The sequence below is a fragment of the Schistocerca cancellata genome, chromosome 8 (genome assembly GCF_023864275.1).
Source record: "Schistocerca cancellata isolate TAMUIC-IGC-003103 chromosome 8, iqSchCanc2.1, whole genome shotgun sequence".
Lineage (NCBI taxonomy): Eukaryota > Metazoa > Arthropoda > Insecta > Orthoptera > Acrididae > Schistocerca > Schistocerca cancellata.
The window spans coordinates 62776056-62906918 of record NC_064633.1 but is presented as its reverse complement, the minus strand read 5'-3'; the positions used below and the strand labels follow the sequence as shown (position 1 = coordinate 62906918).

The window sequence follows — 130863 nt, the reverse complement described above, 5'->3', positions numbered from 1 at the left end:
GCAGATGGTTGTTGTCTTGCAAACGTCCCCATCTGTTGACTCAGGGATCGAGACGTGGCTGCACGATCCGCTACAGCCATGCAGATAAGATGCCTGACATCTCGACTGTTAGTGATACGAGACCGTTGGGATCCAGCACGGCGTTCCATATTACCCTCCTGAACCCACCGATTTCATAATCTGCTAACAGTCATTGGATCTCGACCACCGCGAGCAGCAATGTCGCCATACGATAAACTTCCTGTCGGTCAAATTTTGCGTCTGTAGCATGTCATCTTCGTGGTGTAGCAATTTTAATGACCAGTAGTGTAGGAACAAGTGAGCCAATACTGACCCTAAAACTAATTCTAGATGGTAAGTCGAAGAGAGGCAGATGTAATTAGTGAAACAAGGGGGGTTTCTGGAGCAATTTGAATATCAAATTCATATCAAATTAATTATGTAATTTAATTAATTGATCAATTAATTAACCACAGCACTTTATGATGTCATGGGATTTCTCCAGCCGCCACGTAGGTCCCCCTCAAGGAACTTCGAGTCCCCTCCCCTCCCCTACACTCCCCTCCCATCCCCTCTCCCTCCCCTTTCCCCTGGAAATGGCAGAAAACTGAAATTTTGACAACAACACAGCATAACAGCCCGGATAATTATAATGGACAGATGAATGACTGTCAAAAGTTATCTCTATATGAAAGATTATTACTGAAAAATTATTTAAAAATATTTACATATGACTTTGATATAACAATAGTACAAAATGAGTTGTTGCAAATTACATATGCGTGCGGCAATAAATAATAATAATTTTTGCTTTTACCTTATAGTACATTGCTCAGGTACCGCCATCGTGCTTCACGACCAGTCTTGGTAATTCCATACAGGACACAAATGCTCTCTGTGAGCTATACAACTCGACAACTGCTCTCTAAGAGCGACTTGACCCAACCGAATGACTGCGAGCTGCTACTCCTACTGCTGCCGACACTGCTCTCTGGTCTGTGATTCTATTGTAGCTTACATATCTCTGGCAGCGCATGAGAAATCCACCGAAATTACAGCTGCTCGAGTGCGCTAGCAATAAATTCTTTAGTCATGGACCTCTTGCAATGTATTACCCTTCCTGCTTTCAACATACGCAAACGCTCTCACCGCTAAAAGCCTGTGCACGCTCTCGAAAACACTGGTACTCATAAAAGCATTCTTGTTGTTTTTGGAAAGAGAGCACTCTCTAAGCGATTCAGAACAATTAAGCAAACAGAATTCGAAACCCTGTCATACAGAAGTGAAAAAATTGGCCGGAATTTTCGGTATCCTACAGCTGCAGCTCTGCAGATGTCCTAGTGACACAGTGTAGGGTGAGTGATGGCATCCCTGCATGAGATTGATGGTCTGCTTCATCCTGTCTTTGAGCACTTGCTTCCTCAGAACTTTGCATACGTCCCTTGCTCCCCCCCTCCCCCCATCTTGTTCGAATCGGTATGTACATGCCCCTACATACAGGTTGTCTTGTTAATGAATAGAGCATTATGATTGTATTTTGTACAGATCACCATATTGCATGTGCTATTAAACCCTGCAATGTGCCCCACATATAGTTAAATACTGAAAGACTCTTGCTCAATTACACTGTGCACCCACTGAGGACAGGAGCTTGAATATTAGAGTGTGAAACCAATCTCCAACCCAGCAATATATCATCACGTACCATCTCGATGTAGTAAACATACAAAATCGCCCCTTTTACATCATTCGTACATATACCATGAAGACAGACATCATCGTATACACCCCTCGCCACACTAGATATCCCCCTGCGAGTTCGGCGGTCATCCATATCGGGTGGGTGACCAGAGTGCCCTCAGTGGACCGAAGTCACTCTCAGAACTGTTCTACAAATTTAGGCTCAACCCCCCTCCCGGCACAAACGCATTACCACGTTACTGTTTCTGGTCTGGACATGCTTTCCTGCTTGTTTCCTTTTCTACACCCATCTCAAGACTCTGGGATTACAAGAACAAATATATTTTCGTATGGTTCGCACACAGCTGTATCCTACCAATCACTCGTATAACATAATTCCAAGATATAGACTGGAAATTATTTCTCTTCAGACCCGAAACTTTAGCGAGGTGGAGCGTGCTCTAGACCACTGATTAACTAGAAACTTGTCCTTCCTGCGAAGACCTTTACGTGATAACTCGAAACAAACAGAGGAAACTGGTATTTCCATTTGCGAATACTGATGTTGGTGATGTAGCAGATTCAAAATCATCCCTATTAGCAAGGTCAGCTACGGTGTTCCTCATGTCTAGAGAAGCAGCCAGCATGTTTTTCACCTTCTAGATGCACACACGACAATCGATCTTCTCTCAACTAAATAAAGGCGCGAAATATACAGAAGCAGTCAACCAAACAATCTGCATGGGAGGGAATAATGTCCAGTGTAAATGCACCTCAGTATTCAATCTTCTCAAATTTCCACGCGATAACGAAAGAAATCCAACACATACTAAGTATTAGTTCGCCATTCGGTCGTCTAGAGGACAACATGATTAAGTCATCTACATTCCTACACTCCAACAGCCCTCTCCAGTCTGACAGCCCCTACCGTTAATGGGAAACATGAATGAGTCACGCACAGGTCACCTACACTGCACGCATGGGCACAATCATCATCCTAAGAAACCATCCTCATACTTACAACTAAATGTTAGGATTGCGGTCTCAATTGAATGACATTCGACAATGACCGAAGTGTCGGAAATACACCCTACTGAGGGCAGTGGCTCTGGAAATGGAAATATCCGTACCATCGTTATCACTTTAGATACTCTTCCCTCTGCCATCACAGTATTACAGAGTAATCTCCTTTGCACATGTCGGAACACAAACACATACTTCATGAGCCTGATAATCAAGGTGAACCTATCACGCATCCCCTACTACTACCAAGTATAGTATTTGACCAGTAAATGATTCCAGACGATACAAAATAATACTGAGAGAAAATCAGCTTTGGGTGGACATGTCTCATAAGTTTTTCTTGCGAGTGTTACCACTGTGTCCTAGAAAGAAAGGCGTAATCAGCCAGATGTTAAAATCTCGATAGCAACAACTACTGTATGTTACTGTCAAAAGCGGTCTTCGTTCTACATGTGCACACAAGTATCCATGTTAAAAGCTATACTGACTTTATAAATCGAGGTATGGCATTACCTCCGAATGAATTGGTTTTCCCGGACAAATACTGAGACGGTGATCGTAGGAGCGTGTATTATAACAGCAGTGTGGTTATACATAGCCCACGATGCACCCTTGTAATAAAATTATCAAATTTTGAAAGTGATTCGGCTAAGGAGCCTGGTATGAAACAGGTATTTGCAACCCCCTCACGCCACCGCCACTAGATATTTCTCCAGTATTTGCAACGTAATCTGTCCCAATGCCATATTATATTTTTGGTACTCCCATACCTCGAAACGAGTCACCTTTCTCGAATCTATCTATGTTACAGTAAAATTCCAACATGATTTTAATCAGTCCTTACGCATCTTGCAACTGTTCCCATTTATGCAGCTTTGTGCATGTGATCGAGCTCTACATTTAAACTCATCTGCCATAGTCATGGAATAGCTGATGACTCTATGCTCCGTTTCGGTTGATTCATGAAACTGCAGTCATGTACGCGATCACTGTTTCGGTGCTATCCACCCCAGAAAGTGTTGTCCATCCACCAAAACTCCAACTCAAACAAGCGATGTCGGTCAATCATTATGTGGTAACCAACAGCGCGCCAGTGGATGGATGGGATGGAAAAGACACCATCGATGTACTCTAATAATAAGCATCACAGTTGATAGTGCGAACAATTTTAGCAATTTTACAGTAATTTCAACACCGACCAATGATGGGACAGCACGTTTCCCAATTTCAGTATCATAACTAAACCACCCCTTCTCCACTTTGAGAGTATCATTGCAAACGTGGATAGATGACTGTGCAGTACGTCCATTAGTTGTTAATTCTCGACCATCAAAGTGTATCAGACAGCGCTCTAAATATTTCTAACACCTCGAGCATAGTGCTTAATTTACGATCTATCTCTCTGGGTATGGGAGTCACAGAGCATTTTCGCTGGCTTAAGGTAAAATTAGAGAGTGAAAGACCCTCCTCACACTGTCACTGACCAACCCGCCCTGCAGCACTGTTGCCGATTTAACCTGCAACCAACCAGAAGTACTGGGTGTTGTGTGATGTCCTTAGGTTAGTTAGGTTTAAGTAGTTCTAAGTTCTAGGGGACTGATGACCATAGATGTTAAGTCCCATAGTGCTCAGAGCCATTTGAACCATTTGAACCAACCAGAAGTAGGCCGCTACACCCCACGTCACGTGAATGGATGGAGCTAGCCGAGTCCTCACCCATCCAAGTACACAAAATTTCTCAAGATGCGCCCACGTCGAGGAGGTTAGCACCCCTTATCGGTGTATAGTAACAGATTTGAAAGTGTCGTGATGTAATAGCTGACAGTTAAGAAGAACAAGAATCGGATGATTTTTATGCGCGATGGAGTTCCAGACGCATGGAGTTCGACGCATTTTTACGTAAATCAACCAAGCTATCAACTCTAGAGTATTGTTCTAGAGTCTAGGATCAGTTCCAGGAAGGTAATGGTAAGAGAGCACATAAACACACGCACTCCTAAGGCTACAACTTTCTGCACTTACAACGGGCTAATGTGTTACATCGCTTGCGTTTCCAACCTAGCAGTCGTATGGAATGTAAAATATATTTCAAGCGGATGACATACACCCTTCCTGCAGGTTTCTCTACGATAAAGTATGGTAGCAAACTGTAAAACGAAAAAACTACTTCCTGAAAACAGTGGCTCTGTGTGATACATGCATAATATAGCTTTCCAGAGATGTATAGCGTCCACTGCCCACATCATATCATGGTTCAGAAATTACACTATGCCCACATCAGTCCTGTATAAGATGATCCTTAGTAACGGAGAATACCTCTTACAAGGGAACAGATAAACGCCTAGCAGCGGCGTCCGACATGTGAAATCACAAGTAATACCGCCACTAACTCTGTAAACAGCATTACCTGTCAAGCAGATGTAGACACAGGGGACTGCAGTGTCTCATAAACACCTATCGCTAACTTAGTTATGAAACTGAAGTCTCGAGTTTACACCCAAGATGTGACAGGGGGATGGAGTACTTCGCACAAATCAAAGTTCGTTTAGAGAAATGTGCCACGTTTCATCACACATGAGATGGAAGTCCTCTGATGACCAACAAGTTTGCCATTAACGATCGAAAAAAGACAGTGCTTTAAATCACATACAGAACACGTGACTGTATACGAGTCGAACGCAGGTTATGTCAAGTAACTGATACATTCTGACAGAACAGTGGAAAAATTGACCTGCAGCAACATCCCATTCTCTAGAACGCATCATCAGTCTACCAATAAATCGTACCTCGCTACAGCTAATCGATCACCCCGTCCACTCTCTGTTATCCTTTAACACAGATGCAAGTAAGTTTCAATGGTGAATGGTTCTCTGTCTTTCTGAAAAGCATCAAATACAGTAGTCAACTCGCGTGTGTCACTGGTACCTCAATAGATATACAGTATAATGCTGCCTCAATGGACAAAAATTGACTGCTACCCTCATTTTTTTCGCTTCCATGTCGATGTTTTCTCGGATTGCTCTTGCTGCAGTATATTTGTTCCCATGTACATACTGTTCTGCACCAACCAGAAGATAAGCAAGTACTTGCTCAGTTTCGTGGAATTTATATTAGGTCAATTAATACCTACCCTCCCCCTCCCCCCCCCTCCCCCGCCCCTCAATCATTTTTCGCAATTATACCTATTTTATGGCAGTTCTATCCATGTGATCGTGTAACAACCTCTCGTTCTGTTTTCTAAAGTAGTTTAAATATAGTACAGCTACCAACACGTAGCCTAAATACACTGATCGGGGGGGGGGAGGATGGGGGGGGGAGGCGGCTTAGTATACCACAGTACTCGATTGTATCCAGTCATCTACACATTTGGAGAGCGTTTGCCCTGTTTTCTGTGTGTCTATGTATGTGCATGTGTCGTGGAAGGTCCCCAGGACCGGTAATAGAGCCGTGTTAGCGTTCGAGTGTGGACCTGCTGCGTGTTGTATCCGGAACGATGTTGGGGTGCGCATCCACAATATGGGTTTGAAGGTGGATCCGAGATATTTATATTTCCAGAGCCTTCAGCGGGGTGTGTTTCGGTGTAAATTGTTCGGTCGAGTGCTTCTTAGCATTTTTCTTCTTTATTTAGTTGAGAAGAGATCGATTGTGGTGTTTGTATCTAGCTAGCAGGTGGAAGACACGTTTGCCGGTTGTCTAGATACGAGAAAGATGTTATTTGACTTGGTAAATTGTAGGGCGTGATTTGGAATCTGCTAAATCACAAGAATCTGTATTCGTGAGTGAAAATATCGGTTTGGACGTGAATGTGTTCGCAGAGGAGATAAGTTTCTAAGTCGAACGTGAAAAATTATATATAGTTTTGCTCATAAAACTGGACTTTGTCTATTTTCGTGAAAAATAGGAAATTTATTGTGATCGGAAATGTTAGCCTTATTATAGGAGTGAAGCTGAAAAATAAATAATAATCGAACGTTGAACAGTGACTCTTGTCCGGCCCTGCTCGAGTGTACTACGTGACGTAAAAACAAAGTCTGTGAACGCGAGGCACTGTGGTGCTGTGGCAGCGGTGCTTCGTAGCGATCAGGGTCTGTACACTTTTAGAGGAACAGGATGCATTTGGATGGAAAGTGGGACTTTCACGGCGAGGCGTCTCGGCGAGGCAGGTGCCGCGAAACTGTTGGCGTAGTAGCTCGATCTCGTAGTTTGTATATGGATGAGAAGGCAGTCTTTTAGGACAAGGATTTCCCCCCGCTTCGGTTAGGGGGATTGTTTAGTAGGCGTGTGTAGTGAACACTGGCGTCAAATAGGGACAGATGGTATATGCTTGGAGCTAATAGACGTTTTTGAACTCATCTCTGTCCAACAGCAGGATCTAATTAGTTGCACGTTTCCCCCCCTAGCTTGTAGGTGTAGGGTAGACTTTGAGTGTTTCTGTCGCTGGTTTCGAGTGGTATAATTTTTTTCCCAAATAGGATAACACAAGTTTTCAGTTTTTGCCGAGTATTGCCGTTCTTGTGTAGTGCTATGCATATAGTTGTGTAATTAAAGCAGGATAAGGTGAGTCGTATAGTTAGTTTTTGCGATTTTAAGCCGTCCTTATGCAGCGCTATGCATATAGTTGTGTAATTATGTCCGATATTTGTGATTAATTATGTAATTAGGATGGATATTTGGGTCAGTTTCCGGAGCAAAATAAATAAGGTACACTAACCTAACCTTCCTCTCCTGCATCTGGAGAGTTTCCATGTGATAGGAGAGTTGCACTTAGGATTTCCATCCAGTAGAATCAGGGTTCGAGTTGTTGATAAATTGGACTTTTTACTTGCAGCGAGTGTTTGTGCATTGAATTATTTTCGGGTGATTAAGCTTTGTGAGCGTGTTTGCATGCGTTATGTCTGTGATCTGCGAGTAATTTGCACGTCTGCATGGTATGTACTGGATTATTTCAGTAAGTTAGGAGTTGGGTTGTTTGAGGGAAGAGGCCAGACAGCGAGGTCATCCGTCTCATCTGATTAGGGAAGGACGGGAAAGGAAGGCGGCGGTGTACTTTCAAAGGAACCATAGCGGCATTTACCTGGAGCTATTTAGGGAAATCACGGAAAACCTAAATCAGGATGGGGCCGAACGCGGGATTGAACCATTGTCCTCCCGAATGCGAGTCCAGTGTGCTAGCCACTGCGCGGCTTCGTAATTTACAAGTTGTATGCGTCTCTGCATATCAGTGTAATGTAGTATTATTATTTGGGAGTAGTTTCGAGGTCTTTAAATTGTATATTGTGGCTCTAAGCACGTTAGGGTGAGTATTTTGCATCAGCGTAATAAATAAATTAGGTGAAATCCGTAGCTAAATACATTGTTCAAAAAAGTAAACAAAGTATACTCCCTCCTCTCTCCAGCCGCCCAGAACAGGCTGATTCCTTTTTTGACACCAATTTTGCTCCCTCCAGACCGCAGGCAGAGTGAGTGTTTTGTACCAGTGTAATAAATAAACTAGGTGACATACGTCCCTCGATGTATGTAGGAAATGTGGACGTGAGTGGTCGGATGACCTTGAAAAGTAGGTAGTTGAAAGCGTAGCGAACCCCTTTTCTTACCCATATAAACCATTGTGGGACTTCAGTCATGCGGAAGGCTGGCGTAGGCGGTTATGAGTGTTCTTAGAGGAAACGGGATGTTTGTGTGTCCGGCAGACGCTGCCGGGTCTGAAAGTAGGTCAGTCGGGTGTCGTTCTTATTATCAACGCTCGACACACACATGCAGCCGGACGACAACGCGACATATCGCGAAACGCTGTAGTAGCGGTGAAGTAAGTGTGGTGTCACCGCCAGACACCACACTTGCTAGGTGGTAGCCTTTAAATCGGCCGCGGTCCGTTAGTATACGTCGGACCCGCGTGTCGCCACTATCAGTGATTGCAGACCGAGCGTCGCCACACGGCAGGTCTAGAGACACTTCCTAGCACTCGCCCCAGTTGTACAGCCGACTTTGCTAGCGGTGGTTCACTGACAAATTACGCTCTCATTTGCCGAGACGGAAGTTAGCATAGCCTTCAGCTACGTCATTTGCTACGACCTAGCAAGGCGCCATTACCAGTTACTATTGATGCTGTAAAACATGTACCGTCAAGAGCGATGTTCACCAATTATGGATTAAAGTTAAGTATTCCAGAAGCTACGTACGTTTTTTGCTGGTCTCAGTTCTTTGTCCTGTTCCAGACCTCACGCCAGCCTGCGTGAGCTTAAACGCATGCCTTTCGGCTTCCTTATAGTGGGTTGGCTGTCTTGCCAAACCACAACAAGTGGCGACGAGGCCGCACCGCGTTCGTAACTATACTGCCCTGATTTACTTGTGTAATGGCTTCGCCACAATCTCCAGATGTACTGTCCGAATTTTATCGCTTACAGAACCAGCAGATGCAGGCCTTACTGGATGCCCTTGGACAGCTCGTCCAGGGTCAACGTGCAATGCAAAACGATGCGGCAGCCGCCGCTTCACCGCTACCGCAGCCACAACACGCAGTTGCACCAACTTTTCATCCTTTCGATGCGGCACTGGAAAGCTGGACAGAATGGTCACGCCAATTTGGGTTCCATCTCGCCGCCTACAGAACTCAAGGTAATGAGCGGCAGCCTTATCTTCTTTCGTCCGTCGGTGTCCACACGTACCGTGTGATAGTCAAATTATTTCCCCGACGCGACGTAGCAACTCTGTCCTACGACGAAATTTTGTCTGCATTAGATGCATATTTCAAAGAATCAGTCAATGTAGTTGCGAAACGGTATACCATCTCTTGTACAAAATGTACGGCAGGTCAGACTAATAGGGAGTGGGTTGCAACCTTGCAAGGCCTTACTAGGGATTGTGCTTTTGAGTGTCAATGTGGACTCCCTTATTCAGATACTATGGTACGTGATGCAATTGCACAGAACGTTTCTGATGTTTGTATATGGGAACAGATTTTGAAACTAGTCAATCCCTCCCTTCAACAAGTGATGGACATATTGGATCGGCAGGACACACTTGACTTTGCTCAGGCATCATTTGAAACTTCCCCACCCGTGTGTCACGTTAACCGGCCCGCTGGGCGAGCTGCACGGAACAGTAAACAGTACTCGCGCCCGGCCGCGCCAAAGCCGTCTGGCTCTCAGCCATGTGCACCGCGCCAGCAAGCAAATTCAGTGAAATCATGCCCGCGGTGTGCTACTAGACATTCGCGTGAGAATTGCCCATCACGCCAAGCTATTTGCTTTTTCTGTAATAAAAAAGGACATGTTCAAAGTGTTTGCCAGAAAAAGCTCTGATCGGCAGCTCAATACCATTCCAGGCCCTTTGCTTCGCGCCGGTATCGGAATCGAACCAAGGATACTCAGGCTCGTGAAACTTCGCCTATGTAAATTCATGTAGTTCATTCCACTCCGCCCAGTGCTACTCTCTCTCACAGTGACTGTGTTCGTCCCACAAATAGTGTGCGTCGACATTGCTGGAACTCCCGTCAAGTCGCAAGTGAATTTGTACCAGTGTCACTTCACGATGCACGAGACAGTCGCTCTTGTCGTCAGCAGGACAATAAACTTTATTGGACATGGACATTCACGGCAAAGTGATACCGTTCCAGCTCGATACTGGAGCTGCAGATTCACTGATCAATCACGACATGTACAAACAGCTGGGCACACCTCCGTTGCGTGCCGCAAATGTTAAGTTAAGTAGTTATTCAGGACAAGCGATCCCTGTGTTAGGACAGTGCAGCCTTCTTGCAACATTCAAGGGACAAACAAAACTTGTGTCATTTTACGTCCTTCGTTCTTCTTCTGCAGTGAACTTGTTTGGTTTCGATTTATTTCAGTTGTTTAACTTGTCTATAGTAAATCAGGTCCTCTCAGTTAACCAGACTGTGCCTTCAGCCAGTGTTTCTCGTCTATGTGAAGAATTTGCAGACATTTTTGCACCGGGCCTTGGTTGCGCTAAGAACTATAAAGCACATTTGGAACTGAAAGTAAATGCGCAACCGAAATTTTTCAGAGCGCGCAATGTTCCCCACGCATTGTGTGATGAGGTCGCAAGAACATTACACGATTTGGAATCACAAGGTGTAATTGAACGTGTGCAGGCTTCTCTCTGGGCATCACCCTTAGTAATTTTGCAAAAACCTTCCAGAAAATTGAGACTTTGCGTGGACTTCAAGGCAACAGTGAATCCCCAACTAGTGACTACAACTTTTCCTTTACCCCGCCCGAAAGATCTTTTTGACAAACTATGCCCGGGTAAATATTTTTCGAAGTTGGACCTAAAAAAAATGGTTCAAATGGCTCTGAGCACTATGGGACTTAACATCTGAGGTCATCAGTCCCCTAGAACTTAGAACTACTTAAACCTAACTAACCTAAGGACATCACACACATCCATGCCCGAGGCAGGATTCGAACCTGCGACCGTAGCAGTCGCGCGGTTCCGGACTGCGCGCCTAGAACCGCTAGACCACCGCGGCCTGCAGTTGGACCTAGCAGATGCGTACTTGCAAATACCGGTGGACGAAGAATCCCAGCGCGTTTTAGTGGTTAACACGCATCTTGGTTTGTACCGATTCAAACGACTGCCATTCGGGTGTGCATCCGCCCCTGCATTGTTTCAGCAATATCTGCAAACTGTTTGTGCGTCAGTCCCTACTGCAGCAAACTATCTGGACGATATTGTGATCTCCGGAAAGACGGAAGAAGAACATTTAGCCAACCTCAGAACATTATTTCAGGTCTTGCGACAAAATGGTCTTCGCTTGCGGAAGGACAAATGTGTGTTTTTTGCTCGTGACTTGCCATATCCGGGGCATGTACTCAATGCCCAAGGCATACATACCAGTCCAGAGCACCTCCGTGCCATACAAGACTTGCCTTCGCCGCAGAATTTGAAGCAGCTACAGAGTGTGCTGGGAAAAATCAATTACTATCATAAATATGTGCCACATGCCTCTTCCATTTCAGCTCCGCTTCATCGCTTACTCCGTAAGGATGTTCCGTTCGTCTGGACGACGGAATGCGAACGCGCCTTTCGCCAGTTGAAATCGGCGTTGCTTTCCAATACTTGCCTTACGTCATTCGATCCCTGGAAGCCCCTTTTGTTGATGGTGGATGCATCGGATTTCGGGATCGGTGCTGTGCTTGCACACAAAGAGGGTTCGCACGATCGCCCTATTGCCTTTGCATCCAAATTGCTCTCGTCTGCGCAAAGAAGTTATTCACAGATCGAGAAAGAAGCATTGGCTCTCGTATTTGGTGTTACAGAGTTTCATGATTTCTTGTATGGTAGTCACTTTACCATCCTCACAGACCACAAACTTTTGATATCGCTTTTTCATCCGACCAAGCCTGTACCTCCACGTGCAGCGCAGAAATTCATTCGCTGGTCTACTTTCCTCTTGCAGTACCACTACGATATCTTGTATTGGTCCACTGCTAAGCACGGAAACGCCGATGCGTTGTCCCGTTTGCCTGTTGCTGAGGATAGAGCATTCGATTCCTCCGAACTTGCTTGCATGTTCATTGATTCGGAAACCGATGACGTGGTCGAATCGTTTCCGATTGATTTTCGTCGTGTAGCTACAGCCACAGCTGCAGACCCTGTCCTTGCTACCGTTATGCGTTTTGTTGCTACGCAATGGCCCTTGTCAAAGTCACGGATCGGGGATCCGTTGGTTCGCCAATTTTTTGCTCACAAGGAGAGACTTTTTGTACGACGTGGTGTTTTGCTGTTGCGTTCTCATAATGATCAGTCCAGGGTCGTGGTCCCACGTTCGTTACAGTCCTCTGTCTTACGGCTTCTCCACCAAGGACATTGGGGTATAGTGAGAACGAAACAACTCGCTCGTCGGCACTGTACTTGGTTCGGAATTGATGCCGCGATTACGAATATGTGCTCTTCTTGCATGGCGTGTGCCGAACAACAAGCAGCACCACCGCGGAAATTCATTGCATGGCCAAAAGCCACTTCCCCTTGACAACGCTTACACATCGATTTTGCTGGTCCATTCTGGAATGCTCGATGGTTGGTTGTGGTAGATTCATTCAGTAATTTTCCTTTTGTTGTCCGGATATCTTCCAAGACGTCATCTGCCACCATCCAAGCGTTATCCGCTATCTTTTGTATCGAAGGTCTTCCACAGACTATTGTTTCCGACAATGGCCCACAATTCATGTCCGCAGAATTTCAGTCATTCTGCAAGGCCAATGGTATTAAACATCTGACGTCCGCGCCGTTTTCGCCACAGTCAAACGGTGCCGCTGAACGATTGGTCAGGACTTTCAAGTCACAGGTGTTGAAGTTGAAAGAGTCGCATTCTCGGGTGGACGCGTTATTGCTCTTTTTGTCCTCGTATCGCTCTCAGCCTCGAGATGGTCGCTCGCCGGCTGAGTTGCTCCACGGTCGCCCTCATCGAACCTTGATGTCTTTGCTACATCCGCCGCATCAGGTTCCTGTGCAGCGGCAGACACCTGCTTTTGCCCCAGGCGACGTTGTATACTATCGCAACTATCGAGGTTCACGGCGTTGGCTCGAAATGCGCATTCTTCGCTGCCTCGGCCGCGCTATGTATCTGGTTTTGGGGGCCTCTGGTGAGGTGCGTTGGCATCTCAATCAGCTGCGCCTCTGTCGTCGCACGGGATCTGCCGCTCCCCGTCTGCTTTCAGCGACGGTGCCGTCCGGTCAGCGCCCTAGGGACGCATCTACTGGCTCGCCTCAGCCCCAGGTGTTACCGACGATGCCTTCCAGTTTGTCCCATGGCGACGCGCCGCCGCCGCCGCCGCCGCCGCCGCCTGTTCTCCCGCCGGCGACGCCCGCAGTGGACGCGTCGCTGCAACCGCCGGGCGCCTTCCTGGGTCACCCGCCGCCGAACGCTTCCCGTGACCAGTTGTCCTCCGCCATGGAACTCTTGCCCGCTCCGCACGATATGTCGTCTTCGCCCGTCGGGTTCCCCAGTCCGATGGAGGTCGACCCTTCGGCCCCTCCTGTCTCTCTACGGGCGCATACACCGCATGTTGGCGTGCACCCTGAAGCAGGTTTTCAGGCGTTTCCTAGCTCCCCTCGGTGCGAATGGCAGGGTGCGGGTGGCACAGCCTCGCCTGTTGTTAGGCTCCCCACCTCGTCGCATACGCCAACATGGGGTCCTCTCCACGGCGGGCGGAAGCCTTATGCCACAACCGTCCGCCGATTTGCGGAGGAGGAATGTGGTGTCACCGCCAGACACCACACTTGCTAGGTGGTAGCCTTTAAATCTGCCGCGATCCGTTAGTATATGTCGGACCCGCGTGTCGCCACTATAAGTGATTGCAGACCGAGCGCCGCCACACGGCAGGTCTAGAGACACTTCCTAGCACTCGCCCCAGTTGTACTGCCGACTTTGCTAGCGGTGGTTCACTGACAAATTACGCTCTCATTTGCCGAGACGATAGTTAGCATAGCCTTCAGCTACGTCATTTGCTACGACCTAGCGAGGCGCCATTACCAGTTACTATTGATGCTGTAAAACATGTACCGTCAAGAGCGATGTTCACCAATTATGGATTAAAGTTAAGCATTCCAGAAGCTACGTACGTTTTTTGCTAGTCTCAATTCTTTGTCCTGTTCCAGATCTCACGCCAGCCTGCGTGAGCTTAAACGCGTGCCTTTCGGCTTCCTTATAGTGGGTTGGCTGTCTTGCCAGTCCACAACAGTAGGTCAGTTCCCCGGACGGATGCATTTTGCCTCTTGTGTAAAGCACTTATTTGCAGGACTACATTCTTCCTCTTCAAATGTTGAAGCATTAATGCTTGGTTGAATGCGTGTGTGTAATAGAGCTATCGATATCTCAGCCTCTTGTTATGGTAACTCGAAACTAATGATGTATACAATAAATTTAAACAAATCATATCCGAATTTAATGAGCAGCGTCTAGTGGATGCAACACCATACTAACACCTGTCAGCTGCAGGAGTAAAGTCTTAGAGTAAAATTAGTGAACGTTTTGCCCAGATGATAGTGAACACACTTGTTTAAATAAAGACTTATGTCCCGAGCTGAATGAGTGCTTGTAATACAGCTATGGATATCTCTGTCTCTTGTGGCGGTAACACGACACTAATGCCGTAGATAATAAATTTAAATAAATTATATTCGAACTGAAGCAGCAGCGTCTAATGGAGTCAACACAATACTAACTCGTCTCAGCTGCAGGAGTAAGCTCTTAGAGCAAAATTAACGTCCATTTTGCAAGACGATGGCGAACACACTGGATGGTGATACCGCCTCTAATTGTTTAAATAAAGACTTATGTCCAGTTCCTAGGATGAGGTGAGTTAGGTTAGTGGAGGTAGCCCACGTGCCCTTTCTTTCCCGCCATTTTCTCAGATTAGCAGTTGTAGCCCAAGTGCCCTCTCTTCCCCTGCCAAAATTCAAACTTCCAGCTAGTTCATAGGAAGTGGATTCTGACCCTTTTGACAGAGATGGTGGTGAATCTTGGCGTCCATCAAGCAACAGTACTAGCTCAGAAGATGTTTCGGTAAGTATACAAAAAATACAAAAATATTTTTTACTGGTGATCATTGTTCAGTGGCTTATAACTTTGTTTCCCGTAACATTGCTCTCATAGTTGATCGTTGCTTTTGTGTTAATGAGACACCTTTAGGGCCTAATTTTAGTGACCACTGATTGTAATAATAGTATAGTTTTCACGGCTACAAACTTGTAAGAATATTTTTGTTATTAATGCCACTTCAGCGGCATCTATTGATTTGTGTGCCGGCCGCGGTGGCCGAGCGGTTCTAGACGCTTCAGTCTGGAACCGCGCGACCGCTACTGTCGCAGGTTCGAATCCTGCCTCGGGCATGGATGCGTGTGGTGACCTTAGGTTAGTTAGGTTTAAGTAGTTCTGTGTTCTAGGGGACTGATGACCTCAGATGTTGAGTCTCATAGTGCTCAGAGCCATTTGAACCATCTATTGATTTGTGTGGCATGTGACTATATCTCACGGACGTTCTGTGACTATTTTTCTATTAACATTACAGCTTGAAATAAGTAGAGCAAATGAAGTATCATCCCAGAAACCAAGCTCTTCAAGAAGAAGTGGAAAAAAAATTAAGGCCAAACGTCGACATAAAGCGGATCAGTAGTATGTGTCTTCTAAAACCAACGAGACTGTTGAGGCAGCATCTTTGGGAAGCCCCTGTAGTTGTTCAAATAAGTGCTACAGAAAACTAATCGGAGAAGAAACAACATTTTCCACTCGTTTTGGGATATCGGAAACTTTAACGCCCAGAATACTTACCCAATGTGCTCTATGAAAATGGTACCAAAAATGCGAAGGTTCGTTTCACTTTTTTTAAACACGAAAGGACCAAGTGTCAAAAATTTACTTTACCTTGTTCTGCTTCAAATTTCTTTCTTTCACAGCTATCCAAAAAAGACAGCAAAGCAAATTTCATCTAGAGCTGTTACATTTTCATACAATGTGAAAGTAAATGGAACGGAAGTTATGATATGCAAGCAAGCTTTTTTCAGAGTTCATGGTTTACAGAACCGCACAATAAGAGTGAGGAATTTGCAACAACAAATGAAGTTGTGTCGCGCAGTTCCAACATAAAATGGAAGAGGTTTCTATATTAAATTTTACTATAAGGTATCCATTATAACCAAATAAAATAATGTTGAAGTGTAATAATAATACGAAGTAATGTATCATCTCATGTGCTCTTTTCAAGACGAAGCCGTGCAAGGTGTCACACACTTCCTCGATGCTATACCAAAATATAACAGCCACTATAGCAGGCAGCAGAATCCCAAAAAAGTATATTTTGGATGTGATCTCACAATTGCATCTTTATTTCGGGATAAATACTCCGAATACTGCAAGGAAAAGAGTGTCCCTACTGTCTCACAAAGCAAATTCAGGGCAATTTTGGTGTCAAAATTTAACATAGGCTTCAAACTGCCGAAAAGCGACACATGTTCAACATGTAATGCCTTTCTAACAGCAACGAGTAACCCAGAATTATGTACAGAAGAATTACACAAAGGAAAAAACAACATGAGTTGCATCTAAGAAAGGCTGACAGCGGGCAAAATATGATCGTGTCTTTAACTTCTCTGGCTAAAGAGAATGTGAAAGAGAACCATGTAATAGCTATGGCCTAGCAACAAACGTTTCCCACGCCCAAACTAACAGATGACCCAGCTTTCTACAGTATCCACGATTGTGGGTCAAATAAGGGATCATGTTTCTGTGGAGAGAGAAGGACGGAGGAAGGGGTTCAGCTGAAGTTGGGAGCTGTTTATTAAAGTACTTGGAGATAACTAGATAACTAACACTCAAGCCAAAAATCTCCACATAATCACAGACAACTGTAAGGGCCAGGCAAAGAATTGTTCTCTTATTGCCCTGGAAAGGGCTCTCGTTGCCACCAAATTATTTGAATCTGTGCAGCATTGTTTCCCCGTGATAGATCATACTAGACTTCCTTGCGGTCGTGATTTTAGTCGCAGTGAAATTTATGCGTGAAACAGACGTCCATAGTATACACGCCAGATGAATGGGCAGAAGCAGTCAAATCTGCTAGTCCAAAAAATTTCATTGTGACGAAAATGCAGACAAGACTTCAGAAGCTTTGGCGATTTGAAGTCATTAATCTCGATACCAGCTCTATTCAGATATGGAGATCTCATTCGTTTTAGCGAAGCGACTCAATTTAAGTTTGAGTATAAAGATCCCTTCACACTAAGTGTGAAGCACTGCTACTCAGATACAGGAACCTTCACGTCAGTGGATCTACGTAGCAAGAGGAAAGGAAGACCTGCCGAAACACATCAATTTCATATGCCAATAAAGTATAGAAACCCATTTCAAATTAATCAGAAAAAGACTGATGACGTACTGTCTCTTATGACTTACATACCTGCAGCATATAAAAGCTTTTTCCGGTCATGTGCTGGAAATAATGTGAACGATGATGAAGTAGAAGAACATCCTCGTTTTCACATTTACAGTGTATAATAAAGTATTAGACTGACTTATCTATTATGTATGTGTGTATGTGAAAGTGCAAAAATTGTTGAAAATTACTAGTTGATACAAAATTTTCCAAATAAAACCTTTAAAACGTATTTTGTGTTCTAAATTATTTTCAGGGAGATACAGTCATAAGCCATTTTCGACCACATCGTAATTAAAATGACAAATTAAGGTTACATAACAGAAAGAAGATAATGTATTTTACACAATGTCTTCAACATTTATATACTTCCATGAAATTTTAAAGTCGCTATAGCTCAAAACTAGTTGAATGTGGCTTATGGCTATATCTCTCCGACTCCTTCAATTACGAAATTACGCATGCAAATTGCTTTAACTTCAAACTGAGTAAAGCCTAGCGAAATATATAAGTTTAATTATTACGATAATGGGTTACTTATTTTGAGTAATGAAAAATAACACCACAGCATTCAGTTGGCTGGTTTTACAAGATGACGGTGAAGGCAATATGTCAAAATTTTGTATATATGTCGTTATGACTATAAACCCCAGAATTGTTGGCCAATTGTCCACGAAACCAATGTAAATGGCGCCCTTTTCGTCCCAAAAACCGGTAGCCATCGTTTTTCGATTCGAAAATGGAGATTGCTTAAACATTTTGGTTTGGACGAACTTGATTGGCACCACTGTATTAACTGTTTTTTCGATTCTGCGTTGGTGTACGATATCCACGTCTTATCGCCAGCAACAACGTGTTAAAACAACTCATCTCCATATTGTCCTTAGCACCCATTCTTTTCTCTCTGTGATGATCAATCAGTATTTTTGATACCTACCCCGCAGATACTTTTGTGATATCCGGGCTGTGCAGTGAAAAATTCATTAGCCAGACCACTAACCGTCAATCGCCGATCACTTCGCAGTTTTTGGTTCACTCGATCAACGATGTTGTCAGTACGAATACTGGGCCTGCTACTCCGCAGCTCATCGTGAACATTTGTGCTGCCATTTTCAAACTCTCGACACCACTTTCGAACTTGTTTGACATTCATTATTTCACGTCCATACACTAGACAAAATTCACGGTTTTTTTCAGGAGCTGAAGAGTCTTTTGCCAGCAAAAATCTAATCACACCGCGCAATGCACAACTGGCTGAATGTACCACTGTCTCGCCAACTACGATCACCTCTCAACGACTGGAAAACGACCACTGAATGAAACCGACACAGCAGTAGTTTCCTAAAGAGACGGGAGACTGAGTTACTTATGTGACACTTCATTAAGGCATGCCGTCAGTTAGACATTGGTCTCAGGACAGGACCTCATTTTAGGAATATGCCTCGTAGATGATAAATGTATATACTGTATGATAGACACACACACACACACACACACACAGGTAGCGGATAGAGCCCTACGTCAGAATACTTTAAGCGCGTCTACGATATGAGGGATACTAATTGCAAGTACACAAAGACATTAATTGGGAATAATTACAATCTGTAGAAACTGATTTTACTGACCTTTTCGCTTAGGTATGACTCAAATGAAATGCCCCTCTGTTGCGCTGTCTGTATTAACAAAAAGATGTACCACCTGTTTTATTAAGGTATTTAATTGATAGGACAATATCTTAAACAGTCAGTCTGAATGTGGTTAACTACTTCTTGATGTCATAGTAGATAATTCGCTCGCAAGTTTTCGTTTCATTCACCTTTTTAAAGCTGGTCCTTTCCTGCATCCTGTATCTATAATTATCAAAAGACGTATAACCACTGGAGTTGCTCCAAAAACTGAATCGCATCTGATGAATTGTATTGTATTGTATTGTATGTTCACCGGGGACCTAGAAACGACAGAGAGGCCTCCGCCGCCCCACACCGAGCCCAGGGTTATTGTGCGGTTCGGCCCCCGGTGGACCCCCCACGGAATGTCTCACACCAGACGAGAGACGAGTGTAACCCCTATGTTTGCGTGGTAGAGTAATGGTGGTGTACACGTACGTGGAGGACTTGTTTGCGCAGCAATCGCCGAAATAGTGTAACTGAGGCAGAATAAGGGGAACCAGCGCGCATTCGCCGGGTCAGATGGAAAACCGCCTAAAAACCATCCACAGACTGGCCGGTTCACCTGACCTCGACGCAAGTCCACCGGGCGGATTAGTGCGCTCCTTCTCAGTCCGGAAAACCGTGCGTTAGACTGCACGGCCAACCGGGCGGGCATCTGATGAATAAGCTTCTCAATTTTCTGTATGCATCAAGAAGAAGTTGCAATGTTGTTGATTTACGATGTTTCGTTCGTAGTGGATGTTTTCAAGTATTCATAATAACTACACTCTAGACTCTAAATCTAATTACACCGTGGGGAGCAAACTCACTGGCTTTTACTTTTGGTGTTATGGCCTAGACGTCTTTATTTATTTAGTCCTTTTATCTGGGAATAATGCGACCATCCAGCCGTCTCTTTCACCTAGCCAGGCATTCTTCATATTTTACATTACATAGACTGTTGTAAGCATCTTGTACCAAGTTTGGAAATTAAAAATTACAATAGTACAGATACGAAAACACACACACAGTTTATATTTATTAACGACACGTACTACAATAAATAGAAATTAAGAGAAGGTAGGTCTTAATTATAAGCGTTAGTACATTGGGCATGACAGGAATGGGTTGAAGAGAGGGGGAAACAGTGACGTTAAACTCACAATTAAGAAATGTCAGCGAAAACAAAGTGGCGTGAGCCATAGCGAAGCTAAAAGAGAAATAAACATAATTGAGAGGAACATAGGTTTTATTGTTTGACAGAGAGGCAACTGGTCACTTACGTTAATTTTTGAGGAATTCTAATGAGGGTAAGAGAAGGAAGTCCATCAACTTCTCCTTAAAAGAAACACGGCATTGAATTGTGCGCTGAATGCAGGGTAGCTCCATCCAGAGGATGAACGCAGCAACAGCTGAGGAATGTGCGAATGTTTTTGTTTTATGAACGGGCACAGTAGGACTTGTGTTTCAGTTATGATGAGCCACAGCTGTTCAATATCTTGCGTGAGGTGCGGGGCTGGGGTGTTTTTGCTCTGAGGAGCAGATGAAGTACACATAGCGAGTGGGAGCCACATAACCTGACTGACCACAATCACCCAAAGTCGGCGTATGAAGTACTGCCGTCTTCATACAGAGGAATGTTGGAGGTGTGACACAGATGAAGCATTCGCAGTTAGTTCCAACCGTCTGGCGTTTCCGCTACTGATGCCACGACGAATTACATCATCTGACAAGCACTTGTCGAAGTCATAGAAGCCGGCCGGAGTGACCGTGCTGTTCTAGGCGCTACAGTCTGGAACCGAGCGACCGTTATGGTCGCAGGTTCGAATTTTGCCTCGGGCATGGATGTGTGTGATGTCCTTAGGTTACTTACGTTTAAGTAGTTCTAAGTTCTAGGCGACTGATGACCTCAGAAGTTAAGTCGCATAGTGCTCAGAGCCATTTGAACCACTTTTGAAGTCATAGAACGTAGAATCGCTACTGTATTGCGTGTTTGTGTGTATGTGTGTGTTTGTAGAACTACGTGCAGCGTGATAATATAACTAATGTTGTGATTATCACATGATGAAGTTTACGTACTTACTTAACAGACACATGTACTTTAACAAAAATACCAATTTAAAAGAGAGGTTTCAAGAAGGTAAAATTCTTTATAAATTGAATACATTGCATGGGGGCTTAATTATTTATCTAATATGCAAATTTTTTAATTTTTTTTGGTAGCTGTATGTCCGATTACGAAGTCTCGTAAACGGTTGGCCCTGACTAGTTTTAGTACGCAATCTGACTGCATAGAATAACAACAAAGAATGAAACAAAACTTCCGTTAACACAATTAATTAATTAAGTCCCCAGCAACTATAAAACCTACGAAACAACAAACACAAGTGTAACTGTTCTGTGTGTGGAAGTGTGATTCAACGTACACATCTGGCACGGTTCTTCTTCAATAAGACAAGAAATTTCAAGTACCATTTATATTGAAGTAATTAAAAAAATAGAAATACTATAATTACGCAAGAAAACCAGAATTACACTCTAACACAAGAACACCAGCCAGATGCTTTGTTGACTGAACCTGTAATGACGCATTATTTAAGACATTGAAATAATAAAAAGAAAAGGGAATATTTTTTTTTACCTCATATATATTGACGAAAACCACTCTGATCGTTACAATATCTCCATTCGAACAACATCTGCTGTCTAGCCCATCAGAACTGCATAAAACATGGAACAAGCACTCTCCACTACGACATCTCAACAACTCTCCACTCCGACTTCACGACAAGCACTGTCCACCACCGCATCTGAACGACTACTGCTTGTGGAGGCGGCTGAATAATACTCTCTGGCGCAATCTCTGGCGCTGTGACTCAGTGTAGCCACCTTTCAACATTCGGACGTTATTTTATACACCGATCAGCCATAACAGTATGATCACCAGCCTACTGTCGATATAAACACATCCAGGCGATAGCAGCGTCATCTGGCGAGGAATGACTGCTAGTCCGACACACGCACTTTGCATGTAGTATCAGAGAGCGTGCTGTCCGTGTGTAGAATAGGGAAGGGGCCGATCGATGTCAGTTTGGTCGAGAGCAGATTTTGACGGCCTGGAGGCTCGGCACGAGCGATTCGGAAACTGCACGACTTGTTGGGTGTTCGAGGAGTGCCTGTGGTGAGTGCCTTCAGCACGTGACGAAATCAAAGTGAAACCACATTCAAACGCTGTGGAACTGGGCGGTCTCCCCTCGGACGTCGTAGGCTAGGCTACGTCATTGGCCGGGAGGCCCCTTGCGGGGCAGGTCCGGCCGCCTTGGTGCAGCTCTTATTACATTCGACGCCACAATGAGCGACCTGCGCGCCGGATGGGGATGAAATGATGATAAAGACAGCACAACACCCAGTCCCTGAGCGGAGAAAATCCCCGACCCAGCGTGGAATTGAACCCGGGCCCATAGCACGACAATCCGTCACGCTCACCACTCACAAGGGAACATCCCCATCGCACCCCCCTCAGATTTAGTTATAAGTTGGCACAGGGGATAGGCCTTGAAAAACTGAACACAGATCGATCGAGAAAACAGGAAGAAGTTGTGTGGAACATTGAAAAAATAAGCAAAATATACAAACTGGGTCGTCCATGCGTAAGATATGCAATATTAAGAGCACTGTAAGGCGTGGAGCTCCGTGGTCCCGTGATTAGCGTGAACAGCTGCGGAACGAGAGGTCCTTGGTTCAAATCTTCCCTCGACCGGAAATTTTAACTTTTTATTTTCAGTTTATGTGAAAAACTCTTATGTTTTCATCACTTTTTTTGGAGTGATTATTACATCCACAAGAAAACCTAAATCGGGCAAGGTAGAAGAAACTTTTCACCCATTCGCCAAGTGTACTAGTTAGGTGGGTCGACAACATGTTCCTGTCATGTGACGCACATGCTGTCACCAGTGTCGTATACAAAATATCAGACGTGTTTTCCTGTGGAGGAATCGGTTGACCTATGACCTTGCGATCAAATGTTTTCGGTTCCCATTGGAGGGGCACGTCCTTTCGTCAATTAATCACACGGTTTTGTGGTGCGGGCGCAAAACACAGACACTAAACTTATTACAGTGAACAGAGACGTCAATGAACGAACGGACAGATTATAACTTTGCGAAAATAAAGAAAGCAAAATTTTCAGTGGAGGGCAGATTTGAACCAAGGACCTCTCGTTCTGCAGCTGTTCACGCTAACCACATGACCACGACGCTCCTCACCTCACATTGCCCTTAATATTGCCTATGTTACGCATGGACGACCCAGTTTGTATATTTTGCTTATTTTTTCATAGTTCCACACAACTTCTTCCTGTTTTCTCGATTGATCTGTGTTCAGTTTTTCAAGGCCTATTCACTGTGCCAACTTATAACTAAATCTGAGGGGGGTGCGATGGGGATGTTCCCTTGTCAGCTATAGGGGCGGTCTGGCAGACTGGTGAAACAGTACAGGTGGCAAACAGTGGCGGATCTAACATCAGACTTTTAATGTCGGTAAGACTGTAGGCGTGTCTGAACACACACTATTCCCAACATTCCCAACGATGGGCCTCCGCAGCTGACGAACCAGGCCTGTGTCAATGTTAACAGAACGACATCGGCAATTAGGGGCGACTGAAATTGGCGTGTGACCATCGGCACTGGATGTTGGCGCAGTGGCACAATGTTGTATGAAATGAGGAATCATCAAGATATGACCGAGCTGACGGTAGGGCGCGAATCCGTCGCCTTCCAGGGGACACCTCCTTGACACCTGTACTGCGTGAAGAAGACAAGACGGCGGCGGATCCATTATGCTCTGGGAAGCATTCACGTGGGCGTCCATACGTCCAGTGGAGCTCGTGCAAGGCACCATCACGGCCAAGGTGCATCAACACCGGTTGCAGACTACGTGCACCCCTTCGTGCGATTATGTTTCCCCACGGCAGTGGCATTTTTCAACAAGCTAATGCGCCATGTCACAAGGCTAGGAGTGTGATGGAATGGTTGGAGAAATACAGTGGCGAATTGCAACTGATGTGCTGACCCCCCAACTCACGAGATCTGAACTCGATCGAAAACATGTGGGATGTGACTGAATGTGGCGTCAGAGCTCATCGCCCCTCTCCCCAGAATTTGCGGGCGTTAGATGACTTACGTGTGCAGATGTGGGGGCAACTCCCTCCAGCGAAATACCAAGGCCTCATTTCTTCTATGCTACGGCGCGTCGCCACTGCTATACGTGCCAAAAGTGGACATTCCGACTAATAGGTAGGTGTTCATAATGTCCTACCTGAGCAGTGTATTTTTTATAGGAGCACTGAAAATTTTTGGCCGGCCGCGGTGGCCGCGGTGGCCGTGAGGTTCTAGGCGCTCCAGTCCGGAGCCGCGATGCTGCTACGGTTGCAGGTTCGAATCCTGCCTCGGGCATGGGTGTGTGTGATGTCCTTAGGTTAGTTAGGTTTATGTAGTTCTAAGTTCTAGGGAACTGATGACCACAGCAGTTGAGTCCCATAGTGCTCTCAGAGCCATTTGAACCATTTGAAAATTTTTCTTGTGTAGCGTAATTTATGAAAACTACTCGTGTATGTTCTCTTTTTTTGCGTTTCTTGTCCAAATGGATTTTTCTCACTGTCGACTTCATTGCATAACCAAAGAGTGGAGTGGGACGATCTGATTCAGGATCTGATTCACCTTCAAGCTTTCCACGTGTGCATCACAGACGGTACTGTATATCTGCGTCAGATCAAAAACATATATTTTTTGCAATCTATTAAACAGGTATAAGTTAATATGCAGCAAAAAGCTTCATAAAGAGAATCAAGGACTCATTGATTTCATTTATGTAATTTACAATTTACAGATGTCTTTTTTCAGGCTAAATATAGTGCTTGCAAATGCATAATTTTGCTCTCTTTTATTTTAAAAGAGATATTCCAACAACGTAAATATTAGAAAATCAAAAGCAAAATGAGTTGTATTCACAAGAACAGGCAAAATGTCAAAATCATTAAAGAATAAGTACTGTTACTCTTCAACATACTTCTCATCGTAATGAGACTTCGTGAAGAACTGTAAGTGAGATTCTCTCTCTAGAACGTACCACCTCTTGTGGAAGATGTTGCCCTGGTAACTGAAGTAATAAAAGAAAAAAAGCACAGTGTGGTAGTAGCATAACGGCTTTGCCGCAGTGGTATCACCAGTTCCCGTCAGATCGCCGAAGTGAAGCGCTATTGGACTGGGCTAGCACTTGGATAGGTGACAATCCGGTCTGTCGAGCGCTGTTGGGGGGTGCACTCAGTCCTTTTTAAGCAAACTGAAGAGCTACTTGTTTGAGAAGTAGCGGCTCCGGGGAGCGGTGTGCTGACTTCATGCCCCTCCATATCCGCATCCAGTGACGCCTGGGGGCCTGATGATGACACGGCGGCCGGTCGGTCCCGTTGGACCTCCGTGGCCTGTTCGGCCGGAGATTAGTTTGTTTTTGTGTTTCAGGACTGCACTGTATTTCTGCTTCAGATCAAAAACATGTAATTGTTTTCCATTCATTAAATAGGTGTAAGTTAATAAGCAAAAAAACTTCACAAAGAAAATCATGGACACATTAATTTCGTTTATCTAATTTTAGAATTTGCAGATGTCTTTAATCAAAACACATAGCAGGTACAGCCTAGAAGCAGATGTATTAAAAACAGCGCATAAAAATGATGTCATAAGAACAAATTGCGAATTTATCGGTAGCTATTCATTGTGACACAGATATAAGAAATGCATTAACTGATTTGCGGAGTACGTCGTAATAATAAAATCAATAATGAATACCAAAAGATGCGTGACGGGTAATAAACTAGGACGTGTTACACATTAAAAGAAAAGTTTAGGTACTAGTATTTTATTTTACTGAAGTACATGGAGTGATACTGTCTCAGTATCTCTAGCGAAAGTACTCTTCTGGAACTCGTCTGGTCCCATAGATTGTGGACATGAAATGTGCAGACTCCTTTGGTGTTCTCGTTCGATCTGGACTATCGAAATCCACTTGGTACAAGCCATATTTCATCCTGCAAATTATAAAATGTAGGTACGTACATTATACTTGAATATTGCTTCTATATAAGTGAACATTAAAAGTTTATGATTGTCAGTAAAGGGATAGCAATAAAATAATGTCGTCGTACGAAATAGAAAGCAAATAATGACTAATACAGACTGTAGCTATCAAAACACTTATTAAGCATTAATCTAAAAGATTTGATAAATTCACTTATCTTTGTAAGCTGTATCTGAGTATCCTGGATTTAGCTTGTGGCAGTGTAATGAACTTTCAGTTTGCTCTGTCACATTACTTTGTAACAAACTTACACGAATCAGACTCTTCTCTTTGTTTGGCGTCAATAACACTTCATCAGTCCGCAACTCGCGGCCTCGCGGTACCGTTCTTGCATCTCGAGCACGGGGTGCCAGGTTCGATTCTCGGCGGGGTCAGGGTTTTCACCTGACCCGAGATGACTGGGTCTCGTGTCGTCTTCATCATCATTCATCACCATTACGGTCGGAGGAAGGCAACGGCAAACCACCTCCATTAGGACCTTGCCTAGTACGGCTGTGCGGGTCTCCCGCATCGTTCCTCTATGCTATGTCAAGAAGCATGGGACTTCATTTCCCTTACCATCACTATCAGATAGTATTATTTGAATCATATGGAGCCTAGGAGCTGTCATATTCTCCGTTATTGTAACTCAGAACTAAACGGACTGATAAAAAACAACACTCATGGAATTGTGGAACTGCGAAGAATTTCGCAGTAGCGCCTTTTCTGGTCTTGTCGTGATTGCTAAGATGAATTGATCCTATTTCTTATTTAATGGAATTTTCAAACTGAATTTCGACCATATTTTTAACAGAGGAGTACCAGCAAAATGGTGCCTTGCGCGGTCACGATACGCCAAACCTCACTGTGCAAATAGCCAGGGATGCGGCAACGGCATCAGTCACGAACACGATCCAAGAGACGACCGGATTACATCTGAAATCTGAGGAAGTGTTTGGCTGAATACGGTAAAATGTCTGGCGACGGAAAGAACAGACTGTCCACGGTCAGCAGCGAATTAGAGCAGTACCACAGAGGTAGCAGCTTCTTACTCGACTCCGTTGTCAGCGATGTTAATGAGCAACTGGCTACTAGTGTAGTACAGGGTTATTACAAATGATTGAAGCGATTTCACAGCTCTACAATAACTTTATTATTTGAGATATTTTCACAATGCTTTGCACACACATACAAAAACTCAAAAAGTTTTTTTAGGCATTCACAAATGTTCGATATGTGCCCCTTTAGTGATTCGGCAGACATCAAGCCGATAATCAAGCTCCTCCCACACTCGGCGCAACATGTCCTCATCAATGAGTTCGAAAACATCGTTGATGCGAGCTCGCAGTTCTGGCACGTTTCTTGGTAGAGGAGGTTTAAACACTGAATCTTTCACATAACCCCACAGAAAAAAATTCGGGTTAATTCGGGAGAGCGTGGAGGCCATGACATGGATTGCTGAACGTGATCTCCACCACGACCGATCCATCGGTTTTCCAATCTCCTGTTTAAGAAATGCCGAACATCATGATGGAAGTGCGGTGGAGCACCACCCTGTTGAAAGATGAAGTCGGCGCTGTCGGTCTCCAGTTGTGGCATGAGCCAATTTTCCAGCATGTCCAGATACACGTGTTCAACCGTTTCTTCACTCACTGCAGGCCGACCCGTTGATTTCCCCTTACAGAGGCATCCAGAAGCTTTAAACTGCGCATACAATCGCCGAATGGAGTTAGCAGTTGGTGGATCTTTGTTGAACTTCGTCCTGAAGTGTCGTCGCACTGTTATGACTGACTGATGTGAGTGCATTTCAAGCACGACATACGCTTTCTCGACTCCTGTCGCCATTTTGTCTCACTGCGCTCTCGAACGCTCTGGCGGCAGAAACCTGAAGTGCGGCTTCAGCCGAACAAAACTTTATGAGTTTTTCTACGTATCTGTAGTGTTTCGTGACCATATGTCAATGAATGGAGCTACAGGAATTTATGAAATCGCTTCAATCATTTGTAATAGCCCTGTACAAAGGAACAGCAATAATTTTGTATCCCGCCTGGTAGGCGGCGTGTGGGTCTGCTCCTGTAAACTGAAGCGTGGGCCGAATGTAGGAAGCGAGTAGGAACAGGAAAAGGTGAAGTACTGCGGTATTGCGTGTAAGTTAAAATTCTTTTACTGGTGTATGAACGTGTACAAATTATAATATTACTTTCCCTGAGATGAGTACGTACGTGCGAAGCGTACAGGCATCAATGCTAAGAGCTACTAGCCTAGAGACAAACTATCATTGAAGTAACTGAAGTAACAAAGTCTGTAATGACTAGCCCCCTATGAAGTAAAAGCTAAGTTGCTAGGTCGTCTCCTCGGAATCAAATGGGCAGAATCTGGAGCGGCGCTCGTAGAGCTGCACAGTGCCGGCTACAGGGCGCTGTCGTCGGTGTCGTAGTGCCAACCTAGCAGAGCGCACCTACGCTGTGACTTCATAGCTATCGATACCAAAAACGAGAGACTAACTAAACGGAATAACATATTTAGAAAGGAGAAGTAATATTTGCAGAAAGTATACAAGGACAATGGAAGACTGAACGACAATCAGGAAACGGCGCAATATGATGAATCCACAAGTACGGAAGAGGAGGTTGGATAAACGTTGAAAGAAACTGCTGGTATAAGAGATCCGGGGATTGATGGTTTCTAATTCGAATAATCAAAAATGGAGGAAATGAAGCAATTTAGTTAGTAACGGTATAACACCAGAACATTTCACCCACATGTATTTGGTCTACAGAATGGAAAAAGCCATTTCCATTATAATCCTAACAAAAGTGAACCAAAAATGGGTGAAAATTACAGTACAGTAAGAACAGTAGCTCTGGTACCAAATGCTTGCAAAACATAAACATGAGAATTATCGACAAGACTAATTTATGTCCATATACTACAGCAATTCATTTGACTGTGTAAACCACTCAAAAATGTGGGACGCGCTATTCTTTATGGGAATACCATATCACATTATTCAACTAGTTAGAAATCTGTACTACATGAAGAAGCGAAAAGAAAGTGAAAAACTTAGCCTACGGCTAAATTTGAAAAAAAAAAGTTACTACAGATGGAAAAATCATTCTGCAAGTCGATACATACGTATATATTTTTCGGATCTACGATAGCGAAAAGTAGCTCCTGCAGTGAGGAAATAAGAGAAATTGTACATCTTGAAAAAGCTACTGCAATTAAGTTGCAAAAGGAAAGGAAAGGAAACTGTTACAACTGACCAATTAAAAATGGCTAAAACTTTAATCTTTCCAGTTGTTTTGTACGGATGTGATTTCAGGACAATGAAATATTATGATTCGCAAGAAAATCGATTTCTTTAAATGTGGGTTTGGAGAAGGATTCTGAAAACTGCATGGACTGAAAATTGAAAAAAGAAAGACAAAAAAGAAATTCTTTGGAGGCCAGAATAGTGCAGATGAAATTAAGATGCTTTGGGCATATCATTATTGCAGGCCGGCCGGTGTGGCCGAGCGGTTGTAGGCTTTTTAGTCTGGAGCCGCGCGACCGCTGCGGTCGCAGGTTCGAATCCTGCCTGGGGCATGGATGTGTGTGATGTCCTTAGGTTAGTTAGGTTTAAGTAGTTCTAATTTCTACGGGACTGACGACCTCAGATGTTAAGTCCCATAGTGCTCAGAGTCATTTTGAACAAACAGAGTTTTTTTTTTTTTTTTTTTTTTTGAACTGTATTGATGTGCACAACGTGAACGTATATGCGGTACAACTGGACCGTAACGTGATTTTCTTGAAAACAAAGTTACAGAGAACTACAGTTATGTTACACATTTTTACATTATGTTTATTTACTTTGCATTTAGTACATAATGCATTACAACATGCATGTTACATGTATTCAGTTGAAAAAGACGTACCACGTCTTTTACAAACAGCTTTGACACTTATCGTACAGATGTTGTACAGTTCACAGTCCAATATCCCACCATGAACGTCAATGGACTTTTGCGCTCTAGCAATAACTTGTTGTGTTGCTTGTTCAATTGCCTGTGGATGGTTGCTAATGAATTCAGCAGCGTCCACGATGCGACGAAGCAGTTCATCTCGTGTAAATACACCTTCACTTTGTACACCTCTGATGTCATCCAACCCCATAAACAGAAATCTAAAGGTTTAAGGTCAGGTGATCTTAGGGGCCAGTTAATAGCACCGCCATGGCCAATCCAGCGATTAGGGTAGGTACGGTTGAGATGGTCCCTCACAGGTAAGGTAACATGTGGAGGGGCACCGTCATGTTGAAAGTACATTCCAGTTCGCTTGGCTAAAGGAACGTCTTCCACTAGTTCCACAAATGAATTTTCCAAAACATGCTGGTACCTCCCTCCCGTCAATCGCTGATTGATAGTAAATTGACTTATCAAAAGATTACCGCTCATGCCGTACCGAACACTCATGGCAAAACGAACTTGGAAATTGCTACCCACTGAAGTGTATTTTCCCGTGACGATCGATAATTATTCCATATCGTGAAAACGACTTCGTCAATGAATAGTAAGTGTGGAAGCAAATGACTGTTGTCAGTTACCCAGTGACAGAATTGAAGTCGATGGGCATTGTCGCCAACGTGGAGATTTTGGACAACGGTGTATGTGAAAGAGATACAGGTTTTTCGCATGTAATGTTTCCCATACACGCGTCTGTGGGACATTCATACGCAGGGACATTCTTTGTATGCTTATCCTGGGACTTCGCTCAACACTTGCGATAATTTGTCCCCGTTCTTACAAAGTTTGTTGACGTGCAAGCTCGGACGAAAAATGTCTACTTGTGACAGAGCCTGTTGCACGCAAAGTGATAAACACTTTGGTTATCACCCTGCGATAAGGTAACCGTCGAGTCGGAAAGCGCCTGTGCTATTATTCTCTTGCAACGGTAACACTACCGTCGCAGAAGCCATAAAAACACCATATCTGCGTATTCCTCATTACTGTAGACGTGTCCCATTCTTAGCAGCGCTTGTACGAACACAGTTAACACCGCACACTAACCAGCTAACGGATCAGTTGGCGCTACACTACGCAACGCGGCTTACACGGCACAACTGCGCAAAAATGGGTGATTGTACACTCCTGGAAATGGAAAAAAGAACACATTGACACCGGTGTGTCAGACCCACCATACTTGCTCCGGACACTGCGAGAGGGCTGTACAAGCAATGATCACACGCACGGCACAGCGGACACATAGTAGATAATAGATGTACGAGTGCAGGTTGTAGACACGTGATTGACACGTGGGTTGTGCCGTGAGTTGTGCTCGGATAGTCCAACGATAAGGCAACCGCTTGGGATAAGCGGCAAATGCGGGTTCGAGTCTCGGTCCGGCACAGTTTCATTGTCCTTATTCCATTATATAGCTGAAGGGTTTTTCGTATTCGCAACTGCGAATACATTTCGTGCATGTAACTAATTGTTACAGGAGGCACGAATATAGATCTGATGCTACAAATCTCGCTCTACTCACAATTTTTGAGGGCTGTTCCACTCTAGCGATATAAGTTTTATTACTCTGGACGCTATGCATCATTGGTCACAAAGTCACACTTAATAGATATAATGGCAATGAAGAGGACAGACAAAATCAGTAAGGTAATCTGGCACGACTCATTACAGCGCATACATTATATTTTACACAATTTTATAGCCATCCGGATGCATGTATTAACTTTAAAGGTCAGAAATAAAAAGTCTGTAAACATTAGCTTTGGAATGTGTGAGATAATTGGAGCTTCACTTAAGATGTACTTTCCGATAGAAAAAGAACAATATAAACCAACACACAAGTAGGTAACATGATGAATGTCACTCTGCGTCATTGTATCAGTGAACATAAAACTGATTCTTCTACGGGTATAAAGGCGAAAAAAGAGATATAAATCGCAGAACAAAAGACAGTTGCACCATTCAAAATGCAATCAGTAAAAATGTTATACTGCCGAAGATAAAGAAATGTTTCGCCACATGAAGATGGGTAAAAGCGCACAGCGTGTCAATACAAAAAGCGAATGGCTACTGCATGTCTTCAGAACTATCTTTACCAAATGATCGAGAGTACTGACAGTAATGAATTACACTATTTTTATCGCCATGATAACAGGATTTTTCACTTTGTGAGAACAAGTGAGAACGCTAATTCACACAGAGCAGTTACATTAATGTGACTACCTGTCGAAAGCCTGAATAACCACCTTTTTCAGTGTGGACGTGCAGAAAGACAGTGAGGTTCTAGAAGGTACCGACAAGGATCTGTTGCCATATCGATTCTAGCACCGTGGCCACCTACGCTAGGTTTCTTAGTTGAGGATCCATGCTGCAGACAGTGCAATCGAGGTGCTCCCATATATTTTCGATTTGGTTTAAATTCGGGAAGATTGCTGGCCAAGGTAGTGCAGTGAACTCACGCTGGTCCTCTTCGAGCCATCCGTGTACTCTGCGAATCGTGTGACACGATGTAGTGTCCTGCGGGTAGACGGCATCGTGCCAAGGAAAAAGAAACTGCATGTAGGGGTGGACACGGTCCCAAAGGATAGATGCATACTTATGTTGATCCATTGTGCCCTCCAGAATGACGAGATCAGTCAGGAAATGCCACGAAATCATTCCCCAGACCATAACACTTCTACCTTCGGCCTGGAGCCTTCCAACGATTGATGCAGGGCCGCACACGCCAAGAGCCATGCGTCCGAAGGAGTATAAAACGTAATTTAGCGGACGTCCAGTTGCGACGTTGGCATGCAAATTCCAGCCTTTGTCGCCTATGAATAGCAGTCAGTGTGGCTGCGTGAACCAGATACGTGCTGCTGAGGCCCATGTGCACCAACATTCGCTGAACCGTCGTTAATGAGATACTGCTGGTAGTCCCTTATTCATTTGGGTGGCCAGTTGCTCAACAGTTGCACGTCTTTCACCCATGTCATCTATTGATCCACGCTGCATCGAAGTTGCCTCGGCAGTAGTTTTGTATAATTTCATTTGGCATGCAAGATATACTTTAACCACGGTGTCACCCAAACAGTTTACAGCCTTCACCGTTTCGGAAATGCTTCCACCCGTGGCCCGAAGGCCGATGACCATACCCTCTTGCACGTCAGGTGAATCGCTCCATTTCCATGACGGCGACATTGCACGCTTTCCCCGTCACCCTTTCTCGCTTTATATACTCTCCACCGCTAGTGCTGCCACCTACCATATGTGACTGGTTTTTGCGCGTCGACGTCGAATGGAGGTGGTGGTCAGATTAATGTGACTGCATTGAGTATTAATTTATCGCAACAATCATTAAGCTAAATCATAGCTCGGATAACTCACGAGTATCCCAGTTGCCACTCCAGATTATCCATGAGACTCCAGCACGTGTAGCCGACCACGGGAACGTTGTCTAGGTTCACAGCTTGCAAAAGGGCTGGAAGGAAAGCCTGGAAGAGACAACAATTTAGGTAGGCTATTAGCGGCTCTTTAAAATAAGTGATACAATAATTGGACGCAGATCTCGTTAGCAATCGCGTACTCACCGCAAAATACTCTACTCTGTCCGTGTCGTTCAGACCGACGCTACCGTTGTTGCCTAGGCCATTTTCCGACACGAAAATGGGGTATCCAGGGTATTCGGCAACCACCCAGTTCAGTATCTTTCTGAACCCTGCGGCTGACTGATCGAGTGGAATCTGAAGCAAGACAAATACGTGTCTGAGTCATGCATATGAGAGATATTGACAAATAAGTAGACTTCGTGTATACATCCAGTGTCATTCATAGTATGCTTTTGTCAGCAATAATTACGAATATTTCTGCATCTCGTTGGGCGTATCTGTCAGAAAAGAACTGCGTAAGGAGAGCACACTGAACCACTCACCTATTGCGTGAGACAGTGTAAGGAACGTCACATGCACTAAATAACAATGACGTGCGTTGGGAACTTAGGTGAGTCGGAGAAGACGCAGTGTTAATACCAATATTCGGCGACGTTATTTCTTTATTTTTCTTAATCACTGTGGAAATCATAGCGTCGAGTGAAAAACTTTAGGGAACCCAGCAGGCATTTGTAGTATGGCTGTGAACCTGCCCGTGTACTTTAGGAGTACTTTTCGAATTACCGCGAGGAGTTGATTGAGGCGAGCCATAGCGTCCAGAGGGAGAGAACTAGTGGCACAAGTTGAGCTGTGAGGGCAGGTCGTGCGAGGGCGCACGTCATGTAGTGTGATAGCTTTTCCGCTGGCCGTCGTGTTGCGAGTCTCCCGCTCAAACCCTACCGCCTACTAGTATTTATTATTTAGTCCACATTTGGACGTCGTTGCGAGCGGAAGTACGCTGCGGCCGTGCTAGAGCTTAGCGTTACTCCGAAGTAGGCGAACAATCGGCAGCCTAGAATCAGTACAAGGTAAGGCGTGGAGGTGGGTCGAACTCGTTCATTCCCGTGAACTACTTCATTCATTTCACTCTTTGCCGTGAAGCGTTCAAAAGAAGCAGTTCATTCGCGAAGTACGGAAGCCTGGCGAAGTTGCCCAGTTCGCCGCTCAGCCGCGGCTACGCTCGCTTCGCCTCGCTCGTACAAAAAGTTTCGTAATACTTCATAATTTTACCAACAGATGGCCGAACTATGCAGTAACGTGCACGCAACGTTTTACGCTCTTACAGCGTCTGAGCTAACTTAAATAGAGCATGGTCGAAGGGGACAAAGGAAAGATAAACAGAGAAGCCTGTCACATATAAAGAAGGTATTACATTTAATCTTGCTCGACATTTTCTCATGAAGCGCCCAAAAAAGTTTTTATCTGCCAAGTGAAACATTATTTGTTGTATTAATGGACTGAAAACTAGGACTACCAACGAAATGCATTCCAATTTTATGTTCCTTTTAAAATTTAATCCAAAATAGAATGTGTATGTTTACCACTGTCAGAAAGTCTATATATCTACGTTAAGCAATTATTCAGAAGTTTTCCTGTAGTTTTTATTTTTGTTGAGAATAATAACCCTCCAGATTCAAAACAGTTTAAACTGTCACCTGTAGTCATTGGTACGATTTCAGGTAAAATCCCTCTTTCAGTGTTATTAACAAACCTTTTATTTTCATGTTGGCTGTGCGTGCTCACACAGCTAGCCTCTTCGTTTGTATCTGTAATATTCATTTGTCCGCAAGCGCTGCCAACGATAGGCTACCGGTAGACGCGAAGTATAACTGAACTGCACAAATAGTCACGGGTAAAGATGTCAGTACTGCAGGAAGCAGCTGACGCTGCCTTCCCCTCGCCCCTCACCACAACAACCCCTCGCAAACCTATCGTTTCCCACAAACGCCGCGCGATTCGTCGACAGGTAGTAGAGGGGGGACTGAAGTGAAGGGAGAATGAGTGACGTAGCGCCTATGTAATGGGATGAGGGAGAGGGGAAGAGAGTGAGTGAACTAGAAAAAAGTATGGAGTGTGTTATCTGTGAAGAGTTTGAAGTACCAGTTCATTGAAATTGAGTGGTTAGTTCACACTTCACGGGAGTGAAGCGTTCATTTGAACGACTCATTCACGAGCTCCCCATCACTAGTAAGGCGACCGTTCCAGGAGAGCCACGTGCGTCAGCACAGGACTGGGGACTGGGAGTGGGGGAAGTCCCGAAGCTGGGGAATTTGGGCGGCTGTTACCCGCATGTCCTCTGTGTAGGAGATCGTCCAGGAAATGGCGGTGTCAGAAAATCTTAAAGGTGGCTATGTTACAGCTCTCTGAGATTCCACAATAACTAACAGATATTAGCGCAAATCTGAATACATCTGCGATTTCCGAGAAATGAGGAACATCCAAAGACCCAATAATACCCCAATATCTTTAAAACAACGAAGTTAATCTCTAACAGAGAATAAACTTTCTCACAACGAACCTCTGAATTAACAACTTTCAATCGCTTCATGCGATTTTAACAAACGGTTTCTTAGGTGACAGCATTGCACTCGTGGTAGCTGTCATCCCTGAAAGCTACCTCGGCCCGGGTGGCCGAGCGGTTTTAGGCGCTTCAGTCTGGAACCGCGAGGCCGCTGCGGTCGCAGGTTCGAATCCTGCCTCGGGCATGGATGTGTGTGATGTCCTTAGGTTAGTTAGCTTTAAGTAGTTCTAAGTTCTAGGAGACTGATGACCTTAGAAGTTAAGTCCCATAGTGCTCAGAGCCATTTGAACCATTTTTTGAGAGCTACCTATTTCATTTATTGAGTTATGACGTTTCTTACATCTTTTTCATTATGCAAATATTTGTCAGAACATCGTATTCTCCATATTTACACAGCAAATGAAATACTTTGTTATACTTGTGTTTTTATGTAATCTGCCACTAACTTTATTTAAATGTTTATTGCAAGTGCTATTAATAATTCTGCTAATTTAAAAGTGGTCATTCGCTTGTGTTAGCCGACTCCGCTACTGTAAAGAGTGCCAGAAGACATTCTTGTCAAGCATGTATAAATTATTGTTAAACAATACATAGCGATAATCTCCAGTTATTTAACGTGAGCGCACTTGTCCAAGAGCGTCGGCTTATTTATTTATGAACCAGTTATCACTAATAGTTATTGTAAGTGAACTGAGAGTAACAGAATATTAATGAAATTTCTTTATTTTAGTATTGTTGCACTTTATTAGTTTAGTCAGCGAAGTTTTCAGCCTGAATCACATAACGTCAGCAGACCTTGAGAACGATGTACTCTTGGTGGGGATGGCCTCCATCCGATGACAGTTGGGCAGTGGCAAAACACTGCTCGATTGAAGCGGTGACAGGGACTGTTCGAGGAAAGTGCGCAGTGGAGTGATTCGAGGGCTGTATCGAATACTGGAAGAAGGCAGACTTACCTATGGTAACGTGCGTGATTCAGTCGTAAAGGTGATTGATTCTGGGCCGTGAACGGCCTCTACAACACTTCAAGTTTTGAAGGGACTTTAAATTTCGAGAGGTGAATGGCAGGCCACTGAGCATAACATGTGATAAAGCTGGGTGAAAGTATGATCACAGGCAGCCCACCACCAGAAGAGAACATTCTTCTTCTGCAACTGGTTCAGTGGGTCCGTAATGAATGATCTTTGCAGGAGGAACTTAGAATAATGATTCACCTTAACCAAAAAACCCTACAGCTCGTGTAGGTTCTGGAAATGCGAGAGGAGTCAACAGCTGAGACGATGCAGGTGGCACTTGAGTCCTGCATCACACAACACTGTAAAGATGGTGCAGAGGTTGCGCAGGTGCTCCTGAAACTATTAGTTATCTAGGTAATGGACATAGTTAACTGTTCTAGGTATCTCTGGAAGACTGCCAGACTGGAAGAGACTCCAGAGGGCAAACAAGCCAAAGGGTGTACTGATGAACGTTACGCACTGTGATTCTTCCTCCAGTGGGATCTGGAAATTAGCACAGGTCCTCCAGACGTAGTATGGGTAGGTATCCACATGTTCCTGGCCATTGATTGTCGACCCAAAATCTCCACAGAGCCAGCCGGCTGGAGTGGCCGTGCGATTCTAGGCGCTACAGTCTGGAACCGAGCGACCGCTACGGTCGCAGGTTCGAATCCTGCCCTGGGCATGGATGTGTGTGATGTCCTTAGGTTAGTTAGGTTTAAGTAGTTCTAAGTTCTAGGCGACTGATGACCTCAGAAGTTAAGTCGCATAGTGCTCAGAGCCATTTGATTTGAACGCCACAGAGCCAGAAGGAGCCATTTGGTTCTTTAATCATTACCAGAAGTGTGGGCCAAGCACTAGTTTTGACAGGTTTAATTATCCAGCTTCGTAAGGCGATCGAGTTCGAGCTTAACTACCGTCCATGGGGAGACCGGAAGCGAACGTTCCTCACAGAAACGGGGCACTGCACCTGGATGTAGAGTAGTAAGTGACTCGAAATTGGTGGTGCACCTAGACCAGGTTCGAACTGAGACGTGAAAGAGGCACAAACATCGTCAATTTCTTGGAAGGGAACCGTGTCCGAGTCGATTTGAACTTCCTCCATGAAGGGAAACCCAAATGACGAGAAGGTATCCAGGCTGAAAGTGTTGGCAGCCGAGTGACTATAGACAGCAAACAGCGTTATCGGCCGTGTGATCAAGTTGCTTGCTGCCGCAGTTGTGAATTGACCTCTGAGGGGAATGGAGCTGTCACCGTATGCAACCAGCTTGCAGGACGGCGGGCGCCATACAAGCATACACTGGCAGGTTCACCAGAAAAACCGTCACTCCCGTGTCCACCTGGAAACGCAAGTCCCGATGTGCAGCCGTGAGATCAATAAACATCTTGGTAGCTGGAGGACTGCACTGGAGGACAGTGGCTTGGAGTTCATGCACTGTCCATTGACGCAAGTGTGGAGTCCTCAGGACGAATTGTCCTGATGCCAGATGGCACACAGTTCGGAGATGCCCGTTCTCTCCACAACGAGTTCAGTGCGCCCGGCGATCTGAACAGTCTCCGAATTGGTGCGTCGTGAGACAGTTACGCAAGATGGGAGAAGACCCCGCCGCTTATGCTGACGTCGTGCGACTGGCTACTCATCGGCCACTGACACGTCCGAAAGTGACGAGTCACGACGCTGTCGTCGGGAAAAAGACATACGATGATTTCGACACCATGGTGGTGGGTGAACCGTTGCTACCTGGAGACGAGCCATAAGGCGTTGATCTGCTGTCTGCGCGATCTCGAATTGTGCAGGATTTTGTAAATATCGTCCAAGGAAGCACTATCCAGTTTGAAGGGTGCTGTGCGTACCTATGGATTGGGGGACTAACTGGACCAACACGTCTCGGATTAAGGAATCCGCACTTGAGGTTTCGAAAGACGGGTTTGCACGAGTGAAATCACAGTTTTGACTCAGTCCTTGCAAAATCGTCACCCTCGAGCTATTTTACAGACCTAGATGTTTAGTGGTCTTTGTAGTGGACTGACCCGACAGCCAATCCACTATGACTTGTAGCCGAATAGCACGCGTTTAAGCTCACGCAGACTGGCGTGAGGTCTGGAACAGATTAAAGGAGTTGAGTCTAATAAATAAAGTACGGAGTTGATGTAATACTTAACTTTAATCCATAATTGGAGAACATCGCTCTTGTTGATACATTATATAATCTCAATATAAACTGGTCAAGGCGCCTTGCTAGGTCGTAGCAAATGACGTAGCTGAAGGCTATGCTAACTATCGTCTCGGCAAATGAGAGCGTAGTTGTCAGTGTAGCATCGCTAGCAAAGTCGTCTGTACAACTGGGCCGAGTGCTAGGAAGTCTCTCTAGACCTGCCGTGTGGCGGCGATCGGTCTGCAATCACTGACAGTGGCGACACGCGGGTCCGACGTATACTAGCGGACCGCGGCCGATTTACAGGCTACCACCTAGCAAGTGTGGTGTCTGGCGGTGACACCACAGTCTTGATGGAAGTGACGCGACGGGAACACATGGAATCGTAGCGAATAGTTCATCAGCAACGAAAACATCTCCTCTAATGTGACCAACCGGATTGGATAGGGCAGCCAACTTGTTAAGAAAAATGTCTCCGAGAAAAGCGAAGAAGGAAGAGCGGGCGTTGGAGAGCGTCACCAGAAACACGAAAAGCGGCTAAGTGTTTCAGCCGCAGCAGCTACATGCCCCGTTCTTCCTTGGAGTCGTTAAGCGGCGTAAAGGCCGGTGGGCGCGACTGCGCCTGGGAAGTGACCACATCCTGAACGGGTTGTGAACCCCGCACCTGCAAGCATTCTGACAAAAGCTGAATTTTCTTAGAACTTAATTCAGCTGCAAGAGCAGCTGTTGCTGTTGCTCTTGCTGTTTCACGAGCTGCACGAGTTTCTCATCCGTGAGACACCGTCAACGTTTTATCTCGTCGCCAAATATGGTAGCCGGAACTGTGGCACGGCCAGGAGGGGGTCGACAGCGAATCGCCGAAAGCCACAAAGACAGCAAGGGTGATGGACGGACAACAAGACAACACGACAGAACGACAAGGCCGGAGTAGAATCCAAACCGGGAACATTAGACGTAGCAGTATCCAAAACCAAACAACGCTGTGTGCAATGAACAAACGAGAGCGCAGCCACAACATTACAGAGGTCGGGCCGCCCGCGCTGATTGCTCTAAACTCTGTAGCGCGGCAGGGTGGCGTTTTAGAGCGTGTATAGGGAGAGAGTGGCCAACCGGACGATACGACGGCCATTTTTCTGCCAAACTGCGGGCGGGACTTTTGAATGGCCAGTAGTGGAGTAGTGGAGTACACACTTACCGAATCAAAAGCACAAGCCAATATGACGAAATCATTCGTTAAATGCCTCTCTTTACAGCTATAATATAGTAGCCTACTACGCACAGCACAGGAAAATTTGATACGGTGGCTGTAAAAATTATTCGTTACTTGCAGTTATCTCTTTTAAAGTTCGTTTACTAGACATATTGCAATGAAAGTAACGTTAATAAAAAAAATATAGTGTATAGCATTTGTTTTGTATCGGAAGTGCATAACGCTAAAGATTTAACGTACCTGTATGAATGAAAGTCGTAAGCAGTTGTTTACTTGTGACATGCAAAAAGTGTGAGACGTATTAGTACTTCTTGTCACGTCTTCAAACTTTTTGCATGTCACAAGTAAACAACCGCTTACGACTTTCTTTATACTGAACACCTCTCGTAGATAACAAACGAAAAAGATTACAAAAATCAGGTAATGTTAAATTTAGGCTACTGTAATAATGACCAAATATAACAAGAAATCTGCTGTATCCCTTCTACCGCACATTAAGTAGGCCTATTAAAAACTGTCTTCGCGAGTACCTACAATTATTTACTACGAATAATGCTTCAGCAACCACGACAACTGTGGAAAACCTGCTTACAACTTTGCCGGCCCCTGTGGCCGAGCGGTTCCAGGCGCTTCAGTCTGGAACCGCGCGACCGCTACGGTCGCAGGTTCGAATCTTGCCTCGGGCATGGATGTGTGTGATGTCCTTAGGTTAGTTAGGTTTAAGTAGTTCTAAGTTCTAGGGGACTGATGACCCTCAGATGTTAAGTCCCATAGTGCTCAGAGCCACTTGAACCATTTTTTTTTTTGCTTACAACTTCATTATTTCAATTCGTATTTAAGATCGCAAACGCTAATTACGTACCAAAAACGATATACAACTAAATCTAACATGCATGCACAACGCATAACAAGTCTCTCAATAGTTCAAATACCTTCTAATCGTTTCAAAAAGTCCTCTGAACTTCCATTCTACTCAAAAGCACGGCGAACATAGGAAGCGCGAGAGACGTTTGGCAGAAAAATGGCGCCAAAGCTAATCAACCAATCGCGGGCAACTTCACCTATGGCCACTCTCTCTGTATCTTCGACCATAGATACTAGTAGACTGGCCTTGCTGTGCAGAAGCTATAGGGCTGGTGTGGCTCCAACATAAACCACGTGACTGTTGGCAAAACGTGACGGGATTTCAAATCAGCGGTCTGCCATCCTATGTTTGTATCGTATTTTACCCACATTTCTCAGTTGACTGCCAAACGCTTCCAACAAAAATTACTTTTTTATTTGCGAAAAATTATGTCAGAACTACATTTGACCTGGATTTGTTCACAGTACCATTTATAAAATCTAACAAATACAGCGAACGCCCCTCTCGTGGCCAGCGGGACGAAAATACTATAAACTATCAATTAAAGTAAAATGTCTTTACAATTCTTTTAAACGGTAAGAGTGGGCTCGTGTCAAAACTTCTAACATTGGATTCGCCGCGTTTTGAGCTCTAGTCACTTATAAAAGAAAATGGGATATGGGAATTACGTCAACTATAGGTGCCAAAATTGTCGACTTTAGGTTGAGTTCCTATTATTTTTACGAAAGTTTAAACTAACAGTTAAAAAAATGATATTTTAGATGAAAGGTGAGAATTTGAAGTTTCAGAAAATAATTTTGGAGCCTACATTTATTTAATAGTATCAGAAGGTAGAAAAAATTCTCTTCATGTGTCGACTATAGGTGCTCTTACGTTATTATAATCTCACTTGTACACTCCTGGAAATGGAAAAAAGAACACATTGACACCGGTGTGTCAGACCCACCATACTTGCTCCGGACACTGCGAGAGGGCTGTACAAGCAATGATCACACGCACGGCACAGCGGACACACCAGGAACCGTGGTGTTGGCCGTCGAATGGCGCTAGCTGCGCAGCATTTGTGCACCGCCGCCGTCAGTGTCAGCCAGTTTGCCGTGGCGTACGGAGCTCCATCGCAGTCTTTAACACTGGTAGCATGCCGCGACAGCGTGGACGTGAACCGTATGTGCAGTTGACGGACTTTGAGCGAGGGCGTATAGTGGGCATGCGGGAGGCCGGGTGGACGTATCGCCGAATCGCTCAACACGTGGGGCGTGAGGTCTCCACAGTACATCGATGTTGTCGCCAGTGGTCGGCGGAAGGTGCACGTGCCCGTCGACCTGGGACCGGACCGCAGCGACGCACGGATGCACGCCAAGACCGTAGGATCCTGCGCAGTGCCGTAGGGGACCGCACCGCCACTTCCCAGCAAATTAGGGACACTGTTGCTCCTGGGGTATCGGCGAGGACCATTCGCAACCGTCTCCATGAGGCTGGGCTACGGTCCCGCACACAGTTAGGCCGTCTTCCGCTCACGCCCCAACATCGTGCAGCCCGCCTCCAGTGGTGTCGCGACAGGCGTGAATGGAGGGACGAATGGAGACGTGTCGTCTTCAGCGATGAGAGTCGCTTCTGCCTTGGTGCCAATGATGGTCGTATGCGTGTTTGGCGCCGTGCAGGTGAGCGCCACAATCAGGACTGCATACGACCGAGGCACACAGGGCCAACATCCGGCATCATGGTGTGGGGAGCGATCTCCTACACTGGCCGTACACCACTGGTGATCGTCGAGGGGACACTGAATAGTGCACGGTACATCTAAACCGTCATCGAACCCATCGTTCTACCATTCCTAGACCGGCAAGGGAACTTGCTGTTCCAACAGGACAATGCACGTCCGCATGTATCCCGTGCCACCCAACGTGCTCTAGAAGGTGTAAGTCAACTACCCTGGCCAGCAAGATCTCCGGATCTGTCCCCCATTGAGCATGTTTGGGACTGGATGAAGCGTCGTCTCACGCGGTCTGCACGTCCTGCACGAACGCTGGTCCAACTGAGGCGCCAGGTGGAAATGGCATGGCAAGCCGTTCCACAGGACTACATCCAGCATCTCTACGATCGTCTCCATGGGAGAATAGCAGCCTGCATTGCTGCGAAAGGTGGATATACACTGTACTAGTGCCGACATTGTGCATGGTCTGTTGCCTGTGTCTATGTGCCTGTGGTTCTGTCAGTGTGATCATGTGATGTATCTGACCCCAGGAATGTGTCAATAAAGTTTCCCCTTCCTGGGACAATGAATTCACGGTGTTCTTATTACAATTTCCAGGAGTGTATATACAAAAAGGCGCGTATGTGCAGATGGCTTAAAGTTTTTCCATTTCAGGGCCTGTATCCAAAGCTGCCTTCGGTTTTCATCCTTAGGGAACCTATGAGTAGGAACGAGAAACAATTATACTTACTTCTGCAACCGAATTATCACAGATACCTTCGAAAATGGAATATGAGTCTGACTTTACAGGCATCACTTTCAACACTTTAATTTACGTGATACTCTATTTCAAGTGTAAAAAACATAAAAGTCACTTCAGCAGATTTCCATAAACGCATCTGTACCATCATAGGAACACTTACACGTGAAATGTAATGCCATTTCTCCCGACAAAACGCTGAGTACAGCCGTAAGCGCAACACGAAACAACCATGTTTTGCCAACATTCACGTGACTTTAGCCCTGAGATGTTGGAGCCACGAAAATGACGTCAGGGCCAGTCTATTATATTTATGGTCGAAGCTCTGTATACAGGCTCTCTAGGCGTGGCCCGCTCCTAGCGCTGAGGCGGCGGCGGCAGCGCTCGCAGCTACTGGGAGCGCCGCTTAGCGGGTGTCGCCTAGGCGCGCGCCTTCTGGCGGGCACTAGAACTCGCCTGGCGGCCTTTCGAACCAGAGGGTCTGCCAGCGCGGTATCAATAAAATAGTCAGGTCCTGCCTTGCCATCTCTGACAGTCTCCAAGTTAACGTCAGAAGTGCCGATCGAAAAAATTAAAGGAATGTTTCGTTTGTACGTTATAGTGAACCGAGTGAGAGAAAAGTGCAGTGGGAACATTTTTGGCGTGGTGAAGCTCAATGACAGACGGGTAGCCGAAGCAGAATTACAAAATCATATATCCTCTTATATGTCAGCAGCGGTCATAGTGTAACAACAACGACGCTATACCATTGTACATATAAGTATTTTTTTCTGATTTTTCGATAAACTTGTGTAATTGATGTTCTGATTTCATTTCTTTTTTGTTTCATGTCATTATGTTAAGAAAACTGTAAATAAGTTTCAATGTGAATATTAATGTTTATGTCAAATGTCAAGCAATATTGTAATAGAATTGAAATGTAACAAATCTTGAGACTGTTGTAAGATGAAATTTCCTGGCAGATTAAAACTGTGTGCCCGACCGAGACTCGAACTCGGAACCTTTGCCTTTCGCGGGCAAGTGCTCTACCATCTTTTTTTTTTGTTGATCGTTGTGTTTGGTCGTTGCGGACGTCGCAAGACATCCTGTTGAAGTTCGGTGGTTGATCCTTCCACTCAGTTTTTGTTCGTTGTATCTGCTCGGGGCGGACGTCGGAAGACATCCGATTAAGTTCGTTGATGATCGATTAACTCAGTTTTTATTATTACAGAGGGTACGTAACGCTCTGACCGAACACGCTGAGCTACAGTGCCGGCAGCCATCTGAGCTACCAAAGCACGACTCACGCCCGGTCCTCACTGCTTTACTTCTGCCAGTATCTCGTCTCCTACCTTCCAAACTTTACAGAAGCTCTCCTGCGATGTTTAAAATTGTAACTGTGTGTCTGGTCCATACGTAGGCAATGTGTTAGGATATGTAGAATCCAAACACTCGGGTGAATACCCTGTCTGTCAGGGAGCGGTAAAAGGTGGATGGCAGGCGATCGCGGGAAAATGCGCACGGGCACTGCACGGCACAACGGGCTCAGCAGTAGTTGGAGTTTGGCACTGGTTTGAGCAACACCTTCTGGAGCGAGGAGGCTACCCTGCAAGACATAGCTTCACTGAGCCTCGGGTATGCTGTTCCAACGCCCACACAGCGTGGCAAAATTCCATAGGCACTAAATGGAAAAGTATTGCTACGTTAAGAAGAATTAAAGTGCCGATACGTCAAGAGCCATAGCTGTGGTTGTATGTGTGCTCTGTGCCTCGTCATCTCGCCGCCCGCCAACCGCCGCATTGATACAAGCAGGTTGAAACTTTTAGTACTGTATTCGTATGGACCAGAGAGTGAACTGTGCAATAATAACCTAAATTTTACCAGAACTTTCCCCTCACTTAATTATCCTCACAACTAACCTACACAGGGTCCTTTTCAAACATTGTGCAATCCGAGTGTCCCGAAATGAAAAATTAAATTTTGTGTTAATAATAATTATTTGCGGCCCTAGCTATGTTAGAATGGTGTTGAAAGAAATGTTTTGTTAATGAACCAGTAAATGAATAACGAAGGTCTAACGAAGTTGAAAGGTAAGTTTAATATTGATATAGTAATGAAGTTTAATTATTTCGAGACAGATATAAAGGTATTTAAATGAGCAGTAAATAAGATGAAAAGAGTAGTAACTTATATACTGGAAATCTTGAACGCATAATAAATTCAGTAATCATTTTTTTAATACAGTGATAATAACACGCCGGCCGCGGTGGTCTAGCGGTTCTAGCGCAGCAGACCGGAACCGCGGGACTGCTACGGTCGCAGGTTCGAATCCTGCCTCGGGCATGGGTGTGTGTGATGTTCTTAGGTTAGTTAGGTTTAAGTAGTTCTAAGTTCTAGGGGACTTATGACCTAAGATGTTGAGTCCCATAGTGCTCAGAGCCATTTGAACCATTTGAAGTGATAATAACAGTTTCAGGGTCCCCCCCTCCTTTTCCTTTTTATTCATTTGAATTCTGAAGTGTTCTAAATTGGTTTGACCAGCAAAAGTTAAAGTCAATATAAAAGTCAAAATTTATCAGTGTTTTATCTTTATCAAAATTGACATTTTGTGTGTGGTACGAAAGTGCTATTTCTAGGGTAACCTATGCCAGATTTTAATCAGATTAATAGACAGTATAAAGTTTTGTAGTATACATTATAGTGCAGTGTTATGTATTCATGGTTTTTCCGTATCAGCACAGAACGTGAAACTATCAGTTCGATAGATTTTCTGGTTCTAAAATTCTACTATATTATGCAGTGTTACTACTTGTTGTTTTGCATGAATATATACCAACTTACACAGGGAAGAAACTCAATTAATGCCTAATTAGGCTGGCGACCGTATTATTATCTAATTGGTAGCATCTTCTGGGTTGCTTTTGATCCATCCTGACTGTAGTTGCATTTCGAACTTGCTTTACATATCATTGTTATTACAGAGTGGGTGTAAGTCTGATTTGCCACCATTCAGGCACACGCGATCGATAACTATACGAAAATCCTTTCTCGTAAGGTAAATCCCGCTCAATTACCATAGCACAGGCTGTAACGAGTATTGTGTCACACGCACAGCATACAATAGGGCATATGTTGTGTCCTGAGAACCATATCTGCACATGCTCCATAAGCATTTCAACTGAACCTCTGTAGGTAGATTATGACCGTAGTTGCCCTGCACAAATGCGTACTGAAAAAGTTAACCAGGAGCAAGGGCACGCGTCATGCCAGAATGAACCCATTACGGATACATCAGGGCCTGGATGTTGGAGGAATGTAAGTTGCGGAATCCATCTTCGACAGGCAGCAGAACCGAATGGGAAGTAATGTGACAAAGAAAGTAAATAAACCCACAAGGATCCCATTAACTCTGAGCACTATGGGACTTAACTTCTATGGTCATCAGTCCCCTAGAACTTAGAACTACTTAAACCTAACTAACCTAAGGACATCACACAACACCCAGTCATCACAAGGCAGAGAAAATCCCTGACCCCGCCGGGAATCGAACCCGGGAACCCGGACGTGGGAAGCGAGAACGCTACCGCACGACCACGAGCTGCGGACCAACGATCCCATTAGCGTGATCGATAATGTACGCGATGATGATCACCGTAGTGTGGCCATGCGAGGGGAAAGCATGTGCAAACGGGAGCAAGATTTAGCGACAGTACCGCCGCAGTGCAAGGGAAGCAAATGCAGAGTATAACAGCAAGGAACCAAAGTAGATCGACCGGAGATGCAGGAACTTCAGAACTCGCCTATGGGAGTGGAAGAGAATGTGGAGGTGACAGCAAGCTTTAGTGAACGCAAAGAGCTATTCATAAACAGTGGGAATAGCTATTCTGAATAAGCATAAAACAAATGGGGCGGTGAACGTACATGACCGACGAAGGCACCATGCTGCTAAAATCTGAGGAAAGTGGGCGATATAACAAAACGTCTTCTGCACTGCGACAGTCTTCAAAATCTTCATTGCGAAAGTACAAGCTAACAATAGTACCTTGTTTGAATCAGATAAGGCAAGCAGCGAAGAAACTGACAAGGGAAGTACAATGTAATATCGAATATCGAGAAACACGAAAGGGAAAAGAAGGAATCGCGCTAATCTCTGCGTTGCATGTCAAAGAGCTTCATGATTCGCCAGAAAAGGCTGGGGAGCAAAACACTTCATCGTGGGCAGATGACGCACCGAATGAAGAAATAGGAAATAATGATGATCCGACACAGAATGATATAGTAAATGCAGAAATTCGTGTAGCGGGAACAAGTGCTAAGATGGATGGAACTACACGCAAAGGTTTCCCGGACTGTCTGCCGAAAGGAAAACGGAAAATAATGAAAACTTCGAGACTAGTAACAAAAAGTAAACCATACATATACGCAGTCTTACAGAACCAAGAACAGAGAGAAATATTTGTGGTAATCCTAAAATTCTAAGACAAAATTATTTCAGTTAATCTCTTAAGTGTGAGAGTTGCATCTAATCACGAAGGCAATTTTGATTAACAACTTAAAAACATTAATAGAGCTAACTGAGGTCTATACTTCGTTATAAAACCCAGTTCTCATTTGCAGTTTCCATTCTTCAAAGATCTTAGTCAGTTGCACCAAGATTCTAACAGAAAGTTGAGCTATGAGACTCAGCTTTACTTTCCTTTCAAATTTTTTCCGACTTTAGAAGGTATTATTTGTGTTAATAGGAGAGAAAAATATTGTAATTTATTAGCTATGAAGCAAAAAGTTGTAAGTCTAACAAGAAGAAGGATTGGAACTTTATCAAGCTACGTTAAATTTAATTTACTTCATGAAGAAGTACTCCTTTTCTTTATTATTCCTGTTTATTTAGAAGGTTAAACAACTGAAAGGGGAAGTCTGACAGTGCATACAAAAAAAGTTTATCTCTTTTTAGAAAAATATAGCGGGGAAACTCTCCGATGAAGACGCAACTTGAGAGCAAAAGGACGAGCTAGAGTTGGTGTTATAGAAGCTCGGTGTTGCATACACTTTAATCTGCCAGAGAGTGGGAAATTGCAAATCAATTACAGTTTTGAAACCAAGGCGGAAGCAGTTTAACTATTCATACTGTGGCGGGGCAGGGTTAGGTTCTCTTCGTACTGTTATTACATTCACACAGTTCAATCCACGTACCTTCACTCTGCCGTAACAATTGCAATCTAGGTAGTGCAAAGCAGCTTAGAAGAAATAGCCGCCTAAAACCTTCCAGATCGAGGCCGCAAAATTATAGTTACAAATAAGTTCCTGGAAGTTCATGATAATTACCGGGCTTTCGGGGTTCTACCTTCTTGTAACAAGATGTTTAAAGTTTTTTGACTATTTATTACCACTAAGACTCATGAAATGGTTATGGAGTCCGTATTTACTTACGCACTAGTACTGCCTCTGGAACTGACACAATCTTACATCAGACTTCAAATCACCCACACTCACAGAAACAGTCATCACTCAGATACATGCTTCGTAGACTCAACACCGTACCACTCAGCACAGAAAATTACTAGAAAGAACTAGACATCATCACACAAATAGTAACAAACAATGGGTACAATAGAGATCTAGTAACCAAATTAAACAAAAAAATTAAAAAACAAATGCAGTCAGTGAACACAGTACATAAACACCCACAAACAACAGTACAACAAAACACTACACTGTGACAGAACAATAACGACACAAAGAATACAGGAAAAAAAGAAAGAAGATTCAAGATGGTAGACAGTGACATACAAGCACAAACTCATACATAAAATAACAAACATTTTCAAAAGACAATGGATAAACATAGCATTCAAAACAGACAATTAAATCCAAAGGCACATTACAAAAATAACAGAAAACACAGATATCTACCAAAAATCAGGAATATACCAACTACAGTGCAACACATGTGATGGAAGGTATATAGGACAAACCAGAAGAACATTGACACGCGGTACAAAGACGTATCAGAGCATGGAAATATGGAACGAGCCACTCAACTTATGCTGAACATTTGAGAGAAAAAATAACCACAAACCTATTACAAGAGAAAATGATATGAAAATAAATAGAATAAATAATGAAAGACATCTCCTAACATTACAGGAAAATTATCATATATACAAAACAAAGGCTGAAAAGAAACAACTGCTAAATAACCAAGTAAATATGACTACCACCTCACTGTTTACACCGATTGATCATATAATAGACAGAAATCCCAACAAATGATTACACATCTGATTCCTCTCATAAGTATATACAGGAAAATATAATGATGATAATAATAATTATTTTTAAGAATAAATAAATGAAAAAATATTAATAAAAGTAAAATAAAATAATTTTTATTTTATTAAAAAAAGAAATCTCTCTCCCTTTCTAATACACAAACACACACACACACACACACACACACACACACACACACACACACAACATACACATTCAAAAAACAGTTGAATGCAGAAAGCTGAGAATGTTGGTATCACTTAGAAAAACAAATGAATCTCTGTATTAAAAAGATGGTAGTTACAGTGATGTGTAACGTAAAGAGTGAACTGAAAGTAAACTGTAAGATGTCCACCTGGTTGCCAGATGAGAAAAAGCAGTTTGCTTAGATGCAATGAATTAGAAGTTACCTGTAAGTACCTTTCCATTTCGTTAAAGAAAACGTTAAGGAACTGGTTTTAAATCTATAACCTAGATGTGAAATCATAACCTAAGTGTAAAAATGGACAAATCATGTAATATTTCAGGACACTCACTGAAGATGCCTTGTAAAAAAGGCGAAACGCGTCTGGGTGCATAACTAAAAATAAAAATTTAGAAGTGCAGCATGCAAAAAGATATTTTCTTTGAAACAACTGCAGTTGCTTCTGGAAGTTTACAGTTATACAGATCGTTGATCTGAATGACAAGTCAGGACATACTTTGTAGGTGAGTCTCGCGACAAAATCCTCTCTTATCCAGTCACAATTTAGAAAGTACTTTCACGCAAGCAAAACTTCAGTTTATTACATTAGATTTAATTATAGCTCAAATACAGCGTGAAATGATTCCAAAATTAAATGACAAGCTTATTACGTTCCTAGCTGCTTTTCTGGCTGCGTTTTACGCAAGAATGCTCACTCAGACATTTGTCACATGACTCGTGGTTCTTCCCAGGAATTTTTCCCATAGTTTGAAGTTCTTCATAAAATAAAAGATTTCGAATTTTCATACGTCTCTCGTTCACTCTCTGAATCACTCTCACGCACTCGCATAATGAACTATAACTGAACATTAATTTTAAAAGGTTCCAATATTATATCTAATAAAAATTGCAAACGTTAAAAAATGAAGGATTCTAATTAACCGGTTTTTAGGAGCTGAATTTTTCATATCAGCTGCATATGAAGTTGACAGCTAATCTATTGCTGTTACTAGATCAGTTTTGAAATACAGGAATTGTTTTTTTATGTCTTTTAGGTAAAATTTTCTATCTTCAAAACTATGATAAATAACGGAACGGATTTTGGACGGTATCAGTACAGTAATAACAAAAACCGGTGTGTAAGGTTTGAACAAAATCGGAGAGTAATGAAGTTTATCTAATTTCATAGCGAACATAAATATTCCTACCGTCCTTCTGGCAGGCTGAGTCACTGCCACAGGCCGTATCAGATATCGGTGCGTCAGCTGCATTCTAACTAAAGAAAAAGGAAAAAAAAGTATCTCGTGCAGTTATTGGACCGGAGGCACTCACGGCTCCATACTCACTGCACCTTTACTAACACGGAATAACTCGCCACGTTAAAACACATGTTCGCCCCCCTCCCTTCCCGCCCCCCCTTCACCAAAGATTAATTTTTAACCATTGTTAGCGGGCTTATGAATAATTTCATAATCGACTATCGATTATTGAAGTAGTCGAACGTGACACCTTGCGATAGACTCTTTGACGCCTAATCTATATTGATATTTCGTTGAATAAAATCTTCCTGGTTTTTCAAGCGGCGTTATTTCGAATGAAACACTCAAGAAGATTTTATTTAGGCACACTGCCGCGGAACGACTCCGAGGACACACTGATATTTCCTAGATTGTGATTTCGGATTTCTTTACGAGTCCACATTTCAAATGTTGAAGCCAGTTGGGTTCATCAGCCCATGTTTTGCTACCATGAACTGAATATTTGTAATAGCTGAATATCGTAATAGGATGAAGGATTTCACGGGCGACTTATTTGTTTGGATGGTTCCAGTGTGTTGTGTCACGTACTAAAGGGGGAGTTGTGAAGCGGTAGTGTTACCGGAAGCATATTTCATTCAGCTAGTGCTGAGAATAAAAGATTATGTTTTGCACGTGCAGCTGTGACCCGACACGTTAGATGAATTAATATTGATGGAAGTTAGTGGTAATATTAGGCTCTTCACAACGTCGAAGATATTTCAGTCTAAGACCAATTTTGGAATCAACACAAGGATTCCTTTAGGATGTGACATTTTACACATCATTCTGCACTGTTTTGGATTTCGTAGAAATTGCATTTATTTTGTTTTTGTTGGGATGGCGGAGCGAGTTGTGGAAGTAGTGGTTGCCTCAAATATTATGGCTGCCGTAATACGAGTAATATACATTACGATTAATTTAATGAAGAGGATAACTCTTCTACACTGAAGCCCAAAAGAAACTGGTATAGGCGTGCGTAATCAAGTACAGATATACAGGGTGTTTCAAAAATGACCGGTATATTTGAAACGGCAATAAAAACTAAACGAGCAGCGATAGAAATACACCGTTTGTTGCAATATGCTTAGGACAACAGTACATTTTCAGGCAGAAAAACTTTCGAAATTACAGTAGTTACAATTTTCAACAACAGATGGCGCTGCGGTCTGGGAAACTCTATAGTACGATATTTTCCACATATCCACCATGCGTAGCAATAATATGGCGTAGTCTCTGAATGAAATTACCCGAAACCTACACATGCAGATGAGATGTACTGCTTCAGCTGTTCAATTGTTTCTGGATTCTGGCGGTACACCTGGTCTTTCAAGTGTCCCCACAGAAAGAAGTCACAGGGGTTCATGTCTGGCGAATAGGGAGGCAAATCCACGCCGCCTCCTGTATGTTTCGGATAGCCCAAAGCAATCACACGATCATCGAAATAGTCATTCAGGAAATTAAAGACGTCGGCCGTGCGATGTGGCCGGGCACCATCTTGCATAAACTACGATGTGTTCGAAGTGTCGTCTAAGGCAGTTTGTACCGCCACAAATTCACGAAGAATGTCCAGATAGCGTGATGCAGTAATCGTTTCGGATCTGAAAAATGGGCCAATGATTCCTTTGGGAGAAATGGCGGCCCAGACCAGTACTTTTTGAGGATGCAGGGACGATGGGACTGCAACATGGGGCTTTTCGGTTCCCCATATGCACCAGTTCTGTTTATTGACGAAGCCGTCCAGGTAAAAATAAGCTTCGTCAGTAAACCAAATGCTGCCCACATGCATATCGCCGTCATCAATCCTGTGCACTAGATCGTTAGCGAATGTCTCTCGTGCAGCAATGGTAGCGGCGCTGAGGGGTTGCCGCGTTTGAATTTTGTACGGATAGAGATGTAAACTCTGGCGCATGAGACGATACGTGGACGTTGGCGTCATTTGGACCGCAGCTGCAACACAGCGAACAGAAACCCGAGGCCGCTGTCGGATCACCTGCTGCACTAGCTGCGCGTTGCCCTCTGTGGTTGCCGTACGCGGTCGCCCTACCTTTCCAGCACGTTCATCCGACACGTTCCCAGTCCGTTGAAATTTTTCAAACAGATCCTTTATTGTATCGCTTTTCGGTCCTTTGGTTACGTTAAACCTCCGTTGAAAACTTCGTCTTGTTGCAACAACACTGTGTTCTAGGCGGTGGAATTCCAACACCAGAAAAATCCTCTGTTCTAAGGAATAAACCATGTTGTCTACAGCACACTTGCACGTTGTGAACAGCACACGCTTACAGCAGAAAGACGACGTACAGAATGGCGCACCCACAGACTGCGTTGTCTTCTATATCTTTCACACCACTTGCAGCGCCATCTGTTGTTGAAAATTGTAACTACTGTAATTTCGAAAGTTTGTCCGCCTGAAAATGTACTGTTGTTCCAAGCATATTGCAACAAACGGTGTATTTCTATCGCTGCTCGTTTAGTTTTTATTGCCGTTTCAAATATACCGGTCATTTTTGAAACACCCTGTATGTACACAGGCACAATACGGCGCTGAGTTCGGCAACGTCTATATAAGACAAGTGAGACACTACATCTCCGATGTAGCGATGAACTAGGGATTTTACCGTACGATCATTTCACGAGTGTATCGTGAATATCAGGAATAAGTGAAACGTCAAATCTCCGACATCGCTGCGGCCGGAAAAACATCCTGCAAGAACGGGACCAACGACGACTGAAAAGAATCGTTCAACGTGACAGAAGTGCAACCCTTCCGCAAATTGCTGCAGATTTCAGTGCTGGGCCATCAACAAGTGTCAGCGTACGAACCATTCAACGAAACATCGTCGATATGTGCTTTCGGAGCCGAAGGCCTACTCGTGTACCCTTGATGACTGCACGACACGAAGCTTTACACCTCTCCTGGGCCCGTCAACACCGATATTGGATCGTTGATGACTGGATACATGTTGCGTCGTCGGACGAGTGTCGTTTCAAATTGTATCGAGTCGATGGACGTGTCAGCAGGGGACTCAAGTTGGTGGAGGCTCTGAAATACTGTAGGGTGCGTGCAGTTGGAGTGATATGGGATCCCTGATACGTCTAGATACGACTCTGATAGGTGACACGTACGTAAGCATCCTGTCTGATCACCTGCATCCATTCATATCCATTGTGCTTTCCGTAGACTTGGACAATTCCAGAAGGCAATGTGACACCCCAAACGTCCAGAATTGCTACAGAGTGGCTCCAGGAACACTCTTCTGAGTTTAAACACTTCTGCTGGCCACCAAACTCCCCAGATATGAACATTATTGAGCATATCTGGAATGCCTCGCAACATGTTGTACAGAAGAGATCTGCACCCGCTCGTACTCTTACAGATTTATGGACAGCCCTGCAGGATTCATAGTGTCAGTTCCCTCCAACACTACTTCAGACATTAGTCGGGTCCATGGCAAGTCGTGTTGCGGCACTTCTGCGTGATCGCCGGGGCCCTGCACGAATTAGGCGGGTGTACCAGTTTTTTTGGTTCTTCAGTGTGTGTTACGTCTAATAAAAGTTAGAGTGTTGCTGGCTAGCGGACGGCTTGATTCTGCTGCGAACTGCGTATCTGTACTTCGTTTTTGTGGCCTCACACCCTTAGACTGATGCACTACATGCAGTTCAGAACTTGTAAGGGGTGTCCCAAGAGTATATGTATGACATATAATGACAAGAAGATAGAAGAAGTGGACAGTGTTAAATTCTTGAGATTACAGCTTGATAATAAATTCAACTGGGAGGAGCACACCACAGAACTGCTGAAGCGTCTTAACAAATCTCTGTTTGCAATGCGAATTTTGTCAGACATAGGGGATATAAAAATGAAAAAGCTGGCATACTATGCTTACTTTCATTCCATAATGTCATATGGGATTATTTTTTGGGGTAATTCATCAAGCCAAGCTAAAGTTTTCCGGGCACAAAAACGTGCAGTAAGAATTATATGTGGTGTGAACTCAAGAACATCCTGCAGAAGCCTGTTTAGGGAACTAGGGATACTAACTACAGCTTCCCAATATATTTATTCTTCAATGAAATTTGTCATTAAAAATATATCACTTTTTCAAACCAACAGCTCAATTCATGGAATCAATACTAGAAATAAGAATAATCTTCACAAGGATTTAAAGTCACTTAGTCTTGTACAAAATGGTGTGAATTATTCAGGATCACACATTTTCAATAACTTGCCAGCAGCCATAAAAAGCTTAACAACCAATGAAATTCAGTTTAAGAGAAGCCTAAAGGATTTATTGGTGGCCAACTCCTTCTACTCCATTGATGAATTTCTTAGTAAAACCAACTGATTTGTATATAAGTACAACATAACTCCTGCACAATTTCAGTGCAGTAATGTGTTCACTGAAAATTTGTGTGTGTGTGTGTGTGTGTGTGTGTGTGTGTAAGTATAATCTAACTTCTGCACCATTTCAGTGCAGTAATGTGTTCATTGTAAATAAGTATTACAGTAGTTGTATTACATGTTTATTACCTTATAAATAAATAAAAAACTTTTTTATTTTAAATTCAGTGCATTAGTATTTGTAAAATGACTCTTAGTGTTCATTAAAAAATGACGATCATTCCACTTGGGACCTGTGGAATGGTACATTAGCTTATTTGTTTTAGTTATAAATATTTGTCATGTATTGTTGTTTTTCTGACATGTTCCACATCCTGGAGGACCTCCTCACTACGGATCAATTGGAATGAAAGTAAATCTAATCTAATCAGAGAGGCGTGTTTATGTATGGATTTTTGAGAGCTGCCACAGAGCAGTTCAGTGTGAGATGATGCTGAGGTAGGTCTTCGTGATCGACAATACCTATATTTCAGTGAAAGCCTTCCGAATTTAGGATGACAACAGTTAGAAAACATGACCAAAGTTTGTTATTACTGTAAATTTATATTATCGTGAAATTTTGTGAAGAGTGATTATGTGATAAATGCAATTCAATTTGATTTATTAGTTTTTCCACAGAACAAACTGCATAGCACAAGGGAACCATGTGAGCAAACTCTTGGAATGGAATGGAGCCAGTTTAATTAATTCATCATTGATTGTCGATGAAATCCTGTATATTGGTTTGTAGAGCAATAGAATGGGAGCTCAGAATCTAATTGTCGATTGACCTCGAGTTTAGAAAAGACCGCAGGCTGCAGTCCGTAACTTCGGGGCGGCTAGACGTCTTCCATAAGAGTCAAATGAGGAAATCTGTTTGGCTCCCATCTACAGTGGACGCCTTTTGCACGCTATAAATACATCTGTCAGAGCGTGTCTACGCTTCATCATCCACAAAGATGAAGTGTTAACAGACTTCAGCCAGGAGACTCCGTGCATGTTTGAGCAGTATCTCACTTCTGTACCTCTCGGCGGAAGCAGCAATTCTACAAGTGTCGACGGGGGTCTGATCTTCGTATGCGGATCCGGCATGGTCCACACGAGATAATTAAGTTGAGACAATGTTCCAACAGAGTTCTTCTCCATGTGGTCGGGAATCCTCTAGATACAGAGATGAAAGGCGCAAACCAGAGATTTTGCGGCTTAGGCCAAACTGGTACGGGACATAATACGTACGAGCCTTTCTAGACCTTTAGTGATCCTCACTTCAACGTACTGGCACGGAAGGCCATTGGTGTGAGTAGTAGTAAAAAGTGTTGGTGCCTCTACCATGCTCTGAGCTAAACCATCGGTCTGTCTCATCCAGGGCCGGCCGGTGTGGCCGAGCGGTTCTAGGCGCTTCAGTCTGGAGCCGCGCGACCGCTACGGTCGCAGGTCCGAATCCTGCCTCGGGCATGGATCTGTGTGATGTCTTTAGGTTAGTTAGGTTTAAGTAGTTCTAGGGACTGATGACCTCAGATATTAAGCCCCATAGTGCTCAGAGCCATTTTTGTCTCATGCAGCTGCTTCTTCTAGCCTTGTTAAACAGATCGTTTTCTGTTACAGTGTAGTCCATTTGCACCTGGAGCAAAGATAATAAAGAACGAAACAATGAAAGTTGTAGAGGACACGACAGACTCAAAAAGAAACCACGGTGAAGAGGTCACGAATAACCGACTAAAAATTCTCTAGCTCATCCATGCAAAACGAATTTCAGAGAATTTTTAGTGTTGCCAGCTCTATGGTTGACTTAGAATTGAAATCAATGTGTTGCGGCTGAGAGAGCTGAGATACATTGAAAGAAAAAACTGAATAAAAATGCTGCAGCTTACACACTTTTCATCTAATGGGGCGTACATAAACATGAAAACAAATTCAGAAAACAATATAATTGAGCTATCAATATCGCAGTATATTTTGCCAGCGGATATTTCTCCGCCGTGGTATATTTAAGCCGTGGCGCACTCTTCAGTAGCCAGTCGATTACGTCACGACCTAATTCACGATCCAGATCACGAGAAACTCATGGTGTTGCTACGTTGATAATAGTCGAGGTCGATAATTTCTGTTATCGTTTTGTTACGTGTAACATTACTTTTCGATGGTGTGACTGCAATAAATATTAAATATCAAACTAATTGTGGAATCTTCAGTCATTGGGTGCAATATAGACTACCGTCCAAACCTCCGGACATAAAAGTGATTCTCAGATTTGCTATAATCTATGAGACATTTCTCTAACCAGTACCGGTACCGCCGCGGTGGAGCATATAAGGCCGCGCTTGGCATCTTGTCGTCAATTTTGTGACTCACTCTGAGGATGGCCGGACGATACGCGGCTGAAATATCAGTGGAGGAAATTTTATTTGCGCGGCTGTATGCCCGAAATTTAATGAACTATTCATTACGCTGCGATAAGTTGAAAATGCACATTTCTCTAACCAGTTTGGCTAGCTTGTAACCTCTTTGCTTGATCACTGTGACAAACCTAAGGCGTATCTGTTTTGTTCTCGGTCAATACTTTACCTTCACAGGTGTGGAACATGCGGTCTCTCTCGTTTGAAAATGTTTTGCCGTTACTGTTGGCCACTTCTTTTGTGGACTTTGAACGCTAGAGTCGAAAAGGCACCTTGTGCTGTGTTTATGATATTGAGAAGAGAGCTGCTTTTGTCTGGCAGACACCTCGCTGTTGAGCAGACGTTGCTGTGCATAAGGAAGCGGATGAGTCCAAATCAATTTATTTACTATGTTGAAGGATAGTTTTGTGAAGAGAGGTAATTTTGGATGGCTGGTTGTACCACTCTGCAAGTAGGTATATGATTGCGTTATTTCGGCTCAGTGCAATAGATGCTCAAAGGTTGCTTTCACTAACTGCCTGGAAGAAGGTTACTGTTTCACTGACTGCTTTATTTACTTCTGTGCTATTCGAAACATAAAAATAACTTTTCCTGAGGTGTAACATTTATTTTACCGGGTATCAGTCATGTATTTCAGACGACTTTACTTTGGTTTGTAAAGCTGAATGTAGGTTGGAAAATTCCTACGGCACTGTAAAACTTTTCTCTTAACTTTAAAGCCAATATAGATTACTTGATGTACTCACGTCTTCTGAATTCATTTGGCAGAACCACATCATTCTTGCTATTTGAGCTGTTTGCATGCACCGCGCTTATGTGCTGCCATCTCGTTGTCTTACGAAATTTAAGTGACAGCCACTCTGATGAACGGTCACTCAACTACGGATTTGGGTCTCAGAATTATATATAATAATAAACAGAATCTCTCTGTGGTGTGCGTACCGTAAGACCTTCGGTACACACACCATCAGATTATTTGACTTGTCGCTCTGACGAAGTAGGCGAGTGTCAGCAATATGTCTCGTGGTCTTATCGTGGCGTGTTTATCGTCTGCCGTTAGGTTAGACGATAGAAATGCCACTTGCACGCTTAGAGTAGCAGATTGACGGTGACTAACTTTAAACAGAACTTGATTAATTTTCACACACATTTATTAAAATAATAACAAGCATAAAAATAACTTAACTTGGTTCTGGATGCTATTGACAATGGACATCTGTATTTCCTTTGGTCTTGGTACGTTAATCTTATTCTCACATATCTCTGATACTTGACAAAGTGTCTATACATTTCTCTTCATGGCGATGTACAGGAATATGGTAATCTTATTAGGCGCAGACTGAAACTTGACTATAGAGTAATACAGACTAATGCAGATTGACTAATCGGAGATCTGTACAGTCGTTATAATACCTCGTGCATTCAGGTATCACTGCACGAGTGTGATCCGCTAGGAGAAAAGGTTCTACGTTAGCAGCAATCTCATTGGCTGCGTTACATATTAATATGCGGATTGGTGGAAGCAGAATTTGGTCCGTCTCTAAGACAGCGCCATCTCGTAGTGCGGAGACGGACGAGCGCTGCGCCTGCGCTGTTGTGCTTAGCGGGGCGCACTCTAATGGGAAAGTTGTGTACGCGCTGACTACGCGGAACTATGTACACAACACTCTCTGCATGCTAGTTAGGTACTAAGTGATGATAAAATTTATGTCGACGTATACTTGGTTAGTGACCGCTCTTATGAGACACTGTGTTGTTTCGCTTAAATGATCTAATACAATGTCATATACGTAGCGAATTAGGATTATAACTGATCAGTTGGATTACTCGCTATCTTCTGAATTTTGATTTTATGTGTACACAATAGGGCAGATAGCACTATTGCTCATCTGCACGCTATATGTGCTTAGGTTGCACACGTTGGAAGTAGACTATTACATTCAGGAAACTATTCATTAATGTGCTAATCACATGTATTAGCTCGTGGGTTCTCATTTCCTTTCGTTGGGCTGAATTTATGAAAGTGTGTGCTGTACAATTATTTTCTGCTTATTTTCGAATCAGATTGCATTACTAAATTTGTTGTCTTGGGCATTATAAATTTACATTCTGCATATCTTCAAACTATAAGAGTTTGTTTGTTACTAACAACTAATGTAGTCTTTGTTCTTCATCCCCCACCCCCTTATCTACCCTCCTCTCTCTCTCTCTCTCTCTCTCTCTCTCTCTCTCTCTCTCTCTCTCACACACACACACACACACACACACACACCTTTCAATTGGAAACGCCAGTAAACTGCAGATGAGCAAGTCATCCACCGAACTAATATAGAGATCACCCTACTCGACAATGGAAATGAATCATCGATGACTTGAAAACGAGAGAAGTCACGTCTGGTGTGCATTGTATCCAGGAGATAGGATTTCATTTCGGGCCCACTCGCAGTCGAAGAAGTCTAGATCACTCCCTTTACAAAGTCGAGGACATTATAGCTTTTGAATCGACACATAAATGTTTGACTAACATTTAAAACGTCTGAAGTCAGTCCATTACCCCTTCCTTGAAAATGGAGACTAGTAATGAAAATTTTTGTGACATCACCTCATCATCCTTTGTGATGGCGCCGGAATCGTGTCTGCGAGACGGTGCAATGGGGAAGTCTCCTGCCGCTATGTACTGTGAACCGTATGTGTTGAAACCGAAGAAATCAGCAGAACCTGAAACAAAATTAGTTGTTGGAAGCTCTGAAAATATTGACCTCGAGCTGAGTGATCATAAACAAAATAATAATAAGAATCAAATGAATTGTTACTAAAAGTACCGCACTGAGTACAAGACGAATACGTAACTCCCTCTCGGATGTCTCACCCCACAATCAACAGAATCATTCCAGTCAAAGGAAACTGCATCGTAAGGCTTTTGAAGAACACACAGAATTACAAAGTGAACGAACGTATAATATAGGTGCATGACCAGCATCGTTGGAATAAAAGTCAAGTGGAGCAGGTGATTGTGGTACCATAGAAAGAGGCCATGTGTGGTTGATTTGAGGGAGGGGACCAAACACTGGGGTCATTGGTCCCATCGGATTAGGGAAGGATGGGGTAGGAAGTCTGTCGTGCCCTTTCAGAGGAACTATCCCGCGACATTTGCCTGAAGCGATTTTGGGAAATCACAGAAAATCTAAATCAGAATGGCCGGACGCAGGTTTGAACCATCGTCCTCCCGAATGCGAGTCCAGTGTGGTAAGCACCGCGCCACTTCGGCTAGTCGAGGCCATGGTACCACTGGTTGTGTTGAAAGCTGCCTGTTCATTCGGCACTCCCATTTCTCACCATTAGATATTTCTTCTAGCCCATCGCTGCATTTATCTTTGCATAAGGGCCTACGATACTCATGTCTGCTGTAATCAGTTTCGATTAATCGATAAAAGTACTGCAGCAACCTCTGTGCTTGTCACTGAAACAGTTTTACTTTTTTGCGGAGTCAGTTTTGTGGTGTCACCGCCAGACACCACACTTGCTAGGTGGTAGCCTTTAAATCGGCCGCGGTCCGTTAGTATACGTCGGACCCGCGTGACGCCACTATCAGTGATTGCAGACCGAGCGCCGCCACACGGCAGGCCTAGTCTAGAGAGACTCCCTAGCACTCGACCCAGTTGTACAGCCGACTTTGCTAACGATGGTTCACTGTCTACATGCGCTCTCATTTGCAGAGGCGACAGTTTAGCATAGCCTTTGTAGGGAAGCAGCCTATTTATTCTACTAATTTCCACCCGCCGCCCCACATATGGTGCATCGGCCGGGAAATGCATCTTTTCTACATTACATTCTACATTATATAACCAATTATTTCACCCGCTGCCCCACACTTTCAGCTACGTCATTTGCTACGACCTAGCAAGGCGCCATATTCAATTACTATAAGAATGTATTCTGAGCAGATATTGTGATTCATGTATTGTCAAGAGCGACGTTCATCATTAATGGATTAAAGTTAAGTATCAAACTAATTACGTCCGCTTTCTGAATTCTAATTCCTTGTCATGTTCCAGATCTCACGTCAGTATAGTCCTTCCCTCCTCATGCCAGCCTGCGTGAGCTAAAACACGTGCATTTCGGCCTCCATTAGTAATGATTCGCTATGATTGCAAATTCAATTATGTTACCCTTTCATGGCGTATAAAACTGCAGGCATGGGCGCCATCATGTTGAACATCGTAGCATAGCTTACGGTGCACGACCACTGAGTTGCTTTTGTTGTGGTCTTCAGTCCTGATTCTGATTTGATGCAGCTCTCCATGCTACTCTATCCTGTGCAAGCTTCTTCATCTCCCAGTACTTACTGCAGCCTACATCCTTCTGAATCTGCTTAGTGTATTCATCTCTTGATCTCCCTCTACGATTTTTACCCTCCACGCTGCCCTCCAGTACCAAATTGGTGATCCCTGGATGTCTCAGAACATGTCCTACCAACCGATCCCTTCTTCTAGTCCAGTTGTACCACAAATTCCTCTTCTCCCCAATTCTATTCAATACCTCCTCATTAGTTATGTGATCTACCCATCTAATCTTCAGCATTCATCTGTAGCACCACATTTCGAAAGCTTCTATTCACTTCTGGTCTAAACTATTTATCGTCCATTTTTCACTTCCATGCATGGCTACACTCCACAGAAATACTTTCAGGAACGACTTCCTGACACTTAAATCAATACTCGATGTTAACAAATTTCTCTAGTCCAGAAACGCTTTCTTTGCCATTGCCAGTCTACACTGAGGGTGCGTCGGAAATTAGTTACTGCATTCCAGTCTCACAGCACATTAATAGCAAGCGAGTTTCCTTTGCAGATGATTAGATTTCAGGTCCGGTCAAGGGAGGTGAACGGATCTGTTTCGGCAATTGCTGTTGGTTACATATCGCGCGGACAGATTTAGCACATTATTGGGCTGTGATAAAGATGTATTCATGATTTACATTTTGAGTCACATAATTTACAGGTTCTTTAGGCTCTCAGGAAAGAATTACAGAACAGAGGAAACGTCCTAATTGCAGCGCTGGATGCTATAACCAGAAAGCTAACACATGCTCAATTTAATTCGTGGTCCTTTACGAATCAATACTCAGTAGCTGAGTACTTGGCGTTGCTTGTGTATGTATTTATTCCAGTCTTCTGTTAGTCAACCTCCTCCTCGCTCCTCTTTCTGTTCAACTCCTGCTCCCCCGTCTCCTTGTTCTTTTCTCTATCCATCTCCTCCTCTCCCATCCATTTCCTCCTCCTCCTCTGTTCATCTCCCCCTCCCCCCTCTGTCTGCCTGTCTCTTCGGCCTACACGCTCTTTCCTCTCTCTGTCCAGCTCCTCATCTCCTCTCTCTCTCTCTCTCTGCTCATTTCTCTCTGTCCAGCTCCAGTTTTCCCATCTCCGCCTTTCCCATAGCTATTTGTCCACTTACTCCTCCCCCTTCTGTCTCCACGTTATCACGTTCACCCCAATAGTGGTTGGTGGTTCTTATCCTAACAGAATGTCATTCCAGACTGTACATTTACCGCTACATGGGTATCCTGCAAATCACTCCTAAGAGACTGGCAGAGGATTCATCGAACCACCTACACAGTAATTCCCTTAATTCATTATGACTATCGTTTCTCCCTATATAGGCCGGCGTCAACAAAATATTTTCGCATTCGGAGGACAAATTTGATGTTTGAAATTTCGTGAGAAAATTTCGCCGCAACGAAAAACGCCTTTGTTTTAATGATGCCCACCCCAAATCCTGTATCATATCACAGACACTCTCTCCGCTATTTTTCGATAATACAGAACGTGCTGCTCTTCTTTGTACTTACTCGATGTACACCGGTAATCCTATCTGGTATGGACTTTACACCGCGCAGCAGTACATCAAAAGAGGGCGGACATGCGTAGTGTAGGCAGTCTCTTTAATAGATCTGTTGCATCCTCTAAGTGTGCTTCCAATAAAGCGCAGTCTTTGGTTCGCCTTCCCCATAACATTTTCTATGTATTCTTTCAATTTCAGTTGTTCGTAATTGTAATTCCCAGGTATTCAGCTGAATTTACGGCCTTTATATTTGACTGATTTATCGTGTAACCGAAGTTTAACGGTTTCCTTATAGCACTCGTTTGGATGACCTCCCACTTTACGTTATTTAATGTAAAATGCCAATTTCCAAATCATACAGGTATCTTTTCTAAATCGTTTTGCAGTCTGTTTTGATCAACTGATGGCTTTACTAGACGATAAACGACAGCATCATCTGCAAACAAGACAGCTGCTGAGATTGCATCCTAAATCGTTTTTACTGATAAGGAACAACAGAGGGCCTGTAACACTACCTCTACGAACTGTGATCTCTCTTACAGGAAATCAGGAAGCCAGTCACGTAACTAAGACGATATTCCATAGCATGCAATTTGACCAATAATATGTGTACCAAATATACAAATTTAGCTGAAATCGTTCCAGTGGTTTAACATGTATTTTTTACCGACCGCTTTGCTTGCGTAGGCACATGTCAGATATATTGCACATATATTTAACATATTTCACACCTGTTTGTGCACATGTTTCACTTGTATCTCCAGCGAATTTCACCCTGGAGTTTCAGTTTCACGCAGCTTGATGTTTGAGATGTCATGCTCCTGAACTGTATGCTGCACAATGATGTAACTTCACAGGTACATCGTGTGGTATATGTGGCTACTGTCTGTGAAATGTGTTGTAAATGTAGTTGCTAGTAAACAAGCAATAAACTAAAATGTCATGCATGATGCAGCAGTTTCTCAAGCATCTCAGTGTTTATGACGTCATACCTTCTGAACTACGTCTCGTACATTGAAATACACTACTGGCCATTAAAATTACTACACCAAGAAGAAATGCACATGACAAACGGGTATTCATTGGACAAATATATTATACTAGAACTGACATGTGAATACATTTTCACGCGCTTTGGGTGCGTAGATCCTGAGAAATCAGTTCGCAGAACAACCACCTCTGGCCGTAATAACGGCCTTGATACGCCTGGGCATTGAGTCAAACAGAGCTTGGATGGCGTGTACATGTACAGCTGCCCATGCTGCTTCAACACGATACCACAGTTCATCAAAAGTAGTGACTAGCGTATTGTGACGAGCCAGTTGCTCGGCCACCATTGACCAGACGTTTTCAGTTGGTGAGAGATCTGGAGAATGTGCTGAGCAGTGCTGTCGAACATTTTCTGTATCCATAAAGGTTCTACAGGACCTGCAACATGTGGTCGTGCATTATCCTGCTGAAATGTAGGGTTTCGCAGGAATCGAATGAAGGGTAGAGACACGGGTCGTAACACATCTGAAATGTAACGTCCACCGTTCAAAGTGCCGACAGTGCGAACAGGAGGTGACAGAGACGTGTAAGCAATGGCACCCCATACCATCACGCCGGGTGATACACCAGTATGGCGATGACGAATACACGCTTCCAAAGTGCGTTCACCGCGATGTCGCCAAACACGGATGCGACCATCATGATGCTGTAAACAGAACCTGGATTCATCCGAAAAAATGACGTTTTGCCATTCGTGCACCCAGGTTCGTCGTTGAGTACACCATTGCAGGCGCTCCTGTCTGTGATGCAGCGTCAAGAGTAACCGCAGCCATGGTCTCCAAGCTGATAGTCCATGCTGCTACAAAAGTCGTCGAACTGTTCGTGAAGATGGTTGTTGTCTCGCAAACGTCCCCATCTGTTGACTCAGGGATCGACACGTGGCTGCACGATCCGTTACAGCTATGTGGATAAGATGCCTGTCATCTCGACTGCTAATATACGAGGCCGTTGGGATCCAGCACGGCGTTCCGTATTACCCTCCTGAACCCTCCGAGTCCATATTCTGCTAACAGTCATTGGATCTCTACCAACGCGAGCAGCAATGTCTTGATACGGTAAACCGCAATCGCGATAGGCTACAATCCGACTTTTATCAATGTTGGAAACGTGATGGTACGCATCTCTCCTCCTTACACGAGGCATCACAACAACGTTTCACCAGGCAACGCCGGTCAACAGCTGTTTGTGTATGAGAAACCATTTGCTTATCACAGCACCTTCTTCCTGTCGGTTAAATTTCGCGTCTGTAGCACGTCATCTTCCTGGCGTAGCAATTTTAAAGGCCACTAGTGTAGTTTTTTGGGCCCATTTTATGGTATATTTGAAAACTGTCTGCAAAAATGCATCGTGAATACAGTTAGTCATTCAAAAGTAAGAAATTAAAGCATCATGCGGCAGTTTTACTGCATTAACTGCGAAAATGTAGTAAGCGATAAACTTTTTTTCTTTCTTCTTTTTTTGGGGCTTGTCAGCGAGGAAACGTTTCTTAACCGTTTCAAATTAAGTGCAAAGTGTGTTGCAAGTGATTAAGTGCTCTCATTCTCAAATACTGGTATTCAGTGGTAAACACCGGGTATTCGTGCGTTGTAGGCTACACGGATGCTGGAGTCGTACCTCCCGAAACCAAATAGGTTCACAGATAACAGGCCCACTCCTCTCGAAATAGACAAGTGGCCTGCAGGTAATCTCCCCGAGGCCTCATAGCGGTTTATGGGCTCGTGTCTCAGATCTTTTTACAGTGGACATGAGCTCCGACGCCCTTGCAGCTTCACTAAGCAGAATGGGAGGGAAAATATTACTTCCGAAAGGTAACACCTTCGGGTTTCAAAAACTGCTGAAAAGTTATAGAGCGCAATGCACATGCATCTTTATGGGGTTGCAGAAGCCTTATTAAAACTGTTTCTGTTGTGAAACTGGATGTCGTGGAGATTCAAGAAGACCTTGGCCACACGGAAATTCCTTATGACAAAATTCGAAGGCAAAAAAATAATTCGTATGATGAAGAGAAAAGCCACAGAAGATTTTTGTGGGAGTCCATGAAAGCTAATTTAAAAGGAGAAGATAAGCAAAAAATAACAGAAATTTCGACAGCTTTCGTAAATTTATTTACCCAGGTAGGCGGAAAATTCTGCCGAAATTGCCGACGAATGTTGGAGGGGTTCATAATGTTATCAACACGCTAAATGTGGAAACTACTAAGGGGACAAATTTCTTGCTAGAAAATAATGCCAAGAAGAATGTTGTAATATTTTGTGAATCTGAAAAAGTTAAAATACTTTCTCAGTGCGACATTATACGTTGATAGAACATTATGGTGTTGTACAAAGTTTCTTTGTCAGCTGTTTACACTAAGGAGGCTAGTTAACGGACATTATATTCAATTGTTCTTCTTTGTGAATCTGAAAAAAAAATACTTTCTCAGTGCGATATTATACGTTGATAGAATATTCTAGTACTGCACAAAGTTCCTTTGTCAGCTGTTTACAGTAATCAGGCTAGTTAACGGACATTGTATTCCATTCGTCTTCTCCTTTGTTGAAGGACAGAGGAGAACTCAGTATGCTTTTCAAACTGTAGTCGATAAATGTAATGATCTAGGTCTGAAATTTTCACGATCAATAATGTTTTCAGACTTGGAAGGCACTAGAATGAAACCTGGAAGTGAAGTCTGGACTGATTTAAGAATCGTAGGATGCAAATTCCATTTCCCTATAGCTGTAGCGAAAAGTTTGAACATTGGTACTTGCGCATGACTATTACACGTGAAATGAAATAGGAAGGATCAGTGCAAATTAATTAGAAAAAGGTGCAACGTATCGAATTTTAATCTTAACAATTTTTTCTCAGCGCATCCTGCTCTACAACACCCTTACGAGCTTCTCAGACAGTTTCTGACCGCCCTGTAATCGGTTATCAGTGAGTTTCGGTTATTGCAGCCGGCAGGAGAGATCAGGCATTGTTCAAAGATCAGAGTGCATGGTACAGGTTCTGTAGAAGAAGAGTCTCAATTCAAGATGTTGGAGCGGTTTAAAGGCTCACGTATTCTCGCATCCCAACCACAATCACTCCCCTCCCCTCCCCCCCTTCTAGCATTCAGAACGTAGTAAACCGTAATCGACCAATTCTGGCGACTGAATAATATTGTTATGAAGTAGTTAAGATCGAATGCAGACATAGTTGCTCACATAATCAATTATATTGATGACTTTAACGCCCAGCTGTTTCATTTAAATGAAATAAGTATTACAAAGACGCTATCGGTAATATATCGGCAGCTCTAAGATCTTTCTCGAAATTTCCTGTACAGATATAGCAAGACAACATATAGGGTCAAGTAATGCAGCTTCTCTACTCATCTGCACCTACTCAAAAAAATTTATCACTACGAGGTTCATATAAACAGAAACGGGGATTACGGATAATTATTACAACATTTCATTATAAGTCTTATTGTTAAGAGGGATCACAATCGCGTTTGAAGAATATATTAAGATTTTTAGATGCAAATGGCGAATAAATGCAGACTAAATTCATTCACATGCCTTGTAAAATAATGAACGAAAACCTATTCTGCCAATTTTATGATCATGGATATACTTTTCTCATAATGCCCTTCTTCGAAATTTCTTTCAACCGCAATGCAGCTGCTGAGAACTCCACAATATCTCGAATAGCACAGTTATCACTCACCTCTAATGTATTCGATTTCCTCTTGCGTGAATTTTGGCAGCCTTGAGCGCGGTAGTCCTTCTGCTTTGCTGTTGTTGTCCACCCTTTCCCGCACTACTGCAGGGTAGTCACCCTCCTGACTGTAGATAGGGTGGGCGAAAATCCCAACCTAATGAGCGAAAAATGCTACGTTTTAATTTTTTCCCACAAAAATATATCGATGTGCATACTAATTTCTACCATACATTCTAGAAATACACACATCAAAAAAAGTTTTGCCTCTCCCCGGTTCCGAGATTTCCGGAGCCTGTACAGAAAATTGGAACAGAGATCAACATAAACATCATTTCCGCCCTTTTTATTGCTCATGAAAACCACACAATTCATGTTGTGCCACCATGCAGCGAGACCTTCAGAGGTGGTGGTCTAGACTGCTGTACACACCGGTTCCTCTAATATCCAGTGGCATATCATGTGCATTAATGCATGCCTGTATTTGTCGTGGTATACTATCCACAAGTTCATCAAGGCACTGTTGGTCCAGATTGTTCCACTCCTCAACGGCGATTCGGTGTAGATCCCTCAGAGTGGTTGGTGGGTCACGTCGTCCATAAACAGCCCTTTTCAAGCTATCCCAGACATGTTCAATAATGTTCATGCCTGGATAACATGCTGGCTACTCTGGTCGAGGGATGTCGTTATCCTGAAAGACGTCATTCACAAGATGTTCACGATGGATCGCCAATTGTCGTCCATGAAGACGAATGTCTCGCCAATATACTGCCGATATGGTTGCGCTGTCGGTCGGAGGATGGCATTCACGTATCGCACAGCCGTTACGACGGCTTCCATGACCACCAGCGGCATACGTCGGCCCACATAACGCCACCCCAAAACAGCAGGGGCCTCTACCTTGCTGCACTCACTGGACAGTGTGTGTAAGGCGTTCAGCCTGACCGGGTTGGCCCCAAACACGTCTCTGACGATTGTCGGGTTGAAGGCATATGAGAGACTCATCGGTGAAGAGAACGTGATGCCAATCCTCAGCGGTCGATTCGGCATGTTGTTAGGCCCATCTGTACCGCGCTGCATGGAGTCGTGGTTGCAAAGATGGACCTCGCCATGGACGTCGGGAGTGAAGCAACATGCAGCCTATTGCGCATTGTTTGAGTTGGAACACGACGTCCTGTGGCTGCACGAAAATCATTATTCAACATGGTGGCGTTGCTGACGGGGTTCCTTCGAGCCATAATCCGTAGGTATCGGTCATCCACTGCAGTAGTAGCCCTTCGGCGGCCTGAGCGAGGCATGTCATCGACAGTTTCTGTCTCTCTGTATCTCCCCCATGTCCGAACAACATAGCTTTGGTTCACTCCGAGACGCCTGGACACTTCCCTTGTTGAGAGCCCTTCCTGGCACAGAGTAGCAATACGGACGCGATCGAACGGTGGTATTGACCGTCTAGGCATGGTTGAACTACAGACAACACGAGCCGCGTACCTCCTTCTTGGTGGAATGACTGGAACTGATCGGCTGTCGGACCCACTCATGTATGGTTTTTTTACATCTTTGGGCGGGTTTAGTGACATCTCTGAACAGTCAAGGGACTGTGTCTGTGATACAATATCCAGTCAAAGTCTACCTTCTGGAGTTCTGGAAACCGGGGCGAGGCAAACCTTTTGTAAGTAGGCTGTTTATGTTTTCTTATTGGCAACGTTACGTAGCGCTCTGTACGAAAATCACTGGCTGTGCTGTGTGCAGTCTGTGGCTAGTTTGCATTGTTGTCAGCCATTGTAGTGTTGGGCAGCTGGACGTGAACAGCGCGTAGCGTTGCGCAGTTGGAGGTGAGCCGCCAGCAGTGGTGGATGTGGGGAGAGAGATGGCGGAGTTTGGAAATTTCTAAGACTGGATGTCATGATCTGTTATGTATATTATGATTTTTCAACACTATTAAGGTAAACACAGTGTTTGTTCTCTATTAAATCTTTCATTTGCTAACTATGCCTATCAGTAGTTAGTGCCTTCCTTAGTTTGAATCTTTTATTTAGCTGGCAGTAGTGGCGCTCGCTGTATTGCAGTAGTTCGAGTAACCAAGATTTTTGTGAGGTAAGCGATTTGTGAAAGGTATAGGTTAATGTTATAGTCAGGGCCATTCTTTTGTAGGGATTTTTGAAAGTCAGATTGCGTTGCGCTAAAAAAATATTGTGTGTCAGTTAAAGCACAGTCTTGTATAAATTTTTCAAAGGGGACGTTTCACTTTTTTTGATGTGTGTACATTGTGAACAGTCTGTAAAATGTCGACCAGTTAGAACACAGGATTTCCAGATCAGTGGTCAATTTTGACAAACAACCGAAAGATCTGATCATAGATAACGCAACTGGATTCCATCAGAACTCTTTAGAGTTAGTAAAATGAGTTGCACGTTCTTAAATATGGAAGAGTTTCACTTCGCGCCCAAAATTTATATGAAAAGGGATGTTCCAACAGACATTCTAAAGCCATTATAATCATATCGTTGACTATAGTATTCGTAGATAGGTGGGAGGCTATGGCACATTTAAATCAAAGTCCCTCAGTTTAATACTGAAGAATAAACAACAAAATGCAACTGAGTGTAGCGTGTAAGTAACCACATCGGAAGGACATCTGTGGAGACGACGAACTAACCTGCGGTTCCTGAAGAGAGGCAGCAACCTTTTCATAGTTGCAGGGGCAACAGTCTAGATGATTGGCTGACGTGGTCTTATGGAAGGAAAGGTACACAACAGTCAGTCGCAATGCCATTAGTTTTTATTAGCCTGCAAATCCAGATTTCGGCTATAAATAGACATCTGATTATACACCAGCAAGAACATATGGTGCCATGAACTGCCAAGAGTCTGTTGAATTGTAACGAAAATGCACCGAAGATGGCTATTTACAGCCGAAATCTAGATCTGAAAGCATAAGAAAAACTAATGGAATTGTGTCTGACTGCTGTGTGCCTCTTGTTCCATATTATCTACAGTCGCTGTGCACAACGGTTGCTAATGGAATCAAAATTGATGTAGCCTTGTTACATTATCCTACGTAGTCTTCCTATATTGGGGGGAAACTAGAGCTATTATGTTTTCCGAGATTATTCAGCTCTACATTAATGGTGAAGATACCGTTGCTCTTGGTTAAAAAATTTCGGATAGGAATGTCCTTCATTCGTATTTCTAGGAGGGGCCTTCTCAGGAGGATGTCATCTGGATAAAACAAGTTTGGTATTCTGAAGGTCGAAGTGTTGAATTTTAGATTCCTTGATCGTGAGGACTGGTTGGAGAAGTTGAAAATAGAAACTAATATGTCGCAGTTGTGAAACTTCCTGCGAGATTAAAGCTGCCAAGAGTCTGTTGAATTGTAACGAAAATGCACCGAAGATGGCTATTTACAGCCGAGCACTTGCCCGCGAAAGGCAAAGGTCCCGAGATCGAGTCTCGGTCTGCACACAGCTTTAGTCTGCCAGGAAGTTTCATATCAGCGCACACTCCGCTGCAGAGTGAAAATCTCATTGTGGATGTCGCAGTTAGATATAATGGGATCCAATGAAGTGTGGTGGCAAGAACAGGATTCTTGTCCAGGTGGGTGGAAGGTTGTTAACAAGAGATCATAGGTGTAACCGAGTTGTAGGTCAAATAATCAAGAAAAAAGTTGTAATGTCGGTGAAGTGCTGTGAAAGGAATAGCGAATGCATAGCCAAGATAGATAAAAGCCAAGACCCATCACGTTGGTACAAGTGTGTCTACTAGCACCATAGATATTAAAGAGACTTAACGAGTGTATGATGGGATTAAAGAAATAGTTGTTTTCGTTAAGTGAGACGAAAATTTAATTGTGATGGGCGCTGGAATTTGACAACGGAAAAACGGTTGAACATAAAACATGAAATTATGAGATCTTAGGAAGTTGCTGGTGTGTTGAACATCCCGCCATCTCAGTTTACTCTATAGAAGTTTCTAACAGGTGAAACGTGGCAACTATACTGTTTTTGTGACTTAAGCTAACCTGGAATCTTTGTGTCCATTAGCATTCCTAATCCCAGAAAGCAACGTAAATTTTAATTTGAGTTTAAGATCAATAGATGAGTCTTTCAATACGCCTGAATGAAATGCGATATTTTCCGTGGTGGTGGGGGAGGGGGGGAAGGATGTACAATTATTGTGGTTAAAAATGAATCAAGTAATCCGTACATTGATTATATTCAATACAGCATGTGTCATATTCAGAGGGACGATTAGAAAACCATTTCGTTTTCGCCCCCAGAAGGTAACAGCATTCAGAGTCGTACCAGGAGAAGACTTAAGAGGCGCATTGTTGGTGTAGTTGGCGACACTAAGTCGGAGCGTCACCGGAAAGAGTCCCTGTGAGAGCACTGTGCAGGGCGCCGAGAGTGTTCTAGAACGTGGGCGCGGATGGACTTGGGATTTCCAAAAAATGCAAGGTGCACTATGTGCGAAGACATCCGGCAAGCGGAGAGAATGAACTCGTCCTGTTGAACTGATTGGAAAGGGAAGAAAAACAGTGAGATGAAAATTAATAGTTTTTGTGGAGAAACAAGTCTACAGTAAATCCCATGGGACAGTTATGTTTAAATTTTACATCTGGCAGTATTAGTAACGCCTAATTTTGTGTGAATCGCAGTGTGTGCAGTAACGATGGACATCACAAGGGCCGGCCTGATGTAACAGTTGCGAGTGACGGTCGCCTGTGCGGATTCTCGCCTAGCTGAGGGCGTAGAGACAAAATCGGTGGATTTGGGGAGAGGGGAGGGGGAGGGGAGCTAGAGTGAGGGGAAGGGGGGGGAGAAGATTGACACGCAGGTGCAGCGTTAGCGTCCAGTAGTCACTGTAGAATAAACAGCCAGTTAGAATTAAGACAGTTTCGAGAAGTTTATTTCGCATGAGTGTGAACATCAAACAGTGAAATATGAATTCAGGGGCTGATTTGCTCATTCAGGATTTTGCTCCTATCCAGACCAAGTAAATTCGCCTACGCCGTGTGCTCCTCTTGCGTCGTTTCCGAGAGTGAGTCCTTGGACTACTGAGGATCATATGGCTGCGGCACAATACGGTTAGTGAATGGATAATATTGTCCCAACTTTGTGAAGTGGGTTTTTCGCATGCCAGTTGCAGTACTCTGCATGTTGAACTATTTCTTTGAAAGACCCAATTGCCAGAGGAGGTTTTTTACTGCGCTCTATCTTCATGTGTGAGTATTTATGCTCGAGTCTGTAAGGATTATGTTTACCACGGGCTCCGTAACGTCGCACGGAACTGGTAGGGAAGCCGTCTTCTGACTTCTTGGTTTTCTGTCATGAGTATTTGTGATGCGGTGCTAGGCACAGACTATGTCGAAATAGTAACATTCTCTCAAGCAAGAGTACTAGAAGCTACCGCATCTCAGTCGTAGTCTATACAGCACATCTACACCTACATTTACATCCATACTCCGCAAGCCACCTGACGGTGTGTGGCGGAGGGTACCTTGAGTACCTCTATCGGTTCTCCCTTCTATTCCAGTCTCGTATTGTTCGTGGAAAGAAGGATTGTCGGTATGCCTCTGTGTGGACTCTGATTTTATCCTCATGGTCTCTTCGCGAGATATACGTAGGAGGGAGCAATATACTGCTTGACTCCTCGGTGAAGGTATGTTCTCGAAACTTCAACAAAAGCCCGTACCGAGCTACTGAGCGTCTCTCCTGCAGAGTCTTCCACTGCAGTTTATCTATCATCTCCGTAACGCTTCCGCGATTACTAAATGATGCTGTAACGAAGCGCGCTGCTCTCCGTTGGATCATCTCTATCTCTTCTATCAACCCTATCTGGTACGGATCCCACACTGCTGAGCAGTATTCCAGCAGTGGGCGAACAAGCGTACTGTAACCTACTTCCTTTGTTTTCGGATTGCATTTCCTTAGGATTCTTCCAATGACTCTCAGTCTGTCATCTGCTTTACCGACGATCAAATTTATATGATCATTCCATTTTAAATCACTCCTAACGCGTACTCCCAGATAATTTATGGAATTAACTGCTTCCAGTTGCTGACCTGCTATATTTTTAGCTAAATGATAAGGGATCTTTCAATCTACGTATTCGCAGCACATTACACTACACATGTTGTTTTGTAGTTGATGGTAGATTCAACGGATTTCTTCTCTGGCTAATTTCTCCCGAGGTTTCTTGACGTGCCGTAAATATGTCAAACAGAGAATGCTCTATAAAGGGTGTTCAAGCGGACCCCACTTTTACACGAATTCGAAAGCTGACTTCTGGGCCCAGTAAGAAAGGTAGGTAAGCATGATTTTAATGTAGTGTAGCACCAAGTTCACTGGAATTTAGATCCAGTCTATAGCCACAATTTTCTATTTCTTGTTTTTCGTTAATAGAAGGATATTGAAGAACATTGACATAAAATGAAAACACGTATAATTACAATTTGACTGGTAGCTAATAACTTTGTAGCTCTCTCAAACACTTCGCTGACTCACCTTAAACTGTCTTTGTCTCTCAGTTGCTTCTATGTCTTCAGTAGAGTTTGTATACGGTTCGTATTGTGAGCTGCTAAATGTCATTCCCACAGAACCTGAAACAAATTTGAGATAATTATAATATATATTACCCAGAGGTAATATTTCATTACCTCTGGGTGAATTCCTTTAGCTTCGCATCAGAAAATAGTTCCAGTTATTGTACATCATTTATGCTACGTTTAAGTTGTTGAATGTGCAATTCCAACAATAGATCACACAAAGTTGATACTGAAACGATTGAGGAACTGTCTAAACTACATTTGGTTCCTGATTTACATTTAAAGAAACACTTATAATAATTTTCATGGTCATTTCTTCATACTTAGCGCCATTAGATTACTATTTCTCTTATTATTGAAAGAGGCGGAAGTACTTAATATAACCGTGAATAACTCAGTAGAATGACATTTTTTCTGAAACTAGCAACATCTACTGAACGGATTTCTCAAATATATTTACAATATATGTATTAGTTTTAAACGTGTCTGATTCGGGGCAGATGTCCCTATTTGAGAGGCACAACTGGTAAAATTAAAGTTGTTTTTGTTTTACGTTCAGAATAACAAATCTAGCTATGCAACAATTTTTATATCTATAAGCATACTTGTAAAATACTTGAATTAAAAAAAACAAAACGGACGTAAAGCCCTTAGGCTCCTTGCTTTATAGAGATACCTGAAGACTTCTGTGTACAACATCCAATCTAACACCAGTGTGTATATGTGCTGCATCTGTTAAAATTCACCACAAACCTAAAATATTTCCAAGGATCCCAATAAACGGTGGTACGATGGCGTTTATGATGATCTGCTTGGAGCACGACTCCAAATTTGACTACATATTTTTCAATTTATGTTTCCTCTCAGAACAACTGTTTCAAATTTTCAGTTAGTTCATTATTTAAAACGTTACATATTTTGTCAAACTAAATATTTTTACATTACAAACGAGTTACAGTTAGACAGTCCGCACACTGTGTGCAACTGACCAAAAAGTTACTTTGAAGAATGAGTACTTCATTCGTTATGTTTTATTGCATGATTTAAGATTCATCATTCCTCTGAACTCTGAAACGTGTCTAAAAAAAAAAAGGAAGATTAAAGATAGTGTTGATGATGAGACAGTTACAGGAAGGGCCCAGGGTCCGATTGAGGAACGGTAGGAACCATCCCAGCATCCACCTTAAGTGATTTATCGAAATCACAAAGGAGCTAAATCTGAATTGGTACATAGGTAATTGAAATCCATTGTCATACCACTGCACCACATCCCATGATGGTTTGGCTTTTTAATATCATTTTTGAAAATAAATGCGACGAACAATTTTTCAAGTTTACTGGTTGCTTGTGCAACTAACCTTGCTTACACCAATCTTGACTTCAATGGGTATAAACTGCTGGCATTAGTCTACCCCCAGAAAACTATTAGACGCTACAGAGAACAATTAAAATCATAAAATGATGAAATTTATGCTCCTGGCGAATTCCTGTGTGCTATCAATTATATACTTCCCTAGTTTGTTTTGCGACCAATTTCGAGGTCTTAGGCGCCCATACTGAAGCATTGCGAAAAAATTGTGATTAAAAATAAGTAAGAGTGTTAAAATATGGTGGCCAAAATGACGAAATCAGGAAACCGCTTCATATGTGGTATATCTCCATCGAGACTACTTTCTAAATTACCCCTCGTACTGAAATGCTGAATTTTTTCCTTTATTTTACGGTAGTTTTACTTGCTCTATTAAAAATTGCTTCATTTACCTGTTTAGTCCCACATATTGCGCTGTACCCGTTTGCAAGATTGGACCTTTTAAGGACAAGATTACCTGGTTCAGTCATCAGCTTGGAGCACGTCTCCAAAGTTTACTACATATTATTCAATTTATTTTTCCTCTTAGAACAACTATTTCAATTTTTCGCGTAGTTCATTATTTAATAAGTTACATATTTTGTCAAACAAAATATTTTCACATCACAGTTTTAATGAAGTAATCCCTCTTGTTTTAATACAAAACCAAACATTAACATTTTCCATCTTTGGAAATCATCTGAGATACTCTGTAGTTCTACTATTTTAAAATCTTTATCTCCACAAAACTTTTACTGCTCACGTATTTATGTTTGTATCTGACACTGGCATAACAGTAAAAAAGTAGTTAGGAAAATAATAAATATCGCGGACTATTACTCCAGTATCACGTGTTGTTTCATTTATAAAATTTGCAACCTTCGTACAGAAAACACTATTGAACACAACATGTAGAACAAAACTAATCTTTCCTTAAGTCTTACCTGTAAAACTATTATTCTTTATCTACTACTTCGATCTCCAAATTTATAAAATTTAGCTGTTCGAGCAAGGAAGGAATTCAGAGGTCAAGAAATCTGAAATGCTTGTAAGAGTGTTGTAGGGTAGGCTGTGCCGAGAAATAGTAGTTAAGAAAAAAATTCGATACGTCGCACCATTTCCGAGTTTATTAACATTGAAATTAGACAATCAGGCCGTTGCGCGAGCAATTTCATGCGGCCCGCCAGAGACGGTGCCGCAAACGTATTCGCCGTTTGTTTTCGTAAAATCGAACGACACAAGAACTGAACTTGGTACGGTAACAAGGATCGAACCCAAGGCAAAGGCTGAGCAGTTCTGCGCGCTATCATCTACGCTAATTGTATATGACACTACTTGTATCTGGCGCTCCGCTTGAATTTTCGTGCCCAACAACCTGATTGACTAATTTCAACTCAAAGTACTGTAGCTCGGAAACAGTGCAACGTATAAACTTTTTTTCTTAACAATTATTTCTCAGTAGAAGCCTATCCTGCAATACCCTTACAAGCTTTTCAGACTGTTTCTGCAGCCCTCTATAGGAAACACAGGTCAAATGGGAAAGCGCCTCTATTAGAAATATTTCGTAAACAATTGAGCAGTGTCATAATTTAGACTTTCTCGGCGAATCTTCTCGCGTTATCAGCTCAGTCAAAGCGTCATTCTGCAACAACGTTTCAACAAATTTTCTACTTGTCATCTTCAGGCGAAGTGTCGCGTTCGTGTCATTTCCTGCCGAAAATCTGTATCTCCACGACTGAATGCAGGGCGATACGCGACCTGGGAGAAGACGAAGATACGGTCGTCCTGGCGGCAGGCAAAGGCAATGTGATGGTAGTGCTACGATCAGTTGACTACTGGCAGAAGAATGAGATCGTTCTACAGAATCAAGCTTACAAACAAGTGAAAAAAGATGTAAGAGGTCCATGACTAAGGAATTTGTTGCTAGCGCACTCGAGCAGATGTAATTTCGATGGATTTCTCACGCGCTGCCTGCGATATGTAAGCTATAAGAGAATCTCAGACCAGAGAGCAGTGTTGGCTGCAGTAGGAACTGTGAGTCAGTAGGAGTAGTGGTAGTAGCTAGTGGTCTGGTGTATGGAGTTAGCTGGGCCGGTTGTGGGGAGCGATGGCGGTGCCTGAGTGATGTAGTATAAGGTAAAAGCAGCCTCGCGCATGTGTACTATTGTTATATCAAGTCCCATGTAAATGTTTTTTAAAAAATCTCTTAGTAATAATCTTTCTTATAAAAATAAACCTTTGACAGTCGTTCATCTCAATTTAAAGAATTTACTAATTTCTCCAATCCATGGTCATCCCGATTATTGTAAAGAAAAATCAGTCGTTTCTTTTTATACATGACAAATCTATCGGCCAGCATTGCACTGGGCTGTGCCAGAAAAATTTCTTATAAGAGCAGATATATACGCGTTATCCGGCGTCCTTGTTGAGGTAAGAATTTGTTGTGTCTAGAGAAGACAGTCTAGACACAAGGCGAGGAAGCCGAAAGGGCACGCGTCAACTCACGCCGGCTTGCGTTAAATCTGAAACAGGATACGTAATGAATGCTATGAAGAAAAGTACGTAGCTGCTGGAATACTTAGCTTTAATCCATCATTTGTATACAGCATTCTTGATGATACAAGTGAGACTCTCTATAGAAATGGTTAATGGCGCCTTGCTAGGTCGTAGCCATGGACTTAGCTGAAGGCTATTCTAACTATCTCTCGGCAAATGAGAGAAAGGCTTCGTCAGTGTAGTCGCTAGCAAAGTCGTCGTACAACTGAGGCGAGTGCTAGTACGTCTCTCTAGACCTGCCGTGTGGTGGCGCTCGGTCTGCAATTACTGACAGTGGCGACACGCGGGTCCGACATGTACTAATGGACCGCGGCCGATTTAAAGCTACCACCTAGCAAGTGTGGTGTCTGGCGGTGACACCACAGAATTTTCAATTTATTCAGAATCGCCATGACGCAGCACTGCTGACGTCCAAAATTTACCAGTTTAAATTCACACTCAATTATTGAAAGGTTATAAGTGAGCCACAATTTTATTGAGAGGTTAGTCACGTTATTATTGTGAGGTTACGGAGTAATAAACTGTTGGAAGATTACGCTAAATGTGAATGTTATACCTATTTTTTCTGTCGGGAGGTTACAAAGGGTCCTACATCAGCTGTGACAGGGAAGACCATCTCACTGCTAAACAACTCAGGCATGGACAAGGATACGGTTAGAAGGCTGTATCCCAGAGCTACGATATCGTCACGCTTGTACGGACTTTCAGATATATACAAGAAGAGAGTTCCACTACGTCCAATAGCAGACACAATAAATTCAGCAACTTATGGAATTGCCAGACACATGGCGCAGTTATTGAAGCCTCTCGTGGGTCATTGTCCCCACCATGTCGAAAACTCGACAGATTTTGTGAAGATACTTCGAGGGACGTCTGGACAAAGATGACATCGTGGTCAGAGGCACATTCTCCCAACAGTTAGACGGAGTAGCCATGGGTTCCCCCCTGCCGCCATGTATCGCAAATCTATACATGGAATACTTCGAAAAAACGGCTCTTGAAACGACGCGTCTGAAACCGAAAGTGTTCTGCCGCTATGTGGACGAATCGTTCGTGATTTTGCCGCATGGGGAAGAAAGTCTACAAGAATTTCTTAACTGCCTCAACGGCATACATTACAATATTAAACTCACCATGGAGGTGGAACAAAACGGATGTGTTTCCTCGGCATTATGATAAAGAAGGAGACTGATGGCACGTTAGCCCATTCTGTTTAGAGGGAGAAGACAAACCGACCTGTACCTTAACGCGGATAGCTGCCACCATCCCACACGGCACAAATCCGTGCTCACCACACTGGTGCAAAAAGCACGAGACATATGCGACAAGGAGAATCTAGTTTCCGAAGTGCAGAACTTGACGAAAAATGTTTCGCAGGAACGGCTATGCTGAGACGCAGATAAGACGCGCTTTCCAACTGAGCAAGAAGAACGAGAGAAGTAAGCGACGAAGACAGTAAGCGCTTGGCGTTCCCTCCGTATGCTGGGCCGCCCACGGCAAAGATTGCCAGGATATTAGAAAAGAGCACATTAAAACCATCTGTAGCTCATCAGTCAAAGTCAAGAATATGCTGGGCCCTGTGAAGGACATATTTAGAATACAGACAGCTGGAGTCTACAGCATCAGCTGCGAGTGTGGCAAACACTACTTCGGTCAGACTCAGTGATGTGAATCGCAGTGCTGCTCAGAACACGTTAGGTGCGTTCACCTAGGCCAAACGGAGAAACCTGCAGTGGCGGAATACAATCTCAACGAAAACCATATGTTTGATCTGGGATTCGGTTTTTAAAGAGGCTGTGTAGATGCGAGTCCATTACAATCTTGTCAACCGAGATAGCGGTTTCCAACTTAGCACAGCGTGGTATGAGTCGATAACAGAAATACGACAAGAATGCTCGAATGCGAAACCGGCGAAAGCAGGGCCAGGACGCAGGAAGCCCCCACCATCACCGGCCGCGACGTCGAAACCTCACTCCCCCCCCTCCACCACCCACAATCCCGCCCCGTGGACCGCAATTCCCCTCCCGGAGGCGCGTGATTGCCGCCGCCGTCGAACACGAGGCAGAGAAGCCTGCGATCCAGCATCTATAAAACACGGAGAGGACACGAACCCGACACTCTGCCTGAAGTTGACAGGTAGGAAACTATCTGGAAAACGTTGCAGCAGAACGACGGCTTGACTCAGCTAAATTCAGCAGTGCTTTAACTAAAAGTATCCATAACGAGAAATGTACCTTTTGAAAGACAAATCTGGGTCAGTATACTGTGTGTGCTTCAATGTATAACGAGGTATAAGCCAGAGAGATAAGAGATATATAAAATATGGTTTAAAAATAATAGGTATAATGTAAAGAAAAAACCTATATTTAATTGAAACGTATACGAAAAAATTGTGAGAGGAAAGGTAAATCTAATTTGGATATAAATAGAAAATGGAAATGAAATGATTGTGAAAACAAACATCCATTGTTTGGTCTCCTGGATGGAGGGATCAGCAGAACTTGGGATCAGAGCTCAAAAAAGAACTGTAGGGGAAGGATATTGGACAACAAAAAATTTTCTTTTGTGACCAAAAGAACAAAATTGGCAGAAACAGAAAAATAATGTGTGAAACAACATAGATAGTAGAAGCAAAACAATAAAAAAATAAAAAAAGGGAGGGCTGCTATGAAACCAGTAAATAAGACAATACGAATATTAAATATCATAATTTTGACAAAGTTCTGTTAAAATTACATATCGCACTATAGATAATTCAATATAAACTAATAAAAACATGGCTATATAAGTAAATATGGTAGTGTTCAGATAACAATTAATATTGGGGCATCAATTAGTTGTGGTTATTAAGAAGAGAAAGAAATAGTCAGTGGACGAGTAAATGTTGATAGAAGTTTGGGGAGAGCACAGCAAACATGAGATGAAAGAGAGAAACAAGTTAAAAAAAGCCCAGCCGAGAGAACTATTGAGAATAAGACTGAGATGTTGTTTACCTGGATAGTTCTGACATTTGAACAGCGATATTTCTCCAAACTGGAGAAAAGCGTTAAGTGCCGATGTGGCCAAGTTTGCTAGCATATCAGGCTATCAGGAAGATTGTCTTAACTAAATGTATCTGCAAATGGTTCAAATGGCTCTGAGCACTATGAGACTTAACATCTGTGGTCATCAGTCACCTAGAGCTTAGAACTACTTAAACCTAACTAACCTAAGGACATCACACACAACCATGCCCAAGGCAGGATTCGAACCTGCGACCGTAGCGGTCACGCGGTTCCAGACTGAAGCGCCTAGAACCGCACGGCCAAACCGGCCGGCTGTATCTGCAACGGCATCAATTATTTTGAATGAAGTTGCATATTTGAGACACCGCACAAACCCTGGCGCAAATTCGAATTGTTTGCAACAGGTGCTCACAGTATATCGTAAATTTAATCGAATAAAACATTCAAATCTGAGAAGTGTGGTAGAGAAAATGAGTCCGAAAAATCAAATGTGATCGAGAGAAACAAGAAATGCTGATGTGGGAGTTACACGTATTTACAGTCAAGAAAGTGAGTAAAAAGAAGTGGAAGAATGCACTCACAGGGAGACATGAGGTGAGTTGACCGATCCTTCTTCCACACACTCACAAACTGACTTGCACACATACAGGGTGTTTCAAAAATGACCGGTATATTTGAAACGGCAATAAAAACTAAACGAGCAGCGATAGAAATACACCGTTTGTTGCAATATGCTTGGGACAACAGTACATTTTCAGGCAGACAAACTTTCGAAATTACATTAGTTACAATTTTCAACAACAGATGGAGCTGCGGTCTGGGAAACTCTATAGTACGATATTTTCCACATATCCACCATGCGTAGCAATAATATGGCGTAGTCTCTGAATGAAATTACCCGAAACCTTTGACAACGTGTCTGGCGGAATGGCTTCACATGCAGATGAGACGTACTGCTTCAGCTGTTCAATTGTTTCTGGATTCTGGCGGTACACCTGGTCTTTCAAGTGTCCCCACAGAAAGAAGTCACAGGGGTTCATGTCTGGCGAATAGGGAGGCCAATCCACGCCGCCTCCTGTATGTTTCGGATAGCCCAAAGCAATCACACGATCATCGAAATATTCATTCAGGAAATTAAAGACGTCGGCCGTGCGATGTGGCCGGGCACCATCTTGCATAAACCACGAGGTGTTCGCAGTGTCATCTAAGGCAGTTTGTACCGCCACAAATTCACGAACAATGTCCAGATAGCGTGATGCAGTAATCGTTTCGGATCTGAAAAATGGGCCAATGATTCCTTTGGAAGAAATGGCGGGCCAGACCAGTACTTTTTGAGGCTGCAGGGACGATGGGACTGCAACATGGGGCTTTTCGGTTCCCCATATGCGCCAGTTCTGTTTATTGACGAAGCCGTCCAGGTAAAAATAAGCGTCGTCAGTAAACCAAATGCTGCCCACATGCATATCGCCGTCATCAATCCTGTGCACTATATCGTTAGCGAATGTCTCTCGTGCAGCAATGGTAGCGGGGCTGAGGGGTTGCCGCGTTTGAATTTTGTACGGATAGAGGTGTAAACTCGGGCGCACGAGACGATACGTGGACGTTGGCGTCATTTGGACCGCAGCTGCAACACGGCGAACGGAAACCCGAGGCCGCTGTCGGATCACCTGCTGCAATAGCTGCGCGTTGCCCTCTGTGGTTGCCGTACGCGGTCGCCCTACCTTTCCAGCACGTTCATCCGTCACGTTCCCAGTCCGTTGAAATTTTTCAAACAGATCCTTTACTGTATCGCTTTTCGGTCCTTTGGTTACATTAAACCTCCGTTGAAAACTTCGTCTTGTTGCAACAACACTGTGTTCTAGGCGGTGGAATTCCAACACCAGAAAAATCCTCTGTTCTAAGGAATAAACCATGTTGTCTACAGCACACTTGCACGTTGTGAACAGCACACGCTTACAGCAGAAAGACGACGTACAGAATGGCGCACCAACAGACTGCGTTGTCTTCTATATCTTTCACATCACTTGCAGCGCCATCTGTTGTTGAAAATTGTAACTACTGTAATTTCGAAAGTTGCCCGCCTGAAAATGTACTGTTGACCCAAGCATATTGCAACAAACGGAGTATTTCTATCGCTGCTCGTTTAGTTTTTATTGCCGTTTCAAATATACCGGTCATTTTTGAAACACCCTGTATGTAGATATGTAGACACATGTACACAGAGCATTCAGCATACCGGATTTGATCAAGAAGGAACAAACTATCAGTATCAGAAACCGAAGACAGGTTTAAAGGAAAGTGGACGAACCGTTCTGCGTCGCTCTGTACTGCTCGTCGTAGAGGTGCCAGACGCGCGCGTGCGCCTTGATCAGCGTGTGCGTCGCCAGGTAGTCGCCGACGCCCGTCGCCGGAAGGCCAGGCGGCATGCCGGGGATGGCGTAGCCCCAGACGATGATGACGGGCTCGTTGAACGTGATCCACCACTTCACCTGCCCACCCAGAGACACTCGTGAGCCGAGGGCGCCGCAGGTGAGCCACGAGCGCTGCCTCGCGGGAACTTACCCTGTCTCCGTAATTGTCGAAGAGCAGCTTGGCGTAGTCCGCGAAGTAGTCGACCATGATCTCGTTAACCCACCCACCGAGGTACTGCAGCGCTTGGGGTAGGTCCCAGTGGTACATCGTCACCTGTAGCAAAAGTACGTTTCTCCATGTATCAGGCAGAGAGCTCCCTTCACAGTTCATTGTCAGTTATCTTAATGTAATTTCATTTCTGAGATGTTAACACTGTCTCTGTTCTGCATTGCCGATCACGTCCAATCCCGTAATTTAGGAACACCGTTAATATAACAGTTATTCTCTCTCTCTGTATTGGGATGCATCTATGCCAGAGACTCCTGCAATGGGCAGACATGCACAATCCATAAATGTCTCAAATACCATTTTCAACGCAAAATTACGTTTTTTTTAAAGGGCACAAGTATACTTCTGAGGAAATGAAAACTAGAGGTGCAGGTGGCGATGATGTTTCCACTGTTCGAAACCTCGTCCCTCGTGAAATACATAGACTTTAAAGGATTGTAATGGCACATCAGTTTCTGCCGTGATATCCAGACCAAGTATGGGCCTACACAAGGCCCCGGGACAGTCCAAGCAACAACATTACTGCATTACAGCATCACGACAGAAACAGTGGCATCGCTTCCATTATTTAAAGTATTTCACAAGATATAAGGTTTAGAGCACTGAAACCAAGTTTGAAATGCCTACTACCTGTACCTCTGATTTTCATTTCGGTAGAAAAAATGAACATGTACCATTTAAAAAAGCATAACTTTTGGGTTGAAAATGATATTTGTTTACTTGTAGAGACTGTGTATTCCTGACGACTGTAAGAGTCCCTAACATAGTTGCATCCCTGGCCAACTGCATTTTTCACATTTATTTCATTTCAGAAATATACTATGACGTGGCAAATTTAGGTGATACACCCTATATATTTGATCATCATCATCATCATCATCATTTAAGACTGATTATGCCTTTCAGCGTTCAGTCTGGAGCATAGTCCCCCTTATCAAATTCCTCCATGATCCCCTATTCAGTGCTAACATTCGTGCCTCTTCTGATGTTAAACCTATTACTTCAAAATCATTCTTAACCGAATCCAGGTACCTTTTCCTCGGTCTGCCCCGACTTCTCCTACCCTCTACTGCTGAATCCATGAGTCTCTTGGGTAACCTTGCTTCTCCCATGCGTGTAACATGACCCCACCATCTAAGCCTGTTCGCCCTGACTGCTACATCTATAGAGTTCATTCCCAGTTTTTCTTTAATTTCCTCATTGTGGACACCCACCTGCCATTGTTCCCATCTACTAGTACCTGCAATCATCCTAGCTACTTTCATACCCGTAACCTCAACCTTATTGATAAGGTAACCTGAATCCACCCAGCTTTCGCTCCCATACAACAAAGTAGGTCGAAAGATTGAACGGTGCACAGATAACTTAAGTCTTGGTACTGACTTCCTTCTTGCAGAAGAGAGTAGATCGTAGCTGAGCGCTCACTGCATTAGCTTCGCTACACCTCGCTTCCAGTTCTTTCACTATGTTGCCATCCTGTGAGAATATGCATCCTAAGTACTTGAAACCGTCCACCTGTTCTAACTTTGTTCCTCCTATTTGGCACTCAATCCGTTTATATTTCTTTCCCACTGACATTACTTTCGTTTTGGAGATGCTAATCTTCATACCATAGTCCTTACATTTCTGATCTAGCTCTGAAATATTACTTTGCAAACTTTCAATCGAATCTGCCATCACAACTAAGTCATCCGCATATGCAAGACTGCTTATTTTGTGTTCACATATCTTAATCTCACACAGCCAGTCTATTGTTTTCAACATATGATCCATAAATAATATGAACAACAGTGGAGACAGGTTGCAGCCTTGTCTTACCCCTGAAACTACTCTGAACCAAGAACTCAAATTACCGTCAATTCTGCTGCCTGACTATCCATGTAAAGACCTTTAATTGCTTGCAGAAGTTTGCCTCCTATTCCATAATCTTGTAGAACAGACAATAAATTCCTCCTAGGAACCCGGTCATATGCCTTTTCTAGATCTATAAAGCATAGATACAATTCCCTGTTCCACTCATAACACTTCTCCATTATTTGCCGTAAGCTAAAGATCTGGTCCTGACAACCTCTAAGGGGCCTAAACCCACACTGATTTTCATCCACTAATACTCACACTTTCCTTTCAACAATACCTGAGAAGATTTTACCCACAACGCTGATTAAAGAGATACCTCTGTAGTTGTTACAATCTTTTCTGTTTCCATGTTTAAAGATTGGTGTGATTACTGCTTTTGTCCAGTCTGATGGAACCTGTCCCGAATCCCAGGCCATTTCAATTATCCTGTGTAGCCATTTAAGACCTGACATTCCACTGTATTTGATGAGTTCCGACTTAATTGATAATATATTTGATGTCTCACATAAAACTTGTACCGCAGATATTACGGATTTGAAAAGTGCTATTGATATATCGTTTTCACAAATGGAAATTGGAAATTTGTGGTAAGTTCCCACGGGAGCAAACTGCTGAAGTCATCGGTCCGTAGGCTTACACACTAGTTAATCTAACTGAAACTAACTTACGCTAAGGACAACACATACACCCATGCCCGAGGGGGGACTCGAACCTTCGAAGGAGGCCAAGGCGCCTCAGACCGCGCGGCTACCCTGCGCGGCTCACAGAATAGACTGGTAGTCAGGGACGCTATCTGTCTGAGGTTCACCGAGGACATACCGTGATGGAAAGACCTTTCGGGTGTTCGAGGAGTGCTGTGGTGAATGTCTTCAACACGTGGCAAAACTAAGGTGAAACCATGTCTAGAGGTTGGGCGGCCACTACTCATTACAGATGAAATGAGTCAGGTGGCGAACTGTGGCGGAACTAACACTGGACTTTAATTCTGGGCAGAGTACAAGAGTGTCTGAACACACAGTGCAGCGAACACACCAGACGGTAGGGCTCCGCAGCCGACGATCGATGCAGGTGCCAATGCACCACGACATCAGTAACTACCACTGAAATGTGCACGTGATCATCGAGACTGGTCTTGGCACAGTGGCAGAACGCTGCACGGTCTTCTTCATCATGCCGTTTGGAGGGCGCGAATCCGTCGTCTTCCAGGGGTACAGCTCCCTGACACCTGTACTGCGGAACGGAGACAAGCTGATGGCGGCTCCATTACGCTCCGGTAAACACTGATGCGAGCATTCACGGGTGTAGTGGAGCTCGTGCAAGGCACCATGACGGCCAAGGAGTATCGTACAATGGTTGTAGACCACTACAAGCCTTCATGGCAATCATGTTTCCCGACGACGTGACATTTTTCAACAAGATAATTCTCCATGTCACAAGACCAGGCGTTTGGTGGAGTCATTCGGGGAACACGGTGGCGGGTTCCAGTTGATGTGCTGGCCCCCAACTCGTCAGATGTGAACCCGATCGAACACATCTGGGATGTGATTGAATGTGACGTGAGGACTCCTAGCCCATCTCCCCGGATTTTACTGGAATTAAGTGAGTTGTGTGTGCGGATGTGGTGGCAACTTCTTCCAGAGATCTGCCAAGGGCCCATTGTTTCCATGCCACGAGGAGTCGCCGTTTTTATGCGTCCCAAAGGTGGACATATCGGCAGTTAGGTAGGTGAACATAATGTACATAGCGGCCTAAGAAAACACCAATAAACTTTAGGGACAGGTTTCTTAGACAAAAACAATAAATGTCTAGTAAACAAGGGCTATAAACTGCTTACCTAGAGAACTATGAGAACTATGAGCGCTTGTTCAGGAGAAGAGTCTGTTCACACTAACGACGAGGAGCAAGTGCTCATAGCTCGTAAAGTATGCGTTTTAGACCCGATGTTTACTATACATTTCCTGTCTTGTTTTGGTCAATACTTCCTGCTCCAAAATATGGAAAGAAAAGACCTTGATGTGGAAAAAGGAGTCAGTAATACATCCTTTTTATGTTTTTATGGTACTTGTTACAGGTTCCTCGTATCCTTTGTGTTGAACTGAAGCCAGTTGTTTCTGTTAGAACGCAGACTTCATCTGGTGCAGTGGACTTTATTTGAACACATACCGTTCCCATCAACGTAAGTCATAAAGAAAGATATGTGAATAGCTGACTGTACGGGTTGTACAAATATAAAGAACAGTGTTACAAATTCAATTATCTCTGCAGTGACATACAATGCTGATAACTGAACGTATTTCGTTTTACGAAGGTCAGTCATAGGGTTTTGCTTATCACTTCGAAAAAGTCAAGCTATGAGAGTGAAACTTGGCGTTACGCATTATCTACAAACTCATCCTTCCAGGTGCGACATTTTTCCCAAGGACGGAGGCGTTGGCTGTTGAAGTTCACATTTTGATTGTTCAAGAAAATAAAAAATCGCTTCGTTATCATTTTGGATATGCCTGCCACGCAACAGTTTCTTCATCCGAGGAAAGAGGAAGAAAGTATTCTGTACCATTTCTTGGGAATACGGACAATGAGGAAAACTTTGCTAGCCCCGAGAACCAGCATGTGCAGAATGCGCCGGGGCGTTTTTGTGGATCACAAACACCCCACAGAGTCAGGGGCAGTGGTTAGCATATTGGACTCGCATTCGCGTCCGACCATCCTGAGTTAGGTTTTCCGTGATTTCCTTAAATAGTTTCCGACAAATGCCGGGATGGTTCCTTTGAAAGGGCACGGCCGAGTTCCTTTCCCATCCTTCCCTAATCGAATGGGACCGGTGACGTCACCGTTCGGTCCCCTCCCCCTGACCGACCAACCAACCAACAAACACCCCCTTAGAGAGCTTCCCGCAACTTTTGGTGTTAACAGTTTCACGTACTCTCGTCAGGATATTTAGATAGTACGCGCCTATCACTGTTTGGTATTTACAGGCAAAATCTGTTAGCACCACTCCACGACAGTCCCGAAAGACGTTCAACATCAGCTTTCCGATGATGGTCGGCCTTTCGCTGCAATGGTGACTCGACATGTTTATACCGTTTGCTTCGTTCGTTGTCTTCAGGATGACAGCAATACAAGCAGGATTCATCCACGGTGATTAGGTAGTTAGACAAGTCAACTGCACTGTCCTGACACAACTGCTACATTTCCGGTACTGTCTCGGGTCTTATGGCTCTTTGGATAAGTGTCTGCATTTCCCTATTTCACGAGGGCGCGCTCATAAAACCCAATCTTTTATTCTGTTCTCAATACTGGCCGAGGTATTACGTCTCATGCACATTTATCGGTCCGGTCGACTGTCTCACTTCGCTGACAAGTTGCAACCCTCTGCCGCAAGAGGACTCCGGATTATAGCGTGTTATATGGCGCTGTATAATGTAATTGTGTCACTGCATCAGAGACAACGTGCTGTAATCGAGCTTCTGACAGCGGAAAACGTGCCTCCAATGGAAATACGTAGAAGAATGAAAACTGTGTACGGTGATGATTGTGTCGACATCAGTAGTGCGCGACGTTGGTTGTTTTTGTTCGTAATGAAGGGAACGACTGTGCTGACCTCAACGTGTGTGATTCTGTTGGGAGTGGACGACTGGCTTACGGCAACCGACGAGACTCATCGGAATCGGGTTGATGAATACATCAGAGAAAATTGTCGGATAACACAGACACGGCTCTCAGGTAACTGGGAGTGTGTACTGGCCGTCACTGCAGAGCTGCAGTACAGGTAACCGTGTGCGCAGTGGCTGCCCCGAATACCCAATACAAAACGTGGGAGATCCGACATGTGTCGACAAATTATTTTTCGTTTTGAGAGTGAGGATTATGGGCACCTTTACAACAGCGTGATGAAAGCTGGGTTCACCATTTTCACACCAAAAACAAAAGAGCAGCAATGGAGTTCCCTCACAAAGGATCACCGAGGCCAAAAAACGAAAAAGAAACAAAAAAAAATCGTGACGCCATCAGCAGGCAGTCGTGCTCCAAGGATGTTCAAGGTGTGCCATATTTGACATTCGTGCCTGCAGCATAAACTCTGCAACGTACTACGAGACCCTCAGAAAACTGAAAGCACGAAGTTCGAAGAGTTCGTCCATACACAGAGAACAATCTCCTTCATCATGACAATGCTAGATCCCACACGAGCGGTGCGACAACAGCAACAGTGCAATGCTTTGGTTTCACTGTCATCGGTCGCCCTACATACGGTCCTGATTTGGCCGCATCCTATTTTCATCTGCTTACAAAACTTCAAAGAACAACTTCGAGGACTTCACGTTGATAGCGAGGAAGCGGTGTAAGCAGAGGTGAGGTTCCGGCTCCGCCAACTGTGTGAAACATTCTGCAGTGACGGTATTAATAACCTGGTCCATCCTTGGGAGTAATGTGTTCCTCGCCAGGATGACTATTCTGAGAAATAAATATGCAGACGTGAAGAATAAAGATTTAGAACGTTAATAACATTTGTTTTACGAACAACCGTGTTGGAGGAACATCTGCAACTGAGCATTATGTAAGTTGTAAAGTTCTTTTATTATCACAGACCGGTTTCGGACTCTTATACGCCCATCTTCAGCCACCATACGCTGTGTTCGTAGGTGCCGGCCGTGCTGGTCTCGCGGTTCTAGGCGCGCAGTCCGGAACCGTGCAACTGCTACGGTCGCAGGTTCGAATCCTGCCTCGGGCATGGATGTGTGTGATATCCTTAGGTTAGTTAGGTTTAAGTAGTTCTGAGATCTAGGGTAGTGATGACCACAGCTGTTAAGTCCCATAGTGCTCAGAGCCATTTGAACCATTTTTTTGTTCGTAGGTAGCATACCGCGCCTTGTACACGTACACCGCGGCGCTCGGGGGTCACAGCACCAAGTTATGACACCTGAAGATGGGCTTATAAGAACCCGAAACCGGTCGTGTGATAATAAAAGAACTTTACAACTGTAGGGTATTTTCAACAACTGGTAACTTTTGTTTTATTGAAAAAGCTTAAAGATTTTTCGCATGAAAAATTAGGAGTCATTGCTTTTCAGCATATCCTCGCAGCAGACGGCGACCTATTTCATGAACAAAATGTCAGCAAAGATACTGAAAACTGGTTCATAACTACACTCCTGGAAATGGAAAAAAGAACACATTGACACCGGTGTGTCAGACCCACCATACTTGATCCGGACACTGCGAGAGGGCTGTACAAGCAATGATCACATGCACGGCACAGCGGACACACCAGGAACCGCGGTGTTGGCCGTCGAATGGCGCTAGCTGCGCAGCATTTGTGCACCGCCGCCGTCAGTGTCAGCCAGTTTGCCGTGGCATACGGAGCTCCATCGCAGTCTTTAACACTGGTAGCATGCCGCGACAGCGTGGACGTGAACCGTATGTGCAGTTGACGGACTTTGAGCGAGGGCGTATAGTGGGCATGCGGGAGGCCGGGTGGACGTACCGCCGAATTTCTCAACACGTGGGGCGTGAGGTCTCCACAGTACATCGATGTTGTCGCCAGTGGTTGGCGGAAGGTGCACGTGCCCGTCGACCTGGGACCGGACCGCAGCGACGCACGGATGCACGCCAAGACCGTAGGATCCTACGCAGTGTCGTAGGGGACCGCACCGCCACTTCCCAGCAAATTAGGGACACTGTTGCTCCTGGGGTATCGGCGAGGACCATTCGCAACCGTCTCCATGAAGCTGGGCTACGGTCCCGCACACCGTTAGGCCGTCTTCCGCTCACGCCCCAACATCGTGCAGCCCGCCTCCAGTGGTGTCGCGACAGGCGTGAATGGAGGGACGAATGGAGACGTGTCGTCTTCAGCGACGAGAGTCGCTTCTGCCTTGGTGCCAGTGATGGTCGTATGCGTGTTTGGCGCCGTGCAGGTGAGCGCCACAATCAGGACTGCATACGACCGAGGCACACAGGGCCAACACCCGGCATCATGGTGTGGGGAGCGATCTCCTACACTGGCCGTACACCACTGGTGATCGTCGAGGGGACACTGAATAGTGCACGGTACATCCAAACCGTCATCGAACCCATCGTTCTACCGTTCCTAGACCGGCAAGGGAACTTGCTGTTCCAACAGGACAATGCACGTCCGCATGTATCCCGTGCCACCCAACGTGCTCTAGAAGGTGTAAGTCAACTACCCTGGCCAGCAAGATCTCCGGATCTGTCCCCCATTGAGCATGTTTGGGACTGGATGAAGCGTCGTCTCACGCGGTCTGCACGTCCAGCACGAACGCTGGTCCAACTGAGGCGCCAGGTGGAAATGGCATGGCAAGCCGTTCCACAGGACTACATCCAGCATCTCTACGATCGTCTCCATGGGAGAATAGCAGCCTGCATTGCTGCGAAAGGTGGATATACACTGTACTAGTGCCGACATTGTGCATGCTCTATTGCCTGTGTCTATGTGCCTGTGGTTCTGTCAGTGTGATCATGTGATGTATCTGACCCCAGGAATGTGTCAATAAAGTTTCCCCTTCCTGGGACAATGAATTCACGGTGTTCTTATTTCAATTTCCAGGAGTGTATTTTATGCTTTTCCCAGACTCGCCTAGACTATGATGTACCAGTCTTCGAGCAACAGTGTGTCCTCCGATTTTCGGTTTTCCACATAGACATGATTTGTAACTCCGGCATCGACATCCAGATCGACCACAGTCGAAACATCAGCGCCACCTTAAGATTCCAGAATGAAATTTTCACTCTGCAGCGGTGTGTACGCTGACATGGAACTTGCGCAGCAGCTCTTCTGCGAAGCTTGCAGCACTAGTTCTTCGGGAAGAAAGAATATTGCGGAGAAATGGTTTAGCCACAGCCTGGGGGAGGTTTCCAGAACGAAATTTTCACTCTGCAGCGGAGAGTGCGCTGACACGAAAATCCCTGGCAGATTAAAACGGTGTAGATGTTTCCAGAATGAAATTTTCACTTCGCAGCGCAGTGTGCGCTGATGTGAAACTCCGTGGCAGATTAAAACTTGCTGCTGGACCGATGCTAAAAATTCGGGACCTATGCCTTTCGCCGGCAAGTGCTCTACCAACTGAACTACCTATGCACGACTCACGAACCGTACTGACAGCTTCACTTCCTCCAGTACCTCGTACCCTACCTTCTAATCTTCACTTGTCCGCGAAAGGCAAAGGTCCCGAGTTCGAGTCTCGGTCCGGCACTTAGTTTTATTGTACCAGAAAGGTTCAACTTAACACTTGTCTGATACGATGATACACCACGTCAGCACGAATTGTTAGAGCGGCGTTCCTCCATTTCAAATGCAGAAAGTGCATTAACTGCTGCAGAATGCTGCACTGTATCAATAGGTTGCACAACTTCGCTTTGGCTCGTCTACCGACGTGACGCGGTCCGGCGGCAAGGGGTTTCACTGTGTACCACGACTGCAGACATCCACCTGACTGCAAACACACACGTATTAATCCTACATCTTTATTCACCGTGGTGATAAATACAATTTTATGAGTACTACTCCTAGCGCCATTCAGTTTTACAAACAGAAATAAAAATGATAATTTGTGCACAATTTCCAAACGGGTTAAACTATTGGACAAGCATACTAAAAACTGTTGCTCTTAGTGACGTACAGCACTTGAATATAACTAATTTATGACAGTAGGATTCGGGGCTATTCTGACGACTTTTATTATGTCTGCCATCGAAGAATATTGTGCAGACGAATGTTGTGTGCATCAACATCACATAATGCTTTTGAATACTTCACGGCTTATGGAGGACCGATATCAGTTCCAAAAGAGTACTGGATGAAAATTGTCTTACTTGGTGTGTATACTTGATTATTTTTTTTATTCCGATTTTGGCCGTCTAGGGACCGCGTTAAACAACTATTTTTCAATGTACATTTCTCCTATTGCGCTCCTCCTCTTTTCTCTTCTGCCAATATGTCTTCATCCTCTATCTGTGCTGCTCCCTTCGGTCTTCTGTCCACAATGTTCCTCCAGTTCTTCTCTTCTTCACTTCAAATCCTTCAAAATGTTGAATTTTGTCTCTCATTAAGTCTCTGTTGGTTATATCATCTTCTCCTATACCCATCTCCTCTAAGTCTGCTTTGACTTCTTTGAACCAGGTAATTTGGGTTCTGGGGTTCTTGTCAAAAAACATGAATATTTTCTTTGTCAGCCTTTCATCATTCATTCTTTTCACATGGGCGTAAAAGCTTACTCTTCTCTTCCACATAGTGTCTCCCACTTTCACAATTTTGTCATACACTTCTCTATTACTTCTAAGCTTCCAAGCCCCATTCTCAAACCTCGGCCCAAGTACTTGGTTATATTTATTAAAATATTCGACGAGGGCAGAACGTACAGTGAAATAATAACTAGCAACGGTGTGGTACATTTCGGAACTGGATAGTCATTCAGGAGTGATCGATTATGAGAAAAAAGTGACTGTCCCTTACCACAGGTTGAATTCCGTTGGCGAGCAGCTCGTTGATGAGGTTGTTGTAGTAATCAATGCCTGGCTGGTTGATGACGCTGAGGTCGCCCTTGGGTAGCACGCGTGACCACGAGATGGAGAACCGGTACGCAGTAGCCTGGAGAATGAGATATGAAAAAAAGAAAAAGAGAAATTTTAACAAACAAATAAAGTACGTCGCCTGCCTCTTTCGACGTGTTTTGCCCTAGGAGCCGGAGAAACGTCATATACTTTCTGAGTATTCTGCCGTGATATAGAACAGCTAGAAAATAGTTTATTTATTTCTTCTATTTTTTATTTAAGTTAACGAGATTAGGGACTTCACACCCCTTTTACATCGTACCAGGGACTTACTCACACAGCAGTCTTTACATTACAGTTACTAAGAAAAGTAAAATTATTTTAATATCATAAATGGTAATAAGCTGGTAGTAATAGAACTAAAAAATTTTTGAAACAAAATATATATGTATCTAACGATAAGATGAAAACAGTATTAAGAGCTGACAGCTTTAATTCAAGCGCTAATGGTACTGCTGCTGCTGATAGTAATAGTAATAGTAACAATGGTAGTGATGGTAGCAGGTACGCAATACACTTATGGTTGTAAAAAACTGATACTTCTCTGATAGGGAGAATTCAAAGGGGCAGAAATTTAGATGGAGCACTCAAGGGCTCTGGGAAATGGTAAATATTTTTTTGGGAAAGAATGGCACTCAGTGCTATGGGGTAAGAGGAGCGTACAGGGCAAAGCCAGACATTATTGCTGATTCAATACGTATGTTATTAATCGTCTGTTGAAGCAAATGTCGTACAGTTTTCTAATATAGTGAGGGAGATAGTTCAAGTGTCGGGTTTCTGTTATTGAGAGGGAATTGTTGTAAAAGCCGACTGAATGAAGGAGCCAGGTGGAAGAGATGTTGCTTTGATGTAAACAATTGTTCCTGTTGTTTTGTTCAGGCAACAGAATTAAGGTTGAGAAAGGAATTGAGGGGTTTTTTACGTTGGCAAAATGCTAGAGCAGACGGAGCCAGGATAGCTGTGTATGATGTGTCGTACGGCGCTTGCCACTTATCTCTCGCCTTTGGGCTCGGAGCTTCTAGGGGCTTGTTTGAAAGTCCCTCTGGTTCGATCTGCCGCACGCTGGGTAAGCAGGCAACGTGCTCTTGCGTAGGCCATAGGAAGTGGAGCACTGGGGGCGGCAGGGAGGAGGAATGTTCGTGAGCGAGTGCTCTGCGGTGGGCTCTGCTGCGGCTCACCTCCAGGGATCGAGCTCCTGTTACAGAATGAGATCAAAAAGTCGACCCTTACAGACCTGTCACACACAGGCGTTCAGCGTCAATTCTAAGCGCCCTTAGTTTTCCTGAGAAAGAACCTCGCAGGATACTACAACTGTAATCAACAGCTGAAGTACCAGCGTTTCCATTTACACTGACGTGCAGAACTTTTTCATGGCGTGTCACTGCAAAGTAACTTTGCTCTATGAAACTTGGACCGTACACAGGAACAATTGCTACAGTATAGTACTGGAGGAAACTGAAAGAAACGCATAAAGAGACGAAGAGAAATGATGGTTTCATTTATAGAAAATAGTGTCACTGAAGTCACCGTCTCTCATGATGGGCTCTTGGACATTACGAAATGTTATACAGTGTTCTTAATAGCGTGTACGACCACCACGGACTGCATTGCGTACTCTGAAACGTGGTCCCATGTCCACCACAACGCTGGTGACGAGTTCTTGTGAACAGCGCAGTTAACTGCCGGATGGTTGTTGGAACATGTGGAACGTGCTGAAATACGTCTTCCACAGCGAAACGCACATGTCCTCGAAGGGATTTAACTCGGGGGAATGAGTAGGCCAGTACATTCGTCATGTCGTTCTCAATGGAGAGAAGTCTTCCGAAGTAAGAGTGATTTCAGGTGTGCCGCAGGGGAGTGTCGTAGCACCGTTGCTGTTCACAGTATACACAAATGACCTTGTGGATGACATCGGAAGTTCACTGCGGCTTTTTGCGGATGATGCTGTGGTATATCGAGAGGTTGTAACAATGGAAAATTGTACTGAAATGCAGGAGGATCTGCAGCGAATTGACGCATGGTAAGCAGGAAATGGCAATTGAATCTCAATGCAGACAAGTGTTATGAGCTGCGAATACATAGGAAGATCCCTTATCATTTAGGTACAATATAGCAGGCCAGCAACTGGATGCAGTTAATTCCATGAATTATCTGGGATTAGGCATTAGGAGTGATTTAAAATGGAATGATCATATAAAGTTGATCGTCGGTAAAGCACATGCCAGACTGAGATTCATTGGAAGAATCCTAAGGAAATGCAATCCGAAAACAAACGAAGTAGGTTACAGTACACTTGTTCGCCCACTGTTTGAATACTGCTCACCAATGTGGGATCCGTGCCAGATAGGGTTGATGAGACAGAGAAGATCCAACGCAGAGCAGCGCGCTTCGTTACAGGATCATTTAGTAATCGCGAAAGCGCTACGGAGATGACAGATACTCCAGTGGAAGACTCTGCAAGAGCTAGATACGGGCTTTTGTTTCGAGAACATACCTTCACTGAGGAGTCAAGCAGTATATTGCTCCCTCCTACGTATATCTCGCGAAGAGACCATGTGGATAAAATCAGAGAGATTAGAGCCCACAGAGAGGCATACCGACAATCTTTCTTTCCAGGAACGATACGAGACTGGAATAGAAGGGAGAACCGATAGAGGTACTCAAAGTACCCTCCGCCACACACCGTCGGGTGGCTTGCGGAGTGTGGATGTAGATGTAGATATCCTCTCATTTCAAGAGATTCTCCATCTACGTTTTCGACGCGGCTGAGCGTTGTCATCTATAAAAATGAAGTGAGGGCCGAATGCATCCCTGAAAAGACGCACAAGAGGGATACAGGGTCACAATACTGTTGGGTGTACCGTGTTCAAGCCTGTGGAGGTCAATACGCCCTCCCAACATTATACCTTCCCATACCTTAACACCTGGGCCACCAAAACGATCATGTCAGACAACGTTGCTGAGTGCGTTACGAGTTCTCACCTGACGCTTTATGAGGCTACAGCCAGCATTGTCCAGCATGACCAGCTTGGTGGTCCAGATGTGATGATGAGGTGATGCATAATCTTGCGAGGGCGTACTGACCCCCAAGTATTTGAACACGGTACCATTCACCTGTTTGCGTTATTATGACACTGTATTCCTTTCCCATTTGCGTCTTTGGAGAGATGTATTCGTCACCGACTTCGTTTCTAGGGACAATAATGCACGACCGAATCGAGTGGCACAGGTGGAGGATATTCGAGGAATGGACTGTCCTGTTTGTTTCCCCAAGTTGTATCCCAACGACCACGTGTGGGGTGTGTTGGGGAGACGTACTGAAGCACGCTACTTGCACGAATGGACATCCAACAGTTGTCCACGACGCTGGTGCAGGAATGCAATACCCTATCATAAGAACTGCTCACCAACCTTGAGGCGGACGTGGGCCCTCGTTGCAGAGCTTGCTTCGCCACCCCTGGCAATCACACACTCAATTAAGAACCGTATCCCACCTTTTCTAATGTCCAGGGGACCATCACTAATCACGGCGACTTCAGTGTAGTTACAGTCTTAGAATAAAACTGTCACTTCTGTTCGTCTCATTGTGTATTTCTTCCAGTTACCTTCTGAACTGTACTGTACTATACTAGTTCATTCTATATACGGTCCAAGTTTTATCGAGCTATTTTACTTGCCATAGGTTTTACACGCTTTGTAGGTTGGAAGGGGAGGATCTGTTAAGTTTTTATAGGGTTTGCAGTGATGCTGGTGCCTTCTTGCACATTGTAGCTGTGTGCTCAGCCCAATTTAGATTTTCATCTGTTATTGTTCATAGAGTTTTGCCGAGTGAGAGGAATTTATTTTTAACCGATTTAAAGATAGTAGGGATTCCAGATACTTCGAGCTCATGAGCCTAGAATGAGCAAGCAGGTCCGCTAGGGTTTTGAATGGATTGAGTCTTAACCCTATATTCTATACTCATATTCATTATACACACAGGTCAGTACTGACATTGTCTGTAGCTGGCTTCAAATTGATCTGCGTAGAAATTGGGCATTGTTGGCAAGACGTCAGGTACGAGTGAAATCATTACAGTGATAGTAGAGAAAAATTTCGGTTCCTAAGTTTCCCAAGTGAAATATCTAAGTCGACAGGGTCAAAGGATGTTCTAAATCTAAAATAACCTGACTGTCGGTTCCGATCTATCCTTGGTTACTTTCAGATCGGCTGTTGTTTTTATTTGGGCAGATGCTGTGCTGCAGTAGTTTTGGAAATTGGTATTCGTCTGATAGTTTATCTGTACTGAAGTAGTGGTTTTCGGGTCGTGGGCCATACATTCTCCGGTCATGGATACCGCCGGAAGAACACAAATGGGGAGTTAGTCAGAGTTTGCTATACCAGCGTCCATCTCGTGTATTGGCTTAACAATTCCGTGTTTCCAGGCCTCAGGGAAAACGGTTACGATCAAGGAGATGTTGAAGGTATCTCTTTATGAAGGCAGTAGTTAATAATAAACTTGATCATTTGGACTGTGATGCCAGTGTATCCAGCAGATGCTGTTTTGATGTTCATAAAGAATTTTTTGAAGATATTGGCAGTATCGTGCTTGAGACACAGTTTTTCTAGCTACCATCATTTATCCCCACCGTATCGGAAATCGTTCCATTATCTCTCGATGCAAAGTGCCTTATTTTTACTGATGTACGAAACAAAAAAAAAATTGTTCAAATGGCTCTGAGCACTATGGGACTCAACTGCTGTGGTCATAAGTCCCCTAGAACTTAGAACTACTTAAACGTAACTAACCTAAGGACATCACACACATCGATGCCCGAGTCAGGATTCGAACCTGCGACCGTAGCGGTCGTGCGGTTCCAGACTGTAGCGCCTTTAACCGCTCGGCCACTCCGGCCGGCTTGTACGAAACATTATTGAGCTCATGGATTCACTGCAATATCACTGAACGTGGACTGAAATATGAACAGTGTGATTTACGGGTTCTTTTGGCATAGTGACCGAATTACAAAGTGAGATAGAAAAGTCACTGGACTGCAAAAGTACGAGCTTTTAAGTTTACGTTACCCTGCCTTCTGGCGACATTGGTTTTCGGCCGTGATGGAACTTAATAAGCGGGTACCAGATACGAATGGCCGAGGGCGAAGAGATATGGAACGCAAGGGGGAGTGGAAGATGCTCGATGATTTGGAAGGAGTGGTAAAACGTAACACGGAGATCTATGTAACGTTTGTATAGGCGAGTACTGGACGGCTCAGGGTCTGTTATGTAGTCGGGGAGTTTACACGTCGTATACGGCTCGTTAGTAGATTTAGTAGATCTGCTCATTGCGGGCTTTCTTTTGGATGGTTAGTAGGTGGGAGTTCGAGGGTAGCTTTCGATTGGGCTTTGATGCAAGTTATTGTATTGTTTTAGTTGGGTGACAGGACGTCTGCGGGTGGTGAGGTACAGCGTTATTACAAATGATTGAAGCGATTTCACAGCTCTACAATAACTTTATTATTTGAGATATTTTCACAATGCTTTGCACACACATACAAAACTCAAAAAGTTTTTTTAGGCATTCACAAATGTTCGATATGTGCCCCTTTAGTGATTCGGCAGACATCAAGCCGATAATCAAGTTCCTCCCACACTCGGCGCAGCATGTCCCCATCAATGAGTTCGAAAGCATCGTTGATGCGAGCTCGCAGTTCTGGCACGTTTCTTGGTAGAGGAGGTTTAAACACTGAATCTTTCACATAACCCCAACAGAAAGAAATCGCATGGGGTTAAGTCGGGAGAGCGTGGAGGCCATGACATGAATTGCTGATCGTGATCTCCACCACGACCGATCCATCGGTTTTCCAATCTCCTGTTTAAGAAATGCCGAACATCATGATGGAAGTGCGGTGGAGCACCATCCTGTTGAAAGATGAAGTCGGCGCTGTTTCTCTCCAGTTGTGGCATGAGCCAATTTTCCAGCATGTCCAGATACACGTGTCCTGTAACGTTTTTTTCGCAGAAGAAAAAGGGGCCGTAAACTTTAAACCGTGAGACTGCACAAAACACGTTAACTTTTGGTGAATTGCGAGTTTGCTGCACGAATGTGTGAGGATTCTCTACCGCCCAGATTCGCACATTGTGTCTGTTCACTTCACCATTAAGAAAGAATGTTGCTTCATCACTGAAAACAAGTTTCGCACTGAACGCATCCTCTTCCATGAGCTCTTGCAACCGCGCCGAAAATTCAAAGCGTTTGACTTTGTCATCGGGTGTCAGGGTTTGTAGCAATTGTAAACGGTAAGGCTTCTGCTTTAGCCTTTTCCGTAAGATTTTCCAAACCGTCGGTTGTGTTACGTTTAGCTCCCTGCTTGCTTTATTCGTCGACTTCCGCGGGCTACGCGTAAACGGTAAGGCTTCTGCTTTAGCCTTTTCCGTAAGATTTTCCAAACCGTCGGCTGTGGTACGTTTAGCTCACTGCTTGCTTTATTCGTCGACTTCCGCGGGCTACGCGTGAAACTTGCCCGCACGCGTTCAACCGTTTCTTCGCTCACTGCAGGCCGACCTATTGATTTCCCCTTACAGAGGCATCCAGAAGCTTTAAACTGCGCATACCATCGCCGAATGGAGTTAGCAGTTGGTGGATCTTTGTTGAACTTCGTCCTGAAGTGTCGTTGCACTGTTATGACTGACTGATGTGAGTGCATTTCGAGCACGACATACGCTTTCTCGGCTCCTGTCGCCATTTTGTCTCACTGCGCTCTCGAGCGCTCTGGCGGCAGAAACCTGAAGTGCGGCTTCAGCCGAACAAAACTTTATGAGTTTTTCTACGTATCTGTAGTGTGTCGTGACCATATGTCAATGAATGGAGCTACAGTGAATTTATGAAATCGCTTCAATCATTTGTAATAGCCCTGTATAAGTCTCGAGGACTGAAAACGCGGGTGTAATTTCCTGCGTTTCTACAGGCTGGATGGAAGGTACCACTGGTCACACGAAGAGGTGAACTCACGGGATTTCAGTTGGAGTGACTGTTGGAACGCATCACCTAGTTGAGGTTTCTTTTATTTTGCCGCTATTTAAGTAAGTGAATCAGTGAGTGAATTACACATGTCGCCTCACACTAAGCCCACTGCGCAACAAGAATAAAGTGCATGTTTCCAGTAGACACAGTTCTGCCGCAGTGTGGACAACAGGTGCACCACAGTGAGGGAGTCAAATGAGCGGCCACCGGAAACGTATTCCAAAGTTCAACGACTCTTACGGAAAGCGTCTAAATTGCACGCAGATTCACCTTGAAGTTCGAGCAGGTTATGGATCACATGCGATGTCCCGTCCAGCCGTAGTGGATCGGTGCCAACAATTCAGCTGAGGTCGCCCAGACGTGGGTGATGCTATTCTGGAAGGAAGGCCATCGACGTCGACCCGAATGTCCAACATCTGGGGGGAGGGAGGGGAGAAAGATTTTCCAAGGATGAGGGAATTCACACATCCACCCCCGAATAGCTCTATGACCTTGAAGCGGATTTCTGTCGTCGAAGAACTGAAAAGCTGGCAGAATTTTCCTATCACTGTTTACAGAGAAGAAGTTTGAAGGCTGCTCGTACATTTCCTCTAATCGCAGCGGGTTGGCAGCGGATAAATTATCGCTCTTCAGCCATTGGAGTTCGTCTTTATAGTAGGCTTTCAGGTTTTCCCAGTACGGCGTTGTCATCTCGGAAAAACGGGTTTCCTGCCGGTAATCTGCGTAGTACTTGCATGATATTTTGATCGTGTAACTCGCAATATTCATCAGGTGCTATCCCATTGAGGACCTGATGAAGATTATCGTGTAAGTACGATACCGGCAGAAAATCCGATGCACAATTTATAATTAAATGAGTGATGAGATTAACATTCGCTCACCGTGAGGACAGTGAGACATAGGCCCCTGGAAGCTGTGGGCGTGGACTTGGATGCGGTAAGTATTGGCGATGACGTTTTATGGAAAAATGACACTGGGTGTCTATTTGGGAAGGAACTGGTAAGTGAGATGCTGGTGTTAGGAGAGGAATGGGATGTCAGCTTGACAAAGGAAGCGTGGGTTGGAGCCTTCTATGGAATGGGATGAATAGGGTAGGCTATGGGTGGAAGAAGGCTGGATTTCTGCTATGAGATAAAGGTCGGGAAGTCGGGAAGGCTATTTAAATATCGATGAAAAAGAATGTGAAGTGTTTAGTAATGGTCTGTACGGACGGTGGGGGGGAGTGAGCCGTGATGATAGAGGAGCAGTAGCGGACGAGGATTCTCAAGGGTAGGGACTCAAGTTTAAGTGAGACGAGCTTTTTTATGATAATTAATTGAAACCCTCAGCTGCCGACACGTGTAGTTGGTATACCTTGATGGGGACAGCTGAAAATGTGTGCCCCGATTACATGGCAGACGCTCTGTCCATCTGAGCCACCGAGGACAAGGATGAAAAGTGCGACTGCAGGGACTTATCCCTCGCACGCAACATTACGTATGTAGATTGTGTACAGTTGGGAATCTGGGTCTCACGGGAAGGGTGCAAGGGATAAGTCCCTGCAGTCGCACTATTCATCCGTGTCCTCGGTGACTCAGATGGATAGAGCGTCTGCCATGTAATCAAGGAGATCTCGGGTTCGAGTCACGGTCGGGGCACACATTTTCAGCTGTCCCCATCGAGGTATATCAACAACACCTGTCGGCAGCTGAGGGTTTCAATTAATTATCATTTATTCTAGAGAAGCTGCACGGTCATCAACGGTATCCTTTCTTTCTAGAACAGTTACTGTCTTCATATACTGGGTGTTACAAAAAGGTACGGCCAAACTTTCAGGGAACATTCCTCGCACACAAACAAAGAAAATATGTTATGTGGACGTGTGTCCGGAAACGCTTACTTTCCATGTTAGAGCTCATTTCATTACTTCTCTTCAAATCACATTATCATGGAATGGAAACACACAGCAACAGAACGTACCAGCGTGACTTCAAACACTTTGTTACAGGAAATGTTCAAAATGTCCTCCGTTAGCGAGGATACATGCATCCACCCTCCGTCGCATGGAATCCCTGATGCGCTGATGCAGCCCTGGAGAATGGCGTATTGTATCACAGCCGTCCGCAATACGAGCACGAAGAGTCTCTACATTTGGTAGCGGGGTTGCGTAGACAAGAGCTTTCTAACGCCCCCATAAATGAAAGTCAAGAGGGTGGAGGCCATGGAATTGGTCCGCCTCTACCAATCCATCGGTCACCGAATCTGTTGTTGAGAAGCGTACGAACACTTCGACTGAAATGCGCAGGAGCTCCATCGTGCACGAACCACATGTTGTGTCGTACTTGTAAAGGCACATGTTCTAGCAGCACAGGTAGAGTATCCCGTATGAAATCATGATAACGTGCTCCATTGAGCGTAGGTGGAAGAACATGGGGCCCAGTCAAGACATCACCGACAATGCCTGCACAAACGTCCACAGAAAATCTGTGTTGATGACGTGATTGCACAATTGCGTGCGGATTCTCGTCAGCCCACACATGTTGATTGCGAAAATTTACAATTTGAACACGTTGGAATGAAGCCTCATCCGTAAAGGGAACATTTGCACTGAAATGAGGATTGACACATTGTTGGATGAACCATTCGCAGAAGTGTAACCGTGGAGGCCAATCAGCTGCTGATAGTGCCTGCACACGCTGTACATGGTACGGAAACAACTGGTTCCCCCGTAGCACTCTCCATACAGTGACGTGGTCAACGTTACCTTGTACAGGAGCAACTTCTCTCACGCTGACATTAGGGTTATCGTCAACTGCACGAAGAATTGCCTCGTCCATTGCAGGTGTCCTCGTCGTTGTAGGTCTTCCCCAGTCGCGAGTCATAGGCTGTAATGTTCCGTGCTCCCTAAGACGCCGATCAATTGCTTCGAACGTCTTCCTGTCGGGACACCTTCGTTCTGGAAATCTGTCTCGATACAAACGTACCGCGCAACGGCTATTGCCCCGTGCTAATCCATACATCAAATGGGCATCTGCCAACTCCGCATTTGTAAACATTGCACTGTCTGCAAAACCACGTTCGTGATGAACACTAACCTGTTGATGCTACGTACTGATGTGCTTGATGCTAGTACTGTAGAGCAATGAGTCGCATGTCAACACAAGCACCGAACTCAACATTAACTTCCTTCAATTGGGCCAACTGGCGGTGAATCGAGGAAGTACAGTACATACTGACGAAACTAAAATGAGCTCTAACATGGAAATTAAGCGTTTCCGGGCACATGTCCACATAACATCTTTTCTTTATTTGTGTGTGAGGAATGTTTCCTGAAAGTTTGACCGTACCTTTTTGTAACACCCTGTATAGATTTATTTTGTGTTGTGTATGACTCTGTACACAATGGTAAGGAGAGGTGGACTACACAGTGGTGTGACAACTGTCATCGTAGCAAAGCTGGACAGGAGCAGAAATGAGTAGCCAGCAATTTAACACAGTAAACAAAAGATATACTTAACTTGCATTTCTCCAAGCGTACAGAGACTCATTACAAATAATGCAGCAAGAAATAGAGTCCCGCTCTCTGTCATCGAGGATGAAATACTCTCAACTGAAGGACGATCGATGGTGTCTGAACCATGACTAGGTCGCAACTGCATTGCTTCATGTATCAAAGAAACTCCAAGTGTTACTGAACCGTCCGGCTGCCGCTGGCCACAATATGTCGCGGCGGCAGAGAGCGCTCGTAGTCCAGAGCCATTGTAGGCATGACTCAGCAGGAGAGCGCCATTGGGTCCGCCAGATCCCGTACGACTGCTATCGGCGTCTGATGGAAACTTACAATTCCGTTGTCAGCTTTGACGCACGTGGGGTAGTACTGATGTGATATACTGCGTTTTGCAGGTGTTTGAGGAGTTGTGGGAACTTCGTTAGCTGTACTGGATACGAGAGGGAGAAGGCAGAAAAAGTATAGTTCCTGATCTCGGAGGGAATGATGGAATTTGGGAGAAGATTTAGCAGACGACACATTCAAAAAGTAACATACACCATCTGATCAAAAGTCTCCAGACACCTGTTAGTACACAATGATAGGAGGTGTGTCCACCCTTCGCCTAAAGGCTTCAGCTCTATTGGGAACAAATTCAGTGCGCCGTATTTAACTCTGTGGAGGAATGAGAGTCGAAACTGGAGAAGGCACTGAAGTTCAGTACTGGGGCCTGGAGCAAAATCGGCATTATCGCTCATCCCATAGGTGTTCAGGTGGGGACTCTGGACAGGCCAGATGTCATTATGCCTTTCGAACTTTCTTAAGCACAATAAAGGAACCGAAAGAAACTCGCACATCTGTAGCATTACCTCCTCTGTTCACCACTTTTCGCACTAGACATGATGGCAGGTAACGTTCTCCAGCTATTCACCAAGTCCAAATCCTTCCATCAGATTGCCACAGGATGTAGCGAGATTCATCACTCAGAATTGCTCGTTTCCAGTTATCCACTTCCGCCCTCTTTACACCACCTCAAGAGTCACTTAACATTAAGTACAGGCATATGTCGCTCATGAGATGCTGGACGATGGCAGCCCATTCTTTTTGTCTGTCCGGTCTTGGCTTACCCGTGATTATTCCGTCGCGTTTCCACCTGACAGTCACATAACCAACAATACACTTGGGCAGTATTAGAAGGGTTGAAATATTCGTAATGGATTTGTCGCTCACGTGATACTGCATGACCAGTCCACGCTCAAGTCACTGAGCTGTCCTGATCGACCCACCTTACCGTTACTGCTTCTCTACTGAGAACACAGTGCTCCCCACCTCCTTTTAGACTGGCAGGTCCGCTTCTCTAGACCTTTAGTGTTCACATACACGTTAAATAAGGGGTGTCCAGATGCATTTGATCAGATAGCGTATCAGTTTGGCAGATCTGCAGGCGATTAGTAAAGAGAAAGCCATTTCAGGTAACTAGACGAACTCATCTTTATCCCACACTGTAATCTAACGAGCTAGGATCGCAATGTTGGAAGTGTGCGCTGGCGCGCAGTACTCACGTTGATGGCCTTCAGCATCTGCACGTCCTCCTTATACTTGTGGTAGCTGTCGCAGGCGACGTCGCCGGTGGCGCCGTCCGTCGTGTAAATAGGTTGTTCGTGCAACATGTGGTCCCAGATGCTCTCTCCTTTTCCTTCACAGGCAAACACAAACATTTAAGCTTGGTCAACGTCATTTCAATAAAAACGTGTTTGTTTATTTTGACCAAACTCATGCATCTACATCTAATCTACATGATTACTCTGCAATTCACATTTAAGTGCTTGGCAGAGGGTTCATCGAACCACAATCATACTATCTCCCTACCATTCCACTCCCGAACAGCGCGCGGGAAAAACGAACACCTAAACCTTTCTGCTCGAGCTCTGATTTCTCTTATTTTATTTTGATGATCATTCCTACCTATGTAGGTTGGGCCCAACAAAATATTTTCGCATTCGGAAGAGAAAGTTGGTGACTGAAATTTCGTAAATAGATCTTGGCGCGACGAAAAACGTCTTTGCTTTAGTGACTTCCATCCCAACTCGTGTATCATATCTGCCACACTCTCTCCCCTATTACGTGATAATACAAAACGAGCTGCCCTTTTTTGCACCCTTTCGATGTCCTCCGTCAATCCCACCTGGTAAGGATCCCACACCGCGCAGCAATATTCTAACAGAGGACGAACGAGTGTAGTGTAACCTGTCTCTTTAGTGGACTTGTTGCATCTTCTAAGTGTCCTGCCAATGAAACGTAACCTTTGGCTCGCCTTCCCCACAATATTATCTATGTGGTCTTTCCAACTGAAGTTGTTGGTAATTTTTACACCCAGGTACTTAGTTGAATTGACAGCCTTGAGAATTGTACTGTTTATCGAGTAATCGAATTCCAACGGATTTCTTTTGGAACTCATGTGGATCGCCTCACACTTTTCGTTATTTAGCGTCAACTGCCACCTGCCAAACCATACAGAAATCTTTTCTAAATCGCTTTGCAACTGATACTGGTCTTCGGATGACCTTACTAGACGGTAAATTACAGCATCATCTGCGAACAACCTAAGAGAACTGCTCAGATTGTCACCCAGGTCATTTAGATAGATCAGGAAGAGCCGAGGTCCCAGGACGCTTCCCTGGGGAACACCTGATATCACTACAGTTTTACTCGATGACTTGCGGTCTATCACTACGAACTGCGACCTTCCTGACAGGAAATCACGAATCCAGTCGCACAACTGAGACGATACCCCATAGGCCCGCAGCTTGATTAGAAGTCGCTTGTGAGGAACGGTGTCAAAAGCTTTCCGGAAATCTAGAAATACGGAATCAACTTGAGATCCCCTGTCGATAGCGGCCATTAGTTCGTGCGAATAAAGAGCTAGCTGCGTTGCACAAGAATGATGTTTTCTGAAACCGTGCTGATTACGTATCAATAGATCGTTCCCTTCTCGGTGATTCATAATGTTTGAATACAGTGTATGCTCCAAAACCCTACTGCAAACCGACGTCAATGATATAGGTCTATAGTTCGATGGATTACTCCTACTACCATTCTTAAACACTGGTACGAACTGCGCAATTTTCCAATCTGTAGGTAGAGAGCTATCGGTGAGCGAGTGGTTGTATATGATTGCTAAGAAGGGAGCTATTGTATCAGCGTAATCTGAAAGGAACCTAATCGGTATACAATCTGGACCTGAAGACTTGCCCGTATCAAGCGATTTGAGTTGCTTCGCAACCCCTAAGTTATCTACTTCTAAGAAACTCATGGTAGCAGCTGTTCGTGTTTCAAATTATGGAATATTCCATTCGTCTTCCCTGGTGAAGGAATTTCGGAAAACTGCGTTCAATAACTCCGCTTTAGCGGCACAGTCATCGGTAATAGTACCATCGGTACTGCGCAGCGAAGGTATTGACTGTGTCTTGCCGCTTGTGTACTTTACATACGACCAGAATTTCTTCGGATTTTCTACAAAATTTCGAGACAATGTTTCGTTGTGGAACCTATTAAAGGCATCTCGCATTGAAGTCCGTGCCAAATTTCGCGCGTCTGTTAATTTTAGCCGGCCGGGGTGGCCGAGCGGTTAAACCGCGCGACCGCTATTGTCGCAGGTTCGAATCCTGCCTCGGACATGGATGTCTGTGATGCCCATAGGTTAGGTAGGTTTCAGTAGTTCTAAGTTCTAGGGGACTGATGACCTTAGAAGTTGAGTCCCATAGTACTCAGAGCCATTTTTTTTTGTTAATTTTAGCCAATCTTCGGGATTTCGCGTTCTTCACTGAGACGAAAAGAGTTAAGGGATAGCCAAATGCACACACATGAATGTTGGTAGTATTGTGTACACGAGGTGTAAAAGGACAGTGCATTGGCTGAGCTGCGATTTGTACTCGGCTCATTCATGTGAAAAGCTTTCCGAAATCTAGTGTTAATGAGGTATTGTTGTCTTTGCAAACAGCATGACGCCGTCTGTAGCGCCCTTCCTGGGCTCGTGATTGGGCAGTCCTAAAGCACCGACTGCTCACCGAACAGTGCAGCACCGCGAAGCGGCGCCGAGAAGTCAGTGGGAAGACGAGAGTTCAGCGCCCCCTGTTAACACTGACCTGACCAGTCGCCTGTTCCTGGACGGGCCACACTCCGATCGCAGTCCTCGAGAGCATCAGTACTGAGTAACAGGAAGACGACACTTAGCCTGCGTTCTGAGAGTAGTAATTGCGTGTACCAGGCGAAGGAAGCCATTTCATAATGAGAAGTTACGTTTCTTTTCTTTTTAAAAATAAAATGTCCCATTAATTTGAAAGCGCCGTGTACTAATCATTTTTGATTCCTGCCACCGGCCATCGCGACTTCTCTCCTCGCTCGTCTATGCTGGTGCTGGCTCCCACAGTAGCCAACACAACATCTGGTACCACGGATTACAGAAACAACGCAGCCTTCACGGTTCATTGCTCCATCACAGCCCGTCACTAATATTTCTCCCTTTTCTTTCAGAGGAGTATTGCTACTGATTGTGTTCTTTCTTGCAGACTAGCCACAAAGCTTTCGCTATTTTTATATTTGAATTGCTTACAACAATCTTTTGCGGCGCTCCTCTCGTACAAATGACCTCTAACCTGCCTCCTACACCACCTGCGCCTGCGCCTCTTGCTGCTGACTTTGACCTAATGCAGCTTGTTCAGTTTCACCACCAAATGTCGCAGTTGATGACATCAATCGACAAGCTCATTAAGGGGATGTTTACTATCATTTGGTTCGAAAAATCGATTTTTTTAAATTGCATTTTTGGATGCATAAAAGTGTTTAGAATTCCTCCCCCCCCCCCCCCCCCCCCGCCTGAAACGGTTTTTCCGAATACGGAACGGAAATGTTTGTTATTCGCTGCTGGACAAAAAAATGCACTTGCCTGAAATAGGCCTTTTTCCCGCACCAGTTTTTTTCTTTCGGAGGACGAGTTATTGTACCGGTGCTTGGGCGGAAACACACAAAATTGGAATGAAAGTTTGAACGCGTGTGTTTGGAAGTTAGCCCCCAAGCATTTGCATTCTGGTGCGAAGACTGTGGAGATTGCAACTTCTCCGGCTGTGAGCAGCTTCAAAGAAGGGTATTCAGCAATTCTGAAGACCATGACAACGATGGACGTCACCCTGGGACTCATTCGAAGCAGCTCGCCAAGCATTCGGATGACCACCGGATTCAAACGGCCGAAAACCAGAGCAGCGCAGGACGGCCCAAATGGAGCAGAACGCCCTCTATGAGAAAGAGGAAGGACTATTTTGTGGACTCGGAATAGCAGAGTGAACGTAAGTTGCATAATATTGCATTTATATGTAGTCAAAACTTCAAACGCGTTTTTCTCGAAATGACTTTTTTTTATCGCGCGGTATGATAACTTCAAATCTAGTGAACCGATTGCCATGATTCTTTTTTCGGACGACGCTAACCAAATTGCCTAGGAGTAGTACCATTTTTATTCCGATCCATAAACTATAAATATTTTTATTTGTCCGACGAAGTCGAAAAATCAATGAAAAAAACATTTTTTTCAAATGGCCGCCATTTTTTCCCTATGGTCCAAATAAGTTAAGCGAGGTAAAACTCCTAAAGAATATTATATACTTCGCTAACGTCAACTCAGTTTTGATTCCAGACTAGCCGGCTGACCTGTGACATACCGCGTGTGGAGGTCTACATCGAAATTTTGTTTCGTTCCGACGGCACTTCCGCCTTTGCTCTTCGACATTTCCGGACGAAAAAATTCCAGTTTGAAGACGAAATATCAATAAGTAGTTTGACGAAATTTGACATTGATATGTATAACACATCGCGAGAAACAAATTGTCAAAGAACATGCTTTTTTCGGACCAAATATAGTAAACCTCCCGTTAACGCACAAGCCGCTGATGCATCACAATGGGCAGCCACATGCATGCCACCGTCTCGTTTCATTCCACCGTTCCGAGCTTTCAGTGAACTACAAGAGGAATGGAGCAAGTGGTACGCCCAGTTCAGCGCTATTATGCTACACATGAACTGCAAGGTTCTGTGAAACGTTCTTATTTCTTGTCAATGGCTGGCGTACGAGCTTTACCACATCGCTCAGAAATTATTCCTGACTAGTAGGCCGGAGTTGCTAGTTTTTGAAGATTTAGTTTCCGCCCTCACTATTACGAGAATCAGGTGCAGGTTACTGCCCGCATCTCGTGGTCGTGCGGTAGCGTTCTCGCTTCCCACGCCCGGGTTCCCGGGTTCGATTCCCGGCGGAGTCAGGTATTTTCTCTGCCTCGTGATGGCTGGGTGTTGTGTGCTGTAGTTATGTTTAAGTAGTTCTAAGTTCTAGGGGACTGATGACCTTAGATGTTAAGTCCCATAGTGCTCAGAGCCATTTGAACCATTTTTTTGCAGGTTACTGCAGCTCGTTACGAATTCTTTCGACTGCGGGAAAAGTTAGAACAGACATACCTTCAGTGAGTCAGTCACTGAACTTCAGGGTTTGACGCGACAGCATCGTTTCCGATGTAGCTGTGGACAGTACTATAGTGACTTAATTATTCGAGATGCAGTTACGTACAGTGTGCCAGACAGAAGGTTTCGTGAACAAATTCTCAAACATTTTGATCCTACTTTTGAACAAGTGTTACAAATTATTGAACATCAGGGCTCGTGTGATAGTGTCCGGGAAAACTTCGTGGTAGCTCCCATGTGAAGAAGAGGTGTGGCCTTGCGACTGATCACTTCATGCAAACAGGCCACCGCACTGCGGACAGGGTAAACAAGAGTCAACACGTGTGTGTCTGCTGCGAAATCATGTCCCCACTGCTTTTGCACGTATAAAAGACAAAATTCCTCTTTGCGAGATGTGACTTTCTTTGCTTGTGGGAAGCGATGTTACGTACAGTCTGCGTGCTTGCAACAGAGAAAGGACTCCACCAACGTTCCCTCTCGTAGGTGCGTAGCACCTCTGACTCAGTGAATGTAGTGTTTTCTAAGCCAGCTACCAGTTCTAGTAGTGACCAAATTCAGGACGTGCCTTCACCCCACCCAAGTGCTGTGCAACTACAGTCAAAGAAACTGTTTGTGAAGTTAGTCATTGCCAGACGCTGTGTGCGACTTCAGTTAGACACTGGCGCTTCCGTTAAATTGCTTAATCCTGCCACTTACGGAGAGTTGGGCTCGACACAGTCGACAACATCTTGCATGCAATGTACTGCTTATAACGGTCAGGACATTCCAGTTCTAGGTACATGTAGCTTGTCTGCCACATTCCAGTCTCGCGTCAAAACAGTGACTTTTACAATTTTGAATTCGCGAGACTGTGAAAATACACTCCTGGAAATGGAAAAAAGAACACATTGACACCGGTGTGTCAGACCCACCATACTTGCTCCGGACACTGCGAGAGGGCTGTACAAGCAATGATCACACGCACGGCACAGCGGACACACCAGGAACCGCGGTGTTGCCCGTCGAATGGCGCTAGCTGCGCAGCATTTGTGCACCGCCGCCGTCAGTGTCAGCCAGTTTGCCGTGGCATACGGAGCTCCATCGCAGTCTTTAACACTGGTAGCATGCCGCGACAGCGTGGACGTGAACCGTATGTGCAGTTGACGGACTTTGAGTGAGGGCGTATAGTGGGCATGCGGGAGGCCGGGTGGACGTACCGCCGAATTGCTCAACACGTGGGGCGTAAGGTCTCCACAGTACATCGATGTTGTCACCAGTGGTCGGCGGAAGGTGCACGTGCCCGTCAACCTAGGACCGGACCGCAGCGACGCACGGATGCACGCCAAGACCGTAGGATCCTACGCAGTGCCGTAGGGGACCGCACCGCCACTTCCCAGCAAATTAGGGACACTGTTGCTCCTGGGGTATCGGCGAGGACCATTCCCAACCGTCTCCATGAAGCTGGGCTACGGTCCCGCACACCGTTAGGCCGTCTTCCGCTCACGCCCCAACATCGTGCAGCCCGCCTCCAGTGGTGTCGCGACAGGCGTGAATGGAGGGACGAATGGAGACGTGTCGTCTTCAGCGATGAGAGTCGCTTCTGCCTTGGTGCCAATGATGGTCGTATGCGTGTTTGGCGCCGTGCAGGTGAGCGCCACAATCAGGACTGCATACGACCGAGGCACACAGGGCCAACACCCGGCATCATGGTGTGGGGAGCGATCTCCTACACTGGCCGTACACCACTGGTGATCGTCGAGGGGACACTGAATAGTGCACGGTACATCCAAACCGTCATCGAACCCATCGTTCTACCATTCCTAGACCGGCAAGGGAACTTGCTGTTCCAACAGGACAATGCACGTCCGCATGTATCCCGTGCCACCCAACGTGCTCTAGAAGTTGTAAGTCAACTACCCTGGCCAGCAAGATCTCCGGATCTGTCCCCCATTGAGCATGTTTGGGACTGGATGAAGCGTCGTCTCACGCGGTCTGCACGTCCAGCACGAACGCTGGTCCAACTGAGGCGCCAGGTGGAAATGGCATGGCAAGCCGTTCCACAGGACTACATCCAGCATCTCTACGATCGTCTCCATGGGAGAATAGCAGCCTGCATTGCTGCGAAAGGTGGATATACACTGTACTAGTGCCGACATTGTGCATGCTCTGTTGCCTGTGTCTATGTGCCTGTGGTTCTGTCAGTGTGATCATGTGATGTATCTGACCCCAGGAATGTGTCAATAAAGTTTCCCCTTCCTGGGACAATGAATTCACGGTGTTCTTATTTCAATTTCCAGGAGTGTATTTTTGTGTTAGATTCATTTGATTTGTTTGGTTTTCGTATTGAGGCCAATGTAGTTTCCGTTTCTGCTATCAACCCAAAAGAAAGTGTTACTCAGTTGATTGAGAAGTTTCCTGTTTTATTTTCTGAATGACTTAGAAGAACAAATAAATTTTTTGGCGCACATAACTATGAAGGACAATGTGTAGCCTACGTTTTTTCGGGCGCAACTCGTCCCTCATGAGTTAAGACAAAGTTGCAATTGAACTTAAAGAAAGACAAGACTGTGGTGTTATTGCTCCGGTCAAAGCTAGTCAATGGGCTTCTCCCTTAGTAATCTTAACAAAGCCTTCTGGAAGATTTCGCCTTCTTGTTGACTTTAAATCCACTGTGAATCTACAAACAGAAAATTCACTTATCCGTTGCCTCGACGTGAGGAATTAATGGACAGGCTCACCGCAGGCCACAGTTTGCGTATTTGCAAATTCCGCTAGATGAGGAGGCTCAGGAAGTGTCTAAGGTCAACACGCATGTCGAATTGTTCAAATTTTGTGCGTTTACCCGGGCAGCGCTTCCGCGCCTGCCGTATTCCAACGATGCTGCAAAAGTTCCATTCTGTCCAAACTACCGGGACGTACACTGGTAACCTTCGTACCATTTTTTGAGTACTATCAGCTGCAGGTTTGAAGTGTCACCTGGACAAATGTGCCTTTTTTCAGACTGAAATCCAGTACTTCGGCCATGTTCTAAGTGGCCAAGGTGTTCATCCCCTTCAACCACATTTGCTGCCCATCCGGGACCTCCCAGCCCCGGGGAACGTGTCGGAGTTACAGCGAATTCTCGGAAAGTTGACATATATCATCCGGTTTATACCCAATGAAGCCCAGATCGCGGCTCCGTTGCACCATTTGTGGCAGAAGAATGTGTCTTTTGTTTGGACCAAAGATTGTCAGAACGCATTACAGAAATTTAAAAATGCCTTACTTGAGTGATAGATAATTGGCTGATTTCGATCCCGCTAATTCCTTGGTTTTGGCAGTCGACGCTTCCTCGTACAGAACCAGAGCTCTACTCTCGCACAGATTTGGTTCACAGGACAGGTAATCGCTTTCGCTTCCAATTTATTGACCGAAACTCTATGTTTCTGTTATCTCGCTGTTATCTATGGCGTGAGAAAGTTTCACCATTATGTGTTTGGTTGTAAGTTTTAACTAGTGGCGGACCATAAGCCACTTCAGCCTTTGTTTCATCCGTAGAAACTTGTTGCACCACACACGGCTCAGAAGCCAGAACGGTGGGCTTTGTTATTGTCACAGCATGAGAACGAAATTTCGTGTCGGCCCACGTCGAAGCATGAAAATGTGGATGCCTCTTCTCGGCCTCCTGTTGTTTCTGAGTCTGAGGTCGATGCTACTGCCGCATCTTGTTGTCATATTGACACACAGGACACTGAACTTCTACAGACTTCTCCACTACACTGTAGGAAAATTGCACAGACCACAGAAGCAGGCTCCGACTTGAACATTTTGTTGGACTACATCTGTACTGCTTGGCCCAGGGAGAAACATTCACAACTGTTTTGTGCGCCGACATTCCGCTCGACTGCATAGCCTCTCCGTCCAGCACAGTGTGGTTTTATTGCAAATTGACTGTACATTCACGTGTGATTATGCCTAAGGTGTTGCAAAAAATGTGTTGCGATTGCTCCACCAACGACATTGGGGAACCGTACGCAGAAAACAACTAACGCGTTGCCACTGTCCTTGGCCGGGCATGGACGCACACATTGAACATATGACGTCACAGTGTCGCGCTTGTGCTGAAACTCTATCGGGCCGTTGCAAACGTTTTCAACTTGACCGAAGCCTCAACCGACGCGGCAACGAGCACATATTGACTTTGCTAGTTCCTTTTGGAACACTCGTTGGCTTATTGTTGTGGACTCTTTTACTAAATATCGATTTGCCGTACACGTGACCTGGACTAGACGCGTAGTTCCACTGAGGATTTGTCACGTATTTCTTTGCTTGGAAGGTTTGCCTGAAGTGTTGGTTCCAGACAACAGACCACAGTTTACGGCTAAGAACTGTTTTGTTCAGGAAATGGCATCACTCACTTTACTAATACGTTTCATCCTTAGTGGGACGGAGAGGCTGAACGATTTGTGCGTGTATTGAAGCAACAGATGAACAAACTGCGTGCCGCTCACACACGGGAGCAGTCGCTGCTGCTCTTCCTCGCTACGTGCCGCTCCCCAGCCCGCGACGGTACGCCGCCGGTGGGGCTTCTGCACGGGCGGCGCCACCGCACGGTGCTCCAGCTGCTCCAGCTGCTGCATCCACCGCAGCGCACGGCCCCTCCCACGCTTCCCGAGTATCACTTAGCGCGTAATGATTCCATTCTTTTCAGAGCTTTTGGTCGCACCCGGCGCCCGGACCGAGGAGCGATTCTTCGAGATTTAGCCGTTTGCATGTACGAGGATTGCCCAGAAAGTAATGCACAGCAATTTTTTTCTCATCTGAAAACAATGCTATGAATGCTGAACGTTACGTATGTATTATTTGAAGTCTCCTGAGTGAGCGCGCCATGTTTCCGGAACTTCCGACCGATAGCGTGGCTTCAGGACAGTTTCGGAACGGCGTCTGTAGGTGATGTACGTCTCAAGCATTTGAATTTCTCTCTGCAGAAAAACAAACTGTGGGGAATATTCATGTCCGGCCGGTGTGCCCGCGCGGTTCTAGGCGCTTGAGTCTGGAACCGCGCGATCGCTACTGTCGTGGGTTCGAATCCTGCCTCGGGCACGGATGTGTGTGATGTTCTTAGGTTAGTTAGGTTTAAGTAGTTATAAGTTCTAGGGGACTGATGACCTCACATGTTAGGTCCCATAGTGCTCAGAGCCATTCGAACCATTTTGGAACATTCAGAAACGCTTGCGTAAAGCATCTGCTGTCGACAGAAGTACGTTAGTCGCTGGGCATGGGGGGTGAGGTCATAAGAAGTCCGTTCGGCGGATTCAAATGTTTCAAATGGCTCTAAGCACTTTGGGACTGAACATCTGAGGTCATCATCAGTCCCCTAGTCTTAGAACTACTTAAACCCAACTTACCTAAGGACATCACACACATCCACGTCCGAGGCAGGATTCGAACCTGCGACCGTAGCAGCAGCGCGGCTCCGGACGGAAGCGCCTAGAACCGCTTGGTCACAGCGGCCGGCCGTTCGGCGGAGGTCCACGGTTTACAGCGGTCGGGGAGACCAACCATGACTGTCACGGATGACATGTTGCAGCGAGCTGATGTCATTGGCGAGGTCAGACGCATTACGACTCGGGTAGACATTTTGAGGAGGTGAGTCACACAATGAAGCACTGGCTCCGCCACGAGGACAAGGATTGGGTACTGACAGGGCATACACGCTCTCGTTTCGCCCTGGAGTTAGGCCACAGAACGGGTACAATAGGATGTGTAGATAAGACACCATTGTTTCGTGTGTATAATTGTTACAGAAAAAAAAGGCGGTGCATTACTTTCTTGGCAACCCTCGTATTCAATTCGAGGTCCTGCTGGGTTGCTGCGCCGCAATCAGAACGTGATTCGTCCTTGCGAGACTTTTCCGCACATTTTCTGTCCCCAGATTTACATTGCAGCGGCATCTTGCTCCCGGCGCGGCCATCCCATTAGGCCTCTACGGCACCGCCTGCGTAATTGACAGAGATGGACCAATCGCCATCGCCACAGCGGCAGCTCAACTCCGTGGCGCTCCTTCCGGCGCCCGCTGTGGAATCGACGGCGCCGTCGTCGTCATAGTCGCCCTCCCCGTTTTTCATTGGACCGGCTTAGGAAGAGGGCGGGCGCAATTTTCTGATGTGTTCTCACTGAGTGATCTCCTCGAAACGCAGGACAGACGTCGGGGCGCGGCTGAGGGCTCGGTGTCGGTCCCAATTGCGGCTCCCAATGGTCGAACCCTAGTTCGGTCGCAGTCTTCGAAAACATCATTACTAAATAACAGGGAGACCATACTTACCTTGCATTTTGCGACTAGTAATTACATGTGGGAGGCACAGGAAGCCACTTCATGTTTCTTTTCGTTTTAGAAATAAAATATCTTATTAATCTGAAAGCGTTCTGAACACATCATTTTGGAATCTTGCCATCGCAACTTCTTCCTTGTTTGTATCGGTCGCGACTCCCACTCGATGGTGACTCCCCTAGTAGCCAGCACAAGAGTGACCATATGGGTCGGACCCTAGACAACTGCAAAACTGTGGCCTGTTCAGAACAGTTCCGTGTTCAGTTGGTAAAGCCGCGCGGGTTAGCCGCGCGGTGTAGGGCGTCTTGTCACGATCCGCGCGGCTGCTCCCGTCGGAGGTTCGAGTCTTCCTTCGGGCATGAGTGTGTGTGTGTGTGTGTGTGTGTGTGTGTGTGTGTGTCGTCCTTAGCGAAAGTTTAAGTTAGATTAAGTACTGTATAAGCTTAGGGACCGATGACCTCAGCAGTTCGGTCCCATAAGACCTTACCACAAATTTCCAAAAATTTCAGTTGGTAAGAGCTGATGGGAGGGATCGCGTTGGAGTAGACCTCACGAACCCATGGACTCAGGTTGTCAACAAGGCACTGCAAAAACTGGTGGTGGCACTATATTGCGGTCCGCTGTGTTTACATGGAATGGACTGGGTCCTCCGGTCCAACTCAAACTATCACTGACAGGAAATGGTTATGTTGGGCTACTTGGAGACCACTTGCAGCCACTCGTGGACTTCTTACTTCCAAACTTGTCACCCGGCCACAATTGTTTTCGATTGGTTTGAAGAAGATTCTGAACAGTTCGAACGAGTGACTTGGCCAACCAGATCTACCGAGTTGAATTCCATCGAACATTTATAGGACCTAATAGAGAGGTCAGTTTTTGCACAAAATCCTCGACCGATAAATCTTTCGCAATTATGGACGTCTATAGAGGCAGCATAGCTCAATATTTCTGCAGGGGACTTCCAACGACTGATGAGCCCATGCCATGGCGAGTTGATGGTCTACGCCTGGCAAAACGAGGTCCGACAAGATATTAGGAGGTATTCCCTGACTTTTGTCACCTCGGTGTATAAGATAGATGTGTAGATGAATAATGCCCATGGATAGCATCTTATGGAAAGTCATCCGAAGAGAAAGGAGTAACTTACATTAATCATACAAACTCAGTAAATGAAATGATCGTATGGCAATGATTACCAGGAGTTCCTAACTGAGGAAGTTCGTCCACTGAGTCGCTAGTCTTTACAGCTGAAGTCTCATTGGGAGACTTCCTTGTTGATGATGATGAAATGATGATGAGGACAACATAACTCCCAGTCACTGAGCAGAGAAAATCTTCGACATGTCCGAGAATCGAACCCGTGACCGCTGCGTGGCAGTCAGGCGCGCTGACCACTCAGTTACGGGGGCGGACAAAGAATAACAAAGGCAGGAAGGAGGAACGGCGCGTTCTGTGCGAGACTGGAGGCCGAGAGGTTTCCGGAAGACACGTGCCATTCACTGCAAAGGCGACAGTCACCTAACTCACGGGGACAAGCGTTACTCTATATTGTCCTCAGGGAAGACTTTCCCTAAGGCTTCGGTGCGATGAAGCGGTAAGTTGCTACCCGAAAATAAATTTTTGATCTTCGTAAATCTCGGTCACAGAATAGAAATTCCCCGCTACAGAAAAGCAAATTCGGAAATTTTTCCACATGAAATGGCTATCACCCAGCATACGTCAGGAGTGGAAGCAGAACTGTACCCAAGCATGTGTTTTACTGCACCCTTCATTTAGTCTACTTTTACTAGTCCTGACATTAGAGAGACAAAGCATTGTGAAGGCGTTGTTAAATTATCTCGTAGGCGCATTTAGAAGTTCATGTTTACTTAGGGTTTCTTAGCCGAATATTTCTATTGAAAGATTTCAGCGAGATGAATGTGGACCACGTACGTGGCATTGACGCATTTGTTAATCCGTATGTAAGCACGTGATTTGATTTCCAGCAGTCAATCGATAATTGTCTCAATGTTCGTTTGTGATGTCGCAGAAACGGGCCACAAGCACACGGCTTCTGTTTAAAGGGCGTTTTCCTGAGGTAAACCACCTAGCTTCTCCAATTTTCATCAATGTTGCTCATAAACGTACGCAGGCACCCCACAAAAGTGTTTACGAATTAGGCGTGATACATATTAGGCATCACAGATAGCGCTTTCTGCAGCCATTACTCTAAAATTGTGACTTCTATAAACGCAACGTTGAAAAGCAGACTAGCATCCGTGAAACGCGTGTGCATCGATTTCCCATAGTCGCAACTAACATACTTTGTTCTTGTTACTGAAGGAAAATCTTCCTTGCAACGATATATAACACTGCATGGGACACAGCCAGTGTGTCCTAAATGATGCCTGTACATTTATGATAAGATAACTGATTCTTATTATGCATTGGACATAAATGTACATAGTTTCCTTTCTGGTCACAAGAAAACACATACTAGGTTCTTCCACTTGATATAATAATAAAATGTAACAGTCGAGATCTGAAATTTATTTTATGTATAATGTTTGTAAGCGGTCTCGATCGTTATAATCATCTTCAGACCAAGGCTCTGAAATATACACGACTAATTGAGAATTCCGGCTTTGCGCTAGTCAGAATATATGCCATGGGTGAAGACATGAGTACCGTTTTAGATATGACATGTTTACAGACGGATGTCTCGTTAAGGATATTGTGAATCCAGTTATCGTGCTAGTAAGGTAGTCTGGTCGCGGTGCGTGACAATGGGTGAATGTGCTGGGTAAACAACCGCGAAATTGAGTACTAAATACTCTTAGGTACAGTTAAATAATACGACCTACATACCTTACCGTCTATGTGAAAACGTTTTCATTCACGATGCAACATAATGAGGATAGTCTCGAATTCGTTTCTTCCATAGTGTGGTGTGTGAAAGTGGATGATTAGGTTGGTAGACGTGTCAATATAATACGCGATGTGAAACACTTAATTCTCTCATAGAAAGCTGTATTCTGTGTGCCTTTTGAACTTTACCGGATTAGTGAATATATTCTCTTATACAATGCTCACCCTGTTCCATCCATAGTGGCTTTAACATTCAACCAACATCATGGGGCCAATTTAAAAAATGGTTCAAATGGTTCTGAGCACTATGGGACTCAACTGCTGAGGTCATTAGTCCCCTAGAACTTAGAACTAGTTAAACCTAACTAACCTAAGGACATCACACACACCCATGCCCGAGGCAGGATTCGAACCTGCGACCGTAGCGGTTTCGCGGTTCCAGACTGTAGCGCCAGAACCACGCGGCCACTTCGGCCGGCTGGGGCCAATTAGTTTAGTAATATTGTCTTAACGTAATAGTATTGAAATTAAGCTGGACAGGAATGGAAGTTACATTAGTTCACTAGGCGTTTACTTTTCGTTAGATATACATAAGTTCAAATGGGTCAAATGGCTCTGAGCACTATGGAACGTAACATCTGAGGTCATCAGTTCCCCAGAACTTAGAACTAAGTAAACCTAACTAACCTAAGGACACACATCCATGCCCGAGGCAGGATTCGAACCTGCGACCGTAGCAGTCGCGCGATTCCGGACTGAAGCGACTAGAACCACTCGGCCACCGCGGCCGGCTATACATAACTATAATGTCTCGTTTTCACAATACTTTCTTATAGTCTATATTTGCAGTGTTTGACGAAAGCGTACAAAATTATGAATAGGATTATATTCACGAAAAATAGGCGAAATGTTTATCCTAAATCACTGACGTGTACCGTTCCAATATTCATTTGTTATTTACTAGTATTTTTGTTTGAACCTGTTTCGATTTCTTTCCTCGTGTCTCTGTTGATCGTCGGTAAAGTGCAATTGACGAAAACGCGCTGAGAGATTAGAAACTAATCTATTTGATATTAGACGTTGTTGTGTGTGTCTGTTGCTAGCGGCATAGTGCGCTCATAACGTCCGCCGTGGGTTCCAAGTGTGTTCCGAGAAAAGGAACACTGAGACAGTAAGTTTTAGTTTCGACAAATCCAAGCGTTTCGTGTAGCACGGATCTTTGGAGGTTCATGGCTGGCTCGTTGATACCATTCATGTAACATCTTATCAGATTGATAGTGCCTTTTTTAGTTCTGATAGCCATGTCTTTTTCTTTAAGTTTTGGGATCCACTTGACATAGACAGGTAACGTTTGCCTCACGGTTCTCAAATTCCCTTTTAGCCTCGTGATGGTTAAAAAAGTACGATTCTTCTTACAAATGAGGAACGGGATTATATCGATGTCCGAGTGTTCAGTGCCCACGGCAAGCTGTTCACAGTTTACCTAAGGAAGTGTTGCTCCCTTTTGGTGACGAACGCTGGTCAACTCAGCACCGATTGCAGTGTCAAGCTGAATCCGTTCACTGGAGAAGAGAGTCAAATGTAGCATTCCTGTCCATCTACAGGTCTGTGGCTACAGCATTCACATAACGTATGGTGGGGAAGTGGGGACATGCTTTCTCTGCAGTGACTGTGGCCACCTTAGATCTAATTTGCGGGTATTTGTATTGAAGTCTCACTTGAACAGCGTCGTTACCTGGTCTCATTTTTACTGTTTGCAAGGTTGGTGCCACCCCTTCCCCGGGTGCAAAGGAAGCAGAGGAACGCCTACCTTTATCCTCGCAGCACGGTCCTGAAACTGTTGTTGCCAATTCAGTAGAGTCCGCAGTGCAGCATGAGAGAGTGCAGCTCCGGAGGCGGATGCGTCTACTCCTCACCACTGAACTTAGGTTGTCGACTCATGTGTCTCGTAGAGGTGAGTCCGGCATTCTTGATGATGTTGCGAAAAAAATCTGCTGATGTCTCTGTTGTTTCTCCTAGAACTCTTTCAGCGGTTTAGGTAACCACCCGAGGGCGGAGAAGTCGCTGAGCCTTCTGATGTTTGAATGATTCAACAGCAACAAATTGAGCGCCCCTAAAATTATCCGTTCCCTTGATGTCACCCATTCAGGTAACACCGGTATGACTCCATTGGAGGCGATTGGTGGCCATGGAATCCTATCTGTCGACCCAGATGTTGTGATGCCTGACGCTTCTCTTCATCGATATGAATTGCAGATATCCAACAGTGCGGAGTGGGCCTTTGAGGCTCCTTGTTTGTCAACTGCTTTGATTGATGTTCAAGAAGCGTCTATGTCCCCAACTGTCGTTGCGATATTGCCTCGTAGTTGCTGTCAACAACGCATCCAACCTGAGCGCCCGTAAAAAGAAGAAACATAAAGATTCTAGAGGCGGGGATGTAAGCCCCTGACCTTCCGACTCATCAGTGAATCTTGACCCATATTAATGACGTAATTAAGTTGGAAAGCAGATAGAAATTTGTTTGTTGTCGTTACAGTATGCAGGGTTATCCTTTCTTTCTTTGAATGTTAATAGGGTGGAATGGAAACGTGGCTCGATTCATTGTGCCAATTTATCTACGACTCCTGTGCGTATCTTTTATTCCTAAAACAACTACAATCTACTCGCATTCCTCCACCTTGCTTTTACATTGAGTTTAATATATATATTAGGGGGAATTCCCAATGAAGTGATTGAATTCTGGATAACGGTAAAGGAATGGTGTGTACTTTATCTACACCTGACTTTCATTCTCCTTTATGTAGCATCGTATACCGGATGCACTTTGGACTGTCCCCAGTTTGATAAGAAAGAAGTTTTTTATTTGTTACGCAGAAATCCGCACATTTTTCTGAAAAGTGGTGATTTTAAATTGCAAGATTTAATTCGTTCCTTAAAACTGCAAGATGTTTGGATCTGTACAGATCCGACTCTTGTCAAATTTCCGTCGTTTTCTGCTACTTATAGCGATACGTTTGACAAATTTTATTTATCTGACTGCGTGGTAGGATCCCCGCCAGCTTGATGGACCACTGTGCGGTAACTGTTAAATTAAATCACGCGTGACAGTCGTGAAACTGTTTCGATCGCCTTGGATTTTGAATGAGGCGCACGCGGAAGCTGAATGTGGCGCACTTGGTAGACCCCTCTCTACATAAAGTGATTCTGGAAGTGTGGGACCGTAGTCTCTGTTGAAATGCGCGGTGTGCCTTCTTTTTGGAATGGTGGGTCAAGTGGCAAAGCCAAGGCACCAACAAACACTCATACTATTCTTCACTGATAGAGAGCGGGAATTCGTGAAGACGCAACGCGTTGAATGATGTCTTCTGCCACAATTTTATCACGTGTTATTGAATTACACGATACACTTCGGAACCTGTCGGTCAATCACCACTTGTAAATCGTGTTAACACATTACTGACTTCTACTCTTGAGGGAGGTGTTGCGAAATGTACGAGTATGTTAATGTTACGGGAAAGTTTGTTAGGTTTAGTATTTCACGAATCAAATGGCGGACAGCATAACGAAAAACAGTGAAAAGCAATAATAAACTTACCAAAAAATCAAGGAACAACATTTTTAACTTTTTAATGCCAGCAGACATTGTTTTATCCTTAACGTAACGTTATGCGTCTGTACAGAAAGGATAAACCAATCTATGCTGGCATTAAAATGTTAAAAATGTTCTTAGCTGCTTGTCCCGTAAGTTTGTCACTGTTACTCTCATTTCATTTGCGAAATACAAAACCTTACGTCTAACCTTCTCACAACAGGAATATACATTTCACATCACCTCACTCAAGAGCACAAGAAAATAACATATCAAGACGATTTACACCTGAGTATGGACCCACAGGCTCCGAAATCCATGGCGAAATTGAAGAAAGCAAAATTGTGACTGAAGGCGCTATTATTCATACTTCCTGTGTTGCATACGGTCGTATTCATAGCTACCAAACATGGATTAAATAAAACACTATTTCATAGGTCTTTCATATGTTATGCAGAATTGTATCTACAAAAAAACTGTTTTAACGTTTCGAGGTTATATGCAGATGACGCGCAATTGTAGCCCTAGGACCGCAGAGAGAAGCTATGTAACCTATACATGTGCATAACCCTCAACTTTTAATTAGTGTGGTAACGTATCTTACGTAAATTACAGGTACCACTTGCTAATCCACGAGTATCGACCATATTGTATTTTAAAGCATGCTTTGTCAAGAAGAAGAGATACTGTTTTTAAATTCTGTGCTGATAATTTCGTTTTTATAATTTCCATTGTAATTTCTGAAGATCCAGTTATAAAAACGTTTTGTGATTGCGTCACAGAGAGGATAGGATAAATTATGATCACTTCCGATTTTAAAAGCTTCCGCATTACATTTCATGTTCGAGCATCTCCAGTAGTCTTCATCAGTGCCATTCACATACGCCACACTGGTCACAGTTTCGTGGACACGCACCAACTGTAAGTTGCGGTTGTACCCAATAGCACCCCACATCATAAGGCCTTAAGCTGGCGCTGTATGTCTTGTGCGAACGCAGGCACTCTGATGTCACTCCCCATGTCTTTGGCAAACCAAAATGTTGCAATCATTTTCAAACAAGGAGATCCTGAATTCGTCCGAAAACACTGTCTGTCCCTAGTGACGTGGTTCCATACAGCATTGCTGTCTAGCATGTTTCTGCACATCCGCCAAAGGTAGTCTGAGGAGTGGACATGAGCACGTAGCCCATGCCGTAATAAAAAGCGACGGACTTTCGTCCCTGGTAGTGTACAACGTGTTAAACTGTTTGACTGTTGCACTACAGCCGAGGAGTACGCACATCTGTCCTGCAATGCCATTCCTACGAGGCGTGCGCCGGCCGCTGTGGTCGAGCGGTTCTAGGCGCTTCAGTCCGGAACCACGCGGCTGCTACGGTCGCAGGTTCGAATCCTGCCTCGAGCATGGGTGTGTGTGATGTCCTTAGGTTAGTTAGGTTTATGTAGTTCTAAGTCTAGGGGACTGATGACCTCAGATGTTAAGTTCCACAGTGCTTAGAGCCATTTTTTTTTCGTACGACGTGTCAATCTTCTCGGTAGGTGGTCTGGATGGTGCGACCTTACCCATCTCGTCGTGTTCTCCGGCCTTCCCCCGTGAACCATTCTGCACACACTCGTTGCACTGTCTAAATACTTCTTCCCACACGAGCAGCAACTTTCCAGATGGACGCATCACATTCTCTCATGCCAATAATGCGCCCTGTTTCAAACTCAATGATTTGAAGGTACGGTTCGCGAATGTGTCTGCGAGGCATCCTGCACGTCTACTCAAATCAAACTGATCCATTACCTTCAGTTTATAGCGACAACGAGAGACGAAGACACACTTTACCGATAGGTGGTGTTGCGCCACGATATCAATGTTGAACTTGAACCCGCTGCCCAACTTGATTCAAATCTTAATCATTTTTTCAGAACATACTAATGTACATTTCCTATAAATATGAACGTCCTATCTCTGGTCGTTCAAGGTATTCTGTTTGTTTGCTGAACATTGAGTGTGTATGTTCCTTTTAGTTCTACTTGCAACACAAACATTAAACTTACAGTGCAGTCAGTATGACGATATAAGATTAGCTGTACGCACTGAATATCTCACATCAAGGCTTCTTTAAGTGCGCTGACGTATCCTCTGTTTTCTGCCTCATACTCGAAATCTATAATACAGCCAAGCTACCTCCTTGTTTTCCTTTTTTGTTTGTTAACTTGAGAATGTTTTGGTATTGTGATGCTCATCGTTATAAAGATTGATTTTAAAATCTGTTAAACGCATCCAGACATTTGTTAGCTGTATATTTGGAATCACGTTCTCTATTTCTTTGTTACCAATTAACGCTATGTTCATGTCTTGACATATCTAGGCAATTGGGCCAAAGGTAGACGAACTGTAATACAAAAAATTCCCTTTTTACTTTAGTGCTAAATGTCGTTGATAAAATAGGAAATCAGTGATAAATGTTTTTGAAGAACTTATTTATTTTTTCGTGACAAGTAGTTCCAAATAGACGTTAATCATTAAAGGCTTTGCATTTATATTTGCATTGCTCTTTCGTAGTGTTTTAATTATGAATCAACTCAATAAACCTAACAAATTCCAATCTGAAGTTTCTTTCTTTCTGTTAACTCATATTCTTTAAAACAAAGTACAGAATGGGTCAGTGTTTTATAGTTGCAGTGATACTTAATACATCTTGACATTTTCATGAGAAAATACTTTCTTCATTACTGAGCATTACAAAACGAACAGTAATACCATTCTGCGGAGTACAGTTCTACCACTGGCTACGCAACATTTGTCTGTGGCAAATGAGCTGGAATTGTACCATCTGCTACTCAACACTCTAGCGTAATTCTTTTCTCGCTTTGCTTTATGCACTGAGAAGTTCGCTGTTCTAAGACGATGACGCGGCTCCTTCTCTCAGATAAACTACTCTGGTGACGGTAGGTGCAGCTTACTCACCACTCTCGTTCCAGGCGCCTTCTATCTGGTAGGCAGAGGTGGCAGCTCCCAGGAGGAAACCATCAGGGAACTGGTTGACGGCTGTTTGCGCAAGGCTAACAGCTAACAGGGCTGCAAAAAATGCTGGTAACATCATTTTCACAGGCTGCGGAAAACACATGGAACTGCTAGTATATATACGTCTTTAATCTCAGTACTGTAAGGGTAACATCCGTTCTGTTATCGGATAAGAAAGACATGAAAGGGGTATTAACCGATATTTATCGAAACAAATACAGTGCCATTACGAGGACCGTCTTCAAGACCAGTAGATAAAGATGCTTCCGCTTTTAGAGAGGTAATTTACTGATAAGTTTAACAAACACGTGACGCTCAGTCACTTAGTTTTTACCTGCAGCCAGATCACCCTCTTCTGGAATGATCTTCACTGAGCCTCGCCTATACCACTTGTCTGCGTTTTCAAATCAAATATACTTAAGTAATCCACTTGCCGCAGTTTCCAAATACATTTCACCAAGTATAGTAAAACTGAAGACGCGCTTCAGAATCGCGAGTAGTTAACTGAATAACAGCAGTTCTTTTGTAAGTAAAATTTCCTGCACTTTAATGCGGGATATTCATTTTTAATATTTCAGCTCATGTAAGATGGATAAAGAATTTTTAAAGCTTTTCACGTGCTTTGAAAATAACAATAATGCAGTGAAATTTACTTTCTGTGAGAAAAGGACTAGGTTCTTCCCGACAAAGAAGGTAAATGTTACTGGCACATCACTGTCGCTTCAGCAGTATTCGCCGGTCCCCGGCCTGAGGACCGCCGCTTCTCCCTTTTTTTGGAAACTGAAAAATTTGAAAACTGAAAAACACATATGTTATGGTGGAACGAAATGCATAAAAAATATGTTTCTTAAGCATTGCACCACGTTTTTCGTAATCCGAGTAAATGTGGTAGTTTAAAATTGAAATCTTAAAGGAGAAAAGATTAATAGTCTACTATTAACAATAATTTATCGGAGAATTAGGATATGTATGAGTTGATTCTTAATGTAAAGTACTAATCTGCATGTTTTGTTTGTTTCATCAGGTGCTGAGGGAATGGTCTTTCTGGCACCCGTAATATGACGCGCACCCGCTAAGGTGATTCTACACTGCTTACAAAAAGCAAATGAGTATTCAGTAGACGTAGTCTGACGTCAGTGTGAGTAAGTACATATACACATCACCGTCATGTATAGCTGACTAGAGTTGCAATTCTCTGTGATAAAGACAATGAAAACCAGAACGCGTTAGTTTCGCTCGATAAGTGACGCTGTCAGGCATGGTAGGCTGTATAAGGGTGACACGCGCGCTAAACCCGCTGGGCAGAACAGGTAATAGGATCGCTGAATGGGCCAAGGGTTGAGGTCAGTTTCTGCTTCTAATTGTCATTTATTGTAATTTAATAACGTTTACAACCAAAGCGGCACGTAGCCGAATCTTTATCGAATGCAACTCTTTCACGGCTGAAGGCCTCTAACAAGAAATCTTAACAAGATAAAATCCAATTAAGATAGCAATAAATTAATTAAAAAAACATACACTAAGTGGAATACAAATGGCTGAGGGCCACAATTAAATTCCAAAACTTTAGAATATATTACCGTAGACCTTTAAAGGCAGAAGGCCGACAAGAAATCTTAAAAAAAAATCAAAATTCAATTAAGATAGCGATAAAATAATTTTAAACCCCCAAAAAAGCAACATATGCAAGGTGCAACACAAATGGCTGAGGGCCACAATTAAATTTCAAAATTTTAAAATATATTACCATAATCTTTAAAGGCAGAAGGCCGCAGTGTTTAAGCTTGAAAGGTAAATTTAGAAATTAATTTTGCAAAAGTTTAAGAAAACAAGCAAAGAACCATAAGCCTAAAATTTAAAATAGCTGACAACAGATAATTAAAAACCGGTGGCACTCAGAAGGCCTCCAGGGAGGTCGGTCTGCCCTCGTTCACTTAGGTGAGACAGGTGGTGAGCCCAACTACACTTGATCCGTTGGAACCCAACCAGGGGACAGCCACGGACCGACCGATACAACGACTTGGTTCAAAAATGGTTCAAATGGCTCTGAGCGCTATGGGACTTAACAACTATGGTCATCAGTCCCCTATGACATATAACTACGTAAACCTAACTAACCTAAGGACATCACACAACACCCAGTCATCACGAGGCAGAGAAAATCCCTGACCCCGCCGGGAATCGAACCCGGGAACCCGGGCGCGGGAAGTGAGAACGCTACCGCACGACCACGAGCTGCGGACACACAACGACTTGTTTCCCATCAATCAGTACATGAGAACTCGAACCGCCAATGTTACAAACGTGATAATCCACAATGGAGTATGTATTAGCTGTCAAAATTACACACCATGTTGGACAGCGACAACAGGTGAGGAAAGGACGCTGCCTGAAATTACATTAGTGGCCAGGGCAGGTAACTGGAACACTAACGGCCACTAGGCAGAAAATTCCACTGGTGCACTCAAATTGTAGTCGACGTAAACAGTTAATTGCACCGCATGGCGGCTAAATCTCAGCAGTAGAACCACTTGGTGTTGCTCACCAGAAAACCTCCCCAACAGCAAACCACCGAAGCGAACCACCACAACACGAATAG

The 130863-nt window shown here is 44.3% G+C and overlaps 1 protein-coding gene and 1 non-coding gene across 2 annotated transcripts; one reads left to right on the top strand and one right to left on the bottom strand.

The window, feature by feature from the left end:
• Positions 1 to 26016: 26016 nt before the first annotated feature.
• Positions 26017 to 128343, bottom strand: LOC126095344 (myrosinase 1-like). The gene is made up of 11 exons (XM_049910149.1): positions 128208 to 128343; positions 107585 to 107718; positions 95456 to 95590; positions 85054 to 85176; positions 84800 to 84980; positions 75542 to 75636; positions 69048 to 69195; positions 61069 to 61184; positions 33924 to 34076; positions 33721 to 33827; positions 26017 to 26324 (listed from the first exon to the last, which is right to left on the bottom strand). The coding sequence occupies exons 1-11, from the start codon at positions 128341 to 128343 to the stop codon at positions 26198 to 26200; spliced, it is 1455 nt and encodes a 484-aa protein (XP_049766106.1). The 3' UTR covers positions 26017 to 26197.
• Trnas-gga (transfer RNA serine (anticodon GGA)) lies at positions 36383 to 36466 on the top strand. Its single transcript is given in 2 exon segments — positions 36383 to 36422; positions 36432 to 36466. It is a non-coding gene; the product is annotated as a tRNA-Ser (tRNA).
• Positions 128344 to 130863: the final 2520 nt, after the last annotated feature.

Coding starts and splice junctions, on each gene's coding strand:
- LOC126095344 (XM_049910149.1), bottom strand. CDS start 128,343: ATGATGTTACCAGCATTTTTTGCAGCCCTGTTAGCTGTTAGCCTTGCG. Junction 107,719..128,207: donor AGGCGCCTGGAACGAGAGTG/GTGAGTAAGCTG, acceptor TTGCCTGTGAAG/GAAAAGGAGAGAGCATCTGG. Junction 84,981..85,053: donor TCGACAATTACGGAGACAGG/GTAAGTTCCCGC, acceptor CTGGGTGGGCAG/GTGAAGTGGTGGATCACGTT.